At 40.3% G+C, this 118,529-nt stretch overlaps 9 protein-coding genes and 2 non-coding genes across 18 annotated transcripts; 8 read left to right on the top strand and 3 right to left on the bottom strand.

The window, feature by feature from the left end:
* Positions 1–8,840: 8,840 nt before the first annotated feature.
* rpn1 (ribophorin I) lies at positions 8,841–15,557 on the bottom strand. Of its 2 annotated transcripts, XM_032548776.1 has the most exons (11): positions 15,196–15,557; positions 14,115–14,179; positions 11,835–12,141; positions 11,533–11,742; positions 11,110–11,302; positions 10,916–11,015; positions 10,656–10,794; positions 10,245–10,364; positions 9,835–10,080; positions 9,528–9,749; positions 8,841–9,437 (listed from the first exon to the last, which is right to left on the bottom strand). In XM_032548776.1, exons 1-10 carry the CDS (start codon positions 15,433–15,435, stop codon positions 9,567–9,569), a joined length of 1,803 nt encoding a protein of 600 aa, XP_032404667.1. In that variant the 5' UTR covers positions 15,436–15,557; the 3' UTR covers positions 8,841–9,437; positions 9,528–9,566. The 2 variants fall into 2 exon arrangements, with proteins under 2 accessions (XP_032404667.1, XP_032404665.1); XM_032548774.1 differs by having other exon boundaries at positions 8,841–9,749; positions 15,196–15,556.
* Positions 15,558–15,771: 214 nt separating this feature from the next.
* trnaf-gaa (transfer RNA phenylalanine (anticodon GAA)) lies at positions 15,772–15,844 on the top strand. The gene has a single exon. It is a non-coding gene; the product is annotated as a tRNA-Phe (tRNA).
* Positions 15,845–17,167: 1,323 nt separating this feature from the next.
* On the top strand, positions 17,168–25,006 carry rab7a (RAB7a, member RAS oncogene family). 3 transcript variants are annotated; one of them, XM_032548808.1, is made up of 6 exons: positions 17,168–17,289; positions 21,230–21,292; positions 21,442–21,568; positions 21,648–21,866; positions 23,294–23,422; positions 23,519–25,006. In XM_032548808.1, the coding sequence occupies exons 2-6, from the start codon at positions 21,240–21,242 to the stop codon at positions 23,612–23,614; spliced, it is 624 nt and encodes a 207-aa protein (XP_032404699.1). In that variant the 5' UTR covers positions 17,168–17,289; positions 21,230–21,239; the 3' UTR covers positions 23,615–25,006. The 3 variants fall into 3 exon arrangements, with proteins under 3 accessions (XP_032404699.1, XP_032404700.1, XP_032404702.1); XM_032548809.1 differs by having other exon boundaries at positions 17,215–17,293; XM_032548811.1 differs by lacking the exon at positions 17,168–17,289 and adding an exon at positions 17,538–17,556.
* Positions 25,007–25,139: 133 nt separating this feature from the next.
* hmces (5-hydroxymethylcytosine binding, ES cell specific) lies at positions 25,140–28,815 on the bottom strand. 2 transcript variants are annotated; one of them, XM_032548805.1, is made up of 7 exons: positions 28,685–28,815; positions 28,380–28,600; positions 27,492–27,635; positions 27,193–27,408; positions 26,910–27,058; positions 25,960–26,152; positions 25,140–25,345 (listed from the first exon to the last, which is right to left on the bottom strand). In XM_032548805.1, exons 2-7 carry the CDS (start codon positions 28,566–28,568, stop codon positions 25,154–25,156), a joined length of 1,083 nt encoding a protein of 360 aa, XP_032404696.1. In that variant the 5' UTR covers positions 28,569–28,600; positions 28,685–28,815; the 3' UTR covers positions 25,140–25,153. The 2 variants fall into 2 exon arrangements, with proteins under 2 accessions (XP_032404696.1, XP_032404695.1); XM_032548804.1 differs by having other exon boundaries at positions 28,380–28,806.
* A 1,109-nt stretch (positions 28,816–29,924) lies between these two features.
* ttll3 (tubulin tyrosine ligase-like family, member 3) lies at positions 29,925–37,101 on the top strand. The gene is made up of 14 exons (XM_032548771.1): positions 29,925–30,126; positions 30,503–30,647; positions 31,488–31,573; positions 31,652–31,793; positions 31,868–31,923; positions 32,013–32,141; positions 32,259–32,373; positions 32,488–32,592; positions 33,039–33,231; positions 33,343–33,491; positions 33,570–33,813; positions 35,183–35,442; positions 36,317–36,492; positions 36,579–37,101. The coding sequence occupies exons 1-14, from the start codon at positions 29,998–30,000 to the stop codon at positions 37,017–37,019; spliced, it is 2,370 nt and encodes a 789-aa protein (XP_032404662.1). The 5' UTR covers positions 29,925–29,997; the 3' UTR covers positions 37,020–37,101.
* A 478-nt stretch (positions 37,102–37,579) lies between these two features.
* Positions 37,580–46,834, top strand: uqcrc1 (ubiquinol-cytochrome c reductase core protein 1). Of its 2 annotated transcripts, none has more exons than XM_032548786.1 (13): positions 37,580–37,707; positions 39,288–39,428; positions 39,538–39,624; positions 41,396–41,525; positions 41,636–41,834; positions 42,827–42,906; positions 42,990–43,105; positions 43,804–43,947; positions 44,628–44,788; positions 44,905–44,990; positions 46,033–46,121; positions 46,216–46,291; positions 46,380–46,834. In XM_032548786.1, the coding sequence occupies exons 1-13, from the start codon at positions 37,645–37,647 to the stop codon at positions 46,442–46,444; spliced, it is 1,437 nt and encodes a 478-aa protein (XP_032404677.1). In that variant the 5' UTR covers positions 37,580–37,644; the 3' UTR covers positions 46,445–46,834. The 2 variants fall into 2 exon arrangements, with proteins under 2 accessions (XP_032404677.1, XP_032404676.1); XM_032548785.1 differs by having other exon boundaries at positions 37,606–37,719.
* Positions 46,835–48,634: 1,800 nt separating this feature from the next.
* Positions 48,635–51,463, top strand: LOC116710028 (urocortin-3-like). The gene is made up of 2 exons (XM_032548819.1): positions 48,635–49,199; positions 50,118–51,463. Exon 2 carries the CDS (start codon positions 50,129–50,131, stop codon positions 50,510–50,512), a length of 384 nt encoding a protein of 127 aa, XP_032404710.1. The 5' UTR covers positions 48,635–49,199; positions 50,118–50,128; the 3' UTR covers positions 50,513–51,463.
* A 1,264-nt stretch (positions 51,464–52,727) lies between these two features.
* Positions 52,728–56,614, bottom strand: LOC116710016 (tubulin beta-4B chain-like). Its single transcript, XM_032548800.1, has 7 exons — positions 56,496–56,614; positions 56,071–56,179; positions 55,483–55,593; positions 55,007–55,251; positions 54,143–54,465; positions 53,713–54,057; positions 52,728–53,562 (listed from the first exon to the last, which is right to left on the bottom strand). The coding sequence occupies exons 1-7, from the start codon at positions 56,550–56,552 to the stop codon at positions 53,415–53,417; spliced, it is 1,338 nt and encodes a 445-aa protein (XP_032404691.1). The 5' UTR covers positions 56,553–56,614; the 3' UTR covers positions 52,728–53,414.
* A 1,721-nt stretch (positions 56,615–58,335) lies between these two features.
* On the top strand, positions 58,336–65,737 carry cidec (cell death inducing DFFA like effector c). Of its 2 annotated transcripts, none has more exons than XM_032548807.1 (6): positions 58,336–58,446; positions 59,893–59,961; positions 60,055–60,208; positions 61,121–61,270; positions 61,588–61,778; positions 64,743–64,923. In XM_032548807.1, the coding sequence occupies exons 2-6, from the start codon at positions 59,909–59,911 to the stop codon at positions 64,921–64,923; spliced, it is 729 nt and encodes a 242-aa protein (XP_032404698.1). In that variant the 5' UTR covers positions 58,336–58,446; positions 59,893–59,908. The 2 variants fall into 2 exon arrangements, with proteins under 2 accessions (XP_032404698.1, XP_032404697.1); XM_032548806.1 differs by lacking the exon at positions 58,336–58,446 and adding an exon at positions 59,485–59,696 and having other exon boundaries at positions 64,743–65,737.
* An 825-nt stretch (positions 65,738–66,562) lies between these two features.
* Positions 66,563–87,258, top strand: LOC116710009 (G-protein coupled receptor 22-like). Of its 2 annotated transcripts, none has more exons than XM_032548782.1 (2): positions 66,563–66,832; positions 85,355–87,258. In XM_032548782.1, the coding sequence occupies exon 2, from the start codon at positions 85,469–85,471 to the stop codon at positions 86,984–86,986; it is 1,518 nt and encodes a 505-aa protein (XP_032404673.1). In that variant the 5' UTR covers positions 66,563–66,832; positions 85,355–85,468; the 3' UTR covers positions 86,987–87,258. The 2 variants fall into 2 exon arrangements, with proteins under 2 accessions (XP_032404673.1, XP_032404674.1); XM_032548783.1 differs by lacking the exon at positions 66,563–66,832 and adding an exon at positions 81,955–82,481.
* Positions 87,259–94,842: 7,584 nt separating this feature from the next.
* Positions 94,843–94,915, top strand: trnaf-gaa (transfer RNA phenylalanine (anticodon GAA)). The gene has a single exon. It is a non-coding gene; the product is annotated as a tRNA-Phe (tRNA).
* Positions 94,916–118,529: the final 23,614 nt, after the last annotated feature.

The raw sequence follows: 118,529 nt of genomic DNA, 5'->3' as shown, positions 1-118,529 counted from the left end.
TAAAAAAAGAAGAAGAAGAAGAAAGAAAGAAAGGAGAATAAAAGTGGAGCCTGCCGGAACCACCGTGAAATGCTTAAAAGCAGCAGAGCTAACAGATTTTTGTTTAGTGTAAATATAACAAACGTAATTCATCATCACAATCATAAAATTCACTTAACTTATTAAAGTTAAAGATGTGGGCTGGGTGTGATGTAGTTTATAGTTTATCCGATTTATTTGTTTATTTTCTTCTTTTTTCTTCTTCTTGATTTTACCCTGAATTCAACATGAATCTAATTATCCCGGAAGCAATAGTTCAGTTTAGCGTTGATGCCTCTAACATTACCACCTTAATTAGAATCTTATTAGATTAAAAATACAACTGTGGGCTCTTTGTGGTCTGACTTTTCGGCAGCAGCGAATATCAATGACGTCTAGCTCAGATTAAATGTAAAAGAAAACTTTTGTGTAACATTTTTACATCAACAAAAACATTATTATTATTATTATTATTAGTATGACTATTATTATTATTATTGTTATTATTATGACTATTATTATTTTTTTTTTTTTAAGGGTTAATTTGAGTGCTTCTTGTAGTGTGCATGCGCGCACGGTGGTTATATATATATATATATATATATATATATATATATATATATATATATATATATATATATATATAATATGCACACCGCATTATAGATGCCGGGGCCCTTCTCCTTCTGATTATTACCAGGGGTAATATTTCATCGGCACCGCGCAATCTTTGTTCTCCGTGAAGATAATAAATGGCCTAATCGTTATCAGCAAACTGCTGGGGGTGTCAGCGCCGACCGAGGCTGGAAGCAGGGTCCAAAGTGCTGCTGAATAAATTGGTGTTCCTTATCTCTCCCTCCCAGATTATCGCCGCCTTTTCAAACTCGCACAACAAATACATTCAATGCATCTAATGCATCATTTGGTGGAGGGGGCTGACGAGGTGGGGGGAGAGATGCCGCAGGTTGATACAGACAGATAGGCGCGTAGGGAAAGAGACATATTTGCACGTTTTTTTGTGTTTTTATTTTTACACCAATAGACTCTCTACTTGGCGTCACACGGGGAGCTTATTGGCCAGACGCACTTTGCACATCAATACAATATTAACCAGGCGTCACCATAATGCGAAGCCTATCTGCCTGATTGATCTTATTTAGGTGAGATGAAGTTCTTTGATTTCTTCAGGTCACCTTTCGGGATGCTTATTGTGTTGCTAGGCAATATACGACGCCGACTTGTTAATTTGGCCTGTAATGATTTATAAACTTTTCATTTATCCAACACCGAAGTGAGGGGGGGGGGAGATAACATGATAAGGCCTAATTTCCTAGTTGATTTCTCACTAATAAACACATCTAATTATGATAGCACCACCTTCACCTCCACAACAGGACGGAGGCGTTATTAACAAGCACCACTGGTTTTTACCAGCCCTGTTATCTGCAGGCCAAATGAATCTGACTTCTTTTCTCTCTCTCTCTCTCTCTTTCTTTCTTGGTATCTTTCTAGCAAACTGCAGTGGCATTTTGTGCCAATTTCAACTCCCATTTAAATCATATCAGACCTTTTAAAAAAATATATATAGCCTAATTGATGTCAGGCGAGTGAGTTTTCATTTTTAAATGAATAATGACAAAAACCCATCGACGTATGGGCGCTGCGAACCTTTTTCTTTGCTATTCTGAATTTAAAACTAAAGGGGGAAAAATGATCAGGGGATAAAATAAGCATTTCCGGGTTTATAAGATGTGATTCAGCATATTTTTCGAAGAAAAAAAAGAAGGGGGGAGAAAAACACGAAAATATCTTTTCAAGACACACACACACACACACACACACCCCCACACCCACACACCCCCCCCCCCCCCACACACACACACGCTTCTCTTTTAATACCGCCGCATCTCCACCGGCTCCGGTGCTCTGATGGTCTCCTAGACAACCGAGATAACGGGCCTGCAGTTTTCCATATCGGTCCCGGAGTCTATTATAGCTCGGGATTAGCTCTCTTTCCGAAAAGGTCATACGCAAAGTCACCAAACCTGCTCTTTTCCTCCGCCATATGGGGCCCCCGGTGTCAGGGCGCATTCATAAGCATGCCTGTGCCATTTTCATTTCATGCCATTAGACTAATAGCCCCGAAAACATTTCCCCGCTTTCACACAAAGTCGTGCACGTAGAAATGAGGAGGCTGCAAAGCTCGGTAAAGGTAGGAACCTTTGGGATTGAAGCTGCGAGACTCGAGTTGCAGGAGAAGGGAATGTGCTGGTATGTAGCGACCCCTGGCGAGAAAGACATGAACTTCAGCAGGGGGGCTCTGTCAGGAGACATTACTACGTGATTGAACTGACTGACTCGTTTTTCTAGATATGGTACGTAGAAAATATTTTACACAAACCTTTTGTTGGGACTCAATGCGGCGGACCAACACAAGTAGTAATCCTGCAGTGAAAGGAAAAGGATTCATCATTTTCAAAGTATTTTTTGAATACATGTCTGAAAAGTTTGCTGAGTGGACTATACATTGTTACAGCTGCCACCAACTTTGCACGTCTAAATTCTGAAATGTTTGTTCAGTCTTCATCTCACATCAGCTCCAGCAAGGTCAAATTGGATGGAAATTATCTGTGAAATTTGAATTCAAAGCCTTGTCACAGATTTTGAATTGTACTTAAGTCGGGACTTTCTGAGATGTTAACGTGCTTTTCAACGCTTCAAGTCGTTTGCATCTCCATCCTCGCTGCCACCATGTCAGATGGTGTTTTCAGGGTGTAGTGCTGCGTTAACATTCATCCACGCACACGTTTAAATGAAGACCAAAAACATTGGTCTCATCCGACAGGACGACCTTTTGCCAGATGTTTTCTGTGACCCACTGCAAGCAGGACTTCTGACTTCTTTGAACAGTAGCGTTCTCTTCCTGCCACTCTTCCATAGAGACCAAATTTCTGGAGTGCACAATCTTTAAAGATAGATCAGGAACCTTTTACTAAAGCGCAACTTCTGGGATTTCTTAAGGATTTTTTCCTTTATACCAGAAGTGTCAAACTCCGGAGGGCCGGTGTCCTGCAACTTTTAGATGTGCCTCTGCTGCACCACACCTGAATAGAATAATTAGGTCATTAGCAAGGCTCTGGAGAACTGATCTACACAAGGAGGAGGTAATTAAGCCATTTGATTCCAGTGTTTTGTACTTGTGGCACATCTAAAAACTGCAGAACAGTGGCCCTTCAGGACTGGAGTTTGACACCCCCGCTTTATACCGTTTGACCTCTGTGCTTTTAGCTACACTCAGAGATTATTAATAAAGCTGTCTCCCCCAGCCCCGTACAACTCCTCAATTTCACTGTTCGTTGTCTTTTTTGGAAACTGCTAAGCCAGGAAACTGGGTAAAGAGAGAGTGAAGACATGCGGCAAAGATCATCAGGCCAGGAATCGAACCTGCGACAGCCGTGTGGAGGACTAAAGCCTCCTCATGTGGGGTGTGCTTAACCCCTGCACCACCACAGCAACCCCCAATGTTTGTCATTTGCACAGGGTGCTTGGTCTCTAGGTGGCGAAGCAGTTTGAAAGCTTCATTGCCTCATTAACGAGCCGGTCACCATATCATGCACAGCGGGCTTGGACTGTGGGAATCACCTGCCGGGATAAATCCATTCTCCTGTCTCTTCTCTGGGCCTTTTCGCCTTCGCATAGAAACTTTCCAAAGAATCTGATCTGTTTTTTACTCATTTTGCTGCTTGTGGCTCAATGTTGGCGCGCAAGACGTAACCGAGAGAATCTGGTTAAAGTAGTTTCAAAATAAAGGCTTCTCCAGACTCAAATAATACATAAAACAGAAATATTTTATTATTTCTTGCGCGGCCCGGTACCAATTGGTCCACGGACCGGCACCGGTCCGCGGCCCTGGGGTTGGGGACCACTGTTTTGTATGTGAAATGTAGTATATATTGTTCATTTTATGGAGTAAGTAAGAGATCAGGATGGACACTCTAACCAGGTCCGACAGATGTAGTAACTCTGTTACCTTGCAGCAAAAAGGTCCAGGGTTTGAATCCCCATCTTTATGCAGAGAGTTTGCATTGTCTGATTCTGTCTTACCACTCCGATTCACATTATCTGGTTCTATTCACAGTTTCAGGTCTTTCTGTTGCTGACCTGCTCTGCTTCTATTCCTTCCCAAACCTTCTCTGTTTGTTTTATTCTCCTGTGGAATGTAATTTTTTTTTTCTTGTCTCCTTTTGCTTGTTTAACCGTCCAGACTGCCGACGTAAACATTGCCAATGGGAGATTTGAGGTTTTTCACCTTGATTTCTTCCTGCGTTGGAATAAATGTGAGTGGATATCTCCAATGAACTCTGTAACAAAGAAACTGGATGAAGAGGGAGGGATGGAGGGAGGGGAGGAGCGGCACACAGCTGGAATGTTCCAGCTGGGATTCCCGGTGGCTGGACAGGAAGTTTGAGGAGGCCTGACAGGAAGTGTGTTCTCATGGAGCGCCAGCTTCGGGTGGAGGGAGAAAGGGAGAGATGTTTCCTGTTCACCCCCACCTACCCACCCAGATATGTTCAGAAGCCTCTCTAAGCGTGACCCACCCCCCCAAATCTTTAATCCATGCTTGTTTTACTTCACACCCAACAAGACCATGGCACTGCTCTGCATGCGGCTGGATTGCAAATGTATCTCATCAAGGAATGCTATCAGTGGACGGTGGTTAGCCAACAGAGTAAATCATGCACAGGGGGTAGGATTTTGTCACAGGATGCAGATGTCACCACATGAAGTGAAACTTCCTGCCCATCAAAGTAGTCAGTGCCTGTTTAATGGACTCACCATCTGCAGCCCGCAACAGAAAGTGGCTATAGCTTCATAGAAATACGCCCAGAAAGTCTAAGAAGGAGAGATGGTGGAGGGAAAGAGGAAAAGGCAAGAGAAGAGGGGAGTGGGGGTGTTGTAGGCAGAGATGTGATGGAGCGATATGTGGATTGCAGGAGGAAAAATCTCTTTGTCTCTCCTGAGCTGAGTGGACAATCAAAGTTTCCTATCAGCTCTGGAGTAGGGGAAATTGGCTGCCCTGGAAAGGAGAGGGCCACTCTCACAGCCAATGGGAAGTGCCCCTGTCACTCTAATCAGGTCCGATAGAGAAAGTAGGAAGCGAGCACGGGCGTGTGTCTGTTTTAACACAGAGCAGCCTTGTTTCACTCCGTCTTCGCGTGATCCAAGATGATACAAAGTCTGGCGTGGCGTTAGAGACCTTCATCTGCGGCTTATCCTCCACGCCGAGGGACCGTGTGCGAGCCACTCGGCGCATGTTTGGCAAAACGTGCTCTGAGAGGCATGACCGTCGATGCTTTGATGGGGCGCCATGTGGCAGAGATCAGTGGGCCTTAGTGGGAGCTGTGGACAGTTTCACACAAGGGCAGCTAGGGGAGAGGATTACTGTCTCATCAGTACAAATCCATACAGCGAGAGTGGTTGACATCAGTATGCACACTGACAGAGACAAGAGGCTTTGAGGGGAAAGTGCATGGCGCAATAACATCCACACAGGAGGAATACGTCTGTAGACTTGGGTTTGGTTCACCCAAGCCTTACTTTTGACCTCCCACCCATTCATGTCCCTACCTACTCCGTGCCAGACAAGAATGTGTCTCTCTACACCCACAAACCCAATCCTCCGTTTGAAGTTCCATCTCCATCTCCGCGCTCACCGGGGCCATCCTTTCCCCTTCCTCTCTCCTGTTGGACCGTCTCGTCTGTCAGCCCCTGCTCCTCCCCTCCTCCTGCAGCTGCACCGAGGGTCACAGATGCCTTCATTGTCCTCCTCTTCCTCACCCTCGCGCTTCTGCACCCGGCCACATCACACCTGCCACCTGCACAAGGCTGCCAAGCCGCGGAGGCTTTCATCCACTCCTCACCCTCGCCCTTCAGAGCCTCTCATCCCCCTCGTCCCGGCACCCTGTCACTGAGGAATGGCCGGTTGCAGAAGGCCGCGGTGGGTTCGGGGCACACAGGGCCGCCGTTGTGATGGTGTGCACTTTGAGCGTAGCCAGAGGGAATCAGCGCAGGTGAGGAAGGGTTTTTTGTGTGTGTGTGTTCAGATTGAACTCGTATTTCTTCTTTTTTTTTCATGACTTGCGTTCATGGCAGAGGTGTAGGATTGGGGGAATTGAATGAATTTATATTGTGAAGAATGCAGACCTGAGAGTGGGCGCATAATAACATGCTGACAGTCAGGGTGGTGGCTCTGTCTCAGTGATTTATGAGAGTGTGCTGTGAAGGGTCTTCTAAGCAGGATATTGTTCCCTGACTGGTGACTTCTGCCTCTCTCTTTGTGTGTGTCGGTGTGTGATTGTGTGTGTCTCCTATAGAGCAAGAAAGATTAAGAGGAAGAGCATCGCAGGTGAGCCCCCAATGTAATCAATCACCACCGCGTCACTGGGCCCAGAAGTTGTACGGCTCACACTCACCTGATGTCTAGTTTAAACCCTGTCCATATTTCCTCTTTCATTTTGCATATTCATGATTTCTGGCAGATAAAAGGCAAAACACAGGCTGCATCAACACCATGTTTCAGGAAAGGAAGATAATAATCAAGCCCGTGCCTGAGGGGGATCATGAGCAGCTCAACCACATGGCCCAAACCAGTCCCAAACACGCCCTGCACAAACCCCAGCATCCACCTCAGACTCGCACACACGCTCGGTTGGCCACATCAGGATACAGTGCTGCACACGAATTCCGGTTTAAACTGTATTCTGCTCAGTTTACAGCAACAGATAAACCGCAGTGCTTGTGCGACCGGTAATCATATCCTGGGCTAAGAACTGAAAGGACTGCAAGGCCTCTAGTCAGCCACAACATGACAGTGGCCTGTCAGGGATGCAGGGAGCCATGTGAGGTGGCTTCAACAAAGCAGCACAACCCTGAAATACCCCCTGACATTCAGCTGGGTCTCTTTATGGTGCAGGTACTTTTCATTGTCCGTTTTTATTAGCCCCCATTAACTCTGATGTCCATAAATAGGATATAGTGAGTATTTGCCTTCATAAGTTACCCGATTGTCCACTCCCTTACTCTCAGTATAAATGCAGCTGTTCTGTAAAGCAGAGATTTGTCAGTGAACATTAGAGAACACACAGCATCATGAAAACCAAGGAACACAGCAGACATGTCAGGGGGAAAGTTGAGGGAATGTATCAAGCAGGGTTATGTTACAAAACAATATCCCAAGATTTAAACATCTTTTCCATCCGTCAGTTGTCTAGGGTCACAAGGAAGCTGGTACCTATCTCCAGCGGTCACTGGGTGAGAGGTTGGGTACACCCTAGACAAGTCGCCAGTCCATCACAGACTACACAGGACAAACAACAACCCATAGAACAGTTATGTTCGGGGCAAATAGAGCCCAGGCTGATATCAAAGCCAGGACCTTCTTGTTATAAGAAGACAGTGCTACCAACTTTGCCACCATGCAGCTACTTTCTGTTGGTCTATTTTATAAAATCGCATTAGAATGAATTAAAGTTTGTGGTTGTAATATGATAGCAGAGCTTTTAAGGCTATGCATACTTTTAGTACAAAAGATTTTTAAAAACTAATGTACAATTGCTTTCATCTGCCCCACAGTCCATCCAGGTATAACAAAAGCAGCTGGTTTAGAATAAAAATGTTGAAGTCCAGGATTCTGGCACATTTAAGTGTACACAATCATCTCTTTTAGAATTATGTTAAAAATAAAATCCCATTTACCAAAAGGAAAAACACACAACCCAACAAACATATCGCACCGTAGTTACCTGGTTAGTGGTTGGCTTGTTTCTAGCCATGTATCATGCTGCTCTAATACAGATTCTTGTAGTTATTTTATGTTTGTTTTAGATGTTTTGACTTTGGTGAATCTCAGTCCATTTTCATTTTGCATCTCATTTAACTTAAGTTTTTTTGTGTTTTCTTTTGGTTATTTCACAGTTGTCTTGGCTAATTTACATCAGACGGGTCAGTTTCTATTGTTTTTTTGCAGGGCTTTTTTAGTACCGTTATGCATCATGGTGGTCTTGTTACAGTATAAATGGTCCCCTAACTCATGGGGCACCGCTTCTACGTGTACAACCTTTCAGGAAGTTGGAGACATGGAATGTAAATGTGGAGAGTTGTCATTCTCACTCAGACCTGAACTTTTCTTAATAAACTGACCAATCCATCTTACAGACATTTGATTATGTCATGCTAGAGTAGAGAGCAGACGTGATCCAAGTAGCTTGTGAAAGTAGACGTCATCTTTGACTCAGAGAAAGCTCCACTCAAGTCCAAAGATACAAACAAAAATGCCATTGTGTGACCTTTCGCCACCACTAAGCGTCTGTGCTGACAGACATTGTCTGTGGTTTCTCACCGCCGTGTTTTGAGAATGATTATTGTACGGCGCACACAATGCGTGAGCGCCATCATTGTGAGAGAAGCCGGGCTGTTATTATGGAGCAGGAAATGACCTGTCGGGACCTCCGGTGACCTTGGAGGGAAAGCTTTGACCTTCAGCTGACCCTCTTTGCACTTGTCCTCACCCCAGTTTTCACCAAACTATTTGGTGGGGTTGGAGTTAGAAAGTTGCAGGAACTTCATTCACCATGAGAGCCAGAAGCCGCCACAAAAATGTGGATTGATCTTGTTTGAAGATGTTAAAGAATAAAAATATGAAATTGACATTTCAAAGACGGTTTTTAGCTTTTCAAAAAGGCGGCTCTTTGCACCAGTATGCCCTCTTGTGGTGAATGAAGGATACTGTGTTTCTAAAAAGAATAAAAAAAAGCAGACAAAGATGAGTTTCTCCAAACTTTATTTCCAAATTTAACCGAGATCCATATCAATGCCCCCTTCACAAAATAAAAGGTTCCATGTCTCGTCTTCCACACAATCTAATCTCCTTTAGTCTTTAATCTCAAAGAGTGGGGAAAAAAAGAAAAAAAGTAAATCATACAAAATGTAGAAAATATGAGTCGGGAACATCCAAAACGAGCGCTGGCCTTGATGCAGATTCAGAGCTTCAAATTTTAAAACATCAGTCCGGGGGCAAAGACTGCAGCTGAGGTCAGCATAGAACAAAAAGCATCCTCTTCAACACTTACAATCTTTAGCTTCAGAATACAGTATGTGAGTAAAGATGTGAGGCCATTTCAAAAACCTTAAACCATGCATGCTTCAGAGGGAAAGACCAGAACATGAAATCTGAGGCAAGTGGAACAGAGATTAAGGGCTAGCTCAAAAAAAAAAAAAGAAAAGAGGATCAGAAACAAACATCGTTATGTAGCTGCTCCGAACCCGAGCAAACAGTGAACCACAAGTTTATCACCAGGCACAGAGGTACATGTCCAGATAAACTCATCACTTCCACAAAACGAGATGTTGATAGTCCATGTCTGGATGCAATGATGGTAAAAAAAAAAAAAAAAAAATCAACAACAAAAAAACAAATGTAAAATATGTCACATTTCATGTCATTTTCATACCAATACTTGATGAAAGCAGCATGTTGGTGGGTGTGAAGCTTAGAGGGCGTCCAGCAGGCTGTCGATGCGGCTGATGAGCTCTTGTCTCTTGCCGGTCAGACTCTTCTCGCTCTCAATGTAAGTCTCCTTCTTGACCTTACCACCCACCAGCCGCTCCGCCTCCGAGCAGGAGCGGCACACCAGGTCCTTCACCTGGCCGTCCAGCTTCTGAATCTCTCCAACCTGGAAAAAAAAAAAAAGAGCACAACCTGGTGAGCGACGCGGTGGTTCAACGGTCTTCCCAATTCTCAACAGCCGACCCGCGCACCTTCTCGGCCAGGTCGGAGCCCTCCGTCTTGAGGCGGGCCTGCAGCGAGCTGATTTCGCTGGTCAGGGTGCGGTGGTCGGCCTCCAGGGTCTTGCGGCCGCTGTTGAGCGCGCCCGTGTCGCGGGACTGTTTGTAGCGGTTCACCACCTCGTCCATGTGGCGGTACAGACCCAGACGCCTGTTGACCAGAGTGAGCACCTGCTCCGTGATGGAGGCCACCTTCATCCGCACCTCGGCCGCTGGATCCTGAACAAACGACAGACACGGCTGGAATGATGAGGCTTTTATTCAGCTGTTAGGAACGGCAAATGCCGTATGGCGATGCCTCGAATCTTCAGAACAGTAAAATGAACAAAGCAAACGAAGAAACTACACAAACATAACTCGTGATGACATTCGGTCTTTTATACCTTTGTGATGGCAAAGTCCAGCCGTACGTAGATGATCACAGTGAAGAAGAGTATGTAGAAGGCCCCGACCACCAACAGAGGCTCCTGCAGCATCAGGATCTTGTTGAAGGTATAATGAACCTGCAGATGATAAGAGGGAACGGCGAGTTAATCAGACTGGTGGATAACCATGTTTTTGAATGTGAATAATTACATGTTCAAAAGGGTACGGTTAGGGTTAGGGTACAACCACTCACATCTTATTCTAGTTTTGTTAGGGCGGCAAACACTACAGCTACTTTAACATTCCTTTATTTCATGGTTGTTACATGCATCAAGTCAAGGTACAGCTAAAAATGGAAGGTTTTCGTCTACAACAGAAAAAAAAACAACAACAACTAATCACTAATTCAACTGTGCCCATCATCTTACCACAAAGTCCTGAATATGCTGCTCCACCAGGTTGTTCTTAGTAGCTACCAACACCGGTCTGCCAAACGTGTCCAGGTACGTGTAGTGCAGCTGGTTTGGCATGCGGTCAATTTTGTAAGGTGTGTCCACGTGGATGTTTCTGATTTGTACAAAACAAAACCAAAAAAACCCATTAACGTCGGCCAAAGTTTCATTTTCATCTTATCGACCTACCGGACAGATTTGACTCGGGGAGCAAAGAGGGATAAATAAATACTTACTTTGCGCCTTCTGGCAGAACGATCTTCACAGTCATGTAATCGATGACCTGGTCATCATAAACATGGTCAACTAATCTCATTTTCAGTGCATACTGGTCGCCTAGAATGGAAAATGATGCAAACCCCCCCCAAAAAAACCCAGTTAGCATCTCAGTTTTATGCAGAAACAGTGACTAAATATTTCCAGAACTCACCGAGGGTGTAGAGGTATTCGTAGCTGGGCAGATTGTAGCCGATGATGTAGTGAGTCTTCCAGCCTCCAAACAGGGGGAACCGCGGTCTGACCTCCACTTCCACAGAGTCATCCAGAACCTGCAGGTGGGAGGTGGAGATGTTGCCGATCTCATCCCGGTAGTAGACGTCTTGAGCCGAGGCAGGAAGGATGGTCTGCGGGGGAGAAAAGATGGGAGTCACCTTATGTCATCAACAAACCAGAGAAACTAAGAGAAGCAGAGAATCAAATCAGATGGTTTTCAATCTAAAAAAGAATAAATAAATTAAAAAAAATCACCAGCTCAGCCCTACATTGTTTTGACTTTATGTCCAGTAGAAAGGCCTGAGCTTTTCAGGTGTTGATGTTTGAAGGATTTTCTTTTGTTGTATGTTGGTATTTATACCTTGAAGGACTTGACAGAGGAGATGCCGCTGTCCGACTGACGCTGGTAGTCGTAACGCGAGAAAGGGCCCTTCAAAATGGCTCCTGTGTGCCTCAGATCGATGGTTTCCTCAACGGCAATGTTCCCCCAGTGAGAAACCTCAATGGTGCGCGTGATGCTGGTGATGGTGAGGAAGGGTGTGTTGTTTTCATAATGGATCTTCAACGCATCCTGACGGGTGGAGAAAACAAAAACCAAACCTAAGTCGCACGGCATTGCTGGCACCTTTTTGGCGAGCTGACCAAACGTGGGCGGAGCCATACCTCGCTGAACGGAGCGACGTCGCGGAATGGTCCGTACTCGATGATCTCGTCGGTCTTGCTGGGGTTGCCCAGCTTGGTGTAGCTCTCCACCGTCTTCGAGGCCAGACGGACGCGGGTGGTCTGGCTGCGGGTGGGATACGGGGAGTACAGATAGTGGTTGCCCTGGAAAACCACCAGCTGACGCTCCGCCTGGGTGATCTGCGTGGGGAACGGCTTCAGGACGTGGCTAAACATCATCTCGGTTTTCACTTTCAGCTGAGCACCGGCGGCCAGAGTCGAGGGCAGCAGCACTTTGTAGAACTCCCCTCTGACACGAGACAGAAGAAGAAAAATATGGATTAGTTATCAGACCGAAGCTTGCTTTCAGTCATCATGAATTTCAATCCTTTTTTTTTTTTGTACTTTTAATGAAACATCTGATGTGGAAGTTTGAATTTACTGTGAATTTTCTCCAATCTGCATATAGGTAAAGTTATACACACAGGCTCAAATATATTGATGCAACCCCCACTGAGAAAATTTTAAAAACCAAGTTGCACCTCAAAACCGTGTATTTTGCAGCCATAAAACATTTGGAACCATTTTAACCGCATCTTATGGACCAATTTGACCTTTTTCTAAATCAAAAAGCTCATTGAAATTTATCATTTCCTTCCATAATCCACAGACTTTCATTAAGCTTGAGGTTGGGGCCAGTGAACAACCGGAATGCCTTCTGGAGAAGAACTTTATACTCAACATAAAAAAAATAAAAAAATAAAAAACTGAGGCATTTGGTCACAATGACAGTAGCAATGTTTAGAGGAGTCAAGGTAAGGTGTTCATATTTAAAAACACAGTCAAGCATAGTGATAGAATTAGGCCTGTCGCGATAAACGATAAATCGATTAATCGTACGATAAATTAAAACTATCGACGTCATTTTAATTATCGGCATTATCGTCTCTTCCGGCCTTTTTCTCTTTCTGTTAATGACACTGAATGAAAAAAGGCTCAACTCCGGTGCTCTCCACTGACTCCTCCCTTCCTCATTTCCTTAGTGTAAAGCCCAGCTCACACTACACGGTCTTAGAGCTGTCGGCCGATTTTCAAAACCTGACAGACCACACATTAGCCGACAGAAATCCTAGGTATAACGGTTCGATCGGGTTCGTTCCTGCCGTGTGGTGTCCAACAATGGGCACAAAATAATGGCTACAAGTCCAGTGAACTAATTTTAAAACCAGGTATTAATCAATGCTTTACTACAATCTACCTGCAATGCATGTGGCTAGTGTCAGCGTAAAGTCCTGACTGAATGAAAATCATTAGAACCCATTTACGCCACGTTAACGAAGAACAGCTGAAAAGTTACCGGGTTTATCAACTGCGGTAGCAATTTCACTCCAACTCCTCCTCTTGTCATTTCTATATTCTTTGCATGTTGAATAAACATTAATGTTGTTTCCACATGTCATCTCCAATGTCCGCTGGACTTCGGGTTGCGCCGTGTCAGCTGTTTGGGATTCCCATCGGTAATTTCCCCTCAGAAAGTGCGGAGGAGAATCCGCGCTTTCTGATTGGCTACCTGTCACATTCAACAGGCTGCGTTAAGATCCCAGTCGGGGAAAAAACCCTGATTTAGATCAGAGGACGATCTACCGTAACACACCACACAATCTTAGAAAGACCAACGATCTAAGATTGTTGTAAGGGGAAAAATAGGAGCAAAAAATCATGTAGTGTGAATTATTGCATCAGGTAGTCGATGTGCCCATCTTCTCTATTTAAATCTAATTATTACTGAAGGGCAACATAATATACAGACTTCATAATCTGCACTCTTTTGGTTGAATGCAGTATTTATTTCCACTTTTACTTTATGTTGTTTAGTTTTTTTTTTCAAGTGCGTTTTTTGTTAATGGGGACCATTTTATTTTCGTTTTTGGTTGTTTTGTTTATTTTGTTTATCAGTTCCAGTGTTTAGTGATCTTTTGAAAATAAAGTGTATCTTTGACAAGAAGTCGCATGCATTATTCCGTCATTTCCATTAAATCAGTGTAAAAAGGTCTTCAAACAATATTATCGTTTATCGCAATAATTTTTGAGACAATTAATCGCTCAGCAAAATTTGCTATCGTGACAGGCCTAGATAGAATCATCTTATTCTGTTTTTATTTGAAATATTTGAAATTGATAACCCATTCTTTTTGATAAGGAGTGTGTGTAAACAATTGACTTGGTATTTTAATTACAACGGAAAACAATGGAGGACACTTGCAGTTCAGGAGATCAAATCACCTTTGTCCCTGGATTGATGTCTGCTGAAGTTCAAGTGTGCCATCCTCCTCTTCGTCGCCCTTCACCTGCAATAACAGTTAAGATATAAAACATGAGCGAACGTCAAGCTTGATGTCACGGTGTCCAGTCAGAAAACACAGCCTTGCAAGTAGGCCTGTCGAAATAAACAATAAATCAATGAATCGCACGATTAACTAAAACAAGCTTAATAAATTCCATATTCATGATTTACTGTTTTTCTCTTTCTGCCAAAACCTGGGTGGCAACGGTCTTCAGTCTGCTTCTGTGCGTTGGCCTCAACTGTTTGCAGAGACTTTATAATTAATTTTATTTGTTGTTTTGCTTATTTATTTTGGATAATAAAATGTCTTAGAGCTCCCGTGTTAAATATTCATTAGAATTTAAAATTCACTGATCTTTGAGAAATTGTTCTTGCATTATTATACCATTACGATTATATTACTTGAAAATGGCCTCAAAATAACAGTATTATCGTTCACCGCAATAACGTCTGGCACAATTCATCGTCCAGCAAAATTAGTTATCGTGACAGTCATTCACAGGAAAAGGAGGCAGAGCCGTGCGGAGTCACACACGGAAGTGACCTGCCCAGCGCATACGTGTCATTCAGCCACTGACAGAGCGTGGAGCCCCGCGGAAGTTGGAGGCTATCTGCTAGCATTGTTAGCCTCTCCAGCTTCCATTGATTCTCTCGGGGTTTAGTTATTACACCACAGTCTGTGAACTGATGTAAATGTCATGCATTTATTAATACACAACTGTTAACATTTGCAACCACTCGCTGTTTATGGTGAACTGACTTCCTAGCTTGCAGAATAATAACCAAACAGGGTCGGCTTTTTGCTTTGCTTTCATGCCTGCTATTAAAAAAACACACAATTCCACGATATGAGCGCATACTTATGCAGTTGAAACCTAAAAAATAAAACAGTAGCGAGCTGCTTCTGTGGCGGTTTCTGATGCCAGTGATCTGCGCTTACAAAAGATCACAAGCTAACGCTAGCTGGCGGCTGACGTGATGCGGTGTCGGTACTGTTTCTTTAACAGACGCTGGACTCACCGAAGCTCCAATATATGCCATGTGAGGTGCCAGGTCTGCATCTACGGCCAGTATAAAGCTCTGGACGGAGGACTGCCCATGGTTGGACAGCACGATCTCCGCGGTGATCTTAGCCAGATGAGTGCTCAGGTCCACCGTCCTCTTCACATCCTCATTCACCAAACCGTCCGCTGAAACCTCCGAGCTCAAAGCGGCCACAAACAGCAAGCACGCTGCCACGAACGCCGACCTTCGTGTCATCGTTAATGGGGGAAATAAGAACTAAAATGCTGAAGCTCGAGTAGAAGGTTTGCAGTGGGAAACGGAGCGCAGCTGAAAAAAGGCCGCCGCGCCGTTCTCTACATCAGAAAGGATGACGCTTCACTCAGTCGAACGTGATGGCGTCACTGCGCACTCAACAGCGTGCCGGGAGTTAGGAGTACATAAACCAGATAACATTTCAGATAAGCCTACTACATCGCCAGAGAGTCATGTCATGCGTATTTTATAATATGAAAAAATCATTCACAAACAGAATTCCACACAGACGAATTTTTCTTTTATGAAAACCGCTGTGTGTGGAGTCCTTCAACCCGCGCCGAAATAGCTCAGTTGGGAGAGCGTTAGACTGAAGATCTAAAGGTCCCTGGTTCGATCCCGGGTTTCGGCAGGGATGGTGGATCATATTTTTTTCCCCATGAGAGTTCAGCAAACTTTCAGTTAAATCTAATAACATGTGGCTTGTTCATATAGAATGCGCCCTATAGTCTAAATAATGTCCAACACAACACTGCTTTTGCTTTCAACTTATTACTATGTTTATGACCTAGCCAATACCACAAGTTGCAATCTACAGTTGGAACTGTCACGGTTGTTAAAGAAGTAACAGTTATTAACGTCACAGTTAATAACAGTGATGTTATTAACTGTGTTAATAACTTGACGCCATAACTGTTATTAATCTTCACTGCCCAAACTGAGGGGCAGTGAAGATTATTTATTTTTTTTTTACTTTATTTTTATTTATTTTTAACAACACATGTTCATAGTTACATTCTTCTGTCTCTTACTGACATTTATCATCTGCATTATAACTTGGCAGCAGGAGATGAGACAGTAGGTGTTCTTAACAAATGTAATAATGATTACAAAACAACAGAACGAAATCAACAGACAGATAACAGCAAAATAAAATAAATACAAAACATATGATTAAATCCCCCCTGAGTTAAGGTGGTTCACACCATGGTATTTTAGACCGACCCAAGAGAACACACAAGTGCAAAAGGGCAATCCTGTAATTGTGTCACTGAAATAATAACGGTATGACAGAGCTCCACCTTATATTAACAACTGTTTTTTGAAGCCTTGAGGAATATGTGATTTCTTCCATCAAATGAATGTCCCAAACTTTTTGTATCCATGTATGTAGGAGGTCCTGGCTTCAGCCATCTCAGTGAAGGTTATTTCTATTCTATTCTATTCTATTCTATTCTATTCTATTTTTGACACTAAACGCACCACCATTGTTTCTTTTAAATCTGTTTTTCTTGTCATTATGCTGGAAAGTATGGGTTTCAAAAAACCCACAACCAATCCCATAGATTGGTAGACATAAAAAAAAAAAAATTGCAAAAGATTTATGTGTCTCTTAGAAATATAAATAAAATAGTAGGTCTTCAAAAATGACACCAAGTTTTCTACATGAGATACTTTTTCAAAAATTATGAGTGATCTTTTCCCAAAATGTTATGTAACATTTGCGGCTCTGAACAAGTTTTATTTAGGCTGTAAAGGTTTTAGACGGTACCCTGGCCTATACAGTTTACACCAACGTTCTAGATACATTAAAACGTTTTTATATTCTTTTCTAATTTTTCTACAAATTTTTAGAGATTTGTTTAACTTGCTAATAATTGATAGGTTTTCTTTATTTATTTAAGGGAAATAAATCAGTCATTGACTCTAGCTATGTGATTTGTATTCTATTGGCTCTTGTGCAACGAGGCGTGACCAGCGCGTGACGTCAGACCTCACGAGCGCAGCTTGTTTTGGAGGAAGTGAAGAAGAGAGCTCCGTTCAGCTAGCAGCTAGCCGCTTAGCCTGACAGGAAAAGTGAGTGCCTAAATCGCCCGTCATATTTAGTCATTTTACTCCGACATTGACAGTATTGATTTTAACGTGCGGACTTAGTGGAGAGCCTAACTTTCGGACAGCTGTCGTCGCTCTAAACGTGTTGTTTTGTGTCATATTTTGTCGGTGCTGTTAGCCGTCCTGCGCGTTAAGCTAGGTCTTCCATCACAGGCGAAACAAAAAGTCCACCTTTGATTTCTGGGGGAAAAAAAAAAAAATCTTCTTTTAATCTGACGGCTCGTCGCCCAGGTTGGTTTGTAGTGACTCAATCTGTTTATTACTGACAATATATCATTGCTGTAGTTTTCTAATTATCATAAATATTAACATTCCCCTCCTTTAGCCAGCGGTATGTTACCTAATTGTTTACTAGACGGTTTTTGTCGTGTTGTAAAATCGACCATGAAATAGTTTCAAGCAGATTTCTTTACATATATGTAATAGAGCCGATGAGAAGCTGTTTATGGTGTTTCTTTTTCTGCTCATTTTCTTCCCTTACCGTGTAGCTTTGTCTGTTGTTTACAGTGGTAACTATCTTAAAGTGTGTTGCAAGTCTTACATTCCCGTGTTTATAACCTTTAGATACATGGTACAGTGGATCAGCACAAGAAAAACGCATTGAACCAAACAGGTCAGTTGTGAATGATGCCGGTTGTAACCCATTATGTTCCAGTCAACAGCGCTTGTTGTGCTAACGCAGCCTGCCAAGTCATGGTTCCTCCAGTCGTGTGTTTAAAGCCATGTGATCAGTTCCTGACACTGTGTCATGGGGTTCAGATTATGCGAGCTGCAAAGATAGCAGTGTGCTAGTTTTGCCTTCTGGCTGTGCGCGGGCAACTTTTAGTACATCAAAGTTTAGGACACTGGTTGTTGGGAATCCGTGACTCCTCTGGGCTTGTTATCTGGCTGCGTCACCTGATAGCAGTGATAGCTTTAACCCCACTGTAATAATAGAGTAATGGAGTTTGGACTTTGAGAATTACAGCTTCATGGGGAGGTTATTATTGCGCAACAGGGCTAGACTGAAGTCAGAAGTCTTCTGTAATGTCTTCCTGAGGCTCTGCTACCAAAGCAGCCCCTCTGCCATGATTGGAGGATTTTACTATAAAATTTAGGCGTATTGTAAGTTGGGGAGGTTATGGATTACATTTTAAAATGAAACATTAAACGCAGCTTTAATGGTTGCATTTGATTTACCGGACTTACTAAAACAAATCATTTTGCTCTAGGAGCTTTCTAATTTTAGTGATACAAAATTTTTTACATATTTTACTGTATTGTTTGGCATGAGCCGCTGTGTTTGTTTTAAGTGGATGTGATTACAGCTATGTCTGAACCTGTCAGTGTCAGACAGTCAGAGATCAACTGTAATAAGCAAGTTTTATCAAATAAATAAATAGGAAAAAGAGAAATACATGCTTTGATAAGTATGGATTATCTTGTAATTTGTACTTTTTCTGGTTGATTCAAAACTACTATTATTTTTTATGGTTTATGTTAGGAGAAATATCTGAATCTGCAGGTGAAATCTCAAAGAAAACCATCTGATACATGAATCTTTGGCTGGGAAAGACCTGATCTCAGTGCATTTCTTATTACAATATATCAGTGTTATTACATTAAAATGCTGAAAAATTTCACTTAAAATTTGAGTTGCTTTGTGTTCCTGTTGTTCCACGTACTATTCATCATCAGGTTTTTACCTTTTAGAAAGCTACAGGTATGAAAAAGTTTGTGTCTTTGCTATTTGTCAAAAGTGTCCAACACACAATCAGAATAACCATCAACATCATATTGTAATTATTTATACCTTATTTTTTTATTACTAAAGGTTTCCAGTTATCATAACTGGAAAACAACAGTACTGCAATAAATGAGGATTTGTACTTTTTAGAGATGTCAGTTTCTGTTTTTTATTTTTATTTTTTGGTCTAACCTGCTGATTCAGAGTTTAGTTTTTTCTAAGGACTAAACACAGAAAGAAATCAGCTTTGAATTTTTTTTTGACAGAGTTCATTTTGATTACAACACAAAGTGGAAGAATAGTTTACTAAATGAATCCCATTAATGCACCTTGGTATCTGTTCTTAACTTTAATCTAACATTAAAGTCTCTTGCGGTTGTTTTTCCTGGAGTAAAGCTGAAGAGGACTGAGACGGATACTTCATTGTTCAAGGACCAGAGTCTTGTAGAGCTACGCATTGTTTTAGGTTTCACTTTTAGTTTTTTTCTTGCTTTTGGTGGGGAAACCTTTGCTCTCTGTGTCTATATGAACCATGATATATTATTATGGGTTGTTTCAGTGTTTCCAGTTAACGCTTTCTTTGTATTTCCAGTCCAGCCAGTTGCTTGGATATTTTTAGCATCATGTTAGTAATACAGCTAAAGTCTGTGTGTTTACTTACGTTTGTATTTCCAGACATTTTTTTTAAAGGAGAGGTACAGTGTTTGGCCCAAATCCAAACGCTGACGGCCTGTGTTCAAGTTTGGGCAGCACAGTATATGACGATTGCGTAATATTACTGTTCAAGATCCGTATTTTCTGTATTTGACAAGTTATTTTTTTAAACGACCGGAAAATTTGAAGCCCGTCCGTCATTTGACAAGTTATAATTAACACCCCTGATTGGTGCACATGGGCAGACATTATAGGCTTTAAGCAAAGAGTTCATCGCAGAGGCAACTAAAATCAATTAATAAAAAATCCTTTCTGAATATCATCTCATGGACACTGAGCTAAATGAATCTTTCTGACCGGGAGCTGACAGCGTGTTGAAGAGTTATGGACCGGACGCTTTGGAGCGTCTGGTTCAGAAGACCAAACCTTTGGTAGAAATGGCGCGTTTAATTCAAGTCTCCATTACAGACCAGAGAAAACTAAAGAGAATGCAATGTTGGGTTAATCCATTTATATTCTAAACAGAGGAGCAGGCAGTTTATCTTGAGGAAATAAATAAAGATGCAGAAATTAATTAGACCGTGACATGAACAGTACGCTTTACAACCAATGCGGACGCGGCTCTGCCGCTGCGAAGAATTAAACTTAACTCACTCTGCGGTTTTAACAAATGGAGCAGGAAGACATGACCCTCCTACACCCAGAAGGAAAGCGGCGCTCAGAAGGGCAGCAGACGTAACATCTGTGTTTCGGGGAGGCGAAACCACGCTAAACAATCCTCGCACGCCCGGACCGCGCACAGGGAAGAAAAGAAAAAAAAAGATCAAACAGTTCAATTGATCGGTTTGGATCAGACAGATCCAACTGACTGATGAACTAGTGCGCAGATTTCTCTGCAGATGCGACCAGGAGGAATTTGTGAGGCTGTGCGTTCAGACCCCAGCGGGTGAAGTGCTGGTAATTTAAGTGGAGTCATTTAATTTTATTTATTATAAGTTATTGGGGCCACAGTCAGTGGTCTTTGTCACTACGAAGAAAAAGTTACCGTAGATGCGTTCATCTGCTTTATGTGTGATGGGATCTGGATTCACGGTTCAACTAGGTGAATATTAACTAAACCACATGGCTAAACAGCCTAATGTTAATATGATTGTAATTTGACGGGTAAAAATAGTACATGACCAATTTCTTTTTTATGCTGTCGGTCAAAATGTCGGAGAACAAAAAAGTCCAGCGCGACCTCTGTGGTACATATGTACGCACACACGCACACCATCCTCCACTACAGTTAATGCTCACTTTTGGAGTAATGCAGCAGTCTATGGCTTGGTTTACTGAATTTAATGAAATGTTGAAAATCTTTGTTATTAACATCCAACTGTCTCTCAATCCATCGCAAGATCAAAAATGAACTAACTTTGGAGATTTAAGACTGAAAAGTCGAAACTTTGTCAAGGAGAACATGTAGGAACTCCAATTACTTCTCTTGTTTTTATTTTTCCTCTAATTTTTTTGTCTTCGCAGCTGTGAAATCATGACATCAAGGAAGAAAGTTCTACTCAAAGTCATCATCCTTGGAGACTCTGGGTAAGTAGTTGTTGCAGATTTACGTTGGTTCTAAAAACGACTCTCCTAGCGACTGAAAAGCCTCTTCATGGTTTCAGCAATCCTGGCATTATGGTGACTTTTCTTTTCCTAATGTTTTTAATATGGGCTTCATATTTGTTTTGTTGTAGAGTTGGGAAGACCTCACTAATGAACCAGTATGTGAATAAGAAGTTCAGCAACCAGTACAAAGCCACGATTGGCGCCGATTTCCTGACGAAAGAAGTCATGGTGGATGACAGACTTGTCACAATGCAGGTATTGAAGCTACTTCTGACTCTCTACATCTGTTTGGTGCATACAAGCTTTAAGAAACCGCAACTGTTCTCCCTTTCAGATTTGGGACACAGCAGGTCAGGAGAGGTTCCAGTCTTTGGGTGTAGCTTTCTACCGTGGAGCAGACTGCTGTGTGCTGGTGTTCGATGTGACCGCACCCAACACCTTCAAGACCCTAGACAGCTGGAGAGACGAGTTCTTGATCCAGGCCAGCCCACGAGACCCAGAGAATTTCCCTTTTGTGGTGCTGGGCAACAAGATTGACCTGGAGAACAGACAGGTTAAATGATGTTTTTACTATAGAAATATTTCTAGGCTACAATATTTGATTAAAATTAGTTATTTAAAAGTGCATTGGGGTATGTTGGAAAAGTCTGTACATGACAGGAGGAGCATCTCTGAAAGATTTGTAGCCTTTAATTGGCACAGAAAGATTTCCAAATCCAGCATGTTCCAAGATCGGACAGAGAAAGTTCTGCTGTAATGAGTTCAGGCTTCGTTGTAGCTGCTATAGTCTCTTCTGGGTCTGTTTGCTTTGTTACCAATTGTTCCAAACATTCCCTAGCCAGCAGCCCCAGCTCCAGGCAAGTTTAGCAGGGTGGGGCATCGCATGAATCTACGTAGCAATAATAACATTACTCAAGTAAAAGAAAAAGATACAGTGAAGTAAAGCTACTCTTATAAGTACCTTTTTTTCAAAAAAGTTACTCAAGTGAATGTAACCAACATCGCTAGCCTGTAGGCTACTTGTTAGCAAGCTTAACGCGCTGTATTGGTATTAGCTAGTCATCTTCTAGCTAACATTACCTGTATCCAACAGCATTACTCAACTCAGGTCGGTATTAGTTTGGGGGGAAAAATTGTGCAAAGTTCTTTGAGTTTTACTGGTTTGCTGCCATGATTCTAAAACACACCTGAGTAGCTCTGCACAGCAGCAGTAGCAGGTCTTCTTTGCTGCTGCACAGGTGTAAACCCAGCACGAGCGTCTTAGCGCTCATGTTGACAGAGAGGGTATTTATGAACCCTAAATGAACAAACATTTTTCTTTCAGTAGCCCTGTCCACAGCGAGGAGTATTGTACAAGACTCCTGTACAATACAGGGGCTACAGGAGTCCGCACATCCTTAAAAAGTCTTAAAGTCATGTATCTAAAATTAAAGACTTAAAATGTCTTGAAAACATTACAAAAAATAAGTTAGCCTAATCACAGGTTTTAAATTTTGACTTAACATTTAAGACCTGACTATTAAAAATTGGTACAGTATTAACTGTTTAACCTTGTATATTTGTGTCATTTTTTTTGTCTAGCTTTACTTTTCTGTTAGCTTCTTTATTGCTCTCTGTGACTCGAGGTGGTTGAGGCTATCAGTAACTCATGGCTAATATGAGTTACCGATAGCCTAACTATCGGTAGCTATCTAGCTAGCTTTTTTTGTGAGTATCAAGGGTAACGTGCAACTCTATCGTATGTTGGATAGACAACATTTCTGCGAAGATATTTGTCTTAAATTCCATTCATAATGGTTGTAAAGTCTTAAATTTGAGTTGGTGAAACCTGCAGAAACCCTGATTGTAGCTCGTGTGGCCTGGTGTGGTGCGTTCACTGATCACATAAAGATCAGATTTTTGGCGTTCCAATAGATCAATCACCAGCCTCTTTTTTGTTGTTTTTTTTAGACAATAATACTGGCTCCTGTTGCGTTTCAGGTACCAACCAAACGGGCACAGATTTGGTGTCAGAGCAAGAACAACATCCCATATTTTGAAACCAGCGCCAAGGAGGCAATCAACGTGGAGCAGGCTTTCCAGACTATCGCACGCAACGCTCTTAAACAGGTATCAGGACCGTGACTGTCATTTTGAAGCATCAGCTTTTTGTTGCTGTTGAAGTTTAGTTAATGTTCCCTCCACTCGCTCTGGCTCTGATCTCAGGAAACCGAAGTGGAGTTGTACAACGAGTTCCCCGAGCCAATAAAGCTGGACAGGAACGAGCGAGCCAAGCCTTCAGCAGAGACCTGCAGCTGCTGAGGCCTCTGAGGATCATCAGGGGCTTGTCATCGCCTGCATCACCCTGTCTTGCCTTGTCTATTTATCCCCTGCCCCGTGGCCCCGCTGTGTTACGCCCTGACGTCCAACATACAAGCAGCGTCCCCGCTCATAAGAGTATATTACTACACACAAACATGCTGCACCCACCTCCTTATATAAATATATATATACAAAATACATTTTCTATAAAATAGTCTTTTAGTCCAAAGAACACTTTAAGGAAAAAAATTAGGTGTTTATTTGTTTGAAGCTTGTTTCCTCCCCAGTCTTTGCCCCTCTTACTCGTCCTTGGTGGTTTGGGGCTGAATTTCCTTCCGTTTCACGTATTTCCTGCTTTCACTCCCAGTGTGCTCCCAACTGCTTGTATTTTGATACTTAAAGTGGGAAATCAAAGCATTACTTCTGTATGTATTTTCAATTTCTGAGTTGGACAAATATTGTTTTTTTTTTTTTAATAATCAAAATGTCTGTAATTGTGGTGGTTATTTTCTCTCAGTCCACCACTGCTGCACGAACAGAGGAAACACTGCTGCTCCGTATTTTCCCTAATACTTGTTACGGCGGCGTGTACAGCCTGGACTGCATAAAAGAAATCTCCCTACTTCAGCAGGGCTTTTGTGTGAAACTAAACAAGTGAATTAGATGAAAATAATGGTGGCTGACTTTTAAAAAATTTGCATATAATTGAGAATTAAAGGGGGCAGGAGGGGTCAATCTGACAAATATGTACAGTTATTTTCCATCACAACCATGCTGTCATACCCAGTAGCTTAAATTTATGGAGACGACTCATTTCGAGCCACACAATAAAGGTGATTGTAGCTTGGGTTGGGACTTTTGGTCTAAGCGCTGCTCCTCTGTTGGGAAAATGAAGGTTCATCTTGTAATCTTGTACCGTTACACCATTTGACATGGGAACCAGCTGCATCAATACAGCATGTCAGATAAACCGGGAGGAGAGCTTTTTTTTTTTTTTTTTTCTGAAATAACTGCTATTATTAAATATGTTTGTTTTACAAGACTTTGTGTATAATTGCGAATTTCTCAATCATGATTTAGGGAAGGCAAAGAAAGCTGTTGTAAATCTCCATATCCGACTCTGCCAACTCGCCTGTGGTGGCAAACAGTTTAAGTGCTTCTCATCTTATTTTAACTGATTGGATCTTTAACTGTTGGTTTGTACTATACTGAGAGCTAGAAATTCATCGTAGAGTCTAAGATAGCACACATACTGTAACTCTGACTCTTAAAAAGAAACATGGAAGTCTTTGGCATTCATCATTATTATAATATGGTAATGCACAACATCTACATTGTTTCAAAATGTCTTTGCGTTTCAAGTAATATGGATAATAAAAAATCTTGACTTAAGCGTAAAGAGTTCTTGGTATTTATTATTAAATCTTGGGCAATCAAAAAACATAAATGGCATCAACATAAGAAATGTACAAACATTTTCATCTACAAAAATGAAGACTGAAATGATTTCTTAACAGTACGCAGCTACATTTCTTGTGTTTATTTTGTTCTCGGTTTCTTATTGGCTCCCTGAAGCCACAGCTGCAGTCCTCCAGCGGGCTTGCATCGACTCTTAGCCTCGCTGTCTTTCTCTCCTTTGGTCTCTTTCGCTTCGGGCTCCTTCCTTTTAGCCGGGCTGCCGCTCGACAGCCAGCTCATCATCATCTTACTGCTAGCTGTGGCTTTGATCTCCTGAAAAACCAAGAGGCAAATCAATCTGTTGGGGAAAAGAAGTTCTCGAAATTCAAATTTCTCTAGATGTTTTACAAGATATAAAAAGTGTTTTGGTGCAAACATGTCAGCCAGGAACCAAAAAGAAGTGTCACACTACTTTGTAGGTTCGTGCTCTGTTTCAAAAACTTTCTGCAAATGTCACAAGATTTATTCCCATCCAGTGTTGCATTAATTTCACTCCAAGCTCTTGTTTTGCATGAATTATTGCACCAAAGAGGCGTGGCTTGGATGGAAAAAGTGAATGACAGACGAAGATTGCTCCAATAACGCCCTTCAGTTTGTCTGCACTCTTGGGTCTGACCAGCCGTCTCCCCATGATTATGTTGGCTAAAATATCACGTTTCAATTTTAAAAATACTTTTATCTAACAGGTCTTATGTGACATTAAAACTGCAAAAATAAGCACATGTATATACTGGAATATGTTGCTCATCCATATAATACATATGTTTCACTTTGAATTGAATAACTTAAATGAATTCACTTTTTAATAATAGTTTCATTTACTGAGATGCACTTGTCTGACTGTATATGGCTGCTATTGAAAGACAGTCACTTGTTGGTATTGCTACCTTTTTGCGGTCGAGATCCACCGGTTGGAGGCACTCTGGGGAGTTGTTGCGCGAGTTGTTGACAAAAGACGAGACGGGGTGAAAAGTCAAAACGTCCTTGGACTGAAGCAGCTTGATGGCGTCCAGAGATCTCACCTCCCCAAAATCGAGCCATCTTCTCACTTCGTCTTCTCCATCCAGGACTGCTGGCATCCTAACAAAAAATAAATAAATAAAACACGTAGTTGTTTAAATTTTATTATCCGGGTAATACAATTAAAATTTCCATTTTCCATTAATATATATTTTTTTCTTAATCAATTGATTAGAATATGTAAAAAAAAAAAGTCATTACTAACATCGGCCGATACCGATGTTGATGCCAATATGTCATACGTCTCTAACAATAAGTGATTTTGGTTACCGAATTTTCAACATATCTGTAAAATCAAAAAATAAATCGTCTTGTGTAAAAAAAACAATGATGTATAGTGATGGGAATAGAAAGGTCCGGGTCCCTAACCAGGTATAAAATCCAATCAGAGAGGGGGCATCTTTAAATATGATGATGAAGAAAACTCAACTCCTTATCTGTCATTTGAAAGCTTATACCAATACCAAAGATCCCACAGGTTTAGATAATAGCAACTTATCAAGCATTAATTAATATGTGATTTGATTCTTTAAAGTACATTTCTAACTACATTTTTAAATTTAAGTTTGTTTAAACCGAAAACACTGCTGTGTACAGAAAGCAAGTATCTTATTTCTTTTATAGAAATCCAAATCTTCCATTTTTTTTAAATAAAATGGAGAAGACTCTGAAACCCGAATAATTTTCTATCCACTATTCTATCATTTTTGTTCCTCAAAACACTAAAAAAACATTTTTTTTTTACGTTTCAAGACAGTGTAGGAACCTTTCTTTTTGTTGCATACAAAAAAAAGGAAAAACTGCAGCCACTACTAACCTGTCGTGAATGCTTTGGAGATTCGGGGAAGCGTTCACAGTGATAACGCTGTAGGAGTAAAGAGCTTCTCCACCGCCTGGTGGTGTCCAGCAGTCAAACACTCCGGCCATCGTCAGCAACCTCCACCCGCTCCACTCAGTTTCACTTTCCTTTCAAATTACATTTTGTTTCCACAATGAAAACCCATCTGCCTCACACTATGATTTCCAACGATTTCTGCAATTTTGTTCAAGATAGATAAATAATTTGAAGTACTCTTATTCCAACAGAAGATAATGCAAACCTCTGCCAGGTCATGCGAGATTTCCCCTCTCTCTGACATGACTGTATTGCGAGTTGAAGACGTGACGTCCTGCTGCTGGTCCTCTTTCCGCTCCTGGCTCGGGCCATTTTTCTGAGGAAAGTAGATGAAGAAAGGCTGCTTCTCCTTGTCCACCCTCCGCCACTCGTAAAATCCATCAGCCATGATGACGCAGCGCTGTCCCTTCAGCAGGGGGTCCTTTGAAAAGAGGTCAGGATGGCAAGCTTAAAACGAAAGGACGACAAAACACAGAAAAGGATGACTTCCACTGAAGTGCACACCTTGTAGGACTTTTTCTCGAGAATGTTTTCGCTGCGGCAGTTGCTGGTGCTGTACTGCATCTTGCTGGGGTCACTCTCCTTGAACCAGGCGGGTATGAGACCCCAACGCATTGAGGCCAAAACACATTCATCCACCGGAGCAGCCTAGGGAGGACATAAATCAGCACCTTCTGGTAGGACAGCCCTCACCATAGGGACGGCTTAGCATACTCAAAGCATATATTATTATTATTGTTCAGATCTAAATGCAATTGAGAGATGAAAAGAAATGTCTGGATAGATACTGACAGAGCTTGAGCTAATTTGAAAAGAGGAATGCTTATAAAAATACATACATACAGTATATCTCTAGATGTATTCAACTCAAGTGAGTTGAATGCATGTCACTTTTTTAGCTCAACATTTATATTTTTTTCTTCTTCACATTTTCCAATTATCCACCACTTTGTGATGGTGTACCACATAAAATATAAATAAAACACAACAAAGTACTCAAAAATCTAAAGGACAGTCATATTTCTGGACACATTATATCTAAAACTAAAACTTTCAAGCAAAAGTTCCTTCAGATGCAATACTTATTCAAATATGCTTTGGGAAAAAGCTCAGAAGCTACTTATATACAACTTGATTAAAATTTTTACAGAATTTGCAAACAATAAATTATCACAAAACGCAGTCTATTCAACTTTTTTTTAAAAACTCAAATAAAGTGAGGTAAAACGCACAGGCTCGGAATCATTTAAAGGTGGAAACCAAAAGTTATCTGACCCGGTACCGTTCAGCTGAGGGAAACAATGGGCCAGCTTGTTAGAAAAAAGTCCGTGTAACGTTTAGCACAAGTGTAAACGCTACACGAATATCCACTTTCACTAAAGCTGAAGTCACCTTGTCGAAATGTCTCTGCGACACCAGAACCGGACTCATGGACTGCGGACTCTTGTTGTAGGAGGGTCTGTATTTGTCCGCGTCTCCATCCCTCCAGCGGGGCTGTCTCCGCTGTCCGCCCCGGTTTCTGTACGAGCAGGCTCGGCTCACCTCGTCCGGAGCTAGGGTGCACGCAGTTCTTCCACACATCTCAGAAAGCTAAAGCTGGCTTTGCTTCTTAGCTAAAAACAAATTAAAAAACCAGTGACTTTTTTTAAACAAAAGGTCTTCCTCGCGGCCTATTAAGACCCTTAAAATAAACTTACCAGTTTTTCAGTACTGACGTATAATGATAAATGTCAAACTCAGTTTGCTGGGAGTTACTGTGTGTTTAGAAATAGTGCGCGGATTTCGTCTGGGCAGGACACTGAAGCTGTCAGAGCACTGTCCCCGCCCCGGATCCAATATGGCGGCTGTAAGCCACATCAGGGTTTCGTAAACCCTCCGCTGCTGGTTGCTATGGTAATTTATGAGCCTATCTACCGTACAGCACTATAACCGGCTGTAACCTATGGAGGTCCTCCATATACATTATATGACGACTTCGGGACAATTACCATCGAATGACGCTTAAATTGTGCACTTTGAAGAAAAACTGCTACGATAAATAATATTAATATATATAAATATTAAATTTAAATATAATATCCGAAACAATTTATGATGTCAGATTATAATATGTGGCTTCTTCTGCTAACTCCCACAATATATTTATATATTATAATATAATATATTATATACTATATAATATAATTATAATGTATATAATATAGCATATTATATACACAATTATAATTTGTATATAATTATCTGGTATCTTGTTTCTATTTTCAGTGAGGGAGTTGGGTAATATTAACAGTGTGTTAAACAAATCAAAACTCATAATTGAATATATTTCTTTTATTTTTTTATTATAATAAAAGCAATAAATAATATAGAAACCTGAAAATATATAATTTGAACCCATAAAAAAAGATTTCAAAAATATGACAAAATGTTTTTTACACCAAATTTTTTTTTTTGTCATTATACTTTTAATCAAATCCCTTCACCAGTGCTTTAACACCACAACGGGGGAATTATCAATATAGATATAAGCATTTATAAACTGTAAATCAATTATATACACTCATGATTTTCATAAAGCGGAGTAGAAAGTTTTATGAAATCCAATGCGAGTACTGAATGTATAAAATGCTTTTGTATTAATAAATTAATAAAAAATAAACTTTTTAGTGATATTGTAAATTAGTGATCGCACCTGAATACGAAAAATGTATTTTATATGTGTAAATTAATAGGTAGAATGAATTAATACGTGTTAATATTTCTGTTTATACATGTTGCAGGATGAAATAAATAGTATTAGGAATAAATAGGCATTCGCTTCCTTCACTCTTTTTTTCCCAACAGAAAATGGCCGGATTTTGTTATTGTATTTATATTGATATATTCCTATAATTGTTTTAAAAACTCATTTATTTGCTTTCTATAAATATTTCGTCTAATCAGAAAGAATGAATTCCGTTTAATGATTTAAGACTTTTTTTTTCTCCTTTTTTTTTTTACTTTTTAAACAATGGACAACTCCTCGTCGCCATGTCTAGCGAGTAACTGTAAAGGAGGTTGCCATAGTAACGTTAAACAAGTTAACACCGGCGCATCGGGGATTCCTGTGGTGAAACTCGGTACAAGGTTAATAGAGCAGGTGAGAGGAACATCTATGAACTAATAAGTGTTTGATAAACAAACCGCTCCACGGCAGGTGGAGTTTGTAGCAGTTTTTACAGAAAAGGTTTAGAAGCGGCTCAGCATGGGGTCTGTTTTAACAGACAATTAAGGGAAGCCCTGACGGTTTCATAGCTTATGTAAAAAAAAAAAAAGAAAAAAAAAAGAATAAAATACATAACAAAAGTCTCGTAAACACATTGGTAATTAGGTTTGCTTTCCTTTTATTACGGTAGCTCAATGAAAGTTTCATACATTTGAAATATGTTGAGTGGAGCCGAGCCAATATGTGTTATTGTGTTTGCGGAAACGTCTTATCTTCAGGTGGTTGCTCGCCTTTATGCCGTCTGTTTCAGTTCCAAAGCTGCGAGACAGTGGGAACTAATGAAACACATGAAATGGTTTCCCTGGGGAAGAAGGCCACCTACTCTGCCAAGGCTGTAATCCTGAGCCTAGAGAAACTGCAGGATGGCAGGGAGTACAGTTTACCGGGTCCATGCTGTAAGTGAACAACCTAAATGTCGAGCGAGCAAAAAAATTTCATCTTTTTGTGACTGATATTCAGAATGCAAAACTCTGAGAAATAAAAAAATATATATATTTTTTTACATTGTTCACATTCTGACCGCAGCGTTTTCGTGTATTTAAAAGGGATTTAATAAATCAATGCAAAAATAAGGCATCAATGTGAAGTGGAAGAAAAACGATGCGTGGATTTCAGCAAATTTCGAAGAAAGAAGATGCCAAAAAATAAATAAGTAAATAAAAGATCTAAATCCAATTGGGCATGTACAAAATTCAAATGTTCAGTGGTTAGTATGCACCAAAAGACTTACTGTAGTAATAAGGTTCACACTCAGAGGCCCTGAATCCAAATGTATGCTGCACTTTTCAGATTTTATTCCTGAAAAAAACAAACAAAGTCAAACACCATTGACCTTAAAATGATAAATTACTTTGTTCTGGTGTGTGTTACTACAAGGACCTTTTTCAACTCGAAACATTAGATTTTAAATTACTTGGTTTTTACACCTCCAAGCAACAGATTATGGATCAACAGTTCTGAACTAATAATATGGTCATGAGCAGGACATGGAGTCAAATGTTTGAACGTAGAAGCTGTGAATTACTAATTCATCTTTTTTTCTTTTTTTTTTTTGGTCCAAGCCTTAGGCCTTTAGAAATATTATCCAGCATGAACACATTTTCTGTTTTACTTATGGAGATTTCTTGCCTTTAACTAGCAAAACTGTTAGTATTTTATTTTCTGGCTGGCTTTGCACCGTCAGATCTTTGTCCAAAATTCTACAAAAAAATAAATGCGTGTTTGTGTGTCGACAGATCCTCCTGAGATCAGAGTGGGCTTATCCGATCTCAACCCAAGCAGCGTGAAGTTAGCCAAGAGTTTGGTGGAGAAAGCAGTTAAGGTCAGCCGCGGCTTCTTCGAGACCAAAACTCTCATTGCTCCGAGAAGGGAACCACAACTTTTGATCCCACTGTTTCAGATGCACAAGATATTCGCCATCCAGGGCCCGTATCCTGTCATCAGGGCAGCTTTGAGGGCCAGGGGCTGGATTGAACAACGCATGCCGCAGCAGGTCCAGCAGCGTCAGAACAGTGACAGCAGATCGAATGATGCGGAAGAAGGTGAGCTGAAAGCATCTGATCGAAACGTCCTTTTGTGGTGAATCGTTGTTTGAAATGTTGGGCCTTCTCCTTAGACAACTCAGAGGAAACTGAAAAAGAAAAGGAGCCAGATAGGCTGCACAGTCTCATGGTAAATGCAGAATTGGTAGCTAAAAGTAGCAAAACTTACCTGACTGGTTCAACCCATAAAATTATTTTCAATTTTTTTTTTTTTTTTAGTCTCGTCTTGTGCGGAACGAGATGGTTTATTTCTACTGGACGAACCGTAGAGACGCAATCTGCACAAACAGCTTGCAGAAAGAGCAGATTGTCAATCATTTTGCTAAGGCAGGCAGTTTCACCACAAAGGTAGATTTACAACACGTTTTTTCTTTATGTTCTTTTTACTCGAGTACGTTATTTTTGTACTCTCTCCACCTCTGCCCTTCACGCTCACCTTCATCACCAGCCTTTTTACTCCAACAGGCGGGGTTGTGTGTGAACTTAAGGAAACTCCACTGGTTTGACTCAGCTGACCCAGACAGCTTCTTCCCCCGCTGTTACAAACTCGCAGCCCGCGACGAGAAGCACGCTTTCATTGGTCAGATCTGGTTTTGCATTCGAGCTAACAATCGATTATTCTGACCATGTATTTTCCCATATATCGGTATAAATTTGTTCACGTAGACTTATCTTTCTGTGGTGTTCTCTGTAGAGGACTACAGGCGGACTGCGTGCACCAGTCTACTGAAATACGTTGTGGAAAAGGACCAGCACATTCAGTGGAACGAAATACATCAGAACTTTCAGGATGTTCAATGTATGATCCGTTGATCGCTGTGAACACTTTTACATTTTGTCACATTACAAACTACAAGCTTCAATGTGTTTTATTGGGATTTTATGCTATACAAGATAGCATATGATAGTGAGTTGGAAGAAAATTAATACGCAGACAACCACCTTTTTATTGCAATTATAGGTGCAAACATTATTGGTTTTATACATTGCCAATTTATGAAATCTAACACGATTATGTGTTGATCTAAACCAATCTAAGGTTGTTTTGAAAACAGTGCAGTCTTCTCCTTCCACCGCAAGATAATGCACAACTTTGTTGTTGATGTTCCACGTACAGTCTCAATCATACACAGGTTTGGGTGTTGTAAAGTGACATTTTGAAAAGGCTTAAGGCTTCAGCTCACATTTTGCAAGGCACTGACCTAATCTTCCGCCTGAAGATTCAGTTTCTCCCTCCACATTCAGGGCAGAAGAAACAGAGCAAACTCCGCTGTAAACCACTGGTCCCTTCCGAAACGGTTACTACTGCGCTCAAAGTATGCCAGGAATACCTGGAGAGTCTGGAGCACGGAGACATCGACAAAAGCCTGGAAACACCACAGACACTGACACAGGAACAGTGGGAAGGGTTTCTTAACAGTTATTATCTTGTTGCTCAGTGAGTGTTCATCAGGCTTGAGACATTTTATTTATTTTTTTTTTTTTGTCGGGGAAAACGTGCCTTTCAGGATCTCTACAGTGCTTTTTTTCTCCTCTGCTTCCTCCACAGTGGCAGAGCGCAAATCGAGAGAAGTGGAAATTTTGTTAGCTCCTGCAAGGCCATGCTGCAGAAACTTGAGAAGGTTTGCCCACAGCTGGGCATAGATGGCACACAAAACATCTGGATCATCAAACCCGGAGCAAAGTCCAGGGGCAGAGGTAGGACGCCGGAAACCGTCAGACAGAGCCACATCGTGTTTGAAACGTCCCGTCTGATCTGTTGAATTTGTCTTCAAGGTATCAAATGTGAAAAGCGTCTTGATCAGATCCTCAGGCTAGTGAACATGGACTCAACCTTTATCAAGGAGAGCAAGTGGGTGGTGCAAAAGTACATAGAGAAACCCTTTCTGGTCCACGACACCAAGTTTGACGTGCGCCAGTGGTTTCTGGTCACTGACTGGAACCCTCTGACTGTGTGGTTCTACAAAAAGTGCTATTTGCGCTTTTCCACCCAGCCGTACTCATTAGACACACTCGACAGGTAAGACAGTAAATTCAATACTGGGGGAAACAAACTATGAGTCAGTGGTTAATTTTGAAATAGAGAAACAGGAAGTAAAATTCAGAAAACGGTGCGTCTCCTTTGCCTATCACTATTGGAGGGTAATTTTGGTTTGCATCTGTGTGTGACCTGAAGCTGTTTCACCAAATGGTATATTTAAGGGTGGGTTATTATCTGTGACATCTGCAGCAGCAAAATTCAAATTGGGCTAAAAGCAGCTTCTGAAACTTTAACCTAATCACGTCTGAACTTTCATGGATTCCACAGGGAGCAGAGAAACCTGCTCATGTGTAGAAAGAGACACATCATCAGAAATCAGAAATAGTGGTGTAGTCAGTTTGCGTTTTCTTTTTGGAATTTCCTTTGAACCTTTCAGTAATAGATCAACACAACGTATCACATAGGAATCACATTTAAAACTGTATTTCTAAATCAGTAGAAGGTTTTACACGATTCAGCAGATTGTAAGAGAGTCAAATCATTAATCCCCCTGATTTTCTTCAAAATAAAAATCATTGAAGTTCTATAATGTCTCAGACTGTGCATGAATGTAGTCTAAGTAATTATGATTTGTAAGGATTTGTGAATTATTTTAAGAATACAAAGGACACCTTGTGCCTTGTTATCCATGTTTATGTCTGAAATGATATAAGTCATTTTCATTGAGTCTAAGAATTAGGCCTAGTCCACATGTAGCCGTATATCTGGGAAAACAGATACACTTTATACCTGTTTTGTGTGGCATTTTGTCCACACAAAACTGTTTAGTATCACAAATGAAAAACAATAATTTATAAAAACTCTGACCTAAATAAAGATGCAAGAAAACTTTGTATTTGTGTTTGCGTGTGTACGTGGGAAGACGGAGATTTAGGGTCCCACACATTACAATCTGCGACAGATAATGCACCAATATGTCCACATACTTGATAAAAACATTGCTGTGTGTTTTATCAACTTGTAATACTAATAAGCTATTTAAAAGTAGTTCAACCTATCTGTCTATCCAAACAAATGTGAAGTTTTGTGAAGTTTAATTCCTAACAGAAACTGAACCTGATTGGCCATCATAGGTTTTAGCTTTGCACTACACTGCCCCCTCTGGGTTTAAAACAACACGGAGGGGATATTTGTGTGCTTAAAAACTTTTGTGAAACCAATCCCGTGTGTACAATATTATTTTTTTAAAACAATTCGGCAGAAATATTTGTTTTTATAAAAACCCGGCTACATTTGTACAAGGCCTTTAGCGGTTTACAAACCCCGGCGTAGCTTTGTGTTCTTGCCACTGTTTGGGTTCATTTTGTCCCGGATCCCTTTTCACCTGATTTCTCTTTTCTTTCTTCAGCTCGGTGCACTTGTGCAATAACTCCATCCAGAAGCACCTCAGGCCCTCTCACCAACGCCATCGCTGCATTCCAGCACACAACATGTGGTTGGATGACCAGTTCAAGGCCTTTCTGGCCAGCCAGGGCAAGGAAGCTCTTTGGGAGACTGTTGTAGTCCCAGGAATGAAGACAGCTGTGATCCACGCACTGCTGACAGCACAGGATCTGATAGAGTCACGCAAGAACACATTTGAGCTTTATGGCGCTGATTTTATGTTAGGTATGATGCACTTGATTTATGTTTACAGATAACAAGACAGCGAGGTAGCATTTCTCCTGAAACACAAACCTAATTCTGCTCCTTTTGGGAGTTACAAAGTTGTTTTTGTATAAAGAATTAAAGCAGCTTACTCAACTTTGATGTGCTGATGGGACAATAGCGGTGACGATGGTAAGAGTTCGTCCCGCAGTCGTTGGTCTGTCCGCTTCTGTCATTGTGTCCTTGGTAAAGGCACTTCTGGTGGCCACAGAGCCCTGTGGCGCCTCACTCCGGTCAGACTCCCCCAGACTACAGTCCAGTAGCTTGCTACTATCAGTGTGTGAGTTGTACAAGTACAGGCCATTTACCATTTCAGTTACATGGCACAACACTAACAGAAGAGCTATGGATTCAACACTTGAATGACATACAACTTTTTATGAACTGTACAATGTTGTGAGCTGCACATTGTCCAAAACCCCCTCACCCCCCAAAACAATCCATCATCCTCCTACTACTTCCTGTCATCTTCTTTGTCATTTTTGCCAGTAGTAACATCGGCTGTTGATCACATGACTCTTGTGATGTGACAAAAGCGCATTGATATGGCTGAAAAATATTGCGTCTTTGTAACGCACCTAGTTTAGCGCAACGGTCTGATCCAACAGGTGAGCTACTGTAGCTCAAACTGCTGATGAGGTGGTGCACATGTTGACCCCAGTCATCTTAGGACTAGATATTACAGCACAACTTTGGAAGTCTAGTAGAATCTCCACAATTCAAGGCTATTTTGGTAGCAGACACAATTTAAAGCATGTGGCCTTAATATTATAGATGTTAAATTGATGATTAAAATTTACATCCCAATAAACAGTTTTGCTTGTGTTTTGACTAGACTTCAGCCTGCACCCATGGTTAATAGAAATCAACGCTAGCCCCACAATGGCACCCTCAACTTGTGTGACCGCCCAGCTCTGCACTGCTGTGCAGGAGGACACATTACGAGTGGTCCTGGACCGCAGAGTGGACCGTTCCGCAAACACTGGGGACTTTCAGCTCATATATAGGCAGGTAAGGTTGAGGTCAAAGCATAATATTCATAATCAGTTCTGTTTGTGTGTGTCAGCGGTCTTCCAGATGTCATTCCTCATCTGCAGGCGGCGGTAGGAGTCCCACTATACATAGGAATCAACCTGGTTGTTGAGGGCATTGCTGTTAAACACTCAAGAAGATTTCAGTGTCTTCTTCCTCCACTGAAATCTTCGCAATTGCCATCTTCAAAACGGTGTGGTGCAGTCAAAGAAAAGGAGCCTGCACCAGAGAAGGATAAGCCTCTGCCCAAGGTTATTCAAAAGGCACAAGAGAACAAGACCAGCAACAGCGAAGCAACGCTATCTCCTGCTCTTTCTTCTGAACCATCCATCTCCAGAGTCGCATTTCATCTGCCAGTGACAGTTCTTTCAGTTGATGGAGGCTCTAACTTTGAGCATTTGTCAAAGAAACATGCAGAGGTATCAAAAGTTCCGCCAACAGCAATAGAGAAAAAGCAAGCTTCTTTGCGCATGGTGATGGCCCGTCCAAACAGCCCAGTAAAATAGACAGCAGCCCCACAAGTGCCTAAAATATCTTCCATTAAGGGATTTTATTTCCCTTAAAATAAAATCTGGGATTTGGCATGCATTACGTGTTTTATTTAAATGCTACTAACCTGAATCTCTCCTACAGTGACTAAGCAGGTTACCCGCCTCCTAACAGGAACATATGAAAGACAAATTCATAACATTTTTAGTTGTAACTGAAAGGAGGCAATCACTTTAAATAATTTATTTTACTGGAAGATTTGATTAAACTGACATTAAGTGAATTATATAGAAGTTCACAGTACAGTTCACAGTTAAGATTTCTCCCTCATCCTCATCCTCCATACTTTATCAGTACAGATAAAGTATACTGTAAAAAATGAAAGATCAACGGGGTTTAATGAAGCCTCGTTGATATTTTTGTATAGGGAATTTTAATTAATTTTAACTTTTTGGAGCAGAATGGTCTCAGTATCGGCGCTAAAAGAATTGCAATTTTAAGGAATATAATTTTTTTTTAGGTTCAGTACCACATACTGGACATGTGGTGGCAGTACCAGCCGCTCGAAAAGCTGAAGATCACTTTCTTTCAGCCGGAAGAAGAAGAGTGAAGCTCCGACAGCACTTCTCACCGAATTTAGAAATGGCGGCGTCCGTGTGCCGAGTAGGGAGCACCGTTGGGCGAGTCCTCGCCAAAACCCGCAGTGTGAGTTTTACGGTAAACTTTTAATTAGTAGATGTCTTAGCTGAGCAGTGTTGCTATTGCTGAACTAAATAACCGGAAGTGTAACGGCCAGACCGGTGTAGTGTTCGAGCTAGCTGTGCCGAGCAGCTAACCGGTTAGCATAGTTTAGCTAACAGTGAATGCAAGGTCAATTACCAAATGGAGCTGCACAGCTTTTAACTTCTTATTATAATACAATGTCAAGTTTATACAGTAGGATGCCGGTTGTTTTCGTTGTTTGTTGTCCTCCATGAAGTCAGTTGTTGTAATAACTTCTATTTGTCCTCCCCTGTCCTCAGAGCTTCCTGGGTAGCAGCGTTAGCATTGTGACTTGTAGAAGGCAAATTCTAACTATATATTCCTTTATTTAATCAGGTAAACCCCGTTGAGATCTAGATCTCATTTTCAAGAGGGACCTGATCAAAAAATTTGCAATACGTAACAACCTGGTTACAAGATAAAAACAATTAATACATATGCACAAGTATAAAACAATAAAAACAATTTAAAAACAATGACACTCTTTCATAGAATCATGTTGCCTATCTTTAAGAACTGCTCGAAATAGGCAACAAGATTCTATGAAACAGTGTCATTGTTTTTAACTTGCGCTGTATGTTTTGTTTGGACAGTAACTTTGAAAAAAAATGACAGTTTACGGCGAAGCTAAAGGAGCAGCGTCTACTTTTGATCCGTTGCATTTCTGAAATTAAAATGGGTGACTACACGGCAAAGGCAGTTCTTGAACTAAAGATCGAAAACCGCAGAGATTGAAAACATGTTTTCTACTTTGGACTGTTTTTAGGAATAATTAATTTGTTGGATCATGCCTTGTATCAAACATTTATGCGACATGTTCGTAAAACTTTCAGAGAAGTTGTGTCAACACATCCATATGATCATACCTTTAGGTTAACTATTATTTCTCTGGTTTTTTTATGTCCCTCGTTTACATTGAAAACGGAAAGGTTTTAAACCGAAATCACCACAGTTTTCTTAAGTTAATACTATAGCTAACTTTCTTGGTGGCAAGAATAAACGTCCCTTAATTGTTGTGTAATCATTTAGTCCGACATAAGGTAACAATCAGTGTTCTTAAATATGCTCTTCTTATAATTGAAAATAGCAACTGGAAATAACTGACAGATATTTAGCCTGGAGACAAAAATATGGCATTCCAACAAAGTTACATCTAAATTTTAGATGTAAATTATGTCTATTTTTGTTATGTTTTTGATGGAATATGGATTTGAGCTGGCTAATCAAACCTATACTCGCACATCTAATCAGTTGCTATTCATTAGATAAATGGCTAAAAAAAATATCTATAAGTAAATAAAGTAAGTTAAAATAAAATTTCAAAAAATTACCCTCAGCTATTTCCCTAACTGGAATGAAAAAAATAACGCGCTCATAATATTCTGGGTATGTTTATGTTTTCAGCGGGGTATCTCTAAACTGGAACCAGTAATACCCAGAAAAGAGATGAGTCGAAAATATAATTTTGAACCTAATTCAAACGTACAATTTTTTTTATTTATTTATTTTTTTGCGAACTGTAGCCCATCCTGCTGTCTTTGAGACGTGGACAGGCGTCGGTCAGCTATGCCCAGAGCCTGGTAGGAGCCCCTGAAACCCAGGTCTCTGCCTTGGACAACGGTCTGAGAATTGCATCTGAGGATACCGGACATGCAACTTGCACTGTAAGAGCATATTCATTTGTCCTTTTAGTCCCCTGTCCCAGCCGAGACAGTATTAACGTACATAGTGGACATCAACAACCTAACCTCTGATCTCATCTCACCTTCACAGGTTGGAGTCTGGATCAGCGCTGGCAGCCGCTATGAGAACGAGAAGAACAACGGAGCGGGCTTTTTTCTGGAGCACATGGCTTTCAAGGTGGAGTCGTCACTCAATGTTTAAAATAGGACTTTTTGGCCAGATTAAGTAAAATATATGTTTGTCGCATGTAAATATACTATATGTATTTATTCATCTGACTCCTTTTAATGACATTTTGTTGTCTGGAACTGCCTTGCAACAGCAGTAAAGTTGGATACGAGGTCAAAACATCACGATTTACATTTCCTTGACTGCATTTATGGTGCAGTTTTTAAAAAAATCCCAATGTTGTAAACCTGGATCAGAAGTATGGATGAATAGGAAATACTTAGAATAAAATCATAAAAGAATAAAGTAAGACTCCCATATTGTGGTGTGTTATAATGAAACAAAATGGTTACATTGGAGATGCGCCAATAAGAATTTCATGACATGTTAATTTTGTTCTAATTTCTGGGTAAGAGCAATAAAATAACAAGCTAAAAGAGCAGATTTCCAAATATTTTGATGTAGTTTTTACTGTCATGATCATGATATGAGTGTATGTGAGACCTGTTGCTGTCAAATGTCGTCTTAACATTCTAAAACAGAGAAAATGATCTACAAGTGATTAGCATTACTGAAATAGCAGCCATCATGTGTTCTCTAGAGAATGAACAGTAGATTCTTGCTTTAACTCTAAAATGTCTAAAAGGCTGCCAACTTTTCCAAATCCAGCTATGGTGGGAACTTCCTGTAATACATTTAGCGTTATCTGTTGAAAGTCTCCCACTCACTTGCATCATCAGTGAACTACTGGCATGTCTTGATACGTCGTCGAAATTACAGTCCTGATCTGACTGCATTTTTAAATGACTTATCAATGCTGAAGGTTACTTTGATATTTCTTTTTTAACTCGGTCACACTTTCCACACGGAAGAGTGTCTTTATCGCTGAGGTTTGGTGTGTTCAATGTCCAATTAGTGAAATTCTGCTACATATTTTTGTCACTTTTACACTTGGACCACATTTAGCTATCATTATATTGCAGGGAATATATGCAAATTCATTTTCATTTTGGACCATATCAAAAATCTGAGTGTTCTTAACGGGCTGGTTGTGCCAGAATAAATTGATAAAACCAATTAAATTGTTAAAATACCAATAAATAGCTGCTCCTCCAGGATTTTGTGATTGTTTTAGTTACTTTTTGCAATATAAATGACAGATTTTGTGGTGAATATTTAGAACTATTTGTAAGGCATTTTTACAATATTTGCGCTGATGTTAAATGTTAATTTTTATTACTCACTGTATCAGTTACACACTTTAACTTGACATCCAGTAAGGCTGAGGCAGCAGTCACTTGAACTCAATGTTTTTGACCAATTTTGAGAAAATTTGCTGTAAAATAAATTTTAAAAAATGCAGAGATTTGTTAATATTGTGTAAATTTTGCAGATTTGTGAAAAACTGTATGAGCTTAAAGATGTAATCTGGAGTTTAAAGGGCCACATAAAAAACTACGGCGGGCCAGATGTGGCCCCCGGGCCTTGAGTTTGATACCTGTGTTATATTGTATATCAGAAAAAAAGAAGACGTTACATTTTCCTCTATTTAAGTCTGTCTTTATCAAAGAACATAGTTCTTGCTGGGTCATGTAACTGCACCTCCTGTAGATTTTGATGGCTTCTCCTGATTCTTTTAGACTTGATCAGTTCCCATCTACTGGGAAGAGATTTTCTTTAGCCTGTGATGTTAAACCCAGTGACAGTAGGGGGAGCCAAAGACCAAACAATGGCCTGGATGCAGCGGCCCCAACTAAGTGTACAAATCGATTTTGTGCAGGGAACAAAGAAGCACCCCCAAACAGCCTTGGAGCAACAGGTGGAGTCTATGGGTGCTCACCTGAGTGCCTACACCTCCAGGGAGCACACTGCTTTCTACATGAAGACCCTCACCAAAGACCTTCCTAAAGGTGAGAAAACAAACTGGCCTCATCATTCATTTCCTAGAAGCCACGGAATGTTTAGCGATTCAGAACTCTCACATTAAATCCCGACCACTAACTGACCCGTTGGTCTCCAGCTGTGGAGCTGCTGTCAGACGTGGTGCAGAGCTGCTCGCTGAACGAGGCCGACATCGAGCAGCAGAGGAGCGTGGTGCTGCGGGAGATGGAGGAGGTGGAGGGCAACCTGCAGGAAGTCTGTCTGGACCTGCTGCACACCGCAGCCTACCAGGGGACGCCGCTAGGGCAGAGCGTGCTGGGGCCGTCCAGCAACGCCAGGTAGGAGGGACGGGGAGCTCACTGCTTACGTAGTCGGGGTTTACAGCGTTCGTATGGCTGCAAATCCGTAAAAACGCTTGAATTTCATTTAGGTTTTTTCAAGATTTGGAAAGGGCTTGAATTCTGTATGAAGTCCTTGAAAGTGCACAGTTTGAATATCAAGCTTTTAATCAATCTAACGCTTGACAAAAAGCCTAAAGCTGATTACAGTTACAGGCGAAACCAGATTTCTTTTCCACTTAATAAAAAGACACTTTTTTTTTTTCTCAGTTTGAAGTTAAATCAGACTAAACTTTTTATGTTTTAGGTTTGTTAAGATGAACTAAATTATTTCTATTTGTTAAATGTTAGAAAACTTTGTGAAAAGGTTTAGAGATGTTTTTGTAACTTTGAATACTGTATTTAATTTGAGCAGAAAGGTCATTTACCTTAACACAGTTTAAGATTGTTTCAATGTCATTCGCATTTATTATTCCTAATGATTTATTGATTATGTTATATTTTGTACCTTGTACAACATTATTGAAATCGGGAGATTTTTTTTTGTGAAGTCAGTATTGTGTTCATGAGCCAATCAGGTGTGCCTTCAGGATGTGTGAGAGAAACTTTCAAACAGAAAACTATATTTTAGTTTACCTCGTTCCTGCTGTCGAACGAAGAATACTACCACAAAACATTTTTAATAATGGTAATAAATGATGTCTTATAATGGTGAAATGAAATGGTCTTGTTTGTATCTCCGAAGTGTGGTGCTGGAAACGTTTGGAAACGTCGTAAACTTTTACCGTGGGAAAAGTGTTCAAACCCTGGTATTAAATATTCTTTCCACTAGAATAACGCCACCACTGAAACTGCTCTGTTGGTGGTTTTGGACTTGGCTCATTATTGAGCCCAGCTGCTACATTATTTATCGTAACATAGCCAAAAACACTGACGACGAAGACAACACGGCCGCCAAAATGAACGCTGCTTCTTGTGTTGAACGCTGTCAGGAATCTGACCCGTCAGGACTTGGTGGATTACGTCAGCAGCCATTACAAAGCTCCCCGGATGGTGCTGGCGGCTGCAGGAGGTGGGTCCACAGCTTCCGTCTCCTGTTTTTTGTGACGGTGGGAGCCAGTGTTTTAATGTTTCTAACGTACGCCCCGTCTACAGGTGTTAACCACGACGAGCTGGTGGGCATGGCCAAGTCTCATTTTAGTGGACTTTCCTTTCAGTATGAGGGAGACGCCGTCCCCGTCTTGTCTCCCTGCCGGTTCACTGGCAGCGAGGTGAGACACCGAAAATAGACACCCCCCCAAAAATCCTCAAGTACATTGAGGTAGACAATTATAACTATAAATATTAAGCCCAGAATTATTCAGACTTGTGGAATATTTAGGTTAATCTTTCAGTTTGACCAGCATGTTTCATCTGACTGGAAGTAACATTTATTAAAAGTAGAATTGTTCTTTTCTTCTGAATGGAGGATCCTTTTATGTTTTATCTTTTGAGATGAACTCTGCAAACGCTTTGGTTGATTCAATCGAATTTTAGATCAAACTCTGGTGGGCGTATGAATAATTTGGGGCTTCGTTGTTGCCTCCGAGAACAAAGTGGAAATAATAAATACAGAGGAGCAGCAACACATTCAGCTCACAGGAGGAGAGGGGTACAAAATGTTTTTGGAAAATTAAAAACATGCACATAGATTTTCATGTTCCAGAAACACAATAAAGGTTTTTTTTATTCACTGCTAAATGATCCAGTTCAGGTTTCATCATAATTTAATTTATATTTTGGGTTAAATGAACAAATAAATGACAAACTATTTCCATACTAAAGTTTTTGGTTGGAGTGAAGGCATAATGTATAAAAGTTCAGTGGGTATGAAAACTTCAGCAGGACGCCGTCACATACTGACTTTCATGATATATTCACTTATCGACTTGAACTTTTACAGTCGCAGTAAAATCTTTGTCTTGCTCAGATCCGCATGCGGGATGACGCTCTTCCCCTGGCGCACATCGCCATCGCCGTGGAGGGCGCCAGTGTTTCCAGCCCCGACATCGTTCCCCTTATGGTCGGCAACGCCATCGTTGGCAGCTATGACCTTACCTACGGGGGTGGAAAGGTGGGTGAAAGTCTGTTTTCTTTCTGTCTTTCCTCTTGTAGTGAGAACAGTAACATCTCATGACTTGGTGGAAAAAAAGAAAATCCCCTTTAAGCTTTGCCCACTCGGGACTCTCCATGTCCTGAGTGGCCATTATGGAGGGGTAAAGCATTGCCTGTCTAAAAACCTGAGTCAGGGGTCTTCCCTCTGCCTCCGGACCTGTCGGGAGGAACACAACTGCTGAGCAACGTTTACGTCGTGGATTGTTGGGTGTCGTAAATTTCTTTGCATGTCTTTGGTCTGACATACGTCTGACACAGTTAGTTCTTTGTGTAGTTTTATATTGTTTCTTCCTCTTTTTTTTTTTTTTTACTCTGCAATTAACCACATGGTATTTTATGACGCAAACAATTTTTTTTCCAGAAATGTGATTTTTGAATGATTGTAGATCTGAAACATAAAATGTTCCCAACGTTGTTTGACTGACAGACATATACTGTTAATTTTAAGGAGATGTTAATTGTTGTCAGTGCATAGGTAAGATGCTTTAAAGAATGCAATCTCTTTCCAGATCAGTCAGTTAATAACCAGTCAATCACTGTTCAGTGCTGGTCAACCTGAAAATCCTCACCAGGTTTCTCTGTGCGTCTCAGTGGAAAGACCTTTGACCTCAACTGTGGTCTTTTCTCTCTCTCTCTCAGCACCTGAGCAGCCGTCTGGCTCGCCTGGCGGTGGAGGAAAACCTGTGCCACAGCTTCCAGGCCTTCCACTCTGCCTACAGCGACACCGGCCTGATGGGCATCCACTTTGTGAGCGATAAGCACCACATCGACGACATGATGCACTGGACCCAGAACGCCTGGTGAGAAACCGAGCCGAGATCATTTAATCCAGAGTCAGAGAGGTGGATGAATCCTACTGGTTATACGATGAGTGCTTGTGCTTCATGTGATTCCTGCCTTGCTCTTGTCCCTGCAGGATGAACCTTTGCACCACGGTCACAGACAGTGATGTCGTTAGAGCCCAAAACGCTCTGAAGGCCAGCCTGATTGGACAGCTCAATGGTACCATGGTCTCTCTCCTGCAGCCTCTACCTTCAGTGATTTTTGTTTCACTTACTATTAAATAAATAGTCTGGAGCTGCAAAACGTTCAGGAATCTTCAAAAATATAAAGCTTTTAAAGTTATCTAAAATAGAAACAACGTAACACCACCGAACGAGAATTTAATTTATCGTTGTAAAGCAAATGAAAACATAAAACAATGACAGATGAAACACATTTTTAAGTGATAAAATAATAAAAATATTTCAGTTTAGAGGCACACACAGGCACAACTTTGTGTTTCCACCTGTATGAGGACGACACTGTAAAAACACAAAATCCAACCAAGTATTTGTGGTCTACTTTCTACTGCAGATACCTTGGTACTCTTGAAATTAGACAAAACTATCTTACAAGTAACTTTATAGTAAGATATAGGAATTTGTAAAAAATTCCTTAATATTAATGAAACAGTATTGGTTGTAAGATAAATAATCTGCCAGTGGAACAAGGGATTTTAACTTATTATGTGGGGAAAATGTTTTGTTCCACTGGTAGATTATTTATCTTGTAGCTAGTACTTTTTCATTAATATTAAGGAAATATTAACTTAAAACAAGCTCCTACATCCTGTTGAGTATTTACTTGTTGGTTTTTGTCTAATTCCAAGTATGCTAGGATATTTGCTGTAGAAACTAGACCACAGATACTTGGTAGGATGTATTTTTTCAGCGTATGTATTGACTTCCATTCTTACCCTAACCATTACCAGCACATTCCAAACTTTAGCCAAAGGTGAATTCACACCAGACTCCATTCCTCCTTTAATCTATAACCTTAAAGAAGGGGGTCCACCACATAAGGGCAGAGCTTTGACCCTCATAAGGCCTGTTGCTAATAAGAATATGCTAGAGAAAAAGTCCTAAATAGAAAGCTAAACACACACACACACTAAATGCGGCCCCAGAGCTACAGGTTTGCAAACCTTTCCCTGTCATGGAGGTCTACAATTCAGTCTACACGCTGCGCATCAATCTAAGCTAACAGCTCCTCAATCTCGTAGGTACAACACCAATTTGTGACGACATCGGCAGACACATCCTGAACTACGGACGTCGTATTCCTCTGGCAGAGTGGAGCGCCCGCATCGATGTGAGTCTTCTTTCCACAGCACGCTGCGGTGCCTTTTTTGCAAATCAAAACGTTCCGGTCTGAAGAGTTTACGCTTTCTCCTCTCGTCTTCCAGGCTGTAACTCCCAGGATGGTGCGTGACATCTGCTCCAAATACATCTACGATAAGTGTCCTGCCATGGTTGCTATCGGTGAGCTCTCCGCCCTTCCCGTTCCTGTAGGATCAGAACCGGTTACCGTTGCACGCGCTCTAATCTGTCCCGTCCTCGTCTCCACCAGGTCCCATTGAGCAGCTACCGGACTACAACAGGATGCGCAGCGGCATGTACTGGCTCCGGTTCTAGGGAAAACATCCTGCTGCTCTTCATTTCGTCCTTCTCCTACCTTTTCTTCTGTCACCAATGCGAACACCTGAGGGTCCTCCTCTCATCTCACCCATTCTGTACCCTAGTTGCCTGTCGGGGAAGCAGCCGGTTGGAGCCTCTGAAATACTCTGCATGTGTTGATTGTACTTTGCAGGTACTTGTCATCTGAAACGTTGTTGAGAAACTGGCAGCGAGGGCAAACATAAATTCTTGATTATTAACTTCATAACGCAATTCAGCCAATATCCAATTTGGGGCAACGAGAGAATATTTATACATTCTGTAAACATTTGTTTTCTGTCCAGTATTGTACATACCAGAAGTTGTCGTTAAGACACAAATAAAAACAATAAAGCTTTAGTGAATTGTTTTATTCCTTGACCTCAATTCAAAAATGGCAAACTCAACCGGTGTGCAGCTGGAGGATTTTTTTTCATTACTTTGGACAATTATGTGTAACCATGGTAGCAGGTTACCTTCTTTCTTTTTTTTTTACAACTGGGAGCATCTGATTAACTTTTGAGATTAACATCTCAAAAGTTCAGATAATACTTGAAGTGCCTCCCAGATCAGCCTGGCTTTCTAACCAAACGGCCGACAGATTTAAAGATGAAGCGGATCGGCAGAGCTTGACGGCAACTGACTGTCCTGTCAGAGACGTTGAAGTGGAATATTGTCTCTGCTGCCTGGCAATTGAGCTGTTAGCATGTAGCTAACAGTAATTTTCGGAGTCGCTGCAAGACTGAAAGCTACAGTAGATCCTTCCTGCGCCCAGTTTCACCATCCATGACGACCATTTGAAGATTCTTGGAGAATGTATGTTAAGTCAACATAATGTATATTTATATATATTGACATAAATCATTTTTTGAATTGTCACTGGAGATTATTTTGATTCTAGAGGATTCATCACTGCTAGTTTTTACTTTTATGTCCTGCTGTTCTCTCGTGGTATTTTTTAAATTTCATTTTGATTAATGCTAGTAGATTGAGCAGGGAGGTTATTCTTTCTTTTCTAATTCAAGATAGTCTCGTAATCATTGCTATTTCCAACACCATCAGATTACAGTGAGTTCTGTAGCGTAAAAATGTTAGAAGCAGTAATAAAATAAAGCTAAGAAAAACTCATTCACATTCTCTCCCACTAAAAGAACAGCCATCAGAATACGGTCATTCAGAGCAATAATCAACATTGAAATCTTTATCCTTGGGATGAGGGTGGAGTTTCCTCAGGTTCTGATGGATGGATGGCAGACATGTTGCTGGTCCGACCCACTGGTTCATTCACCGCACTGACGTCACTGAGATTAAACCCCACGCGCTCCGGGATCTGAATATTGTTAAGGTTCTGTATCATTTGTTAGATGAGGAGAAGACCTTTGATGGGGCAGCAGTGAGGTGACTCACTGGGTTTCATTTGTGGGCCTGCAGCCTCTTCCTTCTCCTCCTTGTTCTCGTAGGGAGTTACTCTGATGCTGCACTTTATTTATTTATTTATTTTTTATTTTAAATCCTCCGTGTGTTTCTGGCTTCTGTTATTTAGAAAATCTCAAATTAGCGCCCGGATGTTTATGAACTTGAGCTTTTTTCACATTTTGCGACGTTGCAATTACGCGCTAATGTATCGTTTCATTGCGTTGTTTGGGACGCAATAAACAACGCGAAACAATAAAAGTGGTGCGTTTTTTTCCTTTCTTTTTTTTAACTCGAAAAGTGAGGCGTGCAGCTGCAAGCCTGTTGGGGTGCTGAAACTGTAAGCAGCATTTATTACGTTTTGCTAAAAAAAAATAAACATTTGGATTGAGGTTTAGACTTTGACTAGGCCATTCTCCACCAGATTGGATTGAAAATCTTCGGTGATCAGCAGTTTTAAACGCTGATCGCAGCACTTAAAGCTGCTTTGAACGGGAGCTGTTCTCATGTTTTTTTTTTACTTTTAATTTCAATCATATTTTCTCCGGTTTGTATAGTTGCAAATGCTGGTAATGTTCTCTGAGCCTCTAACGGGATAGAGATGTTATTTACTATCGAGGTCACTTCTAGAAGCAGTTAGAAATTTTTTTTTTAAAGTGTATCACCGTAAAAAAAAATCGGGAGAATACAAATGCTATTCCGATTTTTAACAGAAAATTCCAGCAAAATACAAAACAAAAAAAACATGAAGAAATCTGCAAAAGTTACAGTTTTGTTGTTGATGTTGGGAGACTCGCATCCTGCAGTTCCCCACGTTCATTATACATTTATAAAAAATGTCCAGAGTGTTTAGATGCATATTTATTTCAAATCTGTTTCCCCCACACCCTTTTTCCCTGCAGTTATATAACGCGCAACGGAAACCACATTCTGCATCTCTCTGCCCGCAATCAGCTGTCAAATCAACATCTCACATGAAACATGTGTAATCTGACGTGGCTCCAAAACCGGAGCAGATATCCAACTAATTAAAAGCAAATCCACTCTGCGATTAGCATCGTGTTATTTTTAGAAATGAGAAAGACGGCGATTGGAGTGCAGGGGACGTGAAAAGAGGGGAGGGCGCCCGGGCGTGAGAGATAAACAGAGAGGGGATGGACGCCGCGTCTCACAGGAAGACCAGAGAGGCTGAGGACGCGCAAGTGGAGAGGAAGATCTGACAGGCCGGAAGAAGGAGGACGCTGCAGATTCGCAGGGAGGTGATCACCACAAGAGGAGCAACTAGTGCCTCCTGGTCACGCCGTCAGCTTTTCCCTCCTGAGTGAGTGCTGAGTGTCCTCTGCTTTCATGACCTTTATATGGATGTAAGGTTGGATCAGAGTTGGAAATAGTTTTGTCAACCAAAATGGTCCTTCTTTTCTTTTTTCCTTTTAAAGCTTGTCATAGAAAAATATATATATATTTATCTACATATATTTTTTAATGAATTGGATCATTTAAATGTATCAATAACGTTTAAGAAATGTTAATTAACCTTTTGTGCTGCAGTTGTGTCAAACCAAAAACAACAACCAGAAGGGTTCTTCCTGCTGGCTCATATAAACGAATTTTTCAAAAACTTTGGAGAAACACTGATTGTGCTCCGTTTTCAGGAGTTGTTTTGTGTGTGTGTGTGTGTGTGTGTGGGGTGTGTGTGTGTGTGTGTGTGTGTGTGCGTGTGGGTGTGTGGGGGTGTGTGTGTGTGTGTGTGCAAATTTATTAAAAACTGTCAGGAAGTGGAATTTATTTTCCTTCTAATGTATAAAATGTGGTACATTTACGGTATGTAGAAAAAATAGGAAGTCAGGAATTTCAGCAGAAATCATTTTAAAAAGCAACACAAATGAGATTAAATCAGTAGCTACATGTTTAACAAATCGATCTTTAATTGGAGTCACTTGCACAGAAAGCACAGAAGGGACGGAGCAGCTGCTGCGCTTATGAAAGGCTTGAAAGAGCAAAGTTCTGGTCAAATTAACAAAAAGAAAGAAAAAAATTAAAAACAACAACCAAACATGCAGAGAACAAGGAATGGGAGCTTTTAACAGCTAAACACTCAACATTTCTGTCGCAAACCTTCACCTGCTGATGCTCTGCGGTGTCCCAACTGTGTAATTCAGATCCGTCTCTCTCTCTCTCTCTCTCTCTCTCTCTCTCTCTCTCTCTCTCTCTCTCTCTCTCTATGTCTCTCTCTCCTTAGACGTGCTCACCATGAGGAGTGTGTGTGTGTGTGTGTGTCTCTGCCTGGCTCTGCTGCTGCCCTGCTGCGTTCAGAGCCATGTGAGCCGCCCGGCCCTCGCCCGGCTCGACGAGGACACGCAAAGAGACGTCCTGGCCGTCGACTTCCTGGACCGCGACGGCGTGTTGAACTCACTGCTCCGTTCAGAGCATCACCTGGTGCTGCGGCAGGCCAGAGCCCCGCGCCCCGCGCCCCGGGTGCCGAAGAGAGCCCAGCAGGGCTCCCGCTTCGCCCTGTCCCTGGATGTCCCCACCAGCATCCTCAGTGTCCTCATAGACCTCGCCAAGAACCAGGACATGAGGACCAAGGCAGCGGCCAACGCGGAACTCATGGCGAGGATCGGCAAGAGGAAATGAAAGCACGGAGACCCAGAGCCGGCCCGAGGCATAAGTGAAGGAAGGCGCAGCTCGGGCTCAAAGGAATGCGTCAGTTTTCAAAGATTAAATCTTTAAATACTATGTCGAGAATGTTTAAAATAAAATTCAAACACATTTTAAGTTTAAAACACAAATTGGAATTTCCAGAGCAATTCAACTTTTACAAATTGAATTGTTTTATTTGAAAAATAATTAGGAAATGTCCAAGTTCAGAACAAGCCAGAATATAGTCAAGTTCAATGTATTGGCAGGTACAAAAATGTTTTTTTGTTTGCTAAATTTGTGAGAATATTTATTTATTTATTTAGAACAGACAAAAAGCAAAAGAGTAAAAATAAACAAAAAAAATGTTCTTGTAAAAGAAGAAAAAAAAAACTATAAAAAATGTTTGAGTGAAATGCACTTAGAATAAGAGCAAAAAACCGGCATTAAAAAAAACAAAAGCTATTGGTGTCATAAATATTTTCCATTTCAAAAAGGGTTATGAAGGAGGTGGGTTTGACAGGAAGCTTGGCCCCCAAATCAAATTCTGCTCAAGGCCTCATTCAACCTTGGACCGGCTCTGGCGGGGAAACAAATCGCTAAAACGAGACTTTGTAACATAAATCTTTGTTTCAAACCAGCTCAGTTTGGGGTGAATCCTGTCGCTACGATCCGTGTTGGTTCTGTGCAACTTTTTCTACTCATGATAAATAACTCAAACTTCACCTCATTTACTGACTTTGGAGTCCAAATAACCAGACAGAGGGACGTTGCGTGTGCCACGTTGCGTGTGCCACGTGCGCGCTGCTGTGAACATTGGTGGTCTGGCGTTTTATTTGCACTGTGGCGTGAAACGTCTCTCGTGTTTGCATGTGTGATCTTAAGTTGAAAGAAAAAAAAACAAAACAAACGACAAAAAAAATTGTTCAATTAAATCCAATGTGATGATCACGCTTCCTCCTCATTTCAGTGCTGATATCAGCCGTGCAGCTCAGCGTAATTACAAGCATCAGCAGCCCGTAAAAAGCCCGGCTGAGTGAGCCTGCGTCACCCGACAGCGGTATCTGATTGTGAACTGCGGGACAAAGGCCCGGGCAGGATATTGACCTCTGAGGGAAGAACAGATCCTTTCTGCGGACCCTTTGTTCGCTTAATACTTAATAAATTTGGCTAACATGCCGCAGCTATTTTAAGTTAGATGCATTATCTGCTCTTGATTAGGCGAATATCTGCACGGATGAGTCATCTGCGCTCCTGCTCCGGAGTGGAAGATCTGAAGCAGCGGGGGGGAAAACGAGCTGCTCGCCTGATTTACGTCCAGCTTGGTTCTGTGTTGCGCTGAGCACGGAATTGGATTATCTCATGTCAGAGTACTGTAGCTTTAATTAATTACAGAGAAACGGGACGTAAATGTGATGGATTATGCATGCAGGAAGATTTGAAGATTACGCAAGTAATGGTGAAAGGGGCTGAATATAAATGCACGCCACACTTCTCAGATTTTTTTTTTTTTTTGTTGATCTATTTATATTTAATTATTTAACATTTTACTATCACTGCAGAGTTAGGAGCTACTTCATGATGGTCTGTCCACACAGAAAAGGAATCCTGAGACCACAATTAGGTGCTGTAATGACTTTGGGCAACAAATGAGCAAAAAGAAAGAAAGAAATCTCAAATGGTAATATTTTTGTTGTACTTTGTCAATATAGCAAAGCAGGAAATTGTAAAAAAAAATACTGCTGGTTTAAACAGGATAATAGTTTTAATTTGGCGTATGATACCTATATGCAATATGACTTTACATAATATTTTAGTAGCTCCAATTAAGTGAAAATCCTGAACCAAAACCAGTTTTAAGAACATGACCCCATCTCAGGATCCAGAGTTCTGCAGATCATCACCAACGTCAGCTGTTGTATGTTTGACGGATCTGAAAATATTCTATCAGTTTAGTCTTATTATTATTACAGATCATTACATCATGTTACTGCGCATGTGCTTAAATTTTAATTCCATATGGCTCAAAAGTTCCCTCCGATTAAATACAATGCTGCCATTTGGCCAGCAGATGTCGCTCTTTATACAGTGGCTCTCTTACATACAGATTTATTTCCATCATTTTCAACATGAAAGCGTCAAAATCCCCTCGAATTGGCAAAGTATTTATTTAAATGCCTTCAACTGACAAAAACACCAATTCACAGCTTAGTACCACGGTAAAAACCTTTATTTAAAACTCTATGAACATACCATCAAGTTATTAATCTAGTGAAATCCCTGCAACCATCCTAAATACATCACAGACAGAAAATAACAAAATCCAAAGACGGACAAACTTGCAGTCCATCGGGTGACATGGGAATTAAAAAAACACTCTTGGCCATACCTTTTTATAATGAAGGGGTTCTCACAAGATATTATGTATAGTTGTTTTTTTGTTCTTCCATGTCGCTAGACAGGTTCTGTACCAACTTGTCAGAGTTAAGTAGAAAAATAACAAACAGCTTTAAAGAAATGCATTGTGAGAGGGAAATGTGGCGTTCAGACTGGAGGAGTTACAACATTCAGAAAAACACTCATCATCACAGTCCCAGTAAAAAAATGAGCCACCACATAAAAACAAACCGCTCACATATCAAAGCTTCAATGTACAAAACATTCAAAATACTACAGGGCAGAATTACAGGTTAAAACATTTATGCTCCAGGGGGAAAAAAATCTATTGTGATATTTAACATGTTTTCTGCAAGGCCTGGAAGCAATCCTAAAACTTATTTTTAGAACAAGCAAAACTGGTGACATTTATCACGCCTGAAGTGTTTGACACTTTGAACAAAGAAAGAAACGGTGAAATCTTAACAATGTTGCCCAGGAGCAAAGCCGCCATATCAGCTGCTTAGGCCATGTCTTCTTCTCCCTCCTCTTCAAACTCGCCCTCCTCCTCGGCCGTGGCGTCCTGGTACTGCTGGTACTCAGACACCAGGTCGTTCATGTTGCTCTCCGCCTCGGTGAACTCCATCTCATCCATGCCCTCGCCGGTGTACCTGTGATGAGACAACATTAGAATTGAGACCTAGGTTTTTCGGTGGAGCAGAATTTGTTTTATCCGTCCACATCAGTTGGATAGCACATTCACACCTCCCCAAACGAACTCTCTAGGCAAACAGACTCGCGTTTGATTAACGCTAACTCACCAGTGAAGGAAGGCCTTGCGGCGGAACATGGCGGTGAACTGCTCCGAGATGCGCTTGAACAGCTCCTGGATGGCCGTGCTGTTTCCGATGAAGGTGGCGGACATCTTGAGACCGCGCGGCGGGATGTCGCAGACGGCCGTCTTCACGTTGTTGGGGATCCACTCGACGAAGTAGCTGCTGTTCTTGTTCTGAACGTTCAGCATCTGCTCGTCCACCTCCTTCATGGACATGCGGCCGCGAAAGATGGCGGCCACCGTCAGGTAGCGGCCGTGGCGAGGGTCGCACGCCGCCATCATGTTCTTGGCGTCGAACATCTGCATGGTGAGTTCAGGGACGGTCAGGGCCCTTGGAAAAGAGAAGACATTTAGTTGGAATTAAATATCTAAAGTGGGGGATAATCCTAATGTAAAGGTGGACTGAGCGTCTTCACCGGTACTGCTGGCTACCGCGGCTCGTCAGCGGCGCGAAGCCCGGCATGAAGAAGTGCAGTCTGGGGAACGGCACCATGTTGACGGCCAGCTTCCTCAGGTCGGCGTTCAGCTGGCCGGGGAAGCGCAGGCAGGTAGTGACGCCGCTCATGGTGGCCGACACCAGGTGGTTCAGATCGCCGTAGGTGGGCGTGGTGAGCTTCAACGTACGGAAGCAGATGTCGTACAGTGCCTCGTTGTCGATGCAGAAGGTCTCGTCAGTGTTCTCCACCAGCTGGTGGACGGACAGGGTGGCGTTGTAGGGCTCCACCACGGTGTCCGACACCTGCCAGGAGGGGAATACAGAGAGAACAATGGAACCTAGTTTAAGGCTGGGAGAAGAAGGATTTCAGAAGGTTTCATCAACCCAAACATAAGACTTAAGATCACTATGAATGAAATTTAAGACCTGTATCACAACAGAAATGTACAAAAGACATTTGTAGCTTTGTGCTTCTAGAAGTACTAGAAGCAGCCGACTACAGTCTTTTTTGTACCCAGCACACACAGAATCTTATGGGTTGGCAACAGAAGACGAATATCATCCACCCAACTGGCGATAAATGTATTTTCTCAAGTATGCGTCGACACCTTGAGGAAGCAGAGCATCATATCTGAACAGAAGTGAACATCATCACCTCCCTAAAATTATGACGCAATTCATTTTTTGCCTTTGGCAAAAACAGAAAGAAATAAAATAATAATAATAAATAAAATAAAACATCACCACCTCTTTATTGCAAAAAAAAAAAAAAAGATGAGTAAAGCAAAAAATAAATAAATAAAATAATTTTGGCCCATTATTTAAGGAAGGTGACGATATAAACCTTGGGTGACGGCACCACGCTGAACGTGTTCATGATGCGGTCTGGGTACTCCTCTCGGATCTTGCTGATGAGGAGCGTGCCCATGCCGGAGCCGGTGCCTCCTCCCAGGGAGTGGGTGAGCTGGAATCCCTGCAGACAGTCGCAGCCCTCTGCCTCCTTTCTCACCACATCCAGGACTGAGTCCACCAGCTCAGCTCCTTCGGTGTAATGGCCCTTAGCCCAGTTATTACCAGCACCGCTCTGACCTGTTACAAATCAAAGTATTTAATAATTTTTTTTTTTTTTTTAAGTCAGCTTACTATAAAAATCCTGACAAACTAAATAGGCTATCCAGTTTAAATTTTTTTTTTTAATGGGAAAACTTTCGAGAAAGTAAACCATTAACACTCCAGTTTTGTTTGGCAGCCCATTATGTGGTAGTTTCATTTATTTTAATCAAAACTAATTTTTTTTTTTTTTTACAGAAATACACATACCAAAAACAAAATTGTCAGGTCTAAACACTTGGCCAAAAGGCCCAGACCTCACAGAGTCCATGGTGCCTGGCTCTAAGTCAACCAGCACAGCACGAGGGACGTATTTTCCCCCTAGAAGAGAGAGGGGAGAGGGTACAACAGTCACACAAAAACACTAACATCATTAACTGGTTGACAAATAAAATCTGGATAACATTGGAATGAATGGGTCAAAAATGATTTGTGGAAAATGTCAAGTATAAACTGTTTGAAGCAGAATCGTCAGAAACCTACAGTATATACAGTACACTCATAATTCGTTTCTAGCAGTTCGGGAAAAATGGTAGCAAGTGGTAGCTTATTTTTTTTATTGTGTCTTCATTCATTTGAGACTGGTCGGACAGGAAAGCGAGAGAGAGAGAGAGGGAAGACATGCGGCAGGAGCATTTGGTCGCGCGCGCTCTACCCCTTCGCCATGGCAACGCCTCGCAGTTTGGACTTGTGTGCGTCACTGAAAAGTCTAATTAGGCGACATAACGGCCCTCCTGTGGTAACGGTACTAAAGCGCTTCCTCCACTAACTGCACTGCGACGCGAAGTGTGAACAAACCTGAAGCCTCGTTGTAATAAACGTTGATCCGGTCGAGCTGCAGGTCGCTGTCTCCGTGGTACACCCCGGTTGGGTCAATGCCATGTTCGTCACTTATTACCTCCCAGAACTACAACCAAAGAGAGAGGGAAAATTACGCTTAATGGAAACCAACGGCTGGCGGTTATGTAAACTGGTTTTGGCCTCAACCTAAATGTAAAATTTCAGACGGTGTTAAAACAATATAAGATGGATTATTGACATGCTATTTTAGTTTGTATGGCTAAAGATTGTCATTTAGCTAGTACTTACCTTCACTTTTTGTTTCTTTTTTTGCTAAGCTAGCTAACGCTAATTCAGAAGCCCGCCCAAACTAAATGTAACTTTACAGTTGGTGTCCCAACGAATTTAGGTATCATTTTTAAAAAAAATGAATGTTTACTTACTTTTGCACCAATCTGGTTGCCACATTGACCAGCTTGAAGATGAAGAATTTCCCTCATTTTTATCGAAATAAAGCTTTCTAATAATCCAATGAGTGACGTTGAGTCTGGCGCACCAATCCGTTAATGGAGGGAACTCTTTCTTCTTCTTCGCTTTTTGACGGGTGAAAGTGTTGTGCGGATTGATACTAGAATAGCTATTCGTCCGATAGCAGACCTTTGTGCTTTAAAAATCGATTCTCAAAGTCAGGTATAAATACTTTCAATACTTCAGTCGCTTTGGATAATGTACCTTAACGAGTGCCCCTTAGAAAGTAACAAAATTATTGTGATTTTTCCTAAAGACGGATTTGATGGGAACTACTTTTTACTCCGCCTGCAAGAGTGTAGGGACTTAATGCGCAGGCGCGAAAGAAAGAAAAAAGTTATGCGTGGAGCTATTCCAGCTTTCATTTTATTCTTAATTCTTAGTTCTTAATTAAACAAGGATTTATTTCAGTAGGGTTACTACGACAAACATATTAGGGTCATTGTAGAAAAAAGGAGGCGTAAACATCCGCCAAAAAACGTGTGAACAAACCAATACAAAGATTATGCTATAATGTAGCCATGGTAACACAACAATCAAACTATCAAGATGTTTCTTTGCACTTTTACAAAGTAAACTTCCTAATTAAATCCTAAATGTACTATTTAGTTTTTACATTTTTTCTCTGTTGAATGCATTAAATAAAATTTATTAGCATTGTAAGTTTTAATAAATTATGCTACAGGTTTAGATCTATGGACTGTGTTACAATTCAACCATTTCTAGGGGCCCCTGAATGTCTGGAGGGCCCTACCAGCAGCTACAGAGTTCTCTTTGTCTTGATATCTGGGTCTTACAATTCTAGATCTCTGAGGTTCTAACATCAAACAATTATGTAGTTAACCCGTCTGAGCTTTTTTGATCTTTAAATCAGTTTGCAGCCTAGTTGTTAGCGGTTAAACAGAAGTAGTAGGGCTTATTTAGCAAAATAGCATAACATTTGCTTATTTCATGACATGCTTCATAACCAGAGACTTTCTCTCCTCTGGTCTGTTTAACAGCTACAGTCTCAGATCAGCTCAGCCCTCCAGGACTGTCAGCAGCAGAAACAGCAACATTATACCTGTCGGGGAAAATATTTGCTTTGCATTGTCCCCACATGATGACAATGATATAGTATGATCCAATTAAATATTAAATTCTTGATCAATATAGGTTGTTGCTGTGTTGTTGTTCGGTGTTTTAAGATCTTTTCCAATGTGCCCCTTTCTAACTTTGAGCCCCCGCCCCTCCAAAGGTCTCTGCACGGCCCTGCTTTAAAATGTATTTTTGTATCCGCACTTTATACATAAACACAAACCCTATGTTTTAATACCCAACTTAAAAAGACATAATAATGTGCAGAAAACTGCAGACTGGAAACATATCCTTTAATTGATGCTTTCCAGGTGTTAATCAGACATCAGGTCCGCTCGTACGTCTGAGTCCCGACACAGACACCAGCCGTAAGCGGTGAGGGCGGCTCCAGGGGGAGATGGTGTTGAAACGGAGAAGACGTCTCAGAACAAATAAGAAATATTGTGTCCTCACTTGCCAACAAAAAAAAAAAGCGCAACACCAAAATGAACATGAAATAAACAGATACATAACCTGAATGGCTACAAGCTAAAATACTAGAGTAATCTTTCTTTATCTTTTTATCTTTTTTCTTCTTTTTGCGGAGCATAGGGTATTGTTTTTGTAACCTTAACTTGGCGGATGCTGGCGGTTTGCGCTATGTGTCAGGCAGCTGATGTGCCAATTTAAGAGGGACTGCTGACTCCGCCTACTTCCTCAGCCGCAGTCCTGCGCCGGCGTGTAAATGGTGCGGACCTAGACTCAGGCTCGTTTGGAAGAACTTCTTCGCGTGAGCAACACACAGGAAAAGTAAGTTCCTGTGTTTTTTCGACCTTTTAAAAGTATTTTTAATAACATTCTATTGAAGTTTCTGGGATTTCTTATGGTCAAATCTACTTGCTTTCCTCATCATCCTGCTCTGCCTAAATGTTTTATTTATCATGTTAAATATCCATATTTTGTAAGTCGTTTGTCAATATCTCGGCAGAGTACCGTGTACCTAGACCCATGCTCCTTTTAATAATAATTAGCCACCCTCTCCAGGTGCACCATGGTAATTAACCAGGTGTTCTGAACACACCTTGTCTGATTTTATAGTAGCTGACACAGCGGTGGTGTGTTAGCTGGCATGTACCGTACACTAACCATGACCTAATGCGGGGAATTGATCCATCCCATCATAATCACTGCAAAAGTCAGCGTGACCTCTGACACAGTAAATGATCAGCACCATAAATCTCAAGTTGAAGTCCATCAGCGAAAGATCAGTACAGGTTGCTTACCTCATTTTCTATACGTATTTGAACGGAAGTAAAACGGGGAACTACTTGCTTAATTTGTTGATCCCATGTTTAAAATCAGAGTTTCTAAATAAGAAGTTTAGACTCAACACTGGTGTTGTTTCACCGAGTCAACGTGACATCAGTGAAACGGCGAACAGTATCAGATTTGTACAGCACTTCAAATGCATTTTAGTCAGAGACTAGAGGTTTAAATTGAAGCATGTGAACATTCACAAAATGCTAAACTAAGAGCATAAAATGATGACCAGACTATCTTGATCACAAATATCTACAGCTGATGAAGCAAAGTAGAAGTCAGCCAAAGCTACCAAGTGTTCAAATGTGCCTGAAATGTTATGGCCTGCAAAGTTGATGACATTTAATTTATTTTATGATTAAACTAAAACCTAATATTGAACTCTGATGAATGCTTTGGGATAAAATTAAAATTGCAGTATGTGTAGTTTTCTGTCTGGGTGGCCAGTAAGCTTCCTGGTTTGTGTTACTGGGTCAAAGTGTGGTCCAAAGTCAGTGGGAGTGTCCGTGGAGAGTTTCTCAATAAAGCTGACGACCCGCCACCAGCTCAGCAGTCATCAGCACAAAGTTCAGTGACGGAGTGTTGCAAGAAGGAGAGACGAGAGAACAGGGAGCGCATCCGTGTTGGTGGTTGAAGAGTCTAACTGAGCTTGGATCGGTATTGGAGGAAGAAAGCGTGAGGGTTTCCCTTGAGAGAAAACTGAGGACAGCTGCTGGGGATTAGTCACGTTTTTTCAAAATGTAAAACTGTTTGTTTTAACTTACTGTTTTGGGCTTCCCAGTCAAACATTGTTCTGAACTGAGGAATAGATTCCATTTTGCTTGGGTTTTATTTGAAGTATTGAGTTACCAAGTTGAGCTGTCTCAACTTGGTAACTCAAGCTTTCTACAAGGTGTCTTGTAGAAAGATGTCAACCAACACTGCTTCTAATTGCAGGTCTGCATCCGCTCACATGGATTATGCCATGAAGTCTCTCAGTCTTCTGACTCCATCCTCCCTGTCAAAGTAAGGCCTGTCCTCCATTAGCCTGCATGATCAAGGCATTGCTAAGTTGTAGCAGCAGGTTTTCACTCAAACCATTTGGGTTTTTTTTTTCAGGGTTGTGACGTCCAGCGTCTCGGCCAGCGCCTCCATGACCACCCAGCTGCTTTCGGGTCGAATGCTTCGACCAAAACCCTTCAGGGTAACGAATGCAGACCGCAGTGTGAAGAAAGGAATTATGGCAGAGACGCTTCTAGACCTGATGAGTAAGGTGAGAAGATAGAAAAGCTAAATGTAAGCTGAAGACTTAGCAGTGGCAAGGATAGCCTGAGTTAATGGTAGAGTCCATGGGGGATTTGCTTGGTCATATGATGGTGATTCAGATCAAGACTGTTGGGTGTTTAACTGAAACAGAGAATCAATGTCAGTCATGTGGTTGTATTTTCATATTATCAGGGTAGAAATCTTTACAGTATATTGTTTATCGGCATTTAAATGGTGATACTAATATCAGATACCTTTCCAAATCTTTCAAATTGTTGCATTTCTATCCTAAACGCTTCCATTGCACCTCTGGTTTAAGCGTCTGTCTTGATAGGTTTGTGCTTGTCAGACTCTCTCTCAAAGAAGACCACCTGGATTTTAATGTCATGTGATGCATCTAAATTTAGTTTTGCTGTACATTTTTAGCATATTTATAAAGTCTATCATCATATATATATATATATATATATATATATATATATATATATATGGGGCTGCGCAGTTGGTAGCACTGTTGCCTTGCAGCAAGAAGGTCCTGGGTTCGATTCCCGGCCGGGGTCTTTCTGCATGGAGTTTGCATGTTCTCCCTGTGCATGAGTGGGTTCTCTCCGGGTACTCCGGCTTCCTCCCACAGTCCAAAAACATGACTGTCAGGTTAATTGGTCTCTCTCTCTAAATTCTCCCTAGGTGTGAGTGTGCGTGTGCATGGTTGTTTGTCCTGTATGTCTCTGTGATGCCCTGTGACAGACTGGCGACATGTCCAGGGTGTACCCCGCCTCCCGCCTGGAACGTAGCTGGAGATAGGCACCAGCAACCCTCCCGACCCCATTAGGGACAAGTGTGAACAGAAAATGGATGGATATATATATATATGTTATAAACTGTGCTGACTGTCTTTACTTTTCTTTGCTGGCTCCAGGTCAGCGACTCTTTCAGTCTGCAGTGTGTCAGCGCCTTGGTTCTGGACGAGGACGGCACTGGCGTGGAAACCGAGGAGTTCTTCCAAACGCTGCCGGAGAACACGGTTCTGATGGTTCTGGAGAAGGGACAAAAGTGGAGTCTACATCCTGTAAGGCTCTTGTTCACTGTAACGGACACTAGATGGCACTCTTCAGCAGTCTGTCCATGCCTCAAAATGCCACTTGTTTATTTGGTAGGGAAATGTCAGGCGTTGGGATCCAGTGCATGTTAGATATCTAACCTAAAGAATAAAAACAATTTTAATTATGTGGTTTGCCCTTTAAACTGATATAATCAACATAAGGTGTCTTCATAATATAAATTAATTAAAGGGAAAGGTTGAATTCCTCCTTATGAATATTTACTGGGTTGCCAACAACATGTTCTTCCAATCAATGTGTCTTATGTCTCCTCTCCTCCTCACAGAACAGCCCCTCCAGACTTCAGACCATCGAGTGCCTACAGAAGCGCCGCACAGATGTGGCCAAACTGACCTTCGACCTATACAAAAACAACCCCAAGGATTTCATTGGCTGCCTTAATGTGAAAGCGACGCTCTACGGCGCTTACACTGTGTCCTACGACCTGCGATGCTACGCAGCCAAAAAGATGCTCAAGTGAGTAAGAGTCTTAAACGTATATCAGAGATTTTAGTTTATTTGAATAATGCAGGCAACACCAGGATTTCTCCTCGACAAACTATCTAGCAGTTCATTTCTAAGAAAGCATGGAGGTCAGTTTGTTTGAGACATGGGTGATGCTAGGTGATTGGCTGACGAGGGTTTCATTAGGAGCTCCTAGTCAGTCCTTCCAGGATGTTGCCATGTCTCTTTGTGATTGTCAGAGCATAAAATTACCGATAACTGCAGCACTTTTCTTTTTTTTTTTTTTTAAAGTTGTCAGTTAAAAAAAATAAAAAAATTTGTGTAAGGTTTAGGTTTTCTATAACGTAAACCTTTTTTTGTAAAATCTATAATGTGATTTTACAAAAAAGTTGAAATTGCTCTATATAATCTTCTCAAAAAAAGACTGGATTTTTTGCACCGTTGATAATTATAGTGCAAATAACTTTTTTTTTTTTAAAGACCTTTTTTGAAATGGTGCCCTTAATACAAATAAAATCATCTTCTGAATTGTCAAAGTGCAAAACATGAATCCATCATCCAAGTTAGCATGGAGTGTAAACGCAGTTTACCCAAATCCAACGGAACGTCTCAAAAGTCTAACCTATTCTACGCGGATTGGTCAAAATTAAATGGAGTTGCGGTGATTAAGCTCCACACCATGATGCTGCCATCACCCTGCTTCACCATAAGAATGGTGTACAGATTGCAACGTAGCGTTAGTTTGGAGTATACTCTCAAATCTAATCGTGCCAAAGGGCTTCATCCGCATGATTCCTGTGCTTCCTATGTGGCAAACTGAAACAGGAAGTTGCATTTCTTGTGCCATTTTCTAGTTTTAACAGATGGATTCAATGGTGCTTCATGAGCTCAAAACATGGGATGTTCTCTCTGAGGCCTTTTCAGAACTGCTGTCTAATATTTTACTTTAGTAACATAAAGACAAACTAGGCTGCTGTGTCCCATTTAAGGATTTGACCTTTTGAAATAAACTCCTGTCAAACTGAGTCTATATAAAATCTGGGCTTGTTTAAAAAATGATTGACTTGACATCTACAAACTGCAAACCAATCTTTAACTTGCTTTTTTGGAGCCAGTTTCCCCCTTTCCAGATGTGTTTTAGTGACCTTTTTTTAATCATTTTTCTGCGCACCAATTTCCAGCATTGTTACTTGCACCTTAAATAGACAAAACAGGAATTTACCTGCTCATTTTCTATTGGTGGCAATATAGTGAGCTGGCAGAAGAATAAAGGTCAGATTTTAGTGAGATTAATTTTCCGAGGTGTTATGTCACCACTGCCTGGATCGGCTGGTTTCCAGCTTTGATACGGAGCCTCAGCCAAAGAGGATTACGGTTTGCAGACTTGTCAAATGTGACCCTCGCTCTGCTGTTGAAAGGACAGGAGAGGTCTTGGAGAGCAGTTTGAGGAAGCAGGGCTAAAAATGACTTTGGGCAGTTTTTTGTTTTTTTTTTAACTCCAAACACTTTTCAGTGTACTGTAGTTTATTGGGATTTTATATTGAAGACGAGCACAAAGTAGAGGACAAAAATATTTACAAATTCAAATCTGAAAAGTGGAACATTTTTGTTGGGCTCTCTTTACTCTCATGCCCCTAAATAAAATCCAGGAAATGACAAACTTTCACCACACCATAAAGGGCTGGTGTTTCGAGGGACCAGACCCCGAAACAAAACATGGTGGAGATGCTTTTTTTAATTATCTTTTTTTTTTTTTCAGCAGTGATGAGCTAGTTGATCTAAAAAGACTAAAAGAAAGCCAGTTAGACAATTATCTTAAACATGCAGCTGGAACTTCAATGGACTGGTTTAAAGTAAAACATATTCATGTCAGAATGGTCCAGTCCAAGTTCAGACCTAGTTCCAAGATTTGGAAGTCATAATGGGTTTAATCCTGCATTTGGAGAACCTGTCACAGTACGCAATTAATCATCATTTAATTGCATAAGTTAACATGAGCTTGGTATCATTCTGATTTATTTATTTATTTTTTTTCAAGGTGTGATTGATTTGTTTAGATCCATTTTATTTGATTTTGGTTGTGTGTAGTTTTTATTTTCTTACGTCTTTATTTATTTATTTTTATTTTATTAATTTGTCTATATTCAAAATGTCCAGTTCCACTCAGGAGTGTTCTGTACAAAGTTAAAGTTTGTCTTTGAGAGGGAAAACTTCCATTATTATACCATTAAAATACTAATTTAAAATAGTCTCAAAACATTATTTATCGCAACAATTTCTAGGGCACGTCATCATCCAGCAAAACATTGCGACAGTTTGAGCTATTTAGCAAGAATGGACAACAGAATGTCTTTACCTGCTCCATGCTGGTAGAAGTGCGCCTCTACTGGTTTCTAGCTGTAATTGCAGTGTCAGCTGGTTCTACAATTGTAGAACAAATAAATGCACACACACTCACACACATACACACACTGCGAGCTACAGGAGCTATAGAAGTTATTACAAATCCCCCTGTGCCTTGTACAGGGGGGCACAAAGGTACACACAGGTGTGTACCTTTGTGCCTTTTCTTAAACTTCTTATTCTCCAACACAAAAATTGTGGAATGAAAACACAATTTTAATTCAACAGATGAAGCAGCTGGATGCTTAATGCAATGAAATGGTGAACTTCAGATTTATTTGTGAAACATCAGCTTCACACTTATCCACTACTTTGGTTTCTGGTAAAACCCCTTTAAGAGTTTACCATTGTAATGGGACAAACATGGAGATGTTTAAGGGGTGCGAATGCTTGTGCGACCCACTGTATCAGGTCCTTTTTGGTTGTTGCTCTGTATGCATGTTAATCTGCACCAAACCAATCCAAATGGTGTATATATATATGTTTGCATATGCATGTCAGAGCTGTGTATTTCTGCTATGGTACCGTTTCTGCCTGCTCTCCTCCTCACTCTGCCTGTGCTCTGCGCCGTAGGGAGGCTCTGCGATGGACCATCTTCTCCATGCAGGCCACAGGCCACATCCTGCTGGGCTCCTCCTGCTACATCGAGCAGCTGCTGGAGGAAGAGGAGCGTGCCGAGAAGAGGCTGGCGCTGCCGCAGGAGAGCCGGATGCGGCAGCTTCAGAGCATGCTGCTGGGGAAGAGCTCCTACTGATGATGATGATGATGATGCTCTGAAGTCGCAGGCAGACATGCCATCTCCTCCTTGATTAGGTCACAGTGTAGATTTCACACACTGAACAGATCCGGTTAGATTTGTCATACCTTTAAAACGTCACCTTTTTTTTGCTGTTACAGTTTGTTCTGAATATTGTAGTTGACAAGTTATTCTACGAATGCACTTTTTTTTTTTTTACTTCTGTGTGTGTAACTTGTTCCCACGGAAACGTAATAAATAAAAGCACCTTGTTTTATCTCCGTGCCTGATGGTGGAGCTGGGTGAGCTGTGGAGTGAGTTGCGCCGCGCTCTGGGAGCCCATTAATCCGACTTTATGCGCCGTTCCAGATCATGGTCACCGTAATTGGCAACAGGTTCGGCTGTCTCTCCCACGCTTCCCTAATTGTCGCCCGGTCCGTACCGTCTTGCCAGCTGCAGCCTGCAGCTCCGCCTCAGAAAACCGGAGGAAGACGAAGGAAAACAGGGAACGACCAGCAGCTGCAGGAGGGGGAGGAGGAGGGTTGGGGTGCTGGATAAAACTGGGGAAGCAACATTTTTCAAGAAGGTAGCAAATGAAGCAGGACAGATTTTCTCAAAATTGGGTGTCTGCGTCCTGAAGATAAATGTCAGATTCATTAGTTTGTGTAAATGTGACACACGTTCATGCCAACTGGTTTCTTTTTTTTCCCAGCCTTATCTGTATTTTAAAACAATTTTTCCTCTTTTTTTTTTTTTTATATATATATATATGGGGAAGAATTGGTACTTAAATGTAAATGTGTGAATTACAATAAATGCTATGTAAATTATCTCCTAGGTTTTATTAATGTAGAGGACATTTCATTTACAATTTTAAACATGTTTCTCAACTTTTTGAATGAAAAGAAGTAGTTGTAAGAAAAAAAGATCGTATAGCACAGTCTATTAACTGTGCTATGTGTGTCTGCGTTTCGTTTAAAACATGCTTTTTCTTTGACTTGTAAAGTAATTAGAGGTTGGTAGAGAAGCAATACTTAAGCGTTGCAGAAGTAAAAAAAAAATAGTTCTGTAAAACTACTCAGTTACATTTGTTATAAAAGGTTCCTCAGGTAAATCTACTCGACTCTTATCTCTGGTTGTAATACATTCAGCCTTCCTGTTATCTGATGAAACTCGCTCTTTTTCACTTTGAAGGAACTTAAGATTTCTTAAAATGTTCAAATACAGTTTCCTGTTGAATAGCTTTAAACTTTTAAGCACTGAATAAAGCAGTTAACTTTGGAGTGTGGGCAGAGTGCCTTAATGTTTCATTTTTGCTTTATGAAGGAAGGAACTTTGAGAAGAGAGCTCATGTTTATAATGACCTTTTCTGAAAAAGACTAAAAAAAATAATTTTCATCTCTCGGTTAATGTGCACCTTTTTGGAGACTGTTCCTGTAGCTCACCTCAGGGACCTCATTCTCCTGTGGTTATTCCACTACATCTAAATTATGAGCATTAAAAAAAAAAAAAACTGGTATGATACAATCAGTTCAAACACACAGAGCAGAATCCAGATAAAAGCTCAGACTCTTAAGTCTAAATGAGTTGCAAATGTGGTTTGGACTTCATAACAACATAGATGTGGTGTAGCCCTCTTCCTCCTCTTCATCCTCTTCCGCCACCAGCCAGTCAGTGAAAGTCATGCTGATAGAGTCCTCGGAGGATCCAGCAGGAGCCTGAGCTCTTCCTGCGGACAATGCTGTAGCTCTTCTGTCTCTCATTGGGTCGCTTGGCTGCTGTTTGTTCCGCTGCTGCTGCTGCTGGAAAAAAAAAAAAAAACCACCACAGGACCGAGGCGGGATTCCAGCTTCACATCAACTCTCCGAACCAGGCAGCCCACAGGTTGCAGACATGCATCACTGAGCGCGCGGTCCGGACGCGGGAGGTGAGATGATTTTCATCCCTAACTAGACATCTCATGCTTTGTTTGCGATTTCTTTTAAAAATGAAAATGAGTAGCATAGTGATAGTTGACACCAATCTTCATAAAAACATTTAAACCTGCGATTTCCTCTTATGATTCTATAATTGTGGTCAAGCTCTTTCTGTCATATTGCATTTGGTGAACTTTTACGCAGTCCTGACTTTTTGCTTTCAAGTGTCTAAAACGTGAACAAACAGCGCTTTCAACGTTTGCATTCAACTTCTCATCGTTTACGTGATGCGTGCTCATTGCTAGAGCGGCGCATCGCTCTGCGTGCCGCTCGGCACAGAGCGTGCTCGCATATTGATTTTTTATTTTTTTTGCACTGGAATCTGGGTTTTATTGGGAACCTCGGGCTGTGTCTGTGGGAGTGGGGTGCCTGACACAGGCTGTGCTTCTCCCACGCTCCTCGGGGAGCCTCCCGCTGCAGCTGCTGGAAACATCTCGCTGCTGCGCTCACCAGAGCGCGCCCGGTCGCTTGGATGCGTTTGTGTCTCACTGCGCGAACCAACAGGACTTGAAAAACGCCGTTTCAAATCATTTTCATATGAGGTTTATGTGTGCTAATTACTGTGGTTGAAGGCTTGGCGGATTTTATACCGTGTTCATCAACAAGTAGCTGGATACGAATAATTGCTTCCAGTGGCGTGCACAGACATTTTGGGGGACAGGTGATCAAGGGGGAGGAGGGGTTTGTGGGAGGAACTGCCAGCTGCGTTACTAATGTTAGATTTTTAAAAAAGGCTTATATATCTATTTCATATCTATAGTCATACATGCTACCTTGGGCCACACACACTATACACAGCAAAAACAACCAAAACCCCCCCAAAGATTTCAGAAGGGGATTTATTTTGTCCAGGGAAAAAGGGGGCAGACGCTCTACCGCCCCCTAGTGTCTATCTGTTCATGTCCATGATTGTTTCCAACAAAATGCTAACAATTACGCCATCCAGCTTTTTATTTTCTTGCTTTCTTTACTTCATATGCATTTAGGTCATTGAAATATTAGTGATGTGAATATCCTTGAATATTCACACCACTTTTCATAACTTTATACTTAAGAAACACAAACCTCAATGCATTTTATTTGCTTCAGAATCTGATGTACCAACAGAAGAATAACTACAAGGCAAAAAGAGAACCCCTGATTTTGAAACACCTGGATACAATTTCATGTGCAACTTATTGTCTTACTACAACCGAGGTTTACCAGAGAACATTAGTGAGCGATTAGCATCATGGAGATCAAGGAGATCTTGAGAGAGAGAGTTTGTGGAGAAGTTTAAAGTAGAGTTTGGTTAGAGATACGTGTTGGATATCTCACAGAAGAAAAATACAAAGAGTGGTACAACTGCAAACTAGCGAACGCAGTCACTAGAAGAACCGTACAGATCAGGTTTGAGAGTCTGGTAACAGGACAGCTATTGGGTGTTTACTGCAGGTGGGCAAGAAGAAAGTCATAGAAGAAAGTCAAACAACTTCCTGTTTGTAGTTTGCCATGTAGAGAAGCTCAACTTCCTGAAAGAAAAGCTGTTGAAGGTGCAGAAGACTGGACACTGGGATGGAGCTTCTCCATTTAAAATGACCATTCTTCTTGTTCGGCAGAGAAGAAGAACAGTCAAAGGTTTCAGTCTCTAGATGTGCAAAACTGGTGGGGGACACATCCCGGGGCACTTGCCACCAAAAGTAGTTGTTTTAATTTTAAGGATTTATTTATTTGGAAAGACAAACATTTTCTTCTTGTTCATTAATTACAGCTCTAGCCATTCAAAGTGATCATAGGTGAGGATGAAAGCAGGGAGTCCAAGTGATTTATAACAACAGCAAAGTTGAACAAACACCAAAAGTATTTGACTGAGGGACAAATATGAATTTACAAATCCAATTAAAATCTATCCAGATTTTTGTTTGTAGAATAATAAGAATATCCATGAATTATTTTCCTTCCTCTTCATAAGTAGGAGCTTTTAGACTTAAGACTTACTTTATTGTCTTTGCACAAAGACACACTTGTGAATTTGTCCACAAAATGTCGATGCTCGGAGTGCACAGGTCCCAGCACACAACTCTTCAGTGTTGGATCTAACCACCCAGAATCCCAATAAAATACATACAATTTGGGATTAAATGTGGAAAAAGTTTAGAGGGCATCATTTAAACGTATGGGAACAATCTGTAAATTAAATGGTGCTGGGATGTTTCCACCGCTGCTTATTATTCACCCTCCGGCTGAAAATGACACAGACATCAGAGCCAGTTGAACATGGCGCCCAGAAAGTCCAACATGGTGCGGTTTTTGATGCGAAACAATTTGCAAAAACAAGAAAATGGTGATGGAAAAAAAAGAACTAAAGAGATGGATGTACAGAAGACGGAGAGAAACTACATGAGATGCAGCAAGAGGAGCGACTGAGCAGGGAGGCGTTGCTGGCAACGGTGTGGAGGTGGAGATAAGCAAAGAAAGAAAAAGGGAGAAGCCTTGATGAAAGCGTGTGGTAGGAGCTCTGTTCTGCTGCAGAGGGCTTTGATTGCAACATTAAGGAGGAAAACACTGAAGGCAGAAAGCCGGCGTGTGTGTGTGTGTGTGTGTGTGACTGATTCCAGTCGGCCAGATTGATTAACTGACCTCTAATCCTCATTCAGTTGACTTGCCTCATCAATTTGTTGCTGGACAACTTTCTGTCCACCTTCTCTCTCTTGCCTTTCAGCGGCCGGCTGTTTCGGCTCCATATTTCATGTGTGTGATGAATAATTCAGGGAAGCAACACTTAGAGCTCCGATGCTCTCCTCTCAAACCTGAAGCTAGCATTTGGAAAGTCTACCTGAATAATGGATCTGGCTTTATTCGGTGCAAAGTGGCTGAAAGGCGGACGCGACAAATGTGACCAAATAATCTTCTCTTGTTTATCGTCAGTTGAAGGTTTATGCAAACAAAATGTGAAAAAGAGAGAGCAGTTTAAAAAAAAAAAACAACTTAGTAAAAGAAATGCTTTTACTTGATTTTTTTCTTATCCCTTATGGTGCTTTCGAGGGTTTTTTAAAGCTTTATGCCTCTGAATATTTTTTTTCCAGCTTCTCACTACCTGCAGCAGAAAATTACATATTTTTTACTCACCTGAACTGCTAATAGAAAGGCCAACTTGATCCAGTGTTTTCAAATTTAACCCAGTTTATCAGGCTTGTACGCTGGACAGCTACACCCGTCCTTACTGATGACCACATTGTACTCACAGATTATTGTTAATACATGTAAGACACGTTGCATAAATAATGCTTGCGTCACGACATAACTCTGTAGGCTGATAACGTAGGTGCTGCATGCTTTTTGTAGCTGTAACTGGTGCTGCATTTTCATATTCCACTGTTGCACTGTCAGTTGAAGTTTCTGCCTTGACGAGCAAGAAAAAGCAAAGTCATGGAATCACATTCATAACCCAGAATGCAGCGCAAAGTCAGCTGGTCATTAATGTCAATTGGTAAAAAACAAAAAAAGGATTTGTCCAAGCAAGCCCAGCCTACTGTATGGAGTAATTTGTTTCAGAACAATTCCACAGATTAAACAAGCAAGTGGCGACAGTGGAAAAGAATCCCCCCCTTTTAACAGGAACCAAAACAAACAAAAAGGCACCTGTTCAGGCATACTTTCTACAGAATACAAAAACAAACAGCACACAGAGTAAATTAAATCTCTTTCAGTGGCTCAGTTCAACAAAAGACTACAGCGCTGAGCCAGGAGAACTTTCTATGAGAAAGTCCAGATGATGATGCCATGGCTTTGTAGGCTTCTGATAAGTTGATCCACAACTTTTGTGTCAACTGTAAGTGCATCTGAGGACGGGTACAAGGGCAACACCTCAACACAGTGATTGACTTTATGTAAAAATAAAAATATATCACGCATAAAAATATCAGCGGACCTCCAAAAGCCCGAAAGTGCAAAATTCATCTGTTGAACCTATTAAAGCTGCAGCAAGTAAAGTTTATATATACATTTATATATATAAAAATGTTTTGTAGATATTTGTTAAAACTGTGACTGTTATTGTTACCGTTATTATTCAACCGTGATCTTTTTGTTCTGTGATTCGCAGCGTTTTTATTTCCAACCAAATTCCTCAAAATAACCCCACTCCTTGACGGATCCTCCATTCATGTATCCCCTCTTTATCTCTCATTACTAGCTCTGTTATTTTGACAACCTGTTATATCAGCATGTCTGGACAGTATATTATGAGACAATCTGTGAACAGATGCTGTTGTGAATGCTAAGGCTAGCTAGCATGACCACCAATGACAATAGATAAATTGTTTTCCTGCAATGGTAAGTTGTGTCTCAGCACAATGAGCAGCGCGTAAACGGGGATGATTGACTGCACTAAGTCCCTCCCCCCTGACTCTGATTGGTCGTTTTTTATTGGAAGCGGTGAATTTCTTCAGACGGCAATAGTAGCTCAAGAAGGAGGTGGAGGAGTTAGATTTTTTTCCCCCCCACAGATTATCTGTCTCATCTATCACAACATGGTGACAATTTTAACAAATATGTAAAAATCTTTTATTTTTAAAAGATATGCAAGATATGCAACTTTTGAGAAAGTTGCATATTGCAACTTTCAATACAAAGTGTAAGCACCATGGCAACGTGTAGCCATCTTGCAATTCAGGGAGGAGCATTCAAGGAGATGAATGTTTTTGTGTGCTAAGTGCACGTGAACTAATATGGAAATGAGTTTATTTGTTTCATTGTGGAAACAAACAAATCCGTAAGGTGGTAAATACTTTTTCTCATTATTGTTTCCTTTTCCTTCCTCCTCACAGTTATAGTCTATTTTGTGTTGGTCTATCACATGAAATCCAATAAAACACGGAGACGTTCTTTTGGTAATATAAAGAAAAGGAAAAAGGCTTAAGAGGCATGAACACTTTTTAAAGGACTGTTTTACTGGGAAAGTCACAAAACGTCCAAGGACTACACTCCGTCCCTCAGGAGGCGCGTTGACCGGTCTGTGTGAGCAGGACAGAAATAGAGCTAACCGACCCGAGGAACCTGTGGCTGATTTGTTAGACGCGTCTCATCCCCTGGTATCAAACATTCACAGCTCCGTGTTACACTCCTGACTTTCATCATCTCTGCTTTCAGCCTCACCACAAAGCCATTTAGCGTAGACTATAAGCAGGAGTCTTTGGAGAGCATCTTACTCACTGCATGCGCCGCTATGTGTGTGGCGTGGTCGAAGGTGTGTGTGTGTGTGTGTGTTTGTTCTCTCTCGGGCCAATTGAGCTGAGGATGAGCAGTGGCCTGCAAATATCTAACTGACATTTTGTCTCCATCATGGTGGCTGATCTGGAGAGAGTTCTCCAATAAGCTTGATTTTTCTGCTGCACAAGCACTTTTTGCTGTATATTCTCATGTTGCTTTTATTTATTTTTTTGTTGCTCATCCATTTTGCAGCTGCTTCTCAGGTTTGATCCATGTAATGTGATGAGAGTATGAAGGTATTTTTCATGAAAAAAGATTTGTGACTGAGAAGTTGAAGTCAGAGAGAAAAATCATAGAAAAGTTTTGCAATTTTACATTTGACATACAGCAGTTGCACCTCTTCAAATTCTTAAGTAAAAAGTCCACAAATTGTATTTATTATATACAGTATATTTAAAAAGTTACACTTTTACATTTTTGCCCCCAAATGACCCAGAACAAATGACACATACCTATGTTGGGGGTGGGGGAGGAAACAAAATAAATTATGAATATTTATCACTCGCAGACACAAAACTACTGCTAGACCTTCACAGATAAACTACAGGAAATTAAAGATCTTAAATGTAGTAAAAAATTAAGTGTATTTTTCACTGCACCAAAGTATTTGGACCAAAAATACCTTCATATGAGACACGTTGCTCTACTTGCTTTGTGCCCACGCTGCTGCAGCAGGTGATGGAGGTCAACTTTTTTTTGTTTTGTTTTTTTTTTTACACAAAAAAAAAATTAAAGGAATCCACGAGGTCAGGTTTTACCAGGCCAAACACGTGAACAAGTGACTGCATGTTCTGATTTATTCATAATCCACAAGTTGCACCTGGAACCATCTTTAATTACATCTGACCATTAAATTAAACCCCGCAAATTATGCCACATTGGACGCTTTCAGCGACAGAAGATGACAGAAATTTCATTGTCATGACAGCTTCCCTTGATTGATTTGACAGCCTGATAGGATTTTAGGGAGCCTCTTTGAATAACTTTGCATCATAATGAAGATGAGCGTATTTGAACATAAACACGGCATGTCAGCCCTCGGATGAAGAGAAAAGTGGAGGTATTTAATGAATGCCTTCTTGTTTACTTAACATTTCGTACTGCAGGAGTGACTGTGCTAATGAGGGGAGCTTTATGACACTTAAACTCCTACTAATGTGGAGGATTATTATTATAAACAGTTAAAATGGCTATTTATTATTGAAGTTGGTACGTTTTTCTATATGCGATAAATAACTTAACAAAAAGAAAACATCAGTACAGACAGTTAAATACATTTGCGGTTGTCGTATTTTGAATGTGAAAAGGAGAAGAGTGTAGATTTTAGAAGCTGCAAATTTGCCGTCTCCCTGGACAACAGACTGTACTGGTGAAGTTTAATGTGGGGTTCCATTAGTGTCAAAAATGTAAATGTAAACATCTATCTATGCAGCGTGCTTATGTAATGAAATGTGTCTCTGTACATATGTAAGCTGCGTATGTAGCAGGCTTGTGTGTAAAATAATGACCCAAGTCATTTTTTGCCAAGAGAAAATTTGACCCCACCCCCCCCAAAAAATCACCACCTCTATTTTTTGCCAAAAGATGAAGAAAAAAAAAAAAATTCGTGGCAAACAAATTATTTAAGCCATTATTTTAGGAAAGTGACGCTTTAAATGGCATATGTTACATCTATATGCTGTGTGCTTATGTATTTGTAGGGATTCCATTAGTGCCAAAAATATGTTCATGTGTTAATGGAAGGTGTGTATGTTGCCTGCTTAGTTTATGTCCTTAAATCTTTATATTTTGAAAGTCTTGTTGTTTAGAGTGTAATCTCCTCTGACGTCAACAGCTAGCGTAGCAACATGGGACCCAGTGACTAAAAAAAGCGTAAGCTCAGGAGAAACTCGAGCTCTGTTCTGATCACTGTCTTAGAGCTAATCGTGGGAATAAGAAAAAAAAATTAATAACAGAATAGACGACCTTCATAATACAGTAACCCCACAACACAACGTCTTCAGTCAGAGGCCACTGCTAACCCACTGCAGCACAACCCTCTACAGGAGATCCTTCCTCCTCACAGTTGTTTCCATCTGTAATGACTCTTTAGAGACATGCATGATCAGAACGCCTTCTCTTTTCTACTTAACGTTAGAGATGCAGTGACATCTGTTGACCGCTTTTGGGCGGTTAATGGCTGGACTAAAAGAAAAGAGTAAAAAAAACAATAAAAATATTCCGATCAGTGAATGCACCACAGCAGCCGCCGCACTCGTTGGGTTGGAAGTTGTTACCATGGGAAGCGAGCTCAAAGTTAGCTATTTTCAGTACCAGCGAGGTCTTTAAAAACAAAGTCAGAGGAATCACAGAAACCATTAGAGGCTTTGTAAAACGTATTTTAGTTGGCTGGTTATTCAGGCTGCTACAGCAGAGTGAGACTTCGATGGGTGCTGGGCTTTTCACGCTTTCATCATCTTGGACTTTTGCTACTTTGCTTGGTTCATAGTTTATTTTCTAATGCCAAATCAAATGAAGCTGTTTTAGAGTTTTGCTTCTTGGCGTTTTTGCTGAGTTTTTTTGTGTGGATTTTAAGCTCCGTCTTAGACCAACCCACTAATAATAGAGTCTTTATTGAGTCTTGTCTAAATGAGGTCTACATGCAGCTTTAATGTGTAAATCACAGCTTTTCTTAACGGACCCGTATTACGTAGGGACACGTCTAAAACAAATCGTTCCTCAAGAAACAGCACACATTTCGTTTGTGCATGACACACCGTGTGGTTGACAATGAAAGCTGTTTAAATCACTGTCTCCAATAAACATACAGACTCGAGCAGCGCGCTCAGCCTCTGTATGCAGAAGGTTTACTTTACTGGTGCAGCTGTACCCCGCAGGGCTCTGTAGGCAGTAGTTTTTGTGCTTTATGCTGTAATTGGCACCGAATTAGAAATTGGCAGATCACTCTCTCGTGACTGTCTTTTTTTGTTCGTGATTTAACCATTTGTTATAGTTCTGTAATGACAGAACTGTAGATGATTTTGGGGGAAGGGTCAAACTGGAGTAAGAAAAAAAAAAGATTTTGTAAAAGTGGAACTTGGCCTCAGTTTGTGTAAACCACAGTATTACAGACAGTTTTTCTAGGATCATTCAGAACAAATTGTTTAAAAATGCCTGCGAGGGCTTGGCAGACAGAAGAAATCCTCCTAAAGATGCTCATTAAATCTTGTTTTTTTTTCTGTTTTCATTTGCAACACAGAACACCAGTGGGGAAAAAAAGCACAATTTCTCGCCAAACTCACTCTCCAGAAGGCAGAGTGAGCGCTTTATAATGTTTTATTTATGTGACCAGACCAAAGCTGTTCATTAATAAAAGGTACCAGTCGGTATGAAGCTTACCGGACTGGAGTGGCCAGGGCTTGAATCCAATTGATCACTGAAAAGATCTGAAAATGTCCGACATATGTTTCCCATCCAACCTGATGGAGCTGGAGGAGAAACAGAAAGAAAATTTGGCCAAACTGCATGAAGATAGGTGACTGGAAGCTGGCGGCTCCGTGTTCAGAAAGATTTGAGGCTCTAATTGCTGCCATCAAACAAAGTGACAAGCAAAAGCTGTGACGTGATTTACTGGTTTTCTGTTTTTGATAATTTAGCAAAAATCTCAAAAAACATTGTCAGAGTGTTTATGATGTTGAGGAAAGAAGTGAATTTAATAAAACTTGGAATAATGCAGTAATATAACACAATGTTAAAAAATGAAGGGCTGCAGATACTTTCTAGATGCACTGTAGATTTGTTGGTCTGTCCTATAGTTTATGGAAAAGTTAATGGGATGTAAATATTTTTGCACGGCGCTGCATGTTTGATCTCTCACAGTGCGTGTCTGCCTCATTCATCACACGTTTTGGTCTACAGTTCTTGCAGCGTTCCTGTAAGATACAGGGATCATGAAAAACTTTCCATGTTCCAAAAGCAACCGCAGGGAAAGACTACGCGTTCTGATGCAAAAATTGCCTTTAGTTTTAAGGTATTCAAGTCACAATGAACAGAATCAGGAGGAGGATATGATTGGCTGAGTTGTCACTGAGCGCATACTTTACACATCTTGTTATTGTTACCGTTATTATTCAACCGTGATCTTTTTGTTCTGTGATTCGCAGCGTTTCTATTTCCAACCAAATTCCTCAAAATAACCCCGCTCCTTGACGGATCCTCCATTCATGTATCCCCTCTTTATCTCTCATTACTAGCTCTGTCATTTTGACAACCTGTTACATCAGCATGTCACGCAGGAAAAGCAAGATTATCTCCGCTGCCATTCATCTTTTTAATCTTTGAGCTGCCGCCTCTGGGAGAAGCCAATGTGTCCAAAGCTGTTCAATTATACATGCCAGGCGTTCTCTTGTCTCACACTTTCTGGTTCCACACACTGGAGGGGAAAAGCACCGCGGATCAGATGTGTGTGGAAAGTGGTGCTACTCTACATTTGTGATTTTATCTGTAAATCTGAGTCTCTGGTGGTGTGTGTATATTGAACTGAATGAACTATACTGTCACATTACTGTGACACGATGTTCAGAAGTTTAGTTGGTGTGGCAGAAATTATGTTTTTGATGCGTCTGACTGGAAAAGGGGCAGCATTGGTGACCATTGACTCGATTTAAAGTCTGAGATTCCAACACAGTAAAACTTTTAGGGTTCAGTTTGATGCTCTAAATAGTGATTTCATGTTAAATTTAAACTGTAGTTAAAAGGTTATGCAAGATGCAGCTGTGGAAAAAAAAAAAAAAAAAGAGACCACTTAAAATGATTAGTTTCTCCGATTTTACTCTGTATAGGCAAATGTTTGAGTAAAATGAACATCGTTCTTTTATTCTATGAACTACTGACAAAATGTCTCCAAAATTCCAAGAAAAAAACATTTAGTATTTATTTGCAGAAAATGAGAAATGGTCAAAATAACGAAAAAGATGCAGCGGTTTCAGACCTCAAATAATGCAAAGAAAACAAGTTCATATTGATTTAGAAACAACAATACTAACGTTTTAACTCAGGAAGAGTTCAGAAATCAATATTTGGTGGAATAACCAGGAAGTTTTCAATGGGGTTCAGTGCAGCAGGTCTTAATATTTCCCAGAGCAGAAATATACGAAAGCAAGAGAGTTTGTTTCTGGTTGGTAATGATAAAACAGTGTTGAAGTATAATCAAAACCAATGAAAATAAATCATTTTTATTTACTTGTTATAAAAAAAAAACTGCATTTCAAAATGTATTTACAACTTCCTGACAGGTTCATACAGTCCCCCTAAAGAGACATTGAAGGAATAAATGTAAAAAAAAAAAGCTTACTCCTACCAACATCATTTTAAGCTCCTTGATTCCAATAAATAATTGTAGAAATTTTAAATATGTTTGTATACTTCAAAATGACCATGACAAAATAAAATAATAACAAAAAAAGAAACATCAAGGTTGACTGTTTCTACAAAAATGGTTTTTCAAATATCATCTTGTAAAGAATCTGGGTCTAAGGCTGACTAATTCAGGTTTAATCAATCCATATATTCCAATTACAACACACATGCTTAAAAAATAGCACAGGAAAAGTTTTAATGGCATTTTTGAGAAATCTAGAAACCTCGGTTGTTTTGTGTTGTCACCACCAGAATTTCTTATTAGATTTCAAACATCTCAACTTGAGTATAGAGGAACTTAGTTTCAGTGGTAGCAGTCCAGGTATTTTTAGATAATGAACATGAGGCGTTCAAATGTAGTTCAGATTCCAATAAAAACAGTAAAATGTCCCTTGAACAGAGCCAAGTTCGAACCTCTCAATCAGATACCAACTTCAACATCACTGACCTGACGCTGGTGGAGCGTTCTGTTTGGTTTCTAGTCTCTACTTGATCTGACCGGCAAATAAGCAGAACAGAACTAACTATTTTTTATTTGAGTGCTAATGCTGCTCTCTGAAATGATGACGCCCAGGGTGGAAAGCAACATCGATCATGTCTAGCTGCAGACACACTTCCCCAGGTGTATACAGGTGCAAATCTGTCAAATTACATATGAGAAATGACAAAATTAGTGCCTAAAAAGCCTGATCATTTACAGACTGTACTTGTTCCCATTATTGGTTTCTTCAAATCTTGGAAATATTCCCGGTTTCAATCACCTGGAGGAGTCGTTGGTGATCCTCTTCCATTTGTGGTGACTTAAATAGATAAATTACGTCCAGAAATGCAATGACTTGTACACTTTCCTGCCTTTGACACTCAGCTAGTTAGCAAGAGTGGCCATGCTGTTCTCTGCCAAGACTTTTATCTGCATTTAGAAAATGATCTGTCTGCAGAGAGCTAACCTCAAAGATTCAGTCTAATTGGACTTTTTTTTTTTTTTTAAAGATTGAGAACATTCAAAGCTCTTTCCTCTCCAGGGTCAGGCTTTTCAGCAAGCGTCACACCGGCTGATGTGTGTGCCACATGAGCAGCCCTTTAATTAGACGGTGGTGCTTTTAAAAATAGTAACTGGACTGTACTTTTGCCTAAAGAGCAGCGGGTTGAGATCACACTAGAGCTACAAATCTCCTAGAAATAAACTTTAAAAAATAAATCTGGAACAGCCAATCCAATGATCTCTGCAGGAAAACCAACATATCACAACGTCACCTTTCTAAACTTTTGGCGAAAAAAATGACTGAGGCCATTATTGTAGGAAGGTGAAAATGAGTAGGACTCGGCGTAATCCTTTGGTGATCAGATTGCTCTGCTGCTGTGATTTTAAGATTGGGAATATCTTTCCACCTTTGCTCCTTAATGTACCTTGAGTGTGTAGCCCAGTAATCATGCAGTGTTTCACTCAGGCAATCATGAGCCTTTAGAGACAGAAGCAGCCTTCTGGGGGCCGCTGGCAACCAGGAAACCATGAGCTGCTGTAGAGGAAGGCTGATGTAAGACTTTAGAGTGGAAAAAACTGCCACCTCTGCTCTCTGGGACAGCTTGTTTACGAGCACTAGCTGTTTCTTCCCGCTTCTTCGGTTCCTGCCTTCATTCGGCATCTTTTACTCCCCGCCCTTGTCTAAAAGTTTCTCTCCGGTATTTCTGGTAGCCTACTTTCAGGTGCTGCGCGCCCCTTTCCAAATGAGAATCCTCTGCTTCACCGATGGTGAGCATTTCCATTTCTGTCCTGTGTTCATCTGAAGCCTCTGGTGGCAATCAGCCTGCTCCCCATCACGCCTGCTGGGAGCGTGAGGCGGCGAGGCCAGCTGCGGGGCTGACTTCTGCGCACCGTCATTTCTGAGCGTGCCCGTCTCATCTCACCCTTGAACGTTTTTCATCTGTTCCTTCAGCAGTTTTCCTCTCTCTTTGACTTGCCACGGCTTATTTCTCGCCATTAAAACCAAAACTTAAATCGCAGTCGACACTGCTCTTTTAAAATGTACTCCAACCCATTGTAACTCTTATGTTAGCGCTAGCTTTAATGCTGTTTAGTGGTATTTCAGATTAGGGGTGGGCATTTATGGTATCGGTCATCATTTAACATGATAAATGTATTATAAGAAATGTGATTTATTGTACTCATGACAAATTCCAATTAATGATGTTTAAGAGCCCCCAAAACTGTCTGTATTGTCGGGATTGTAAATTTTAATAAATAGAAAATTTGATTAAATGCAATTATGGTTAGCGGTTTAATGATACAAATCACACTTCTTTATGACTGGTGCCCTAGTCATAAAGAAGTGAAGCATATTACAAATGGGAATGTTTCTCAAGGTTGCTCTTGAATGTTTTTCAAGAGCAACCTTTGTGTTTGTGGGGCTTAAACTGTTGTGCCATGCAGTCAGTTAACTAAAGCAAAGAAGTAATAAATAGTTCTTATTGACATTATAACTGCACCAAAGTGCCACAAAATATTGTGATAAATTTGAAATCCATTTTAGGTGATAAACCTTTAAACTTCAAATGCGTACCTTTGATTTCTCAATCGATTCTGGGAAGAGCATTATTTTACTGTCCACACAACAAAAATAGTTCTGGACCTTTTATTGTTTCTTTTTTGTAGTTAAGACGCAGAAGCAAGCATGTTGTCATGACAAAACTCACTTCCAGTGTCATATCACCTTTGTTCTCGTTAGTGAGATCTCTGGTGCCGTTGCTGGAGCAACAAAGGACGGCTGAAAACAGAGTCCATCTGTCGACTGAACATTTCGTTGCTGTTCTGCAGATGTGCGTAGACGTGTACATTAGGGACTTTGTGCTCTTCTGTGGTGTTTTGTCATCAGTGTTTTAAACACTTGATTTAGCAACTTTCACTCGCCAGCTCAGATGAAAAGAGGCCGCGACTGAAATTGCTCTAAATCGCAGCTTCCTGCGGGTGCAATTAGTCACCACCCCCCTAATCAGCGATGAGTGTATTTTAAATGTTGGCTTTTAGCCTGTTCTCAGTTGAGCTGCTGTGCTCTCAGAATTAGATAACTTTGAAGAAAAAGCCATCAAGGAAGCACTTTACATTTTACACTAGTTTTAGTTGTTTGGATTCAAATCCTACAGTGGACTCGGTGATTTAAACTTGGACATCCGGAGTCACTTTTGTAATAAAATAAAGCCTGTGTAATTCTTAGAGATTGTTATAAATTTGGTCGTCGTTATTATTGATTATCTGTCCTGTCCATGCACTGAGCAAAAAGCCTATTTTGGCTGAAACTTTTGATTTTGCCCTCATATATCACAGAAAAATAAATGTATCCCTCAACTAGATTCAAGATCATTATTCAACATAACTTTACCCATATTATGTGATTTCTATTTTCTCACCTTAGACCTAAACACAAAAATAAGCAAATCGAGATTACGAGAGAATTCATGTTTATTCTCCTATAATTAGCAAATATTAACATTATGCTGTTCTGAAAATATAAAACCTAACGTTAAAATGTTGTAATACTAAATACAAATCATTTCCACCAAAACATGCATGTTTATATCTTGTCAGCTACAACTCTTCAAAACAAATGCTGTGCAAACTTATGCAGAGCGCTCCACCGGTGATTTGTATTCTCAGTGACCCAAATCCATTTTCTGAGTCTCATATGACTATTTCTAATTTTCCAAATAGCCATTTCCAGAGTTTCTAATAACTAATCCGGAGTTCCAAATAGTTACCCCCATTTTCAAATAGCTATTCCTAAAATGCCAAATGATCAAAGTTCAAGATTGTCAATTCCACAGGTCAAAATATCTATTCCCAATATTCAAATATTGTTTTCCAATGTTTCAAATAGCTATTCTGAAAGATTCATGGAGTCATTCCCAGAGTTTCAAATAGGCCTACATATTCCCAAAATTTCCAAAAAACCTGTTCTCCAAGTTCCAAATAGCTATTAATAGAGTTCCAAATAATTATTCCTAGAGTACCAAATCACTGTTCTAACAGTTCCACAGAGCTAATTCTAGAGTTTTAAATAATTAACACCAATGTTTTAATTACCTATTACCTGAGTTTTGATGCATATTGGCGAAGGTTTGCAGAAAAGTGTTCCTGGGGGTTAAAAAAGGTTTTGTCAGAGTTGCAAATATTCCAGAATAGCTACCAAAGTTAAAAAATAATGCCAATGTGACAAGAGGTAAGACTGAGATGTCATAAGCTACGTGATGTTTCAAACAATGTCTGATTTGTCCGGTTTTTCTTAATATGCCTGTCGATGCTATTCCAATTTTATATTCACATAAATACGTTTGTGGAACCACATTAAAACAGCCACACCTACTCCATCTATACGACTATTAGCATCAAAGAAACACAAAGCGATTTCAATCTTAGGGATGCTGACAGCAGCACTCCACCCGACCTAGTTTTTCTTTGGATGGTTTCGAAAGCAAAATGCGATTTGATTTGATCGTGCTGACGTGATCCTATTTACTCAATGCAACTAATACCACAAATGGTTGAAAGATAAATTCCCGCAGAGGTCAATGTCAAAAAGCGGGAGAAATTTATTTGAATGAACATGATTTCCAAGGATTTTACTGCCATTGATTTATATAAACTAGCAAAAGCCATCACAGATGCTATAAAGCCACTTCCTCCTCTGTGGAGATTGACTCTGTAGAGCAGACACGATTCCCTTTGCAACAGAAACAAGCCTCCAGCAGAAAGCAGCTCACGGAAAATGACCCGGCTGGTTGCGGCTGCACGGTGCGCGCGGCAAACAAATCCGACAGTGGATGAAATAGAAAGAGACAGCGATCAAAATTGTAATCTTGGAGGCTCATAAGAGTGCGTGCTTATGGGGTTATGGGGATGGAGATGAGCTGAGGCAGTGACACGCAGGACTTTATTAGAGATGATCATCGTTTATATCACAGGTGAGTGGGCTGTCATGAAGTATCAATACATGACGGATCATGAGCAGGAGAGGAATTATTGCTTCACAGTCGGAGGGAATATCCCTACAGACTATCGATGCAGGCAGGTTAGTAAATATGTCATGAATTGAAGGAGTTTGTTTTCATTTTGTGGTTTTATTCTAGATTGGGTTTTGTTTTCAGTTGTGTTTCTTGTTTTATTTCAGTACTCCATCTTACCTTGAAAATGCACCATATCTGTGTGTGTACTGTAAAACCTGATTAGTTCTCTTTACTTCAAAAATATAGGCAAATTACTTATGCATTTTTAGTGAGTGTAACTTGAGTTGACTTAATAAGTCTGAGTATGTTGTAATTACAAAAACAGCAGTCAAAGCTTATATTTTGGGGGTATATGTAGCTAACCAAAGCCTTCTGAAGGCACATTATAACGGGAAACTAAAGAAGAAGAAAAAAACTGAAAATTAAATTATTTGATTCAAACAGTTCCTTGCTCCTGCTTTTTACTCACATCTCTAGTCAAACTTCAACAAAATATAGAAATGGTTTCAGTAAAACAAACGATCATATGCTGTGTTGCACCCCAACACTCATGGTGCAGTTTCATGTGTGCAAATGGAAATGCCTCAAAGCTGAGCTCTCCTCTGAAATACAGATTCATTCTTGATGAAGTGACTTCATTGATGATGTTTTGGAGTTTATCATTTCACCTTATACAAAGTGCTTTAATTACCTGCTGCTGCTGGTGGCAGCAGCATACTTGGATGGCCAATCCCCACTGTCACATACCCTTTCACATTACTTCAATTTAATTATTTTATCTCAAAAAGCCTTCAACTTATTTAAATCAAGTGCTTAGTATAACTATGTGAAACAAATATGTTAAATCCACTTAGCCTATTCAATTAGTCAACTTCAAAATTCACTATAAACCTAAAAATTCACTGAACTTTGTAGTTTAATTGAATGTTACCAAACCTTGAACAAGTCAAGCTACATTCACTCCTCTTTTTCAATTAAATATAATGTTACAGTTTATACTGTGATAAAGTTCTGAATGATAGGCTTTTACATTTTAGCTGCACTAAGACTAATTATTTATAATCTCAACATTTTAAATGTGCAACATTCCCTCCATTAATAACTGGTGGACTTTATCAAATGTGCTCTAATCTAAAAGTGTGTTGTTGTCACTAATGCGGTGAAAATCCTAATTAAATCATCTGTGAAAACTGTATTTGGCCAACCTTTTAAGATCCGTGGCCAAGTCTTAAAATAATAAAAGTAAAACATTAAGCAATCAACGACTGACCCATTGAACTGCTCTGATATTTTCGAAAGCCCCAGGAATCATCAGTGGCCTGAGAGAGAAAACAGACCATTCACAACCTTGTAGGGAAGCGACCGTTCACAGCGCAGCAGCGCAAATCTACAACTAATCTGAGGCAATCTAGCACCAACCTGCCAACATCATAGCAGGAGGGACAGGCTGCTCAGGAGCCAGAGATAACAAGGATATAATTAAACTCCTTCTGCTATAATGTTCTTCCTGCCCTTTCCAGAATAACTCTATGACTCTGTTCAGCAGACCTTGAGCTGCGTTGGGTATATTCTGGGGGAAATATGGCAAGAGAACAGAAAGAGTTCCTACAGAAAGATTTTGTCTTGATGATCTTGATAGCATGCACAGTGCTGTTTAAACTCTGAAATGCTATAAATAATCGCTTTTCATTGCCTTGGAAAAAATCGTATTTTCTCTTTTCCACATTTCTTGGCATATAACATGTTACAACCGCAAACGTCCTTCCCTTTTACAAAAACTAAATGTTATAAACTAAGACCAAGCAGCACATAATTGTGAAGTGGAAGAAAAAAGATACCTGTTTTATACATATTTAAAGGAAAGGTCTGAGGCATTTGTATTCAGCTCCTTTACTCTGAAACTACTTTTAATGTAATCACAGTATAAATCCAAAAAGCCATGTTGGGGACATGGTGAAAATGTGGAAGAAAGCTCTGTGGTCAGCATAAATATTCTCTGACCTACATCCTAACACCATCAGTTTTCTTTGGTAAACAGGGAACCGGTCAGAGTTGGCGGGAAGATGGGTGGAGCTAAATACAGGTGAATCATGGAAGAAAACCTCGACTTCCTTGCACTTAACAATTATGTGATACTTTTTGTAAGTCCGTCACAAAAACTTAAACAGATATGCATCAAGAGATGTCGCTTACTTCTACATGGTACAGCATATGTCACCTTAACTGCTAAATTATGTTTTAATAACTCGCTATGATTGGGTAAGTTCTGCCGTAAAGTTTCTAGTGTGCCGCCTCAAACACACTATATATTGCTATTACTATAGCAAGGACCTAGCTCCTCTTAAAATTCAGATGACTTTATATAACCGTGTTGTCTTCCACAGGCAGCAAAGCTCAAATTGTGGCTAATTTTATATCTTTTGCTCAAAGTGTTGTTAGTGCTGATGAACTGAGTGCAGCTGATTACTTCCCTTTGTTCAGTTTGGCTGTGCCCCCTGAACTCCAGTGCAGCGTGTTGTAGCAGCCCGTGGTTCTAGCAGCTAACATGCATACAGTATCCCATCTGTGACTAAGACAAAATGCTAATCAGTGACACTGATTGACAGCATGTTGATTGATGCATAATTCAGAATTTGTTCTGTGCAGGAGATGGGTTTTATCTGTGTGCATATGCATGAGATTGACATATCTTAGCCAACATGCATTGGTTACAGTCTCATCTTGTGACATTTGAGTCCATAGCCACGCTCAGACCCTTTGGGAACGACGTTTGGATTCTGTCCCACACAGTCCGTTTCTCATTGGTCTGCTTTGTGTTCTCATCTCTCCAGAACTGTCGCCACGCTGTTTTTCACCACCTCACCATGGAGGATCGGGCTGGTGCATCATGGGAACTAATCTGCAGGGGAACAGACACAACACACGACAAGGACTGAAGGGTCGTCATGGAGTCTGACAGCTACACCGCAGGCCCGGCCACCACTGACTGGATGGGGATACCAGTGGGCCTGGAGGTTACGGAGGCCCATCAGGATCAGGGAGGAGATGCCTCACCGGTCAGTGGTGTGACCTGGCACATGCCGTACTCACTGGGCTTCCAGGTGTCGCTCACCGCCTTCCTCATGCTCGAGCTGGTGCTGGGGTTCAGCAGCAACCTGACGGTGCTGGTGCTCTACTGCTCACAGTCTAATTTGGTGGACTCTGTGAGCAACATGGTGACGGTCAATCTGCACGTGTTGGACGTAGCGGTGTGCTTGCTGTGTGTGCCGCTCACTCTGGTGGTGGTGCTGCTGCCGCCAGGACCCAATCTGGCCTTGCTCTGCTGCTTCCACGAGGCTTGTGTCACATTCGCCAGCATCGCCACAGCCATCAACATCCTGGTCATCAGCCTGGACCGCTACGACATCTCGGTGCGTCCGGCCAACAGGCTGCTGACAACACGGAGAGCGGCGCTGCTCCTTACTGCCGTCTGGATCACGTCGGTTGCAGTGTTTTTCATGCCTTTCTTGGAGGTCCAGTGGTCCGGTGCATCAGAAGCAGAGGAAACAAGTCAGGTGACCTCCTCAGTTGGTATTGGCGGAACAGCTATGCCAGCATGGCGGAACAGGACCCTTCTATGTGTCGGTGGTCAGGGCTATTACACAGGTCTGGGAATGTATTACCATCTCATACTTCAGGTGCCCATCTTCTTCGTCACCGTGGTGGTCATGTTGTTCACCTACTCCAGAATACTGAGGGCTCTGAACATCCGCATCGGCTCTCACATGAGGAAGAGCCAGCGGAGAAGGGGGTGCCACAAGAGACAGAAAGAGAGGAAGGTGGGACTCAGGAGGAACGACGAAGAGGCAGCAGGGGAACAGTGCACCATAGATGGTACCAAACAGCTCAGCCACCCCCCACTCATTCCTTCCCAGTCTCCAACCCCAACAGCTACCTCTCCCCCCGCCCAGTCCTCCGCCGCTCCTCTCATCGCCTCTGAGGCCGGCGCTGCCACTGCCCTGCCGGCCACAATGGGCGTCCAGGCCTCTGTCTCGGCGATAATAGCGCTGCGTCGGGCAGTGAGACGCCATCGAGATCGTCGAGAACGACAAAAACGGGTGTTCAAGATGTCCCTCATCATCATCACGACCTTCCTGGGCTGTTGGGCTCCTCTTTCCGTGACCAACATACTCATACTAAGCATTGGCCCCAGTGACGTCCTGGTCAGCCTGCGGCTCTGGTTCCTGGCCCTTGCTTATGGCACCACTGTCTCCCACCCGTTGCTCTATGCCTTCACCCGACAGAAACTGCGCCGTGCCCTTCGTGCCAAAGTGAAGAAACGGGTGGTGTCTCTGCTGCAGGTGGACCCGTCCCCAGGGGGCACGGTGATCCACAACTCCTGGGTGGAGACCAGAAAAACCAGCCGACAGGTGCGGCTGGAAGCAAGAGAAGGCACAGACCGTCACCTGGCCGAGGCCCTTTGAGGCCGAGACCCTTGGGTCCAGCTGGAATAATTAAAAAGCAGAATAAGGTCGCAGGTGCGTTCCATCATGAACTTCACTGAAGCGAGGAGCCGCTGTAAAAAATGCAAAGAGCACATTTTTTACCTCTGGGAGACGTTTAAATGTAACCACCAGCAAGGCCCGGCTAAACACGGCTCCGCTCACCTCAGGCACAGGTTGAAACGGAACGATGTCGTCAGAATGGAGCACATAGCTTCCACACATGTAAATGAGGCTGTATTATTTGTACCTACTTTGTCAAATACTGAGGTTTATTTACACACAAAAAGTCTTTATGTAACTGTAACCAAGAATGGGTTTCTCCAGAGAATGATCTGATCTGCTCTCCCACTCAAATGATCTTATGTTCGTTCACTTTGAATACATGGATATTCTTCGAATCTAATCAATACCAGCCCTGCTTTCTATTTTGCAGAAGAAACATTTAGCAAGGAAAAAAACACTGCCACATAAGCTTGAATAAACCTAAAAAAGGAAGGCTAAAGGATTTGGTCTAGAGATGAAGATCATGTCTCAAGACAGTAAAAGTGTAAAGTAAGCTTTGCAGTTTTGCACAGATATAACAGGGTTATGTAAAAATTTGCATCAGCAGTTGATATTACTTCAACTTCTTTTCTTCCTAGTTTTTAACTAATGGTGTAACATCTTGCAGAAGCTTGCAGATTAGCTGATCACTGATTCTTTTTACTCTACTTTACGTCCAATACAGTGCCTCGCATAGAACAAAAAAGAGTGCCAAATTATAAAAACCAAAATAATACATGGTTAGAATGTTTTACGAACAGATCCAGTTGTTTGGGCTGGAGAATGAAGGAAAAACAACTAACACCCCCTGAATTAACCATCCGCATGATGGAACATGGTGTGGGTTTATTATTTTTTTTGATAGAAATTTGTAGAAAATTCTGAAAACCATATAACATTTTCTTTTCAGTTCACAATCATGCACTACTTTGCCATCCTGTGGAGTAAAATCACAATGAAACACAAAAAGGTTTAAAGTTGTAATGAGGCAAAAGATGAGAAGGTTCAACAGGTATGAATACTTATGCAAGGCACTGTAGAAACTGGCCATAGAGTTATACATAGTGTACGTTTTAGTTTTTTCCTGATTCATAGTAAGCTCAAAAGACTAAATGTTGACAGAATTGTGGGTGATGACTGAGAAAATGAGTCAAACTAACCCTGTAAAATGGATAGAAATAGCAAAAAAAAGTACTTTACGTAAACTTTTTACAAAGCAACAGTGGAGTTGAGACCTTCACCAATGATATTTGGATAGTATTGAGTAGATGTCTGCAGCTCATTGGTGCAGTGCACTTTTTAAGAAACATGTATGTACAGTACATGTTGTAAATATCGCAAAGTTGTGATTTATTACACATGATTCTTCAAAACAAGCAACTTGCTCTGAAAGCGTTTTTTGGCCGACTTTTCTAGATTAGAGGAGTATTTCACACAAGACAGCAGCCGGCTCCTGTTCAATGGGATCAATGGGACTATTGTTAATATTATTATTATTAGGACACGTGGTTGCTGTTGACTTCCTGCTTGTTTGCTCACTCTTCTGAAGATATGCCCACACTGCATCCATGTGAACTGTCGCAATGCATTTTTGAATGTAAACAAATGGAAAATGCAAAATGATGTTGTTTCACACCAAGAATGTGCGATATTTATGTGTTCTCTATGGTGTTGATTTATAGTGAATGTATCAGAAATTACTTTAATAAATCTACAAGAAAACATTAGGGACTAATTTGCTTTCTTTGTTGTGTACTCTTTTTCTATGAACTGTTTACATGTCAAGTTAAATGTTCAGTTTTTCTTTGCTGATGGCGCAGAAAGTCAACTTCAGTTTTCATTTCATCAAGTTGAACCATAGATCACCACTTTGACTTTTATTCTGTGTTTTCTATAGAGTAATATTCGATATTTTACATAAGATGAGATGTTAATGTATGCTATAATTGTTTTTTTTAATCAGAAAATTGATTTTAGAATAGTTTCGCTGAACCTCCTCCCTACTGACCTATTTGAGCTCCATCATGACGCCATATTGTTTCAGTATCCATGTCCAGCTTTGGATCCCTGTGTGGGCACTGAGCGCGTCCACCTGGCACCATTCAGCATGTGCTCCTCCATGTGGATCCTTCTGCACACACACACCAGCTCTAGAGCTGGCAAAATTAAAAAAATAAAAAATAAAGAAATCAACTTTGCGTGGGTTCTGTGCTGTGTGGGAAGGAGGAGCTGCAGGCCTCAGCAGGAAAGTAAAAAAAAAAAAAAAAAAAAAAAAAAAAGAGGGTCATCTATGTGGGATGAAGCCTGCAGGGCAAAGTAGGCTAATTCAGCAGAGAGAACAAGTAGGCCACTGATACCACAGATGATTTTTATCTGCTGGTTAAAAACAAATAACTAATATCACAGGTTTTGGGGTAAAATGAAAACAATGGTTTCATGTCTGCTATTTTATTTCAGCCAATCATTGTTCTTGACCCAGAAACTGTTTTGTAAGTTTGACTTTTTTTTAGCCTTTAAGTCCTGCCCAAATTCAACCGAAACAAAAATGATGATAATGATGATGATTAGGTAGGACTGGACTGTCTTTTAGATGCTAATTTGGCCACAAGAGCTAACATTTAAATCACATTTAGTTGTTAGTTCATATCTCCATTTGGTCATTTCTACATTATGAATGCGACAATTAATCTATATTGTACTTTATCTTTTCACCTTTCACCAGTAGTATTTATTTTAAATGATGTTAGTGTGATAATTAAAGATTAAAAGCAATTTGACGAACTTTAGAAGCTTATTGATTGATTTTGATTACATAAGAAGAAACCGGAAATTCTTCACAATGCATTTCTCTGAATTCTATCTCTTTAACCAGATAAAATAAGATACAGACCATTCATCATTCATTCCTATTGGATGTTGAACTTAAGGTTCCTTGGAGATCCTTAACTCTCAAACTTCAGGGGCTTCTTTGGTTTATTTTCAACTAAGAACTTAGAAATCAGAGACAAAGATGCAGGGCACTGGCCACTGGACAACTGTTAAACTCAGAAAGTAAAGCCAGTTTTTCTTTACATTCAAATCGGGTTTTTGCTCAGTGGGGATACAGTTAGACTGAGTTATGTTTAATACATATATCCTGGACATGGAAGTATGCTGACTAGGACAGCAGCAGAAGATCCAAATATACACATGACACGATCTTTTACCTGAACGACAAGATGCATGTAATTTGGTAAAAAAAAAAAAAAGTGCTTTTCAGATGACGCAGCTTTGTTAGTCACAATACCTGCGCACAAGAGAGTCCCCTGACGTAAGAGGACGGAGCTCTACATCCCACTTACTGGTACCCAATGACTCACATTACAGGGGCGCAATTAATGAGGAAACTGACACATTTCATTTTATAAACCAACATGAAGATGAGATGGAAAGACTATTTGTATCTTGGATTGGCGTTAGTTTGCACATCAGGTACATCCAAAGAGTATGAAGAAAAAAAATCCAAATAAGATCATAAACATGTGAAAAGAAAAAGTTAAATCAGTTATTAACCTACAACTCAAATCAAAAAATCTAAAACTTATGTATGGAGAAGACTACTGTCAAATGTTGATATTTAAACTCACCTAGCAAAAACAGCTAACCAAACAAAGAAACTGTGGTTATGTTTCTTTAAAAACAAAACAAGCAAAAAAAAAAAACCAAACAAACAACCTACATAACATGGCTAGAATATGTATTTAAGGTTAAGATAGTTGAGACACATTTTAAGCTACGCATTCAGTGGGTCAGGTTAGCGGTTTTAAACTTAGCATTAAGACATTAAAGCTCACTCAAACGAGGGCTTAAAACACAACGTTCTTCCAAAACAATTGCTGTTTAAATTAGAACATAAAATTGCGTTATTATCTTACACTAAGAAACTTACCAGTCATTTGAGCGGGAGAAAAATGGCGTCTTCACTGCCGTTCTTCTTCTTCTTTTCTGTTTTATTGGCGGATGGCAACCAACTTAAGGTGCATTTACCGCCACCTACCGGACTGGAGTGTTGTCGTCAATTATATTCCTACACAACCGTTTGTCTCGTTTGACTTGTTGCTTGGAGAAGAGGAGGTGGGCGGAGCTTTCCAGAACCAAATTGATGACGTCTACTCACGCTAGAAATTTCCACCAACACCAGGGGGCATTACAGTATACTCAATCTGTTGTTGTAATAGCTGAGAAAGAGACAATGAATTTTGAAACTACTTCACATTTAACTCTGTGAAATGTGAAATTATAATTTCAGAATGAAACATACAGTTGTGGACAGAATTTTACATCCTCTCTTTAGTGAGAAAGAATCACTTTGCCTAGCGTTTGCAGCAGCTGACCACACAGTCTGGCCAAGGATCCAGAGAACCATTTTACAGTCAGTTGAAGAAAAAAAAATGAGCTATTTGGCTACAATGACACAAAAAATGTTTGGAGGAGTTAAGCAGAAACTTTGAACCAACAACTATGATGCATGGCGGTATCAGTATGTGTTCTGCTTTCCTATATGTCAAGTGCAGCAAAGAAGAAGGAGAATCCATAAAATTCTTCATGGCAAATAGATGTCTAGATGGCTTAAACACAAACCCAGGTAAGAGCTGACTGAAATAAAGGAAGATGACTAATATGGAGTTCCTGGAACCACAAACACCTCAACTCTATTGAAAAGGTAAACTTTGTGGGTTTCTGTTGAGAAGTCGCTGGTTTCAGGTTTGTCAAAATTGAGAGAGTACCATTTTGATGACAAAATGGTTTCCAAATATTAGTGTGGCTATATATATATCTGAGCACATATAAACATAACCATAGAAACACAATAAAGATTCAGACAGTCTTGGTGCTTCAACAGCAATAAAAACTCAAAATGAACACAAGATTCATCCCCATATGAGAGAATACAAACTTCTGGCCAGGATCACTGACACAACGGGGGGCATAACATAGAAATTAATGCTAATAATACATAATAATTCAAGTCTAAACCTCACAAACTGAAATAATACAGCTTCATTGAATTTTTAATTAACAGACAGAGACGTTCATGCAGTTATGGGCCATTGTTGCACACAAAACTAAACAGAAAAATAATTACTGCCTGAATGGAAATTTAACAATGAAGAGATTATTAGGGAACAGTGAAAAATAATTTGTCAACTCGATCCCCAGCTCTCAGTCAGACTTAATTTATTACATCTTAGAGTTACAAATAGAAATTTGGCCACCCTGCCAAAAGAAGAAGAAAAAAAACCTAAGGTGAATTGTTCGCAGTGGCGTTTGTTAGAGTAATAAAACACAGTTACAGCAGGAAAAAAAAAACAAAAAAAAAAACACAGGTAACATGCAGACCCAGAGGTTCCTCCTTAAATCATCAAGACATAATCTTCATAGAAATCTGTCTTGTAAACTGAAAACAATGAGGTAACAGAAGAAGAAATAAATGTTTGAAAACTACCAATTGAGTGAATTTTTTCACAAGCCATTCATGTCAAATCATCAAACATAAACTCAAAGTGACTCAAGGTGAGGAATGAAGGAATGTTTCTCCTTTTATCCCTTGTGTTTTTCACTCAGATTACACGCCATGCATTGAGAGAACAAAGAGTAATTTCCTCAACTTGCCTGCAAAGAATGATCAATGCAGAATGCTGATTTTTATTAGAGAAGCTCCTGACTCACAGAAATCCAACTGTGTTAAAAACCAGAGGAGGTGCAAAGAAACGAAGCTTGTAATTTTCTGCTTCATGACTTCTTCACATTTTCACCATGAGTGATCTAATGTTTTTCCTTCCACTAGCTAACTTGGAAACGCAACACAAATATTAACTGCTTTCAGGAGTGTTTTTCGGAACCAGAACATTCAGCTTTGTGTCAAAGCTCTGGTTTCCTAATTTGATGATTCCTATTAAAGGCACCGATCAGGATTCTGTGGCCAATTTCAGAACTCTGTTTTTTGTAAAGCTTTACCTTGCTGATGCAAATTTTGGCCAGCAGTTTCTCTTAAATAACTATATGACAAACAAGAATAGAAGAACAGCACTAAAAAGAGTTAGCTGTGACTATGCAGAACATCACAGTGCCTGTGTGATGGAGCAGAAAAGCAGGGTTTTATTAATATTTAAAAACAAAGGCAAAATGATTGCGAAGTTCCTATTTTAAACTTTCTTTAGTCAAATAACAGCACAACTAACATCACATCTCTGTGTCTATCACCCAGAGAATGTGGATGAAACAGAACTGTTGCTACATAGAAATACAAGCAGCCATCCTGTTATCTGTTGAAATCTTTGATCTCTCTTGGAACCTGAATGAGCCACAGACGTCTCAAACTGTAGTAAATACAGTTTCCTTTACAATAGCTTCTTACACCGGCGTGGTTCCTCACACTTCATTTTACCAACGTCAAAGGTAATGGAAATGGCTAACCTTGAGTCACTGAAAAGTGTTGTCATTGCAGCCTTCTTAGGTATGATGTTCTTCCTGATTGTAAAGAGATTGGATTCTTGAGTTTCCAGTAACACGGTCGCCAGCAGGACCGATGAGGTTGAAAATGGGCCAGTTCCAGTCACCAGTCATTTCCTCAGATCTACTTTTAACAGATTTTGTTTATGAACTCATTCAAATTTAAAGATTAGGCAAATGATGTTCTGCCCTCACAAAACACTTTTCTAACACACCAGCAACACTCATACTAGTATGTAGGTTAAAACTCAACTAATTGTATGAATATATTTGTAAAATGCATTTATCGTTTCAAATCCCAAACCTAATTTTCTACCTAGTTAAAGTCTTGCTCTCTTCCATGATCTTTACTTGGGTTGCAGAGAGACAGGTCCAGAGGGGAAAACTGAACGAGCCTTTTCCCAGCAGCCCTTTCAGATTGTTCGATTCCAAAGCATTCCCAGAACCAAGGAAAAACGCAGTTCTTTGCGTTCCAGGTTTGCCTCTGCAGGGTCTCCTCTCAGTGGCATGTTTTCTAAAAACTTGTAAAGAGCTGGGCTAATTATCATCACACCCATAAACTGACTTTTCAAGCTACTTTCAACTAAAGTAAAACAACAATTATAGTGTTGTTAAAGTTTCAAAAACTTTGTGTTCTTTTCTGATTAACGCACAAAGTTCTTTTCTTTACTCCTCACCAGATATTTATTAGGAACATCAGAGCAAAGGCTAGTCCCAAGACTTGTGTACCTTAGAATGACGTCAGACAAGATTAAACATATTAAATTAGTTCCATACCTATTTCCTGCCCCAAAGACATGCATCACTGATACGTAGCATGATCCATAATATTCCATGGTATTACAGGCAGTTTAATTTGGGGAAATCATAAACACCACTCATTAGTTATAATAAAATTGTGGTTGAAAAATTATTTCAATATCTGAGAACCAAAGATTTATGTTTGATCGCCCTCTGGTGGGGACTTTGACACATTGCAGACACCTTTATTGCATCTTACCGAACACGTAAAAAGAAAAAGACTACTGCTGCTATCTTAAATTCTATATTAAAACATTCACATTTCTTCCTGTTATAATAAAATATTCATCTGATGCAATTGTAATTTCTGGAAAATGTAATGTTTATCAGAGTGTACGAATATGTTCTTAAATATCCAAAATACTACATAATTTTATTTTTTTTGTTGTATTCTCCTTTACTAAAATACCAGATCATCCTTTGTCCTTCTCAATCAAAGAAAAACGTCACACAGATCACTTTTCCCATTGTATGTGATTATGCCTGCAACGTCATCAGGTGCCGAAATAGCTCAGTTGGGAGAGCGTTAGACTGAAGATCTAAAGGTCCCTGGTTCGATCCCGGGTTTCGGCAGTGCTTGAAAGCATTTTTGAATTAATTTATTTATGTAGGTATACGTTTAGAACTGTAAAGTCATAGTCTTTGGGAAAGTATTTTTGTGGCCATCACTTGACGTTGCTGACTATATGTCTGACCTGTTTGCTCTCACTGGGAAATTAGAGCACAGCACAGGAACATAAGCCAGTTGCTGTTACATGATCAGGAAAGATTGTGCCAGGTGGATCTCAGACAAACCACGGGATGTTTGTTGGAGCTCTCCTGGCACATTGGAGGTTCAGACTGTTTCTCAGCTGTTCTGGCTCGTGTGAGCGCTAGGCTGTTGGTGTGTTGAGGCAGCAGGGCCTCAGTACAAAAGAACATGCCTGGGCCACAGCCCACCAAACAGGTCAGAGATTTGCGTCATTGCCATTGAAACCTGAATGAATGACCGAACGGCTCTCTCTGTGGGGATGTGCTAATCAGCAGTGCATAGATAATGAAAAGAGAGAAAGTGTGTTAAATCAAGGGAATTCACTGTAAGGGATGGAAACGGCGCAAAGTTCTCAAATTTCTTGTAATGACAAATGTCAACACACACACACCTACTATGTCTGAAATAAGTTTGTTTTCAAAGAATAATGGAAAAAACAGACAATATGAAGCAGAGAAGACATCAAAAAAGTGCATAGAGCTTGCGCTTCTAGTGTGCCTGCTAGTTCCACTTTTTGCTGGAATAATCAAACTTTGACCGAAAAGACATCAAAAGTATTAATGTGTCTTAAACGTATCATGTTACAACCACAAAACTTCAGTGTATTTTTGTCTTTATATCACAAACCAAAAGAAAGCGATGCATAACCATGAAGTGTAAGGAAGTGGATATGTTGCTTTCAAAATGTAAGAATTAAATTTGAAAAGTGAGAGGTTCTCTGTATCTACCCGCCTTTATTCTGATACCCTTAATAAAACACAAAGTATCCATCATAGGATGTTCTTCTTAAGCAGAGACGGGACAAATGATCAGAGTTGAGTTCAACTAAAAGAACGAATACAATCTGACAGAAAGAGCAATAGATTTGACACTCGGACAGAACTTCTCCGTCCAGCAGGACAACACCCTTAAACATACAGCCATGAGCTACTATGGGATGGATTATGTGTTATAATGGCCTATGCAAAGTAATCGAATTGAGAATCTGTGTCAAGACCTGAAAGTTGATGCTTACAAATGCTTTCAAAGCGATTATTTTGGATAAAATGTTCAACAATTCAGCTGGAATTGCACAACAAGGTGTTTCTACATAATATTTACTTATAATATTTAATTGTAAAGTTGAAAACATATGTAATGCAAGCCACACTTTTCATATTCTCATTTGGAAAAAAACCCCTGAAAATATCCTTCATTTGTCTGCTCCACCTCTGTGCACTATTTTGCATTGTTCTGTCATATGAGAAAACGCACAAAAAACATTGAACTGATTGAAGTAGTGTGATAACGTGTGCAAATATTCAAAGGGTGTAAATACTTTGCAAGGTGCTGTCCCTTTGTCCACAGTTGTCTTCTGCATGCAGGAATTTTGTTTTCATAAATCAGTCTGTTAGAAATGACAAGTGGAAATATTTAAAATATTTAAGACATGCTTTGTTGCTCATGTTCATGAACTGCAGACAAGTTGATCAGCTGGCAGATGATTAGAAAGAAACATTTTAAAACCAGTTTAGCCCATCAGTGTTTCTGCCAGTACAGCTGTTTCTGAGGGTGGTCAAGATGCTGAAAATGATACATAAAAACTCAGTTCAAGACCAATAAGCACCATTTCTTCTTAGTCGTAATCTAATTTACCGTCGTTGAACATCCTGCTCAGAGTGTTACACAACACTTCCCCGCTTCCTCCCCTCTTTTTTTTTTTTTTTTTTTTGTCGCGCTGCTTGCTGTGTTTAGCTCTGTTTCCTGGCAGCTTTGTTCTCCTCGGTCTTGGAAGGTTTCAAAGAATCCATGTAGATGTCGGTCAAGCTCTAAAGCAAGTCTGTCTTGGTGGTCAAAGAGAACCCTGCGAGTGGCGGGTGGTCCATAAAGCCGGACGGATGCACGGACGCACGGAGAGAGGATGTTATTGCTCCAATTAATCTAAGCCCTGTTGAGCGTTGCTCCACTTCCAAGAAGCTCACACAGACGCTCTGGTTAATTTGGTTTCAGGGCTTACATAACTGGCAGAGCTAAAGTCGACACAGTGAGCAAGCAGACTTGAAGGCTGTGTCTTCCTGCAAAACGAGTCGAGCTCAGACTTTCACATCACGTCTCCAGGCCTTCCTGGAAGTCAGTTTTGGCTGTGAGGATTCTGTAAACGGCTAAATGTTTCTCCTGCTATTAAGTTTTACTTCACTTTCAGAAATACATCCTACATCCGTTCTGCTGTTTCTGTTTTGTACAAATTTGAATCAAGTAAACTTAACACTTTTTCTGATTAATCGTCCTAATAATGCGGTTATTTCACATTTTATTCCAGAAAGTTTTACAAATTGTTTTTGTTTGTTTAACATAGAATTCTATTTTATCCAAATTAAAAAATAGCTATGAGCTATTAATTTGTCTAGATTTTAAAAAATCACAGATGTGAACTCTTATTTTTACGCTGTTAAAATGTAAAACAACTATAATTTATGTTGTGTGTTGTGAAAGATGCAACTTTTCTCTATACAAAGTACAAAAATGTGTGTTTTCCACAACAAAATACATTATTTATGTTCCCACAGACAATGCGATGAAGAAGACGGAAACAAAATCCAAAGAAATACCTTTGTACAACAAAAATAAAATATACCAGTACATTTGTGTTAACAAGTCTTGTTATGGAGTTCTTGTTATATAACCCACCACGATGTGACAAAGAAAGGTTGTCCAAGGGAACAGAGCTTGACCTCGCTTTTGTCCTCTGAGACAAAAAGCAGGCTTTGTCTCCCCAGACTGACTGCTTAGAAAGTAACAAACCCACTCCATGTTTCTTGAACGACGTTCAAGGACATCATGGTGACTTGCTTCTCTGTGTTAATCTGTGGTGCTGTTGTCGCTATTGTTGCTGTTCTTTCTCTGCACTGCGCTGACCTTTGCAAATGCCTGGGTGCTGATCTACGTCATTATATCAAAGCGGCAATTCAGAAGTTTACTCGCAATTTTTGCTGTTGTTCTCCCACGAACAATGCAGCCATGGTGCCTGTTGGGCTTGGGAAGTTTATGTAATTCAAAAAAATGAACATGATTCAGTCATCTGACTGAATTCTTCTTTGGTAAGGTTCTGGGGGGAAAAAACTGATAAAAATGCTTTTCCAATAACTACAAGATAAATGCTGACTACCTGATTTTTTGAGAGAGCAAACTCAAGATTTCTCTGTTGTCTGATTCTAATCCAGAATCAATTTACTTGGGGGTTCATAAACAGGTCAGAGTTGCAAAAAAGGAATCAGCATATTTCACTTCCTCCCCTTGCAATTTTAAAGCCATATTAAGATGGCCGACTTATTTCCGAGAGAGTGACACTACCAGCTGCAGTCATCCAGCCTGCACTGTTTCCAAACTTCCACAGTCTAACATCGTAAATGCATCTCATCAATCAGTCGATGTGCTTCTACATTTCACATCCTTGGCGTTGGCTCACATAGGTCACAAGGCTTAATGGCCGTGGCTGAGGATGTTACAAAGTCACCGTGTGTTAGCGGTGCAGGGACAGTGTGCAATAAAAGTATTGTTTTTCTAGCATGCTGCCATCCTGCCCTGTGTGTATCACTGCCAGGAAGTGTTGGAGCAGGTGCGTGTTTTTATTTCTCACATGGGTGGTGCGTCTGTGGTTTCCTCGCCACCTGTCAAAGAGATAACGACTCACTTCATTCAAAATAGCAGCTGAGTAATGGTGCCTCAATGGTAATGGCGCCATCAGCCTGTACACTACCAGTAGGACGTGGGTTATCACTAGCATCTTGACTAACACAAAATTACTCCATTCAGTATGCTAACATTAGTGTATAAATTAAAATTATACAAAATTCTAAGTTTAGCTTAAGTGATGCAAGTAATATCAACATGCTAGTCACTCAATATGCTAATATGCAATATGCCATCCTGCTAACATTAGCCTAGTACCTAAAATAAGTATTTTACATCATTTCATATTTATTAGAAATATTTACCATACTGAATGGATTAAGTCAATGTAAGTAAACATGCTACTGACATCATTCAGTATGCTAATATTAGTGTATATTAGTATAAAATAAAAATATCCAAATTGCTAAGGTTAGCTTGAATGCTATCTGTAACATGTGTGGCTCCAGCATGTTAATTTACAGTGACTTAATCCATGCAGTATGACAAACATAGCTAATATATATGATATTATGTAAAATGTCTTGTATTTTAGATACAAGGCTAATGTTAGCATGAGGGAATGGGGTGGCCACCCGTCCCCTAAAATATGGAATAGTATTTGGCTGTTAAATGTTGCGTGAACCGATACAATTTGTTCCGTATTTCTCTAAATGTCCGATACACACGCCTATCACACGCATATCAACAGTAAGTGAAACAATAATGACCAAAATAAAATACAGGAAATATTAAAGTCAACTAAATTGCAGTGGCGGGACCATAACAATAAGAAGAACGTTTGGCCGTGACGTAGGTAGTGCGCCAGTTCGACCGGAACTTACCGGAAGTTGCCCGCGCTGTAAACAACTATCCTCCAAAGAGAGAAGTGCCAAGCCGGGCTAGATGGCTGTTACTGTTAGTTCAGTATTTGGAAGCGTGGCCAACACGAACTGAACGGCTTCCTTCAATTTCTTCGCCACCATTGCTAGTTTTAGCAATGGCTAACTGCAATTCTAAAACGGCGCAGAATGTCGACGTCATCTTTCACAATTTCTTCTGTCTTGGTTGAAATTCTTCAGGAGGGAGGAATCCACTTCAGTGGGAGAAACATATGGGAGAAAGCCCAAATGGAGCAGTGAAGGCGTAGGAAACAATGGCCAGGCCAGGATAATAGCTGGAAGGCTAGGATGAGTTTTCAAGTTTTGATAAGCTGAAATGAAGAACAATAGCCAGTCTCCTACTTTTGTTTTCATGACTGAATATACTGTATTAAGGCACAACTACCCAGATTAATGTTTTGATCCATACCTTTAATTTTAAAAAGATTTTTATTGTTGAAGTGAAAATGGCATTAGGAATGTACCATAGTTTTAATCAGAACCTAATGCATGAAAGACTGCCAGTCTCATATACAAACAATATCACTTATAGATGTCCCTTCCTGCATTATAAGCGGTTACTATGACAACAATACCATTACTTCTAAAAGAGACATAAAACTGGAGATTGTTAACTTTAAAAAAAAGGAGAGCGCCAAGCAGCAAGAGAAAGAGGTAAGCATAAGTTTAGCAGTTTTGTCTTTTTGAACAAAAAATACGCAGCCAGAAAACCTTTAAGGTTTTAGAGATTCTTTACTTTTGCCTCCAATCAAATGAAAACAGAAGCAAGCTGTTATTTAGCCGACCAGTGTTAGATTAACTGTAACATAAAGTTCATAGCTGCCATGACTTTGTTTGTTGGTAAATTTCTCTTACAGACTCTTTATTTCCCTCCTACTTATAGCTACCAAAGTAAAGTACATGGCAAAGGGTAAAATAAATAAAACATGAACAATCACTCTGCTGCTCAAGTTAAAAAAGCAAATGAATATTTCAAACTGCTCCATTTTTGGTTTGTGTTTTACTGCCTTGGAAAAAAGAAGACAGAATCAGAAAATTGGAATTGGGCAACTCACACCTCCCAGAAAATAGTACTGACCAGGAAATATATGTAACTTAAATTTTGCAATATCTTCGATATTTTTTTATGATCTTTACCCAAGTGTTTTCTAATTATTTGCATCTTTAAATCAACATTTTTAAAAGCTTTTGGTACAAACGAAGGTGGCAATTTCTGCAGAGTGAACTAAAACTCAGATATTTAATTTCCTATTTAAAATAATATGACTTGGATAAAATGAATTGGACAGGGCTGCAATGTTTTTCATTTTTACAAGATTACCGCAGTTGATGTCATCCTGTAGTTTCAGATTTTCTCATAAAACCGTGTTCCTGCTAAGTCTGTTTTCTTCTGCTAAGAACATAACTGATCATTTATCGTTTAGTTAACAGGTTTGTTATGGTAAAAGCTTTTGGGATGTCCCTTGATCTAGTTGGTCTATGTATAGCGTTTGCATGTTATGTTAGATCAAAGGGATTCCCCCATGTGTGGAGGGCCTCTGACTGGTATGTGTGGCCTCCTTCGTGCTGTGATAGTGTCGCTGTCAGTGGAAATTTGTCAGGTGGTTGTATCGGCGATGACAAGCTGTCCTCTGACTGAAGACGAGTTTTAGCCTGACATATTTCCCATACATATCTCATTTTCTTCTCCCCCAGCGTGTATGTGCACTCTTTCAGGTGTTGATCAGGCATGGCTTTAATATTACATTTCATCCAGCTGGAAACACGTGGCATAATGTGGCATAAGCTAGAAATTTTACATTGGTGGTGACGTTTGGGCTCTATGTAGGCATTTAGGCAGCGTTTTTATAAGATTGAACAACTTTACGAAATGCTTTTACTAGACCCCTATATCTCTCAAAAGTGAGTTGGTGTTTTATATTGCCTGTTTAGATCAGATTTAATTTATTTACGTGTATAAACTAAGGCTTACACTCTTGTAAGTTAAAAGGTCTCTTTTTAAAAAACAAAAATACTGACGTCACTAATGCTACATTTGCGTTGACTTAATTAGCAAACAATTGCCAAAGAAACTAATCTCCAAAAGCTGTAACTTCATGTTCCCCTTCTGCTGGGGGAACGTGAAGTGAAGTTCATGAAGTTCCAGGAACTACGTTCATCATCGGTTCCAGTGACTGTAACAAAATATTGGAATCCAAATTCAGCAGTTTCCCCACAAGCATATCCAGCTCTGACCTATGGGACTGTTTTTGGTCCAATAGTTCTCCGAAGGCTACAGGAACGGGAATCTTCACTAAAGAGCAACAGATCTTTAATTTCTCTGGTTGCAGTCACATCTTGTGGGATAATAGTACTGAACTTTCACAGAAGATGCTATTAAAGGAATGTCTTTGGTAACTTGGCTCCTTGGGGAAACCTTGTGAAGGCTTAATGAATTTTGATTTCTTAGAATTCATTGTCTTTCTCTCAAAATAGATGTGCACAGTTATTTTGGGTATCAGAACATGAAAAGAGTTGAATGTTTGGAAATTTTCTGCAAATAACTGACTAGTTATTTGCCATATTTGCACTGACAGTACGCTAACGTAATCTGCATTTCCATTGCAAATGTGAAATTACGACGTTTCCATTAAGTAAGAAACAAAATTAAAATCACACGTGACTAAGTTTGTTTGCGCAATAAGTAAATAAAACAACACGCTGTACCATCGTCTTTCTCCCACTTCCTGTCACCTCCTTCATCTTTTCTGCCAGTAGTAACATCCGGTTGTTGACCATGTGACTTGTGTGATGCGAAATTCAATGGACAAGCTGCTCATGTTAGAACCTGCTTGTCACAGTTGGCCACATTTCACGGCATGAATGAAGGCAGCATGACAGAACCACTTTAGGAAAATTTATCTTGGTTGGTATTGAGTGTTATTATCTGGATCGGACTTTGCTGAGCAACATAATTGTCAGATCATCAGACTGATAGATCATGCACTGTGACTGTTCCTGCTTCGGACTCAGATGTCTTCACTTTCTATTATATCACTACACCATGAAAGGTTTGTGCTGCAGAGAGAAAGTTACACCATGCTGAAGTCTCGGGTCCAAGTATCAAATAATGATGTAAAGCTGGAGCCGACAGGACCTGTTTGACCTTCGTGAATGATTCAGGCGCTTACCCAGTGCCAGCAGAGCTATCGTTGCCCTTCTCGTCCGGGAGTTACCAACCCGTCACCATCTCTCAGTCATGGAACGTGTGACAGGTTCTAATCCTGAGATTGTACATCATAATCTTTTCACCGGCTTATTCTTTCTGCTTAGTTGCTCACTTGAGAGGCGTAAAAAGCAAAGTGCAGTCCTTTAAAGGCCTTCATCAGGTTGTTTTTGGGTGCCCATGCCAGGGAAACCAGATGAAAAGATAATCAGGTGGTGGTATTTGTCATTGACGGAGCTCCAAGATATGAGGATATGACCCGCTCTGGTTGCCTTCTACATTCCCGTAAAGTGTCCTTTTGTTTGGAGGATTACTGAGCATATATATAACTCTGCTCTCACCATCACTGGACTCTTGGAGCAGATTTTGGCAGTGCCAGCTATCCCGGGCTGGCATCTCTTCATCCTACTACTGTTGATACCCATTTTGTCCCCCCACTCAGAGGGGCTGTCTCCCTTTTGATGTTGAGTCAAAAGCTCGATGGTGTATTTTTTACCAGCGCACCACTAGTTATTTTCTTTTTCAGTTCACACACATCATCTGAGTGCAAAGAAAGTTGATGCTTTTTCATCATTATCCTGACACTCAGAGCTCTCTTACACTGAATTCGTTGTTTACGACAGATTTCTGCGTCTTTCTCCGTGCCTGACTCTGATTATGCGTACAGCTTTCACTCTTTGTATCAGACAGTTTTGTGTACATGTGCACTACGCTTAAAGAAACACGCTGTGCTCCGACTGCAGGGGATGAAAGCCAAAGAAGGTTTCCTTTAAATTGGTCACTGACTCACTGAGAGGGCAGCTGAGTCAAATGCACTTTGGCGGCTCTCTCATGGCATAAACACTAATGTACTGTATTAATGCAGACACAACAATGTTACTGAAATAGAAGGAAGAATTTTTTTTTGGTAAACACTCTCACTGTAATGCAGTCTTCAGAAAATAAAATAGATTAAACTTTTTGTTTTAAGAAGTAAGATTTGAAGATTTTTTTCTTTAGTCATCTTTATAATTTGTAAAAGAAAAAATAACTGAAAAGAGAAACAAACACCCATAAACTACGTACATGAGTACAGAATTATTTATTACATGTCTGAAATGGACAAAATGGCGACGCATACATCCTAACAGATGATTTGACTGAGAGACGTTTTCTGCATTTGAAATATTGACTGTTTCACCTAATCTCCAATAAAAATATCTGCATAAGTTCTTGTTCTCAAAAATCACTTTTTTTAAAATTTTATTGAAATGAAAATGCTTAATTATGATGTCAGAGATGACTGTTTAAGTGTAAAGAAATTACTTTCCGGTTTTAAACAAATTAAATAATTTTTTTTTCCTTATTAACTGATGTGACTTCAGTTGATAATTATCAAGCTATTAAAAAAAAAATATTTGACATATTTATCAAGTTTCTCCCTCAAGGTCACAGACTAGTTTCAACAATAAAAAACTGAGTCAAAACTTGTGCTACGAAATGTGAAAAGTGAAAAATGTGGCTGGAGTTAGGTGTTATAAAAGAAACTTCAAAGACAAATTGTAATTCTAAACCTTTTTAGTTTATTTTGTTCTAGTTGATCTACCAACTAGACCACTTTAACTTTCTTTGGATCCTGCTATGGAGCTGAATTGGGACCATAAATTTTGTTAAGAAAAAAATTAAACTGCAAAAATGTTTTTGAAACTGAAAACTTTGAGCAAACTTTGTGGTCCCAATTTAGCTCCATATACGTCCTCTCTTTGAGCCTCAGGTATTCTGTAGCCGGTCCATCCAGCAGTCTCTGTATGATCCTCCTGATCTATCAACAAACTCTCATTATGCAGGTACACAGCTCTGTCTTTGGACAGATTAGGACCAGGGACAGGAGGAGAATTAAAATGTTGTCCATTGGCAGTTTGGAGATTACATTGGGTTCAGCAGATCGTGCAGTATCCCAAAGAAAAATTTGTTTTTGTCTCAAATCGTAGTTATTGTGTACGAAGCGTTGTCTGTATCAGATTAAGAGATGAAGTGCTTGTTCTGATGCATAAATGCTGCTGCTTTAACTGAAGGCTGGATGTTCACTTGACAAATTGAAGCAGGAAGGGGGGGGGAGAAACTGCTGCATTGAGCAGCACAGGGTGCATACTTTATCTCAAGGGGGGGAAGAGTCCTAGGGGACTTTCTCTGTAATCCCCCAACACGTGCGCTCTTCCTCACGTGCTCACGACGACTACTGCACTGCAGACTCGTCTATCTGGCGAAAAGAAGAAAAAAGAAAGCGCTGGCAGTGGACCAGACACTGCTTTAAAGCAGCTGGCATTCCTACTCATGCTGATCCCAGACCTCCTATAGGTCACTCACTAAATCAGCACGAGTTATGCTGCACAATATTAGGAAAGCATACAATCGGAGTATTATTTCCAAGTATATCAATAAAAAAAAAATTCTTCCTGTCTTCTTCCCTTTAGCCGTCATCCACCTTTCTGTGTGCGTTAGCTCCTTGTCTGTTATTCTCCTGCAGGGAGAGTTTGTCTGATTTGCCAAAGCACACACAGTCTGATTATTCTTTGTGGTTTATGATGTGCTGTAGTTCAAGCAGATTTTTTTCTACAGAAATATTCTGGATAATGCAATGGCGACTGACTGGTTTTAAAGCTGACATGCACCCTGATTGGAGAATCAAAGACGCAGAAAGAAAGCAACAGGTAGGCTAATTTATTTCCTAACAGAGAGCTTTGCATCATGGGACCATTAAAGATGACTGACGTAAGCCGTCGTATTGCATGTTAAAATATCACATTGATGTCTTTTTGTTTTATTTCATTTACTCAAGTAAATATGAACCATTCAGGTTGCAACTAGAAGTCATGAATGAAATGGAGCAGAAAGAAGTGTAAACGTACGAAATCTATTTTAGATTTTAAAATTTTAATTTTAAAATTTAGCTATTGAGTCCAGAAGACTATTACAGACAGATTTCAAATAAGCAAAAAAAAAAAAAAGCACAACAAAATATCGGCTTATTTAGTGCCTTTCCGCTTCATCGTAACGATTTTCAAATTTCTCTTAAATGCAAAAAGATTCATTGAAATGCGTCTCTCGACTCTTGTCGTTCTGAATTTCCAGTTTTTGAAAATATCTGTTACTTTTTCATTGTATTTGCTTTCTCTTTTTACAAAGCTGTGTTTGAATTCTTTTTGGTTAAAAAAGCTATTTTTTTTTATTGTGAATTTTTACACAATATTAAATACACTCCACCATACCAGATTATACAATACGTCTGATGCCGCCGTCCACTTTTTGTAGAATACAGCTTTCCTCCACAGTTAGAAGTCTGCAGACGTGTTGGTCTTGAATCTGTCTGTTGATTTGTTTTCCAGTCCGTTCGTCCGTTTGTGTGATTTAAAGCTTTGATTTCTGTAGAATAACAGCAGTAAACATCTGTATTCATCTATAAAAAATGGACAAAAAGGAATTACAGGCTTGAAATGTAAGTCTGGAAAATTTAAACTTCAACATAAAGTTTGCAAGATTGTTCGTTTCTTAAAATGGTCTGTTTGTGGTGTATTTTGAAGTATTTGACTTGAATTACTAAACATGTAGTCCAGTATACATGTTTCAAGATAATCTACACCAATTCTGGTAATGTGTGCAAATTCTGGCTTTGCACACATGCAGCCCGGGAAGCTTCAGAGGAAAATGAGCTGGTAAATACAGAATCCAGCAGAAGTGGAAGTATTTGATGCTGATCATGTTCCTTTTATTTATTCCTTTTATATCAGGCTTGTCTGTAAGTTGCTTCGAGATATTTCAAAACGGTTCTTTTCAGTTTACACAACTGCCAATAAAGCGAGTTCTGCTCCTTCAAGGTATATTTAGTCACCAACAGATATAAACTGAGTGCAACAGAAATGTGGATCAGCATTCATTTTAACATTCACACACGCTAACAATAAACCCGTGGGGCAAGATTTGTTGTTCTTGTCTACGGTTCTGCAAATTACGGGTAGATTTTTAAATGGTCTACAAAACAACATGAGGAAGTTGTTGTGTGTTTAACGCTTCTTTGTTGCCGCAGTGACACAACGAGTGTTGCTACACGCTCGGGATGGTTTGTGTCCAGTGGTCTGCAGAGTCACTGTGGAGTATCGTTCTCGGTTAGTCGGACTTAGATAAGAAGTAACATTCTGGTGCCAAACAGTGACTTGCAAAAACCTTCATATTGGTGGAGCTTTTCCGCATTTTGTGGAGGAATGCAGGCAAAACAAGTAAAGGGGGAGTATTTCCCACGTATTTTGTAGCACAATCAAGTAACCATGTTAACTTCAGTTGTTATAATGCTTTATGTACCAAATATGACTTAAAAGAAATTTGACTTTGTAACTTAAGGCCTTGAAATTGGGCCTCTGTCTCTTTAAGAAGCTCCTGCTCTTTCTGAAACTCCACCATCAGGGAGTCGTCCCAACATTGCTCCTCTATTAACCTTTTAACGACGTTTTCACCAGGTGTTTGCTAATTGCTGCTGGCTAGTCTGAAGGGAAGGCTGTTCTGTGAGGCAGAAGCCTGGAAACAGCAGCTCTGAGGACAGCCTGCGTCTCGAATGCCGTGCTAGGTCGCTCCAGGCTCTTGGCACAGATCAATGGTTACATTATGATGTAAAGCTCAAAAAAAGTAGATTTTACATAATACTGCCCCTTTAAGGAATATGCACACTCTTATCAGATGCACTACGTAATTACTAATAACTAAATATGACAAATCAGAACTCAGTTTGCTGTCAAAAATGTTAAGTTACCGTGAAAAGAAAGGTTGTTTCTTGTTTCTCTATATCCTGTACTACAGATCATATAACTTTCACTGCATCCTGTGTTTTAAGCAGAAAAAAACCCGCTCCGCATGCTATTGGTTATCACTTTAGTTATTTGGTCTCAGAGTTTCTCTCTTTATTTATGTGCTTTCTTGTAGCTTTGCCTATAAAGAGTGGCCCCATGAACTTGAGGAAAGTTAGAACTAGGTCTTCAATTAGCTGTAACTGTACTCCACATCGAGGCCTTGCCTTACTGTATTACCTTTTTTTTTTTTTTTGCACGTGTGGGGCTATTTTCCAGTGATTAATATTCATTGGGGCATCGGTCACCCAGGGTTAAGACGGGGCTTTCTGCACACTGTGTTGGTTTACGGTATTGGGTGTCCTGGGTGAAACCATTTTTTTGCCGCATTGATCATGTTACTTTTAATTTAATGATATGAAATTTCAAGCAACGGATTTACCCAGCTCCCGGTCTGACCTGGAACAGGTGGCACGTGTTTTCCAACCACCGACTTCCTTCACTTCTTATTGTTCTTTTGGCGTTATCTACTTTATTATTCTTTTTCTTTTTCTTCATATTTTTTCAAACTTAATTGTTTAAAGGAGCGAGTTGGTCTCCATCGCTTCCTTATAAAGACATGAACACGGTTTGACATTGAGTTGTCCCCCCTGCGTTGACCCGGGCCTTTTTGGGTCAGCGAAAGCAGCATCTAATTCATGTTTGGCCGCACACTGCTGTTTTATTGTTTGCTTAAAGGCTTTGATGTGGAGTTCTACTAATGGGACGCTGTTGTGTTTATGAGTCCCAAGCTTTTTAAAGTATGAGATAAAGTGTGGGAGGGTGTGTGTGTGTGTGTGTGTGTGTTTACATTTGGTGGGAGAGACATACCAACCTGCTAAAGGACGTGTAGCCCCTCTCACGTGCCATTCTGCATGACGGGAGGTGACACACTCAGGACACATCAATATTATTCTGACAAAAAGAAGCGTGCTCATGTCCAAAATAGCTCTATAGTATTAGAACTCCTATTTATGAAACTCTGCAGTAAAACTGTCACTGGAAAAGCACGCGCTTTGGCAGCCTGATTATTTTTTTCCTTACACTCACATCTTTATGTACTCCTAGTTTCCCTTAAGAGAATATTCCAGTTTTAGACTAAAGTTGGAGTAAAGATGCCTTTCTACTTTTGTACGTAACTGAGAATGCTGACCTGGTCAGTTTTACCAAAAATATTGCTCAACATATTGCATAAAATTGAGCTTTAGGCTTGAAGTTTGACCAAAAATGTATTTTATTTCTTGGTAAAGCCTTTACTAGAGCTTCAATGTATTGTTTCAGGGTTCGAGGCAACACAAAGTATCTTAGTGCACGCTGAAGGAGTGGAAGGTAAAGGATACACTTTTTTTTTTTTTTTTTACAAATAGAAATCTTAACGGTCTGCTGTGATTTTTTTATACAGCTTTACTTACAATACTTTGTAGAACCGCTAGCATTACCTCCAGCTGTGGCATGTACTTGTTGATTTAGGCAAGGCAATGCAAGCAATATATAAATTGGAAGGAGGGACACTTTCTGTTACTGGGTCACTGCAGAGTTCATGGAACATCAGCGAGAACAACAATGTGATGGTTTCTTTTATTCTTCATTCTAGTGTTTACTTATCTCCCTTTATGTTTCAATCTGAAACTTAAGTGCATAAATGCCTGGCCCTTGGTTTCTGTGTCACAAACGGTCTCTGCCAGTTTTTGCGTACCTGATCCTCAACGTTGGCTTTAAAAAACAAACGCTGCCCCATCCACCACATGTAAAGCTAAAAGATAGCAAGAGACTATTGAGTGCTGTTGGCTTACAGCTGTGTTAAGTGCCCTATCTTTAGAAATACTACAACGTGTGCTTAACACCTGTACAGTTAGAAATTGGTTCAGGCACCAGTCTGATATTTCTGCTTCACATGTGTCGACAGGTATCATTTCTTTACAGTATGTCACCAATTTCTCTGCCTGAGGCTCAAAAGGAGATGCGTTTTGACCAATGAGAGCCTTGCTTTATTCACACTAACCAGTCAATCAAAGGGCATTGATTTAAAGCAACTTACATGTTCATTTTGTTAACCTGTTGTTTTATGACTGCTACAAAATAGGAACAACACATTTTATTTTATTTTTTTATTTTTTTACCTCATAATCAGTTCTTGTGTCAAACTGTTGATTAATATAATGCTTTCCTTTCCTTTTCAGAATTTTGTCTTTCACCGACCAGATGATCAGCATTTCACCATGACACTGAAGTGATTTTAGGGATTAAGAAGAGACCGTCCTATTCAAACCGTGCTGAAGTTCCAGGAAACCAAAAAGTGTGGGTTAGTGAGTCCCTTCTGACCTTGTCCAGCTGCAGCTTAGAGGCCCAGCCAAGACAAACATAAAATCAGTCCGGTCAAGACATGTATGAGTCTCAAAACATAAAAACAACCCAGCGAAGCAGGGTTCAGGTTCTCGTAGCAGAGCTAACATTGCTGGACTTTTTGGCTTTTTAGTTTTTTTCATATTCAACATTTGCTTTCAAGTTTTTCCCAAAAGCAATTCTGTGCCAAACCAAAGCTGATAAACTGCATTGTCTCTGGTCTGCAGCCAACATAGGCTCTGATTAACGATGCTGGGTTCTTTTCTGAGTGAGTGTGTGCGTGACTGCAAAAAAAAAAAAAATGTGCCAAAGGATAAATCCTGGACACATGACATCCCCATCCCGGTTTCCTCCACAGTTGGAGGGCTTTACGGCTTTAAAAGTAAATCTTTAGCTGTAAAGACTGTACGGTCCACAACTCGCCGTCCAATCATCAGTTCTGGCTGCTGTTGCATACTGGGAGAAAAACAGAGAGGTGACATAAAGCACATTGCTTCCATGTCTTCCATTGACACTCCTCTTTGAACGTATCCACATCTTATAGAAATTTTCTTTATACCAATAAGAGCCATTTTGGGGCCCAAGGAAAGCCATGAAGCTGTAAACGTTGCCTTCATTAGCAAGAACGAAAATATCTAAAATGTTATTGTTGCCCCTAATATTTAGATCTGCTTCTACAGAACTAAATATTAGGTCTGTATAGGCATGAGCTAATGGACATAACAAAATTAAACATTGCAATATCAATCCCCAGTTGCGGTATTAAACATGTTCCTTTTATTTCAGTTGTAGTTAAGGTTATATTCACACCAGCTGTAATCTGGTCTGCTGTAATCAAAATCTAGTTTGTTTGATTAGAAAGTCCGATTCGCATGGGGAGGTGTGACTCAAACTCTACTGTCCAAAACAGTAAACTCTGGTCCGTCTAAAAACCTCAGTCTCAGTTCGGTTAACTCTGGTGAAGTTTGAACACATATGTGGATGCCAAGCAGACCTGAGCAGGAAGCAGACTATAGCGCAGGGCATTCTGGGTAGATACAACCCAAACAAGCGTGCGAGTCAAGCGTCAGCGAGAGAAATGTCTTGTGGTGTTTCGCCAAGTACAAATCTTACAATTGCTAAAATGTGAAGAAAGTTGCGCTCAGTGTCTTTTTCAGAGAAAACAGCTTAGGTAAAAACAAACTTTGGCCTTGTGTTGATGGTAAAAAAAACTAAAACTTCCTGGAGTTACCTAACGATGCATTTGACTGTGTTACTCTGTCCCATGCCAAAGTTCATGTTTGGATTGAGTAAGGCTCCTCTTTGTTTTTAACCAGGTTCTGAAATCCTTGTACTACATTTATTTTTTATTTTATCTATTTATTTATTTATTTCGAACATGATAGAAGTATAAAATCACATATGAACAAGGAACTCAAAAGACATATTTTTTGTACCTCAGTAATCTTAACATGCTCAAAAAGGATTATGTTGAGTAGCAGTAGCACATCTCAGTGAAGATACTTGTACTCGTCTCAATCTGCTCATCTTCCCTCTATTTTTTAGTCTTTTATACTTTGCTTTTTTGCTTAATTATCAAGCACAAAAAAAATGTATTTATTTTCTTTTCAAGTGCGTAAGAAAACCATATCGTAACACTTTCCAAAAATGTCACCTGCATATGCGACAAAGACATGTTGCCGACACATGACCACCAGATACCTCCATAGTACCTCGGTGTCTGCACCCCGTTGCCAGAGGATTGTTTCCTTCCCCATGTAATCCCCGTGTTTATTTGTCTGGTACATTTGGCATGTTGCAGGCTTTCTTTATAAATAGCCTCTCCTCGGCCTGAATTGTCAACAGCATGTGGTATTTTTAGTGAAGAGAGGATTAGGTGTTTAGTGAGCCATGAGGATTTGGTTAGCAGGTTTATCAGGCTTGATGTGACTTGAGATGATCGGTCTGGAAATGACCCCGCACGTAGGTAAGATCAGCCTTTTTCCACTGCAGGCATGCCAGGGACGGGGACAGTGACGGTACGCCACGTTGCTCCGTGTCCCAGTGGGTTCGTGAAGCACCGTGTTTCTCCTCTATTAGCATGTGATTTCTATGTGTGGACTCCTCTGGGTTCTGTACATGCAGATACTTATGCCCTGTTGGCCTTAATGTAAATCCTCAAAGGTAAAATTCAATCTCATGTCACCTCATTTGGCTTCGTTCCTTCATTCAGGTCCCAGTTTAAACATACATCCAGGACTTGGCTCATATTTATTGGAGTAGCATTTGGGACAAGCACTTCATACATGAGAGGTTAAAGTTAGTTTGTAGGACAAACCATTATAGCAGTAGGGCTTATCATATTTTAGATTAATTTGCACTTCATACTCTCTGCCAGTCCCTCCTTGTCTTTCACCTGTTTTACGTCTATAATCACTCACCACTTCTATATTAGCTTTCTGCACGTCTAAAGTCACTGGCCTCACAAGGACGAAAGGCCAACTTCACCCTTCCTTCCTCCCCACTGGCCTGTGGTTCTACTCTCTGATCAGCCCTGTGACTCAAATAAAGGTCATTAGTTTTTGCTGATTAATTGCTTTTGATAGGATGTTGCAGAAATAGAAATTGGTAGAGATGCTTGCAGATTGTTGAGCAGCTTTGGCTGCATCTACCTGGGAAGCTCGGTGTAACATTGTCCACAACACCGTGAGATAAACTTTTTTATATATATTTTTCTATATAGACGGAAGTATTCCAGGTGTTAAAATGGCTGAAAGTCTGTACATCTGTGGGAAGACTCAAAAATTGCTGTTTGCAAATATTCTCCATCGACCTGCAGCTGCAATTGCAGTTAATGGACTCGTTGCACATTAGTGAATGTAATAGTTATTAATGACTATGTTTCCATTAACCGTAAAATTGCAGAAACTGAAGTTAGGAAAACAAATTTGCTTAATGCAAGCACGACAATCTCGGAGAAAAGTCTTTCTATAAAAAGCTTTTGCGCTAGGTTGAGGTGGTTCTTCAGCCGTATGGATGCAATATTTTCACATCACACGAGTTACGTGACGAACAGAAAGATGTTCTTGATGAAAAGGACAAAGAAGATGACAGGAAGTAGTAGGATGAGGATGTTTTTGTTTTTTTGTCTTTTTTTGTGGACAATGTGCAACCAAAGATCTCTCAGCGTCGCACAGTTCATAAAAAGTTGCGAATGTGTTGAATCTCTTCTGTAAACTCGTCGACTACAAGTTTCCCCAAAGCGCCGCATACGTAGCTGTTCCCAGGCATCAGGGGCTTGTCACTCCAAACTCCTGAATAAAACGCCGACGTCTCCTCTGATGTTCTGATAGATGAATATATCTCATGTAAATCTCTACATCCATCGCTGTCACAATTATTAATGACTTCTTACATAAAACAAGCTTATTCACATGTGATCTTAATTTAATTTCTCATCGAAAGGAAACACTCCAATTGCGAGACAGTGTTTTTTCTTTCATTAGTAGCAGAATATCGACAAAGATTTGTGCACATTTGTAAGGGAAACGTAGCTAGTGACTGAGGCGGGACAGGAAACACAATCATGCCACTGTTTTTAGAGTTTTATTTCTGAGGAAATATGGAAAACCGCGTCCTATTTCTTCCTGTTACAATATGCGACACTTTGCATATCTGTCTTTCTTCAGTTTTTACTGACGTAAACCAGAGCCATATTGTTGCTCTTTTCTTTCGCTTAGCCCTTCGTCCTGAACAGGTTGCCAGTGTCTAACAGAGCCATAATATTATATTATTATAATATTTTATTATTTGAAACAAAGTAACACTTTTTGCACATTTTTACAAAACCATGCGAATATTTACATTACATTAATTTGCTCACAATTATCAGCCTCTCCTCTACGCGCCTCCACAACTGCTTTATTTTTAAGCATTTATCATCTTTGTTCTTTACATCACGCTATAAATAAATGTGAATAACATCAGATGAATGCCACGTGTGTGTGTTTTTTTTATGTGACTGCTTTGAAGTCCTCTTACACACACGGGAATTATAAACTAAATGACCTCAGTGAGTTATTTTGCCAACAATTGAACAGGAACGATACATAAAGTTGTCCCAGAATCGTATTTTGCCAAGCAGCCATAGATTTTCAGCTGATTTTTGCTTTATGGAAGCCAAGCAGCTGCTCCAGCCTCGATTATTATCCACCTTCTCAGCGGCGTCAGTGACAAACTCGGGTCAGAGAGTTGATTTTCTCCCTTCACGTTCTGTTGCAAGTGATATTTGCTTGCTGATTAAAGCGTCGACATCGGTTTCTCCTAACCTGTTGATTGGTAAGGGAATGTCAAGACACCTTTCTCTTTGACCTCGAATGAGTCGTGACCTTCTTCTGCTACGGTTGCATGAGCCTCCAGCATGTTTCGTTTTCAAAACCGCACTCCGTGTGCGTTCACTGTTGGACAGATTCAAATCTGGCCTGTTTGTTTTGCCAGTGTGTGATCTAATTGAGAAATGTTGTCTAGCTGCTTGGATGATTTGTGGTGTGATGGCTGCATTCCAGCCTCCTTCCGCCTACATGTGTCAGCGTCGTCTTTTTTAATTTCTTTTATGCGGCTGCCACGTACTCGCCAAAGCTTCAGGAAGTGTCCCATTTCCTACAAGGTTACGGAACTGATTTTCCCGAGGATGTTCTCAAAGTAAAAAGTTTGATTGACTTGAGCAGAAATAACTTGCACTGCATTGGGTTTTTGCAACACTTTAAAAAGTACCCTGTACAATAAAGCTGGAAAAATATATATATTTTTTAACGTTGTAAATTGTCTCCAACAAAGTTAACCTAACTTATTCTCTGCTGCTGATACTCAACTTAACTGGTTTGGTGAACTAATTTTAATAGTTAAAATTTAATAATGAGTTCACTAAGTCATCTTTGCAGGATATTTCCTGTGTTTTGACTCATCACTTGGACTTTTGTACACAGATCTGACACAAAGCACTTGCTCCCAGGATAAGATTTATTTTCGCTTAAGTTTCTTTTCCTGTTGGACTGGATTCCAGACAAGCTGGTTATGCTCACTGATGCGCCTATTAAAAATAAGTAGCTCCCTCACAAGCTTTAAAGGAATTTTAAAAACCTGTATCAAACAAAACATGCTGTGTATAGAAATGGTTTTGGAAATCTCATAAATGAAGTAGAACCTGAGTTCTTTAGAATATACACCCTTGTTTGTGACGCTAGCCAATCACTAATTTAAGATGCTAAAGTCATTCAGAAGTATTTTGAATGACATGCTTGTATCTGTTTATATTGCACCGTGTTCCAAATTATTATGCAAATTGGATTAAATTCTCATAAAGATTAAATTGTTTGTTGTGCTATTAAATTTATAGATTTTATTGTGTGTCAGGGCTCTTTGAATCACTATAATTAATTTCAGAGAGCTGGGTTGATTAGTTTGTCTGGTGAGCTCAATTAAAGGAAATCTACTTAAGAAGGATGTTCCACATTATTAAACAGGCCACAGGTTTCAAGCAATATAGGAAAGAGAAAGGATCTCTGCTGATGAAAATCATCAGATAGTGTAGTGCCGTATGACAAGATATGAAAACATTAAATATTTAACGAAAACTGAAGCGTTATCATCGTACTGTGAAGAGATTTGTGGCTGATTCAGAACAAAGATGGGTTTGTACAGATAAAGGCTTAATGAGGAAGGTTTCTGTTAGACAAATTCATCAGATTAAGAGAGCAGCTATTAAAATGCCCTTACAAAGCAGCAAACAGTTATTTGAAGCTGCTGGAGCCTCTGGAGCCTCAAGGTGGAGGATCCTCCAGAGGCTTGTTGTGCATGAAGCTACTATTGGGCCCCTAACCAGAGCTCACAAGCAGAAACGGTGGCAGTGGGCCCAGCCGTACATGATTAATTTTCAAACAGACTTGTTCACTGATGACTGCTGTGCAACCCTGGATGGTCCAGATGGACGCAGTAGTGGATTGATGGTGGACGGCCACCACGTCCCAACACGGCTGTGACGTCAGCAAGGAGGTGGTGGAGTCATGCTGTGGGCTGAAATCATGGGGAGGGAATCATTGGTCGGCCCCTTCAGAGTCCCTGAAGGTGTGAAAATGACCTCAGCAAAGTATATGGACTTTCTGATTGATCACTTTATTTCATAGTTCAAAAAAAAGAGCCGTACCTTCAGTAGTAAAATCATCTTCATGCATGACAATGCACCATCTCATGCTGCAAGGAATACCACTGTGTCATTGGCTGCTATGGGCATGAAAGGGGAGAAACTCATGGTGTGGTCACCATCCTCCTCTGACCTCTGACCTCAACCCTATTGAGAACCTTTGGAGTTTCCTCAAGCAGAAGATCTGAGGGTGGAATGCAGTTCATATCAAAGCAGCAGCTCTGGGAAGGTTTTCTGACATCCTGCAAAGAAATTCAAGCAGAAACTCCACAAACTCACAAGTTCAATGGATGCAAGAATTGTGCTGTGAAATCAAAGAAGGTTCTATGTTAACATGTAACTCGGTCTGTTAAGATGTTTTTGATTGAAATAGCTTTGATTTTAGTACATGTGAACACTTAATGCTGCACATTCAAAGAATGACCGTTTGCAGTTTTTTATAGTCCATAAAATGTTTAGAAAATCTGCTGTGCTTAATAATTTGGAACAGTGCATTTTGAGTTTTTTATTTTTGAAAAAAATACTGTTCTCATGGGGAGCTTTGTTCAGTAAAATTTGATTTGTACTGTAATAGTTCATGACTTGAAAATTATACTGACCATCATTTGCATTTAAGAAAATCTGAGAAAATATCACTTAATAATTTGGAACACGGTGTATGCTTCGCTGCAGAAAATCTTTCCTGCCAACAGCCATCATAATTTTCAATAACTCTCTGAATAATCTAAATTAATGAGTTATACCAACATTTAATTCCCCTTTGGGATTCATAGAGTACTTTTGAATTTGAGTTTGATCTATATATTTAAGATATAAAATTGTACCGTCCAGTATTTTATTTGTTCATGTAGATTTTCTTTTTGTTGTTGTTGTTGTTTTGTTGTTTCTAACAAGCTAACAAGCTTACTTGTTAGCAGTGACTTGAATAGAGACAAACAATAACTGACCGACTTGATCTGCCGTTATTTTTGCCTGCTGAGATAATCTGTGCCAATAAGTGCTAGGAGGGTTGAAGATGAGGATTACAGTTTCCACTCCGGTCAGGACACGAAGCCTAAGCCACCTTGAATGTCACCACTGCTCACCACATCTCCTGCTTAAGGCAGCGCCCTCCAGCTCCAGCTTTGGAGGAAGGTTTTAAAATGACCACCAGGAATGGGAATAACACACGTTTAGAAAAGCATAAAAAGCAAACTTCAGGTTAAAATTGACAACATTTTAATTTCTTCTCGTTGCTATTAGAGACGAACCGATAAGAGATTTGTGCCTTGGCCTGCAGTACATTGAGAAGCGTGTACTTGAGGATGATTGACAGCGCTAGGGCCTTCCTCCCGGCTCTGGTTGGTTGTTTTTGACCAGGAGCCGTGCATTTTTGCAGATCGCCGGGAGTGGGAGCAGTTAGATTTTTGCACAGATTATCTGACTCATACCATGCTGTCACAACATAGCGACAGTTTGAACAAATATTTAAAAATCAGATTTTTTTTATATAGCTATAACTGTACTGTAGCTTTAATGTGGCCCAAACTGTACCAATGACCCTCACGTTATACACATCGAAACCTGCCACTCGATCTCAAGTAGGGAGCTATATTTTTAGTGCCATTCGGAGTAACCATGGCGACAGAATCAGTCAAAAACCACATACATGGATGTTCTGAATCCACTATGTTTGATTATTTGCTGTGTCACCACAGCTTCAGTTACAAGTATTATTCAACATTCAGTTTACAGACACATCTGTGCTCTGTTCAGACGTGAAGACGGTATGTTGATACCTTTTAGGGTCTTTCCACACTTTGCCTCTTAGTTTGCCACAAAGTTTGATGAAAACATTCGATTTTAGAGTCTAACCGACATTGGTTTAGACTCAATGTCTCACCCAATGTCGGTTAGACCCATTGTCCAACCAGTGGGTTGTCTTGGTAGGTTTACAGTTGTGCCGTACGCTTTCCATTTCCGGATGATGGCTTCATAAAATGTTCTAGTTTTGAGTCTTCTTTTCACAGTAACAACATCAGCCTCGAAGAGTGTTGTTGCTTTTTGTGTGTCCAACTGGCTGCTCACTGGTCAGGGCCGGTCAAATTTAAAATGATTCTTTCAGGTCACAAGCAAATTTCATAGTCAAGTCAATTTTACTAATAAAGCACAGTTAATGCCACAAACATGGACTCAGTTGGTGCAGCTTTTAGTTGCTTCCCAAATTTTATAGTCTCTAGAAATGTGTTTGTATGTTTTTAAACTATGTAAGGACCCGATTTAAGTATTAAAAATATGATCTGATCTGGAAGATCTTTTTGATTTACT

This window comes from Xiphophorus hellerii, chromosome 20 (assembly GCF_003331165.1).
Source record: "Xiphophorus hellerii strain 12219 chromosome 20, Xiphophorus_hellerii-4.1, whole genome shotgun sequence".
Taxonomy (NCBI): Eukaryota; Metazoa; Chordata; class Actinopteri; order Cyprinodontiformes; family Poeciliidae; genus Xiphophorus; species Xiphophorus hellerii.
This window is presented reverse-complemented; position numbering and strand designations above follow the sequence as displayed.

Bases quoted from the DNA above. Each gene is read 5' to 3' on its own strand.
- LOC116710016 (XM_032548800.1), bottom strand. From the start codon at position 56,552: ATGAGGGAAATTCTTCATCTTCAAGCTGGTCAATGTGGCAACCAGATT. The intron at 54,058-54,142 runs GTGAAGACGCTC...CTCTTTTCCAAG, and splicing joins CGCGGTAGCCAGCAGTACCG to GGCCCTGACCGTCCCTGAAC. The intron at 53,563-53,712 runs GTGAGTTAGCGT...GTCTCATCACAG, and splicing joins CGCAAGGCCTTCCTTCACTG to GTACACCGGCGAGGGCATGG.
- uqcrc1 (XM_032548785.1), top strand. From the start codon at position 37,645: ATGGCGGCGTCCGTGTGCCGAGTAGGGAGCACCGTTGGGCGAGTCCTC. The intron at 37,720-39,287 runs GTAAACTTTTAA...TGCGAACTGTAG, and splicing joins CCCGCAGTGTGAGTTTTACG to CCCATCCTGCTGTCTTTGAG. The intron at 43,948-44,627 runs GTGGGTGAAAGT...TCTCTCTCTCAG, and splicing joins TTACCTACGGGGGTGGAAAG to CACCTGAGCAGCCGTCTGGC.
- cidec (XM_032548806.1), top strand. The intron at 61,271-61,587 runs GTAAGGCTCTTG...TCCTCCTCACAG, and splicing joins AAAAGTGGAGTCTACATCCT to AACAGCCCCTCCAGACTTCA. The intron at 61,779-64,742 runs GTGAGTAAGAGT...TCTGCGCCGTAG, and splicing joins GCAGCCAAAAAGATGCTCAA to GGAGGCTCTGCGATGGACCA.
- rab7a (XM_032548808.1), top strand. From the start codon at position 21,240: ATGACATCAAGGAAGAAAGTTCTACTCAAAGTCATCATCCTTGGAGAC. The intron at 21,293-21,441 runs GTAAGTAGTTGT...GTTTTGTTGTAG, and splicing joins ATCATCCTTGGAGACTCTGG to AGTTGGGAAGACCTCACTAA. The intron at 21,569-21,647 runs GTATTGAAGCTA...TCTCCCTTTCAG, and splicing joins ACAGACTTGTCACAATGCAG to ATTTGGGACACAGCAGGTCA.
- hmces (XM_032548805.1), bottom strand. From the start codon at position 28,568: ATGTGTGGAAGAACTGCGTGCACCCTAGCTCCGGACGAGGTGAGCCGA. The intron at 27,059-27,192 runs GTTTGCATTATC...GTAATTTGAAAG, and splicing joins TCTCGCATGACCTGGCAGAG to GAAAGTGAAACTGAGTGGAG. The intron at 25,346-25,959 runs GTAGCAATACCA...TTGGTTTTTCAG, and splicing joins TGGATCTCGACCGCAAAAAG to GAGATCAAAGCCACAGCTAG.
- LOC116710009 (XM_032548782.1), top strand. From the start codon at position 85,469: ATGGAGTCTGACAGCTACACCGCAGGCCCGGCCACCACTGACTGGATG.
- rpn1 (XM_032548776.1), bottom strand. From the start codon at position 15,435: ATGACACGAAGGTCGGCGTTCGTGGCAGCGTGCTTGCTGTTTGTGGCC. The intron at 12,142-14,114 runs GTGATTTGATCT...GTCTCGTGTCAG, and splicing joins ACATCAATCCAGGGACAAAG to AGGGGAGTTCTACAAAGTGC. The intron at 11,743-11,834 runs GTATGGCTCCGC...TCCACCCGTCAG, and splicing joins ACGTCGCTCCGTTCAGCGAG to GATGCGTTGAAGATCCATTA.
- LOC116710028 (XM_032548819.1), top strand. From the start codon at position 50,129: ATGAGGAGTGTGTGTGTGTGTGTGTGTCTCTGCCTGGCTCTGCTGCTG.
- ttll3 (XM_032548771.1), top strand. From the start codon at position 29,998: ATGGACAACTCCTCGTCGCCATGTCTAGCGAGTAACTGTAAAGGAGGT. The intron at 31,924-32,012 runs GTAAATGCAGAA...TTTTTTTTTTAG, and splicing joins ATAGGCTGCACAGTCTCATG to TCTCGTCTTGTGCGGAACGA. The intron at 33,232-33,342 runs GTGAGTGTTCAT...CTTCCTCCACAG, and splicing joins AGTTATTATCTTGTTGCTCA to TGGCAGAGCGCAAATCGAGA.